The 121,896-nt window shown below is 40.6% G+C and overlaps 34 protein-coding genes across 34 annotated transcripts; 19 read left to right on the forward strand and 15 right to left on the reverse strand.

The window, feature by feature from the left end:
* Positions 1-21,334: 21,334 nt before the first annotated feature.
* K444DRAFT_526351 (uncharacterized protein) lies at positions 21,335-22,922 on the forward strand (the record flags this gene model as incomplete). The annotated part of the gene is made up of 7 exons (XM_024874532.1): positions 21,335-21,553; positions 21,606-21,642; positions 21,694-21,764; positions 21,820-22,007; positions 22,070-22,264; positions 22,326-22,396; positions 22,453-22,922. 7 exons carry the CDS (start codon positions 21,335-21,337, stop codon positions 22,920-22,922), a joined length of 1,251 nt encoding a protein of 416 aa, XP_024738111.1.
* A 2,260-nt stretch (positions 22,923-25,182) lies between these two features.
* On the reverse strand, positions 25,183-25,862 carry K444DRAFT_719297 (uncharacterized protein; the record flags this gene model as incomplete). Its single annotated transcript, XM_024888452.1, has 3 exons — positions 25,183-25,226; positions 25,261-25,284; positions 25,436-25,862. 3 exons carry the CDS (start codon positions 25,860-25,862, stop codon positions 25,183-25,185), a joined length of 495 nt encoding a protein of 164 aa, XP_024738112.1.
* A 547-nt stretch (positions 25,863-26,409) lies between these two features.
* Positions 26,410-28,262, forward strand: K444DRAFT_662351 (uncharacterized protein). The gene is made up of 6 exons (XM_024886699.1): positions 26,410-26,729; positions 26,790-26,991; positions 27,048-27,118; positions 27,176-27,315; positions 27,370-27,549; positions 27,612-28,262. The coding sequence occupies exons 1-6, from the start codon at positions 26,443-26,445 to the stop codon at positions 27,824-27,826; spliced, it is 1,095 nt and encodes a 364-aa protein (XP_024738113.1). The 5' UTR covers positions 26,410-26,442; the 3' UTR covers positions 27,827-28,262.
* Positions 28,263-28,336: 74 nt separating this feature from the next.
* Positions 28,337-28,976, reverse strand: K444DRAFT_611474 (uncharacterized protein; the record flags this gene model as incomplete). The annotated part of the gene is made up of 1 exon (XM_024879947.1): positions 28,337-28,976. A coding segment is annotated over exon 1 (272 nt), but the record flags the coding sequence as incomplete, so codon positions are not given.
* A 1,425-nt stretch (positions 28,977-30,401) lies between these two features.
* K444DRAFT_628287 (uncharacterized protein) lies at positions 30,402-31,808 on the reverse strand (the record flags this gene model as incomplete). The annotated part of the gene is made up of 4 exons (XM_024882900.1): positions 30,402-30,608; positions 30,660-30,905; positions 31,210-31,436; positions 31,787-31,808. 4 exons carry the CDS (start codon positions 31,806-31,808, stop codon positions 30,402-30,404), a joined length of 702 nt encoding a protein of 233 aa, XP_024738115.1.
* Positions 31,809-32,405: 597 nt separating this feature from the next.
* K444DRAFT_719304 (stress responsive A/B barrel domain protein) lies at positions 32,406-32,872 on the forward strand (the record flags this gene model as incomplete). The annotated part of the gene is made up of 2 exons (XM_024888453.1): positions 32,406-32,562; positions 32,627-32,872. Exons 1-2 carry the CDS (start codon positions 32,461-32,463, stop codon positions 32,870-32,872), a joined length of 348 nt encoding a protein of 115 aa, XP_024738116.1. The 5' UTR covers positions 32,406-32,460.
* Positions 32,873-32,997: 125 nt separating this feature from the next.
* Positions 32,998-34,076, reverse strand: K444DRAFT_642363 (uncharacterized protein; the record flags this gene model as incomplete). Its single annotated transcript, XM_024884729.1, has 4 exons — positions 32,998-33,141; positions 33,213-33,299; positions 33,758-33,933; positions 33,980-34,076. 4 exons carry the CDS (start codon positions 34,074-34,076, stop codon positions 32,998-33,000), a joined length of 504 nt encoding a protein of 167 aa, XP_024738117.1.
* A 507-nt stretch (positions 34,077-34,583) lies between these two features.
* K444DRAFT_611475 (uncharacterized protein) lies at positions 34,584-35,816 on the reverse strand. Its single transcript, XM_024879948.1, has one exon. It carries the CDS (start codon positions 35,774-35,776, stop codon positions 34,823-34,825), a length of 954 nt encoding a protein of 317 aa, XP_024738118.1. The 5' UTR covers positions 35,777-35,816; the 3' UTR covers positions 34,584-34,822.
* Positions 35,817-42,663: 6,847 nt separating this feature from the next.
* Positions 42,664-43,338, reverse strand: K444DRAFT_628291 (uncharacterized protein; the record flags this gene model as incomplete). Its single annotated transcript, XM_024882901.1, has 1 exon — positions 42,664-43,338. One exon carries the CDS (start codon positions 43,336-43,338, stop codon positions 42,664-42,666), a length of 675 nt encoding a protein of 224 aa, XP_024738119.1.
* A 5,553-nt stretch (positions 43,339-48,891) lies between these two features.
* On the reverse strand, positions 48,892-49,404 carry K444DRAFT_719317 (uncharacterized protein; the record flags this gene model as incomplete). The annotated part of the gene is made up of 2 exons (XM_024888454.1): positions 48,892-48,903; positions 48,952-49,404. The coding sequence occupies 2 exons, from the start codon at positions 49,402-49,404 to the stop codon at positions 48,892-48,894; spliced, it is 465 nt and encodes a 154-aa protein (XP_024738120.1).
* Positions 49,405-50,960: 1,556 nt separating this feature from the next.
* K444DRAFT_628293 (uncharacterized protein) lies at positions 50,961-51,980 on the forward strand (the record flags this gene model as incomplete). The annotated part of the gene is made up of 1 exon (XM_024882902.1): positions 50,961-51,980. The coding sequence occupies one exon, from the start codon at positions 50,961-50,963 to the stop codon at positions 51,978-51,980; it is 1,020 nt and encodes a 339-aa protein (XP_024738121.1).
* A 1,026-nt stretch (positions 51,981-53,006) lies between these two features.
* K444DRAFT_662354 (uncharacterized protein) lies at positions 53,007-53,973 on the forward strand (the record flags this gene model as incomplete). The annotated part of the gene is made up of 2 exons (XM_024886700.1): positions 53,007-53,047; positions 53,106-53,973. The coding sequence occupies 2 exons, from the start codon at positions 53,007-53,009 to the stop codon at positions 53,971-53,973; spliced, it is 909 nt and encodes a 302-aa protein (XP_024738122.1).
* A 1,855-nt stretch (positions 53,974-55,828) lies between these two features.
* K444DRAFT_719324 (zincin) lies at positions 55,829-57,093 on the forward strand (the record flags this gene model as incomplete). Its single annotated transcript, XM_024888455.1, has 3 exons — positions 55,829-56,118; positions 56,177-56,462; positions 56,523-57,093. Exons 1-3 carry the CDS (start codon positions 55,917-55,919, stop codon positions 57,091-57,093), a joined length of 1,059 nt encoding a protein of 352 aa, XP_024738123.1. The 5' UTR covers positions 55,829-55,916.
* Positions 57,094-58,952: 1,859 nt separating this feature from the next.
* On the forward strand, positions 58,953-59,636 carry K444DRAFT_525827 (uncharacterized protein; the record flags this gene model as incomplete). Its single annotated transcript, XM_024874485.1, has 1 exon — positions 58,953-59,636. A coding segment is annotated over one exon (684 nt), but the record flags the coding sequence as incomplete, so codon positions are not given.
* A 306-nt stretch (positions 59,637-59,942) lies between these two features.
* Positions 59,943-60,233, forward strand: K444DRAFT_527224 (uncharacterized protein; the record flags this gene model as incomplete). Its single annotated transcript, XM_024874618.1, has 1 exon — positions 59,943-60,233. One exon carries the CDS (start codon positions 59,943-59,945, stop codon positions 60,231-60,233), a length of 291 nt encoding a protein of 96 aa, XP_024738125.1.
* Positions 60,234-60,460: 227 nt separating this feature from the next.
* On the forward strand, positions 60,461-62,645 carry K444DRAFT_611478 (uncharacterized protein). The gene has a single exon (XM_024879949.1). The coding sequence runs from the start codon at positions 60,513-60,515 to the stop codon at positions 62,577-62,579; it is 2,067 nt and encodes a 688-aa protein (XP_024738126.1). The 5' UTR covers positions 60,461-60,512; the 3' UTR covers positions 62,580-62,645.
* Positions 62,646-62,853: 208 nt separating this feature from the next.
* K444DRAFT_587193 (uncharacterized protein) lies at positions 62,854-64,128 on the reverse strand. Its single transcript, XM_024878014.1, has 2 exons — positions 63,136-64,128; positions 62,854-63,023 (listed from the first exon to the last, which is right to left on the reverse strand). Exon 1 carries the CDS (start codon positions 64,060-64,062, stop codon positions 63,175-63,177), a length of 888 nt encoding a protein of 295 aa, XP_024738127.1. The 5' UTR covers positions 64,063-64,128; the 3' UTR covers positions 62,854-63,023; positions 63,136-63,174.
* A 930-nt stretch (positions 64,129-65,058) lies between these two features.
* K444DRAFT_587194 (putative flavin-containing monooxygenase) lies at positions 65,059-67,402 on the reverse strand. Its single transcript, XM_024878015.1, has 9 exons — positions 66,692-67,402; positions 66,610-66,630; positions 66,455-66,558; positions 66,224-66,397; positions 66,074-66,170; positions 65,954-66,025; positions 65,863-65,901; positions 65,332-65,808; positions 65,059-65,279 (listed from the first exon to the last, which is right to left on the reverse strand). Exons 1-9 carry the CDS (start codon positions 67,341-67,343, stop codon positions 65,155-65,157), a joined length of 1,761 nt encoding a protein of 586 aa, XP_024738128.1. The 5' UTR covers positions 67,344-67,402; the 3' UTR covers positions 65,059-65,154.
* Positions 67,403-69,859: 2,457 nt separating this feature from the next.
* Positions 69,860-72,802, forward strand: K444DRAFT_559128 (uncharacterized protein). The gene is made up of 7 exons (XM_024876858.1): positions 69,860-70,255; positions 70,303-70,649; positions 70,713-70,884; positions 70,962-71,497; positions 71,638-71,866; positions 71,923-72,268; positions 72,328-72,802. Exons 1-7 carry the CDS (start codon positions 70,077-70,079, stop codon positions 72,754-72,756), a joined length of 2,238 nt encoding a protein of 745 aa, XP_024738129.1. The 5' UTR covers positions 69,860-70,076; the 3' UTR covers positions 72,757-72,802.
* Positions 72,803-73,362: 560 nt separating this feature from the next.
* K444DRAFT_611483 (uncharacterized protein) lies at positions 73,363-75,301 on the forward strand. The gene is made up of 3 exons (XM_024879950.1): positions 73,363-74,239; positions 74,293-74,402; positions 74,523-75,301. The coding sequence occupies exons 1-3, from the start codon at positions 73,833-73,835 to the stop codon at positions 75,080-75,082; spliced, it is 1,077 nt and encodes a 358-aa protein (XP_024738130.1). The 5' UTR covers positions 73,363-73,832; the 3' UTR covers positions 75,083-75,301.
* Positions 75,302-75,975: 674 nt separating this feature from the next.
* Positions 75,976-78,286, reverse strand: K444DRAFT_719336 (uncharacterized protein; the record flags this gene model as incomplete). Its single annotated transcript, XM_024888456.1, has 8 exons — positions 75,976-76,516; positions 76,663-76,701; positions 76,761-76,822; positions 77,053-77,102; positions 77,153-77,272; positions 77,346-77,403; positions 77,668-77,804; positions 77,932-78,286. 8 exons carry the CDS (start codon positions 78,284-78,286, stop codon positions 76,048-76,050), a joined length of 1,290 nt encoding a protein of 429 aa, XP_024738131.1. The 3' UTR covers positions 75,976-76,047.
* A 1,552-nt stretch (positions 78,287-79,838) lies between these two features.
* On the forward strand, positions 79,839-80,711 carry K444DRAFT_662361 (uncharacterized protein; the record flags this gene model as incomplete). Its single annotated transcript, XM_024886701.1, has 2 exons — positions 79,839-80,016; positions 80,074-80,711. A coding segment is annotated over exon 2 (633 nt), but the record flags the coding sequence as incomplete, so codon positions are not given.
* A 3,342-nt stretch (positions 80,712-84,053) lies between these two features.
* K444DRAFT_510249 (P-loop containing nucleoside triphosphate hydrolase protein) lies at positions 84,054-85,910 on the forward strand (the record flags this gene model as incomplete). Its single annotated transcript, XM_024873433.1, has 1 exon — positions 84,054-85,910. A coding segment is annotated over one exon (1,857 nt), but the record flags the coding sequence as incomplete, so codon positions are not given.
* Positions 85,911-86,658: 748 nt separating this feature from the next.
* K444DRAFT_365949 (carbohydrate esterase family 12 protein) lies at positions 86,659-87,984 on the reverse strand. Its single transcript, XM_024872226.1, has 3 exons — positions 87,391-87,984; positions 87,312-87,339; positions 86,659-87,261 (listed from the first exon to the last, which is right to left on the reverse strand). Exons 1-3 carry the CDS (start codon positions 87,800-87,802, stop codon positions 86,805-86,807), a joined length of 897 nt encoding a protein of 298 aa, XP_024738134.1. The 5' UTR covers positions 87,803-87,984; the 3' UTR covers positions 86,659-86,804.
* A 580-nt stretch (positions 87,985-88,564) lies between these two features.
* Positions 88,565-89,670, forward strand: K444DRAFT_611491 (3-demethylubiquinone-9 3-methyltransferase). The gene has a single exon (XM_024879951.1). It carries the CDS (start codon positions 88,870-88,872, stop codon positions 89,359-89,361), a length of 492 nt encoding a protein of 163 aa, XP_024738135.1. The 5' UTR covers positions 88,565-88,869; the 3' UTR covers positions 89,362-89,670.
* Positions 89,671-98,923: 9,253 nt separating this feature from the next.
* On the forward strand, positions 98,924-100,248 carry K444DRAFT_662364 (uncharacterized protein; the record flags this gene model as incomplete). The annotated part of the gene is made up of 2 exons (XM_024886702.1): positions 98,924-99,636; positions 99,718-100,248. The coding sequence occupies 2 exons, from the start codon at positions 98,924-98,926 to the stop codon at positions 100,127-100,129; spliced, it is 1,125 nt and encodes a 374-aa protein (XP_024738136.1). The 3' UTR covers positions 100,130-100,248.
* A 117-nt stretch (positions 100,249-100,365) lies between these two features.
* Positions 100,366-101,704, reverse strand: K444DRAFT_611492 (uncharacterized protein). Its single transcript, XM_024879952.1, has one exon. The coding sequence runs from the start codon at positions 101,270-101,272 to the stop codon at positions 100,409-100,411; it is 864 nt and encodes a 287-aa protein (XP_024738137.1). The 5' UTR covers positions 101,273-101,704; the 3' UTR covers positions 100,366-100,408.
* Positions 101,705-102,804: 1,100 nt separating this feature from the next.
* Positions 102,805-103,678, forward strand: K444DRAFT_611493 (uncharacterized protein). Its single transcript, XM_024879953.1, has 2 exons — positions 102,805-103,097; positions 103,337-103,678. The coding sequence occupies exons 1-2, from the start codon at positions 102,941-102,943 to the stop codon at positions 103,537-103,539; spliced, it is 360 nt and encodes a 119-aa protein (XP_024738138.1). The 5' UTR covers positions 102,805-102,940; the 3' UTR covers positions 103,540-103,678.
* A 580-nt stretch (positions 103,679-104,258) lies between these two features.
* K444DRAFT_366012 (uncharacterized protein) lies at positions 104,259-105,150 on the reverse strand. The gene has a single exon (XM_024872228.1). It carries the CDS (start codon positions 104,933-104,935, stop codon positions 104,486-104,488), a length of 450 nt encoding a protein of 149 aa, XP_024738139.1. The 5' UTR covers positions 104,936-105,150; the 3' UTR covers positions 104,259-104,485.
* An 844-nt stretch (positions 105,151-105,994) lies between these two features.
* K444DRAFT_587206 (L domain-like protein) lies at positions 105,995-107,324 on the forward strand (the record flags this gene model as incomplete). The annotated part of the gene is made up of 2 exons (XM_024878016.1): positions 105,995-106,217; positions 106,297-107,324. The coding sequence occupies 2 exons, from the start codon at positions 105,995-105,997 to the stop codon at positions 107,250-107,252; spliced, it is 1,179 nt and encodes a 392-aa protein (XP_024738140.1). The 3' UTR covers positions 107,253-107,324.
* A 393-nt stretch (positions 107,325-107,717) lies between these two features.
* On the reverse strand, positions 107,718-108,844 carry K444DRAFT_525918 (Aldo/keto reductase; the record flags this gene model as incomplete). The annotated part of the gene is made up of 3 exons (XM_024874500.1): positions 107,718-107,747; positions 107,834-108,627; positions 108,700-108,844. 3 exons carry the CDS (start codon positions 108,842-108,844, stop codon positions 107,718-107,720), a joined length of 969 nt encoding a protein of 322 aa, XP_024738141.1.
* A 5,895-nt stretch (positions 108,845-114,739) lies between these two features.
* On the reverse strand, positions 114,740-117,210 carry K444DRAFT_611495 (lanosterol synthase). The gene is made up of 3 exons (XM_024879954.1): positions 116,964-117,210; positions 115,196-116,908; positions 114,740-115,091 (listed from the first exon to the last, which is right to left on the reverse strand). Exons 1-3 carry the CDS (start codon positions 117,183-117,185, stop codon positions 114,801-114,803), a joined length of 2,226 nt encoding a protein of 741 aa, XP_024738142.1. The 5' UTR covers positions 117,186-117,210; the 3' UTR covers positions 114,740-114,800.
* A 548-nt stretch (positions 117,211-117,758) lies between these two features.
* K444DRAFT_611496 (uncharacterized protein) lies at positions 117,759-119,190 on the forward strand. Its single transcript, XM_024879955.1, has 5 exons — positions 117,759-117,823; positions 117,943-118,244; positions 118,301-118,505; positions 118,561-118,926; positions 118,981-119,190. The coding sequence occupies exons 2-5, from the start codon at positions 118,173-118,175 to the stop codon at positions 119,157-119,159; spliced, it is 822 nt and encodes a 273-aa protein (XP_024738143.1). The 5' UTR covers positions 117,759-117,823; positions 117,943-118,172; the 3' UTR covers positions 119,160-119,190.
* On the forward strand, positions 119,069-121,405 carry K444DRAFT_366129 (uncharacterized protein). Its single transcript, XM_024872229.1, has 3 exons — positions 119,069-119,190; positions 119,239-121,013; positions 121,083-121,405. The coding sequence occupies exons 1-3, from the start codon at positions 119,175-119,177 to the stop codon at positions 121,194-121,196; spliced, it is 1,905 nt and encodes a 634-aa protein (XP_024738144.1). The 5' UTR covers positions 119,069-119,174; the 3' UTR covers positions 121,197-121,405.
* Positions 121,406-121,896: the final 491 nt, after the last annotated feature.

Here is a 121,896-nt window from a genome sequence, read left to right on the forward strand (position 1 = left end):
TTATTTTATTTATAACCTTAGCTCTAAGTTTTACTATTTCTATAAATCCAAATTCTACTCTAGTAATAATAAATATTTAATAATCTATAGTATTATATATTACTTTACTAATATTTCTAGAAATCTTTTTAAGAAAAATATTAATTTTAGATCTAGTATTAATTATTTCTTTATATTTAATACTTTCTTAAGGTTCTCGAAATATAAATTAGAGATATAGAGATTATATAATATATTTATAAGCTAGTAATATTCAAATATTAATACTATTATCTTTAAATTAAATAATCCTATTAGTATTAGGTACCTGAGCTAGTATTTCCAATTCCTTAAATATTCTATCTATTATATAAGCCGCAGTTACTAGCTTTATAGATTTTCTAGTATATCTAACTATATTTAATATAATAGTATTTCTTATTTATATAAGGGGCTCTAATTATATAGGTAAATTGCGGCTATAAAGCTCTTTGGCCATAGCTTTTTAGGCAAATTAGTTATTAAGTATATTATAATAGCCTTATTTATAATCTCCTGCCCTACTTACTCGGTATTACTATTTGGCTTATATATATATAAAGAAAAAAGCTCGATTTTAATGCCTTATTTCTTTACCCAGATCTAATAGGCTAATATTTCTTGGATTAGAATAACTACCTTCTCCTAATTATACTTAATATAAGTAATTAAAAAATTATCTTACCTATATACTTACTACTCAAAATTCCTAATTATATTAAATACTAGTAAATCTTCCTTATTTAATAAAAGATATCCAAAGATCTTTCTACTAAATTCGTCCTTAATTATTAGAATTCAGCTCGAACTATTATAGCTATTTAGGTAATTAAATAAGTCTTATAAGATTCTCTAAAATAATCGAGTAGACTTTCTCTTAGTCGGCCTATACGAGATTACTTACCTAGTATATACCTAAACGCAAAATTCGCATATAATTCTTATTAATTCATTAATTTTCACGTTATATATATAATTAACAAGCCTTTATAAAGCTTTATAGACTAAATGCTCCGCTCTCGCATACTATTTTTCTTCTGAATTACTTCTTGGCTTGAGATACTTCCTTAATCTCTTATATTAAGCTCTAATTAAATATTTGAATATTAGAAATATAAATATACCTCTAGTATTAGTAGGAATTTCGAACGGAATATTAGAGTAAGTAGAAAGCGGCTTATATTTAAGGAAAACTAAATTAAACTTATACTCTAATTATATTAATACTATATTCTCTTTATAATCTCCTAGTCTGATTATAAGATTATATTTATAATATTAAGTTTTCTTTTTTACTAGGCAAGCTTTGGAAATAATATTTATATAGAACCCTTTAATAACTATAATATTATAGAGAATTAGATCTTTAATATATGGTCCCGCAGGTCTATTAATTACGTTTTTGATTATATAAGTACTATATCTAATAATTAGAAAACTAGTTATTTTTACTTCTATATAATTATTAATTTTTGCCTTAATAAAAGTACTAGAATTAATTAAATCCTTATTATTAACCAGGTATATAGTACTATAGTTATCTAATAAGGTACTTTAAAAGAGCAGATATCTTAAAAAATTAAGTATTATATAGATTCCTTACCTGGGCTCTGAATTATAAGTATAGAATTTATTAGAGTAATATTAAAGTTCCTTAGAAATTAGGTTCCCGATATTTTAGGCTTTTTTTTAGAACTAGTACCGGGCATTGGCTTCTTTATAACTCGTCTACTAGTAATTTTCATACTATATTTCTCTTCTAGCTAAGGTTTTAGATTTTTCTAATACTCGGTTAAGATCCTTTCCCGGATTTTTCTAATCTATTCCTTATTAGGCTTGAATTTTATTCAAGTTTTATTTAATCCGGTAATTATAATTTCTATAGTAATATAGCTAAGTAGGTCCTACTTATACTTATAGATTTTGGAATTCTTATAAAGGTACTTATAATACTTATACTTATCCGAATTAGGCTTGCTATCTAATCCTTTACTAGTTTGATTCCCGAGTATAGTAAAGATTATAGGAACTCCTAAGTACTTGGTATTCTGGTTTTCCAGAATAATCTAATTAAATACCTGGCTATACTATTTAAATATAAGAATTAGAAGCCTTAGCTCGTCTTTACTATATAGATTACTAAGCTATTCTATTACCCAAGTTAGTGCGAGTTTCTACTAGAGAGCTATTAAGAACTTGATTATTACTAGAATACCTTCGATTTTGGCGATTTTGAGAGCTCTAGCCCTATTAAGTATCTTCTCCTAATTAGTAAACCAGTACTTTGGACTCACTCCTCCTTTACTTACTTATAGTAGAACCGAGCTATATACTCTCCGAGCAGTAGTAATTTATACTATATCTATAGAACTATATTTTATTAATAAAGCCTTAAGAACCTTGCAAATAGAGCTTTATTTACTCTCTTTAAGGCCCAAAGTAAAGTTCATAAGAATCTCTATATTAATTATTTAACAGAGCCATTACCTAATTATATAATAGTATACTAGCTTATTTATCTAGTCTAGTTTCTTAATCTTATAGTCCCGTAAAAGTACTAAATAGTAATCTCTAATATCCCCGAATATTACAGGCTATAGAGATACTAGTTTTAATTCTTTCTTAACTATAGATCAAGTATCTTTGTCCTAATTTTCCGTATTAACTTGGTATCTGGTATAATAATCCTCTATTTCCTTTAGTATAAGCTCGTTAATTATAAAAGGAGGCCTAGAAAGAGCTACTATATTTGTTTTAATTACTTTATTATTAAATAGGTTAATCTTATTCCAGATACCCTTATTACTAGCTACTCTATAGAGAGTATTAAATCAGTCTGCCCAGAAACTACGGTTCTTTAGGACAATAATCTTTACCGTAGCTTCTAATATAATTACGACTATACTTTAGAAACTATAGGAACTATAGGAATAGTTTCTATTAATTAGTTAATAACGGAAATGCGAACTAAAGTATGATTTTCGAAGAAATAAATTAAATAAGCTCTTAAATACTCTCTGTGGCGTGCTAATTAGGAAGCTTATTAGTACAAGGCCGGGCTTATAACTAATATATATAACGATTATAGAGTAGAAAGTTATATTAGATAGTAAAAGAGTTAATTAAACTAGCTAGAAAAGAGCTTAAGTAAAGTATAAAGCTTTAGGAAGTGAGTATATAGATCCTGACTAAGTAGAGCAATCGCGCTAGCCCCAATTCAGTAATTCTTACTATAACAAAAAGTATTACTAATACTTTAAACTACTAACTCTTTACTAGTTTTATAGACTATCTAGATCTGGCTTATAGCTAGTAGTTATTAAGATAAGAGTAATAAGTAAGAAGCCCTAGTAATAATATAAAATAAGCCCTTATTATTACTTTATATAAAGCCAGATAAAGGCAAGCTTTATTAAAAAAAAGAATTCTGTTTCTAATAACCCAGGAACTATTATTAATCTCCTATATTAATTTATTAAGAGATTATACTTTAACTAGTATTATATATTTTAAAGAGAGAAAGAATAGTCTAAAGATAATAAAAGAAATATAAAGAATAGAACTAAATTAAAAGGCAAAAAGCTACTATTTATAAAAATATATCTATTAAAGCAATTAGTAATTTATAGAAATAAAGATTAAAGCTAACTAGCTATACTATATAGCTATAAAACCTTGCTAGATTTAGCCTTAAAGTAATTACATATATATTAAATATTAGTAATTACTTTACTAGAACTCAGAGATCTTGGATTCTAATAATATAAGTAATAATACTATTTATTTTACCTAGTTCTTATTCTTATTATATAGGTATCTTAGCCTCAGGCCTCTAGATAATATTATATAACTTATAACTAATCTTTATTTAGTATAGTACTAAATAATAATACTAATATTAAGCTAATCTAACTTAAAATATATATTATATTTATATTATATCCTAAAACTCTAGTATATTTATTACTTACTACTCGTATTATCTTTATATTTCTCTAACTATTTCTTTTATCTCTATTTATTAAATCTAGTAATAATATAAATCCACTTTTTATTCTTCCTTTTTCTAGTTAATATAGCTTCGTTTTAAATAAAAGGCAATATTTAGTTAGTATTAAAAAACGGAAATAAATAAGCTATTTATATTTATTATATATTTTAATTAATACTTAATAAAAGTATAGTTATAAGATATTAAGAAAAAATAACCTTATAAAAGTACTTACTAATAATTTCTTTAAGAATGAATTATATTTAAGATAACTATAGAACTAAAATATCTATTTCTTTTTCTAACTAGTAATATTTCTAATAAGGAGACATATTACTCTCTTTCTATTATACTATAAAGCTAACCCAAATTAAATTCCTATAGTCTAAAGATTAAAAACAAAATTAAAAACACAAATAATTATAAGATAAAGCTCTTTTCTCTATTACTACTATTTCTTAAAAGCGGCCGCAAATATTTCCCTAAAGAGCTTATATTAAGGATATAATTAGTATAAATATAGTAGTTAATATTTATAAGAAGGATATTAATCTATTTAAATACTAGAATAGAAAAGAATCCTGGCTCAAGAAATACTTTAAACCGGAAAGTAATATAAATTATTTATTTATAAGAAAGAAATCTTTTTATAGTAAGTAATTAAAAGCTAGCTCTATTACCCCTAGCTCTATATCTAATAATAAAAGACTAAAAGAAGCCAAGAATACCCTTTATATATATTTAAGTTATAAGACTATACTTACTATAAAAAAGAGCTTTATAAATAAATCTAATAAAGGTATTTAAAAAGCAAATAGTAATTTTTATTAAACCTTACTTTTTTTAGAGCAAGTATATCCTCGAAATTTATTATTTCATAATAATCTATTTAATATAACTTATAAGAAGATTTATAATAGAAATAAGGCTATAGTTATTTAAGATATATTACTATTAATTATTTCTTTTATTTAAACTCTAGTAATATATAATATTACTTATTTCAATTATTTAATTAAAAGCATTAATAAAAATTAGAATAGTACTAGGCCTTTCTATAGTTCTTATTTATAACCTAATTATTGTTTGGAGTTTAGATAATCTATATTTATAGATAATTAACTCGAAAAGCTTAAGCCTTTTATTAGTAAGGTTTCAGATAATTTTATTTCTTTATTTATAATTACCTAGTAAATATACTTCCCGTTTTTAATTTATAAAATAAAATACAGTAACCTAGTACTTAATATTATAGATAAGCAAAATACTTATAGTATAACTCTTGCTATAAGAGATATTATAGAACTCTTTTAAATAGTAAAATATAAAAAGAAACTCTATTTATAAATCCTTGCTTTCTTAGTCTCATATAACTACTAGATAATAAGAATCTATAGTTATTATTCTTTAATTAATAGAAATAAGACTAAATTCTATTATTACCCGATTTATAATATTAGCTTTATACTTAGTAAAGAGAAATAGATTATATATATATTTATTATAAATATTTATAATATTTGAATACCTATTTACCTTAAGAGAATCCGTTTAGCTATTAATATATTATTATCCAATTTGAAATAATCTGAGCTAGGGAAATCAGGACTTTTATAAGGGTTAGAAAGCCATAGTCTTACTAATTAGTCAAGTAATAATACTATATTTATACTAGAAAAAGCGGGATTAAGTTATATTAATTTGCTAGATATTACCCCAGATACTTTATTATCTCAGGGAGCTTTTAAAAAGCCTAGGAAAAAAGGTCGGAATACGGAATTATATTAGTAAATAGCCTAGTTACAAGTCAATTTAATATAAGGAATTTTGAGAAAGCTATATAATATATTAAAATTATATAAAGCGAGTTATTTATTAAGATTAACCTTACTATTCTATTATAGTTCTCTTCTAATATCTTCTAATTCTTTACTATTCTTACTTTAAAGGCTATTACTCTTATTAGTCTTTATTTTAAATATTTAAGTTCTATTATAAATCCATTTCTCTAATTCTATTATTATAGCTAGTTCAGATAAGCTAAGAAGCTATTATCTTATATTACTACTTTTAATATAGCCTAATTTACTAATTAATAAGTAATAGCTAAGTACTTTAGTTATTTTTCGAGATATCTTCCCGTTTAAATATAATTATATTTAGTAAAGAAATAAACTAATTACTAGTATAATTATTTATTTTAATCTATTCTCTTATAGACCAAATAGCTAACTCAGAAAGATTAGTATAGGAAGGAAACTATAATAAGACAAAAACCCATATAAAGTATACTAGAATACAAAACGTGACTTAATAGCAAAATAATAAATTAAAAGCATAAATAATAAAGTATAAATAGTATATAGTATATAAAAGCTTAATTAATTATATATTTATAAAGAATTATTTTCTAAGTTTATAGAAAAACTAGCTTTCTTATATAATTTCCGCAAGTTATATATAAAAGGCCATAGTCTTTACTATATAACCTAAACCTTAAAACCGCCAAAATAATATGATTTTTAATAAATATAGCCTATTATATTATATCCGATTCCCTATTTATTTATACTTATTTCCTAAGTACTAAAAATAATAGAAAAATCCTATTTAGAGCCCGAAATAATAAAATATTTAGGATTCTCCTCTATTAGTTAATCTAATTTCTCCTCTATATACCTAAAATAAGACTTATTATCTTTAAATAGTCTTATTTCATATTTCCGAACTTGCTTAAAGATAATCCGAACTCGCTTAGCTATATTCTCATACTAAATCCGATATAGTTCTTTATATTAATTAGTATCTGCCTTTACTACTAGATATTAAGGAGGCTTATTATAGCGAATTATATTATAAATTATACTAATATACTCTAAGTAAATAGCTTCTTTAAATTTCATATTATTTATAGTATTCTTAAATTAATCTTTAATAGGAGGAGAAAGCTCTAGATAAGAGGCTTTAATAACCTTATAGAAGACTTTATTTTCATATATTTTATTCTTAATAATAACTAGACTTATTAGAACTATAGTAAAAGGCCTATTAAGTAGTAAATTATTATTAAGCTATTCTTTAACTTATATATTATTCGAGAATTAATACTTTCCTATAATTCCAGACTTATAAATTACCTAGCTAAAGGTATTTATTTATCTAGTTAAATAGACTATATTTAAAGTCTTTTTTCCTATTATCTTTAGTAAATACTTACCTATTTCCTTAGCTATTTCCGGCTCAAATTTATTAGAAATAGAGAAATAATTAATGTCTTTAAAGAACTTCTTATTAAAGATAATAGCCTTCTTACGGTTTATAAGAAAATAATAAATAATATTTTAATACTTTTTACTAAGGTAGAATTTACTATTTAAAGCTTTAGTAATAGCCAGATTTTTAGTATTATCTTTATACTAATTATAATTAATATTTCTAGAAATAAAGTATTAAGCTAGCTAAGAATAAGTAATTAGATAAATAGAATATTTATTTAATATCTTATAAAATCCGAGCTATATTAATAAATCTGCTATTAAAAGTTAAGAGGCTAAGATAAAGTAACTATTACTAAAATCTCTATATATTAATATATTATCTTTTCGGAAATAGAACTATAGTATCTTTATTTCTTTTATTAAAAGCTCTCGAATACTAAGCTTCTTAATTTACTTTAGATAATTCTTCTTATAAATATAGCTATTAGTATCTAGATTAGTAGTATTAGATTCAGGAATAGGGACTATAATATTAAATTAGAGCTATAAATTAGAGTAGAATTAATTAGAAATATAGTACTTGTATTTATATTTCTTAATTTCCTAGTTCTTAAAAAAGAAATCCCGTATTTTTTTATTTACTTAAATAACGGAAATATGCTTTATACCTTTAGTAACTTTATAGATCTTAGTAACTAGCTTTAGAGTATTTTTAATATCTTATATATTAATAGAGAGAGTATTAATAAGTTACTAAATATATATTATATAAGGAGCTTTAAGAAATCTATTATTAATCTTATAGTATTCTTATTTATAGATAGGTCCTAAAATACTACTATATACTTCCTTAAAAGTATACTTATTTTACTAAATAAGTATTAATTTCTATTTAGCTAGTATCTTATAGATATACTAAATGCCTTTATTAAGTTCTCTAGACTTAATATCCTTAGTTTTCTGTTTCTTAGTTTTGAGTATAATTATAGGAGTCTTCCTAGATAATATCTTTCTCTTTAAAATAAAGAATTTCTTCTTGCTTTCTTTTATTTTACTAACCTTATACTTAGTTTAGTATTTAGATCCCTATTATTTATTAGGAATCTTAGGCTTAGCTTACTTTCTATTCTTACTAGGTTCTTCTTATCTAATTATACTAGTTCCGCTAGCTTTACTAATAGTTTTCTTATTAGGCTTTATTAAATTAGCTCTATTTTTCTTAGCTAGATTTAGTTAAATTAAAGCTGAAATTATAATAGGAGCCTATTTTTTAGGCTTATTTCAGAAAGCAGGAAAAGGCTTATTATTATAAACTTCTTTAATTAGGATTTTGGAAATATTAAAGATATATTATTTAGCCTTAATATTATTAGCTAATAATAGCCTAAACTCTAATTCTTTAGGTTCCAAAATAGCTTTAGTATACTTAAATACCTTAGTAATATTTAATTTAATAAATATACTAGTATTTTAATACTTCTTATTTTTAATATATTTTAAAATAGCTTTATTAATTAACTAAATAGCTTTATATACTAAAGCTTTTATTTTAAAAAAAGAATATAACTTCTTATAAACGTTTTTACTTAGGTTATTATAGATATTATTAATATATTAGCTAAAAGCTTTATTATATAATATAATTCTATTCTAATTCTTAGTATTAAGACTATTTATTATAGTCTTAATCTTATTAAGCTTCTCTTATCTACTTTTAGAAATACTTTTAATAATATTCTCGAATTTCCTATTATTAGCTTAGTAGTTCTTTAGCTTCTCTTTAGTTAATTCTAGTCTAGTTCTGTTTCTAATAAAGGTTTTTTACTTTAAGAGCTTATTATATATATTACTTAGCTTATCTAGGACATTTATATTAAATTTAGTAATTATAGCTATCTTTTCTAGTATTAGTAAGCCTTCTATAATTACCTAAGCTTCTTTAATATTCTAAACTTTAATATTATTAATTTATGGGCTTTTAATAATACTATGGCTTATAAGAACTAGCTATTATACTTTATTAGCTTAAGAAATCTATACTTTAGCTATTTTATTATTCTTAATAAGTTATAAAGATATTATTAATATAATAGTTATAGGTTATAGAATTAAAGGTTCTTAAAATTATAAGAATTTCTTTTAAATATATTCTAAAATAAAAAATAAATTAAAATAGTTTTGGATTATATAAAGATATTATATATATTTGAGTTTTTCTTTCTTTCTAATAAGAAAATAATACTAAAATAGTAATATATATAATAGGGAAAATAAATATAATAATTAGATATATTTAAGGTAATATAATTATAAATTAGAAATAATTATAAAAGATAAAATATAGAGTTAGGCTTCTATTATAAAAAAGAATATAAATATATATACCTAAGGAAATATAATTAAGGAAATAATTAAGGCAGATTAAACTAAATAGTAATAATAGGGAAATAAGAAAGTAATATAATAGAAATATAAATATAGTAATAGTATCTAAAATATTAGAATATAGAAGAAAATAATAAAAATTTCATAATATAAATATATTCTAATTTCTTATTTATTTGAAAATATTTCTATTAACTCAAAAAAATAGTATAAAAGAAGAGAAATAATATAGGAAATATATAAAAGATAAAATATATAAGTATATTAAAAATATTAGGAAAATATAAAAATAAATATTAATAGAAAAAAAGTTAGAATAATAAAATTAAGAAATAACTTAGAATAAGATATTACTTCTTCTAAAACTAATTTATATCTCTTTCAAAAGCTAATTATATTTATTTAGTATTTATTAAAGTTATCTTTATATAGTATAAAACTATTTAATTAGTTAGGACTTTAAAGTAATATTTATATTTATAAAAGTAATACTAAAGATATTAAAGTATATAAAAAAAAATATATAAGATAATATAAATAGGGTTTATAGTATTATTATTAAGTTTAAAATAATTAATATTAAAGTTAATATAATATATAAAAAGATTAGATATTTCAAATTAGTATTAAGAATATAGGAATTATTTAGATAATATTTAATAATAAGAAATAGATTAATAGTAAGAATTAGTAAATTATACTAGCTTTTTAAAGAAGTAAATAGTTCCTAGTAATAAAATAGTATTATAATTAGGGAATAGGTTCTATATAAAAGAAGTTCTTTTTATATAGAAATAAGAATATATAATATACTAATTAAGCCTTAGTATGGGTTTTGAGAGTAGCTATAATTATATTAAAAAAGAAGTGGGTTTTCTAATATATAATAGGCTTTAAATAGGCAGATCTAATTTATTTAATATTTAAGAGATTTCTAGAATTATATATTAATAAGTATTTTCGGAAATAACTATTAGGTTTAATAAGGTTTCTCTTTCCTTTTATAGGGCTTTTAGTTTAGCTATTTTGTTTATATATAATTCCTAATTAGGAAGTTTATTTAGATATTATAAGGAAACTTATAATAGTAGTTTAAGTTAAAGTCGAGATCTATAAATATTATAATTAAGCCTTAGACTAGTATAAGCTATAAGAATAGCTAGTTAAAAAGATAAATAAAGTTTCTAAAAGGTTTCTATTTTAGTAAAATATATATAAAAGGCTCTTTTTTTTCTTTTTTTCTTTTTCTAATTCTAAATATAATTATTATCTATTATTATAATTCGGAATTAAGAATTCTTAAAGTAATTTCTTAATTTCCTATTTAATTTTATATTAAAAGAAATATTTTATATTTAATTTCCAAGATCTAGTAATAGAATTTCATATATTAAGAATACTATTTAATAATAGTAATTAGATAATAATAAGAAATAAGTAATAATAAAATTTGTTTGACTTTTAGAATAATAGTCTAATAATAATATTCTCTAAAGATTATAAATAATAGTTAGAAGGAAAATTTAAAAGATATATAAAGAATTAAAAATAATAAGTTTTATTTCAGGTTAAGAAAAGCCCTTATTATTAGATACTTTCTTTTAATTCTCTATAAAAGAAATATATTTTATTCTTTCTAATTTTAGTAATTCTAGAATATATATAATAATACTAGTAGCTTTCTTAATTTTCTAAGTACTATTTTACTTATAATATTTTATAATTTTTTTTTTTCTAGTTCTATATTTATTTTAAAATATTTATTTATAAATATATACTTATTATTAATTTTATTTTTAGGAAAGTACTAGAATCTATTTCTTTTAATAAATTACTTAAGTTAATTCTTAATATATATTCTTTAAAATATAATACTATTAAGCTTTTCTAGTATATAGTATTTTTTTAGTTAATTTATATATCTTACTTTATATAGGCTAAGCTAATAATATAATAGCTTTATATTTCTTAACTTGTCTTAATTTATTAATTTAATATTATATATAAGAACTAGATTTTTTTAGAAATAGGCTTTAAATAAATCTAATAAATAGTATTAAATTACTTTTTTCTTTTTTAGTATTATTTATTCTTCTTTATTCTGGCTTCTTTAATATCTTTATTTCTTATTTATATTTATTTTATATATATTTCTAGAAGTATTTTCTAGATTAGAAAGTATATTTCTATAAGTAATATAATTTCCCTATTATAGATTATATAAAAAGAAATAAACCCAGTTAGTTTATATATAGTAACTTAATTAGTAAATAGAATATATAGTAGTAAATTAATCTAAGGCTTCTTTCTATTTATTATAAATATAATAAGTACTTAAATAATTAATTAATATTCTCTTTTAATTATATTATTTTCTTTAAAATTATTAGCCAAAATAATAATTCTATTAATTCCTAGCTTATTAAGTTCCTGAATTACTATTCTTTTAAATTCTGATTTACTATTTACCTTAAATTATCTAAATAAATTATACTTATAAATAATTTCTTTCTAAATAAACTTAGTAATTTTCTTATTAGTTAGGTTCTTTAAAGGTCTAGCTTTAACCTATCCTAAGAAGTTATTTCTAGTAATAACTAATAAGTTATATTCTTTATAGTCTAATAATTTAATTATATTAATCCTAAGGTAATAAAAAAGAAATATAGCTTTTATTAAATATAGAACTTTTTCTTATTCTTTTTTACTCTTATATTAATAGACTTTATAAGTATTAATATACTTCTATATATAATTATAGTAACCTTTCTAGTAATAATAACTAGCTACTAAATAAAAAATACTTTCTCTTTTAATATATCTAATCTTATTATATAGCTTTTTAATAATAATTTCTCTTTATTCTTAATTATTAATAATAAGCTAAGGCAAGTATACTTTAAATACTACTTTCTATAATAATTAATCTCTTATACTATAATTTAAAGCTTCTTTATTTAATTTTCGAAACTCGGTTCTAAATATTTCTTCTAGTCTAGAAAATATTATAAGATATTATATAATACTTTAGTATTATTCGAAATAGCTATTATTTAAGAAATCTAGTAAAATAATTAGGTTATTAAGTAAAATATAGAAGTTGTATTATTATTTACTATTTTACTAGAGATTATATATAAAAGGCTATAGCCTTTATTATATAACTTCCGGATTTTATTATTTTTTAATATTACTAATTTACTTCTAGATATAGTAAGGCTTTAATTATTAATCTCTAGTAATTAAATATTATTATTCAAATATCTAATAAAGGACTTAGAAGTCGGATTTCTCAAAATAATATTATATAATTAAATTAGAACTACTTCCTTTAACTAAATCTTTTATCTAATAAGTATTATTCTAATAATGCTAAGCTCTATTACTAATTATTTATTAATATTCTTATTATCTTTAGTATTACCTTTTTGCTATAAATATCTCAATAATTCATTAGTAATAGTATACTTAGTTTCTTTAATATACTTGATTTTAAAATCAAATAATTGAATTTATACTAGCTAGTAAATAACTAAAACTCTAGGAAAATCTATAGCTACTTTACTTAGCTATATGACAAGCGTATTAGTATCTAGTTTAAGGATAAAATAAATTTCATATAGCCAGAATTATACTTTCTATAAATATTTTACTAGCTCTTAATATTCTTTTTTAATAGTATTATATTTTTATTTAGTATTATTTCAAATTTCAGACTTATATTATATAACTTTCTTTTTTCCTTTATTATTATATTAACTAAGAGTTTTGCCTTATTTATTTAGGCTAGTATTTATAGCTAATATAATTATTCCCTAATCTTCTAATAAATTATAGTATAACTTATAAAGTATTAGAGTAATAATAAGCTTTTCTTAAAGAATTCATATAGCTAGTACTTATTTATTACCCTAGTCCCATATTATACTTTTCCTTATTAAGTAGTAAATGGATTTAGTAATAATTATAAAGCCTTTAATCTAAATATAATAATAAATAATAATTCTAATAAATACCTTATCTTTAGTTATATTATTATAATATTTCTATTTTAAGATCTTAGTAATTCCTGAGCTTAAAAAGCTTCTTCTAAATATTCTATAAATAAAGCTAATAATAATTATACTATTATAATAGAACTATAATTTTTCTCTAATACTAGCTCTAGCTTATTTAACTTTATTTAAGGTTATATCCAGGTTTTAAAAATATTTAAATATAAAATACCAAATTCCAGATAAAATAAGCTACTTATTATAATTTATATAAGGTTCTTTAACTCTAATATTATTAATAAATAATATAGTAATTTTAGAAAATAAGTTTTCTAGAATAATTATAATAACTTATATAAACTATATAATAGAATTAGTAGCTTCCTGAGATAATATAGTTATTCTTAATAGTTCTAGAAATATTATAAATATAATTAAATCTCTATTATAAATATCTAGTATAAATTAATTATATTCGGAAAAGAAATTAATTAAAGAAATATAAGTATATCTAGTAAATTTCTTTAAGATCTTATTAGTAAATAGGAATAAGTTAGTATTTTATAGAATTACTAAATTCATTTTTATAATAGTATTAATTAGTTTATAAGTTCTAGTAACTTTTTTTGTAATTAAGAACTATGAATTTTAATAAGGTCTATTATATTTCTTAAAAACTTTATAATCTAGGTATTTTAATAGTATTTTTACTACTATTAGTACTAGAGCTCTGGGATATAAGAAATTCTTCTCTTGCCAGGCCTTATATTTAATAGTTTTAATTAGAATAAGTAGGCTAATATTTTTATAAACTTTTCTTACTTCTTTTTAATTAAATATAATTACTCTTTTTTAATTAATTATTAATTCTCGGAATATAGCTAGTTTCTTTTTCTAGAGCTAGTTACTAATATCTAATTATTTAAGATATTCTAAAATAAATTATAAATTTCTTAAAATAACTAATATTCTTAGTAAAAAATAGTTCTTATATTTCCTAGTATATTTCTATAAATATTCTCTAGCTTTAGATCTCTTAAACTAGTCCGGATATTTACTAGGGCCTTCTCTAGTTTTATTATTAGTATTTACTAGTTAAATTTTCTTATTCTTTATTTTATATATTTCTATAACTAGAAATAGACTATAATTATTATTATTTTCTTTAAGAACTATAGCTATTTTCTCTAGTATTCTTTTTATCTAATCTCCGGAATTTATAACTTTCCTATTTAGCTTTTTCCTAATTAGATATAGAGAGTGCTTTTTTATCTAGTATTTTAATATGCCTTTCTTAAGCTCTTATATATTCCAGAATTCTTTCTAGTTTTAGGTTCTATATTTCTTAGTTTCGGAAATATATTTCTTTATTATTAAGAGATATTACTTTACTTTTTCTTTAGAAATATCTTTACTTAATATTCTTTTTACTTCTTTTTTTATTAAATCCGGAATTACTCTTAATAATATTCTAATTAGAGCCTTTTCTGCTTTAGTTTCTCTAAAAATATTATTAATTTTCTAAACTTCTAAATCCAAAATAAAAAAATCTATAGAAAATCCTAGTATTTTTCTATTTCCCCTAATATTATTACTAGTTATAATATTAGGCTCTATTTTTCTTTTTTCTTTTTAGTTTCCTATTCCATATTATTTAATTCCTTAATTCTAGAAGCTTAATATTCTTAAATTATTACTTTCTTTTACTTTCCGGTATTTTTTAAAGATAAAATAATTATAATAGTATAGGTATTCTAGTTATTTTTAGAATTAGTAAATCTTTTATTCTATAAACTATTATTCCTATATATAATTTTTATTTTTATTTTTACTAAGAATAATTAACTAAGCAGGATTTTTAGAGTTTCTTTAACTAGAAAGAATATATTTTTATATCCTACTTTATTTGTAACCTTAGTTCTAAGTTTTACTATTCTTATAAATCCAAATTCTATTCTAGTAATAATAAATATTTAATAATCTATAATATTATATATTACTTTACTAATACTTCTAAAGATCTTTTCGGAAAGAATATTAACTTTAGCCCTAGTATTAATTATTTCTTTATATTTAATACTTTCTTAAGGTTCTCGAAATATAAATTAGAGATATAGAGATTATATAATATATTTATAAGCTAGTAATATCCGAATATTAATACTATTACTTTTAAATTAAATAATTCTATTAGTATTAAATACCTGAGCTAATATTTCTAATTCTTTAAATATTCTATTTATTATATAAGCCATAACTACTAGTTCTATAGATCTCCTAATATATCTAACTATATTTAATATAATAGTATTTCCTATTTATAAGATAGTAAGATAGGAAGTATTATTTTTAATTTATTAGTTCTAAAATATAATAGCTAGATCTGGTATTTTTAAAGTATTAATAAGTATTCTTATTTCTTTCTGAGTTTTTAGAAGTGAAATAATTACTTTCTTTAGTAATCTTATTAGAATATTATTAATTTTAGAACTCTTATATTTATTATAATTAAGAATATCCTAAATTCCTAATTTATTCTATTTATCTTTAGAAATATTAATATTTATATTCTTAGCTAGGCTATTTTCTTATCTATTATTTCTTAAAATAGTATTCTTTTAGCCTCTTATATAAGTTAGCTTTTCTTTTATTCTAGCTTATTTTCGAAAAACCTTTTTAGCTATTTCTATTTCTTTTCTCTTTCTTTTTAATAAGGAACCTATTATAATATTAATAGAAATTCTATTTATAGCCAAATTTTAATATTATTTATTAATTTCAGAACCTGAAATATTAGTAATTCTAATATAGTTTTCTCTAAAATAAAGTAGCTATTTAGATTTCCTAGATATAACTTGCTTGCTTTTTTATATAGATCCCGGTTAGCTAGTTCTCTTTTCCCTTTCTTGCCTAGTAAACTAGGCATTTCCTATTAATTTCTAGATATTTTTAGGTCAAGTATTTAAGTTATAATTAAATTCCTTTCCTTAGACTTGAGAAATAATTTAGTTAAATTACTAGTACTTACTAATAAGGAAAAAGGAAATACTTTCTTATCTAGGCTTAAATAGCCTTTTATATTATCTTTTATTAAATTAATAAGTATATCTATAATTCATAAGCTCTTTTATTAATAGGTAATAGAACTAAGAAATATAGATATATTTTAGATTAATATTATTATTCTTATTCCTACTATAATAATTATAGCAAATTTGTTCTCTTAATTTTAGGTCTATACTATAGGCTATATTAACTTAAGTAGTATTTTCTAATTATATTTGAGACTAACTTCTTCTAGAATATAATTATTTAGACTCTTTATCTAATTCAGCTCGACTATTATAGCTATTATAGTATTCTCTATATCCTTTATTATAAATTCTAGTATATTTTTTCTAAAGACCCGAATTATATTTACTAGGCTATTAATACTATTATACTTATTATAATTAGCTAAGTTATATAAGTAGGCTACGGATATCTTCTCGAATTATAATAATAGCTATATTAAGTTATCTCTATAAGTTCTTTTAAGTTATAGTAATAATAGATAGTTTTTCTAAACTTCTTACTAGCTAGTTAATATTATTTTCTTTAGGTTTACTACTTTTAGTAGGTTTTATATAATTAGTTATAGGCTGAGTTCTCTTTTTACTTATACTTATAATAGCTTTAGGAAATATAATAGAAGAAACTAGTAAAGAATAATTGTTTTCTGGCTTAGGAACTATATTATAGACTATTATATCCAAATATTCTTATTTAAATCTAAATATATCTGAGTTATTAGTAATATTAAAATAGTATTTCTTCTCTTTATATTAATAAAATATTATTGCCTTCTTATATATCTTACTATATTTATAAATAGAAATATTTATAGGCTTAAAGTTCGTATTCTTAAGAATATAATTTTACTAAAATAGATAATTCTCTTATGAATTCTCGGTACTAAATAATTTTATTTATTTCTTTTTTCTTTAGTAACTTCTTTAATACTTTATTAAATATATTAATATAAGACTTAAAAGAGATTTCTTTATTCTAGGCTTATATAATAATCTAATTAAAAAAGTTATAGCTAATTTTAAATATTTCCTAGTTATACTCTCGGAATTCCTTTAATAAGGCCTTAAAGAACTTAATTTCCTAATAATTTCCTGAATTATTAGTATAGTACTCTAGTATAGCTTTAATCTAATTCTTATAAATAAGAGAGATATAATAGATAATTCTCTTTCTTTTAGTATTATTAGAAATATAATAGTTCTTATATATATTTATATACTATTTTAAGAATATAGAAATATTACTTTCCTAAAACCATAATATTTTAGGAGCTCTTATAAGTAGTAGATTTAAACCTAGTACTAGTATATACTTATTCTTAGCTATATTAATCTTAATAATTTCTTCTATAATTAATTATAGAGTTTCTATACCTGAGACTTTTATTAATAAGGTTCCTAAAAAACTAACTTCTTATTTAAGTATATCTTTTAGTTTAGAAACTAGAATTAGAAAGAAACCGGTTAATAATAATAAATATAATTAAAATATAAGTTTAAGTATTAGTAGTAATAAAATAGTAGTTTTTCTAGTCTTATTCCTATTACTTATACTTTCTTTTCTATTTCTTTAGTTTAATACCTATAGTATTTTCCCTTAATTTTACTAAACTAAATATATCTATTAATATTATTAAAAGTAATAATAAAAATAATAAATATAATTTTACTAATTTTTCTGACTTTTCTAAATTCTCTTTTATTTCTTTACTTAATATTTATTTCTTTCTCTAGAAGCTTTTCTAGTTTATTTATATAATTTCTTATTTCCGATTTCTTTTTAATTCTTATTTCTAATTCCTATTTACTATTTTACTTAAAATTAAGGGCATTTTCTCTTTTAGATATCTTTTCCGGATTTAGAAATAAGCTTTTTTACTAAAACTAATACTATTTTTATTCTGGTCTTTACTATAACTAAAAATAATATATAAATTAATAATATAACTTTATTTCTAAATACTAAAGTCTAATTCTAACTAAGATCTAACTTATATTATCTTAGTATAATTTTTCTTATTCTATTTTCTCTGCTTCTTTTCTTTCTATAATTAGCCTCTATTTCTATTATTTCTATATATTATACTAGTAATTATATCTTGCGGCTAATTCGTATTTAAGTTACTAGATATATTAGAAATTAATATAAGATACTAAAATTAATATTTATATATCCTTAATATTTTGGCCTTAGGTATAAGGCATTATAATAGCCCTTTTCTCTCCTAACTTACTAAGCTAATAATTCGCCTTATAGATATTTCTTAGAACTTTATAAGAGTATTACCTTAATTATAAAGTTTCTATCTTTCCTATATTACTTACTATAAAATATATAAGAAAGAAACTATAATAAGACAAAAACCTATATAAAGTATACTAGAATACAAAACATAACTTAATAGTAAAATAATAAATCAAAAGCATAAATAGTAAAGTATAAATAGTATATAATATATAAAAGCTTAATTAATTATATATTTATAAAGAATTATTCTCTAAGTCTATAGAAAAACCAGCTTTCTTATATGATTTCTGCAAGTTACATATAAAAGGCCGCAGCCTTTGCCATATAACCTAAACCTCAAAACCGCTAAAATAATATGATTTTTAATAAGTATGGCCTGCCGTACCACATTAGCCAGGAATAATAAAATAGCCAAAAATATATTAGTAGCTAATATTTATTACTAGTATACCGGGTAATTAAAAGAGTCCGTTCTTGTCTTTATAGGGTATTAAAAGCTTTAAGGCAAAATTATCTTAGTAATAAGGTAATATAGAAATAGTAGCGAGATTATATTAGAGAGTAATTATACTAAGGTTTAAATTACCCAGAATAGGCTTAGTAGGCGGGGCCATACCCTTATATTCTCTAGGATTCTCTTCTCTTTATATAAATATCCTAGCCACAGAAATTATACTAAGAACTTTACTATATATTAGTATAACTCTATTACTAATATAATCCAGTATATCTTCCAGTTACTAGACCTTATAATATAACTGCTTCTAGGTATAATATTAGTAATATATCTCTACTTTGGCTTGCCTACTAATCCTGAATCTGCCTTCCCTATTTGCATATATTAGCTACTAGGCCTTGAAATCTGCCTGCTCCTAGATACGGTATTAGTAATATATCTTTACCTTGGCTTGCCTACTAATCCTAAATCTGCCTTCTCTATCTATATATATTAGCTACTAGGCCTTGAGATCTGCCTGCTCCTAAATATAGTATTAGTAATATATGAATCTCTATCTCGATTTGCCTACTAGATCCTAATTTTGCCTTCCCTATTTATATATATTAGCTACTAGGCCTTAAGATCTGCCTGCTCCTAGATACGGTATTAGTAATATATAAATCTCTATTTCGGTTTACCTACTAGATCCTACTAAGGTAATTCTGCTTTACTAGGATTTATATAATCTCCTAGTTTTTCCTATAGTAATACGACTACTCCTTAATACAGGCTATATAGTATTACTTCTTTTATATAAATCTCTTAATATTACTATATTATAGTATTACTTTTTCTTAATATAATATCCCAGCTAACCTACTAACTCTTTTTACATAAATCTCTTAGTACTACTAAGCCTTTAGTATAACCTATATAACTTTACCTCAGTTTGGCCCTTGCCTAGCTAATCCCGTACTCTTTATTAGTAAACTATACTGCTAGTATAGTTCGGTATTACCAGGATTTATAAGAGTTTCCTAGTATTACTAGATACTAGTATAACTTCTCCCTGGTATAGTATTACTACTATATAATATTACTATTAATAGGCTTATTACCGGCGATTTCCTATTTTATTAATCTAGCAAATATAATTATCCCTCTCTTGCCTTAATTTTACGTAAATCAAACCCGTACTTAGAGTACCTTGGCCCTTTGCCTTTAATAAGCAAGATAATAATAAGGAGAAAGTACAAGTAAAGTATATAATTAAGAGATTCTAAAGCAAAGAGAAGGAAATTAAATACTACCGAAATTATTAAAATCTCCCCGCAGACATTAAAGAGACGTTAGAGAAAGCGCTAAGCCGCTTAGCCCTTTAAGTATCACGTGCATACAAGCGAGTATAGATCCAAAAAAAGGTTCCGGAGGGAACCTTATTGGAGCCAAAATAGGACCCCCCTCAAGAGGCAAGACGAGGAAAGTATAACCGGGCCTCAAGGGAGCCAAAACGAGCCCCTGCGGATACTAAAATAGCTACTCAGGCTTATTTAGCGTGTGCTCCGGTGGTGCTCAGGCGATGCTCAGGAATGCTCACCCTTGGCTTATGCTTGCTCACCCATAGCTCGGGCTAAAGCAGCTGCTGCTCAGGTCCAGAGACGGAAATGGAAAATGGGATGAGAACATTCCCATACCGAATTACCTGTTGCAGGAGTTGACGATCGTATTTACGGCCGGTACCATTGTGTTGCCTTGGAACGCCTCCCTTGAAAGTAGAGCCGAGGCCCCTGACAGATTGTTTGCATGAGATCGGCCATGTGCCGGGAAGGATATTTCACACTTCAAGGAGGCGGAAAAGTTGCGCTGCTTTCACATGTACTTTCTTGTTCGACCGCGAGTGACAAAGCCGAATAGGCTCATCGGAACGTTATTTTTTCCATCTCTAATCGCGTCGGAGAAAGGAAAAACTATGGATGCGTTCTCAGACATCAGGCCGATTCCCCTCGATGTTATTCTCAGTTGGCCGAAGCCGAATTATGTCGACCCGATACGACGAGGGCCGGCATTGGTGATAGTCAATTCTCTGTTACTTCCTGTAGCTCTGGTTGTGGTTGGATTGAGACTCTACACACGTTTGAAAATATGTCGCTCTGCAGAATTGGATGATCTTTTTATTGCTCTTGCAGTAGTATGGATTCTGTTTTCAAGACCACTGGAGTGTCTGCTCACCAGCATCACAGGTCCCAGCCATTGGTTTGACTATCGCGGTGTGCCTAGGTACTGAGCCACGGACTGGAGGTGGCTCGAAAATTGGCTGACGATGTGAAGCTACATCGAGATACTCGTGGGATGTTCATATCTGGGATGTGCCCCCTGAGGACATTATCCCAAGTCGTCAAGTACATTGTCATTTTCGTCGAAGTGCAATGTTTCAACTAACTCGACGCGTTTTAGGTGACCTTCACCGCACAGTTTCTGTTCCTTTGGGCCACCAACCTGACCAAAGTGGCAATACTCCTTTTCTATCGACGACTCTCTGCTCCTAGCATGAAGAAGATATTTAATTACTGTGTGTTGGGGACTTTAACCTTCGTCGTCTGCTACACTATCGCATTGTCAATTGGTTTACTCAATGTGTGCACGTAAGTTTGCTCCTACTTCAGCCACGCCCCGAAAACTCTAACTAGAACCGTTCATACTTTAGACCCTTAGCAGGATTCTGGGACGTTGCAATCCCCCATCACTGTATTGATCAGATAAGGTTCGAGTTGGTCGCTGCTATGATAAATATCGCCGTCGACCTCGTCATCATGGTGCTGCCTCTGCCAACGGTATGGAGTCTGCAGCTGCCGAAAAGACAGAAATTGGCCTTGAGCGGGGTGTTTATGCTTGGAACACTGTGAGAATACCTCTCCCCGATTTTTCTATGATGCTTTCCGCTAAAGGAGAGATCATTTCAGTGTCTGTCTAGCTGGAGCAATTCGAGCATATTATGTTGATGTTATTGTGAGCAAGACGTTTGATACAACATGTAAGAATTTCCTATAAAATTACAGCCTCCAAATGAGATACTGAAATCATCTCAAGGGGAAGGCTACATACTCTGGATGTTCGTCGCCCTCGAAGTCGATATCGCACTCATTTGCGCTTCTGCGCCTGTGCTCAAACCCCTCTTCAGGCGATACTTTAACAACTCAATCTATAATACCGGCAGCCACAAAATCCGCACACGGGCATCTCTGAACCAAGAACGCCGTGCCGAAAGCGGGTTGTCATTCCGAGATGCTTTCCAGGTTCCTGTAGAGCTTAGCTCTGTGGGTCACACGAAGATCAATGGTGAGACGCAGAAGCCTCTACCCCCTGTTCCGGAAAGTGAAAAAGGGTTCATATTGAAGAAAGATGATAATAGTGACGGCGAAAGTATGTTTATAATACAACAAATGGACATTGAAGAGAGAAAGCCGGCAAATGCTTGCTGTAGTCGGACAAGAAATGGAGGGAGATGTCAGAAGCTGAATGAATTGTGGGCCAGGAAGGAACCATGTTCTGGAGTATAGGTCAGCGCAGGCATTGTATCAAGTATTTGTTGGTGTTTGTACACTTAGTAAATGGTAATACTCATGAATTACGAAAGTCTTGGTACTTAGAATAAGCGTCAACAGTCGCTCGTAGACTGTCCATGCAAGCTTCCACTTTGGGATTCTGGCGTTGGACTGATCCAAGAACCTGCCGCTTGAGCTCTTCCAGGCTATTGTACAGCGAGTTGGCATCCCCGCGGGGTCGAGGTAATAAACAATGAATTAACAATTCGTTTTAGATAGATTCCTCCAACTGAACTGACTCAACCCCCGTAACGCCGCCGCTTCGACCACACACTCATCCAATTTACCCGCAAACCAACTGGTGCAAGTTGTTATTCCCGAAATTAGTCGACTGAATACAAGGGAGTAGTATATTAGAAGCTCAAAGATTTTTTGAGAAATATCGCCCAGGTATAAATTGATCCGATAGTGTCTCTTTTCTCCTTTTCTTTCACCTTCCCTATCTATCTATCTCTCAATCCGAAAAGCCGCTATACAAGATTCGAATATAGTATTCGACAACAGCAGCCACAGAATGCCTTCTCAGTAAAAACTATGTCTCAATTACAGATAACAAGACATACTTGTGGCCTCACGCACACGGGTATCAGAGAAACAGATACAATTCCACACTGCCTTGTTAAGTGGCACTAAATATCAGAGCTTAATGCTAATTTCTAGCAATAGTGGAAGTACAATTCCATGCTTATGCCCGCACTGAGAGAGAAGGCGGAGAATGGATGGTTTCGCAGATGAGGGATATGAGTCTTTCTAGGAGATTAGCACGGTCGGAAGGAGAGAGGGAGTGGGGAGCAACGGCAATTAGGTAAAGACAATCATGGAATAGAGATCGCTGAGCTATATTATTGATTCCCAAGATAGTATTTTGAATAATTCTTGATCTTCCTTCCTCTATTCATTCACCCCTCACCCCTTCGCTCCAAAACTCAGAAACTTGTAAGTCCTTTCGGTAGAATTCAAGTCTCTTTCCGGAGGACCCGTCTAGGGAAGCACAACTTCATGCACTCGGCCATCTGGTTCTCGCCCCGATTGGGTTGGTGTCAGGGGTCATTTCGAGGCCCTCAGACAGGCCCTAGTTTGGAGTTTCTAGACAGCCCTACACCACGAATTGCACTGCCACGAATTCACCGCTCGCACGCTGGCCATATAAAGATCAACTTCGATTTATTGCAAACCCCGCTTCGGTCATCCTTTGCTAGCTTGATCTTGTTGTGTCGTTATTTAAACGTCATCACCCTGCAAAGGCCGGGTTCATGACTTGTATTTCTATAGCATCTCGGCGCATGTCCACTTGGCACGTAGCAAATCGGTTGGCGGGAACAGGACCCAGAATTCAGACTTTGAGCCTGTTGTAACCAGGTAAACCCTATTCGATCCATTTTTTAAGCTTGAGACTCGTTTGCTGACGGACGGGTTAGAGAGTATGATGATTCTACAAGCACCTTGGCAGCAGAATCCCGGAAGACATAGCATCTCTAGAAAGAACTTAACGACCATTGAAAGTTGAAAGTAATGAAAATGCAACGCCCCCTTCACGGCTCCGAAATTTTTTGCACAGTCTTGGCTTCAAAAGCCTCTACATAGCGTTCCAAGAACTTCGTCAATGGGCGGCGTTCCATGCTTGACGCTGTTTCCAACTAATCTCCCAACGTCCTCGACGATTTCGAAGATTAATTTCGAATCAAATCGAAGGTGTTCAACTACATGAAAGTGACTAGATGTATATACGCACAGAATTATCACTCACCTTAACTCCAGGATCTGAAGTTCGCCGGAGTGGAGAACACTGACTACCGCAAAATTGCCAGCCTTTCTGTGATGCGCCATCCAATACCACAGTCAGAGGCAGACAAAATAGGCGGGTTAGTGTATGTCTTGCTGTGGTTTCTAGACCAGGAAGCATCAGGCACGCGAGATCCAGGCTCGGACTCTCATTTTGGGATCTTGAAGTCGATGGCCATACTTTCTACATTTCTCGTTGAATGCTACGGCTATCTCAATGCCTCTGAAATTATCATGGAAGTATTCTGTTCCGACCCAAATAATGGTGCGCTTCTTTCGCGGTATTGCATCCAGTTGCCCTCAGAGACATCTTTATTTGGTCCACAATTGGACATATTGCTGGCGTCCAGACCCTGGCTGCGATTTACTCAAATCTAGGCTGAAGAGGTAAAACACAATCAAACAATCGCCCAATATTGATTCAGTGATTAATCTACTTCGCTGGGTCATTGGCAACAACGAAGGTCCCTACACGACCTTTACATTTCGTGTAGGTACGGGCTAAACTTACGCTCATGGAACACAGGATTACGCCCTAGTCAAATGCGTAACTCATTTAGGGCTCCTAATATCATCTTCAATCAGTGCTAGCCATGGTTACCTTACTGCTTCTATTAAGCGGACGAACCTAGGCGAGAGCAATTTTCTCGTCGTAGAGAACATGCCCCTCGACGCTGCGAGCATACCCACTCTCGCCCTTCGGTGCGGCGGAGTTAATAATGCTCCCGCGTACCTTGACGGTGATGTTCTCACATAAACGAAGTCAATCTCGCAGAAAGATTTCTCTGAGCATTTGGAGATATCTCGTACCTCCGGAACGGACTTGGCTAGTCCACCCAGCGGACCTCCTCCCTTGTGCCAAAACCCGCCCCAGGCATCCGGCACTACCGTGGAGTCCCATAAGGTCGCTAATGCAACATCTCCTATCATGTGCACCGGTTTATTCTCACAAACCCTCAGAACACCTGTCGATCCCTTGTAGCCTTTTGGATCGCGATAAATCCACAGTGGACCCTTGGAGCGAAGCTGTCCAGTTAATTGACTTCCTAGCTCGTCGGAGGCAGGGCCACTATAACCTTTTCTTAGATTGTAAAACTGTTTTATTGGTGTCATGGTTGTGCAGGGCATTTCTTGGGCTGGAACTGCTGAATGGAACAACAATGGGTTTGTAGGAGGAGATCATGCATCTCCAGAATACTGCGCTCCCGATGAGGGACCTCGTCGAATACTAAGAGAAGGCAAAAACATGTAGAGAGGTTGCCGAGATGGTGGAAGCGGATGCCAATCTTCAAAGGAGGAAGAATCGATTTGGCAGCAAGGAACTTCGTGGCACACTCTGTGCCAAGAGACTGCGCGTCATATTTGTAAGTAAATGACTCTTGGTTGAATGCTGTATTCGTATTTGTAGACAATTGATTGGCCCGTGCCGATATGATACTCATGCGCCACCAAGATGCGCGTCGTATTTTCATAAATGTATGCTTAGTCTTGCCTTCATCTATCTGATTCGCGAGTTCGCCAAAGCCCCTGAAAAACCACTCCCACACGGAATATGGGGGGATGTCACCCTAGGCAATATGTAGCTTAGCGTTCTTGGCATGCGTTGGCGGCTATTTATGCGTAAGACAAAAGCGCAACCACATCTCCAGAATGTAGAATTCCAGCCAGACCTCTCCTGGTCTCCCAATCAACAATGGACCGCAACCAGTACCAAAATACTCCATATCCCGATTATGGGGTTGCTCACCCACCACAGGAACAATTCCTCGGGCGCCAGCAAGTTCCATCGCCTCCGCAACCAGCCCCCGTGCAAGCTTCATCCTCAGGTCCCTATAGAGCCCCGCTTCAAAATGACGTCCCCTTTCATGCGTACTCCTCCGACGCACCCCTCGCAAACCAATACGAGGCATCGCATCCAAATGACCCAGTGGTGCAGGAAGGGAGGCGGTTGAGCAAGAAATGGCAGCGGCGGCTGTACTGGTGAGCCTCACGGGCATTTCCCAGATTCACCCGTGATGAAAATGCTGATGCAACTTTTAGGATGGTGCCTCTGGGTATCCTAGCCATCGCTCTGACTGTGCTCTTCGAGGTCTATAAATCTGACTTCGAGCGTTGGGTCAAGCCGCTTAGCGACTGGTTGAAAGCGAGAAAGGCCTGGTCTTGGGTGCTGCCCGTTGCCATTCTATTCATTCTCAGCTTCCCTCCTCTCTTCGGTCATGAGATCGTGCAATTGGTTGTTGGTGTAAGTTGTTTAGGCACCAAATTACGTGGGAACTGGCTTGCTGACGGCGCTGACAGCTGACATACCCTCTTGGAGTCGCGCTGGGTATTGCGTGTGCTGGAGCCGTTTTGGGAGAAGCTGGATGCTTGTGAGTGCTGATTGATTAATCTTGTTTGTTTTCAATATGTGTCTAATGTTGCATTAGCATCGTCTTTAAGTATGGATTCACTTGGTGGGTTGACAAGAAGATTGCAACCAAAATCAAGTGGGCAGCCACTGCAAGAGTCGCACAAGAAGCTGGCTTTAGGGGCGTGCTAGTCATCCGCTACAGTATCGTTCCGCCACGTGAGTTGAGTCCTCTCAACAGCAGTGAAACGATACTGACATTGCATGAAACAGATCTGGCCAATCCCCTATTTGCCTGCACTGGAATGAAGTTCTGGCTGTACATGACGACTGTGTTCTTATCTCTTCCCAAGTCAGTGGTCTTCGTAGCGCTCGGAACCCCCAGCTCGGAGGGTACGAAGGCGACAAAATATGGCAAGGTAGTGGCAATCGTTGTTGTAGTCGCCATCACAAGTACGTATCACTCTTCATCTGGTTCTACCGGCTTCGCATTTACTAATTGTATAATCTTGCAGTTTTCGCGAGTATCTGGATTCGCAAGAAGATGGTAATTGCGATCAAAGCGATTGAAGCTGAGCGAGCTATGCAAGAAGGCGTCATCGAAGGCGATGAGGAGCTTGACACGTTGAATTCGATGAATGGTGGCGATACATCGTACAAGGGAGTAAATGCTGCTGCGCCATATTCATATCAGGGTGGGGCTCGGCCATCGGCGTATCAACCGATTTAGGGAGTCGACGTTACAGGGGACACGGCGATTTAGTTGCACGTTTTGGTGCCCAGAGAGTGAATTGGCGTATTATCGCCGCGTTGGAAAGGCTGGCGTGCATTCACGGAGCGCTACATTGGTTCATCGATCTCGATTCCGAGCGAAGGAGAGTATATTCAGAAACGGGAATTTGTCAGAGGTTCATGAGCGGGAGTTGGGGTACAGTATGTGGCGCCGCTAAACGGGCTGCAGCATGAGGAGTATTCGGTGCAATGCTGGATGGGGCGAGCGTGGGGGACAAGGGGCGCGATACTTCGATGAAATCTCTACTTCCAGCCATTAATCTCATTCCTCCCCCACCATTCAATAGAGGTAGTACCTCAAGCAATCCCGGATCATTAGCAAGACAAATCAGCACATCCTCGCAGGCATCCGCCCGCCCCCAGCAACACAAAACTCCTCCCACTCGATCGCGCAAGTGCACACATATGCCCTATCACGTGCCCGGGTAAAAACTCCATCTCCGAAAAATCATATGCTTTGAACCTCCCAATCCTCAGCCCCCCATCATCAGAGAAAGCAATCTCTTCCATTTCCTTGCCCGTGTAATCACTTTCTAGTATTAGCCAAGCAGGGTTAGAAGGATAACCAGGCAGGAGAGTCGCTGTGAAGCCTGGTCCTACGTTGATTTTTGTCCTAGATGAGAAAAGAGAGGTTCCCGATGCGGTCGAAGTGCTAGTGACTCCATCTATATTACACTGTCTACCTCTCCTAGTTCTGTCCCCGAATCGGTCAAACTTCATCTACGCCTTTCTCGACGCGGAGACCGCGCACGTCCATAGAGGCTGCAACACAGTTAGTGATCAAAGGGGAGTAGTTACAGTAATCTTCCTGGACGCCGGCGTCGAAGAGGACTTTTTGCCAGATGAGTCGTGGGTGATGAGGAATGTCACGGTCGGGCAATTATACGCTTCGTGTCCTTGGATGGTGGGGTGGAGGAAGTTGGCGGCTTTGACGTAGAGTTTTGCGGTGGTGTCAAGAGCTTGGAGCGTGACAAGGGAGGTAGAGAAGGAGATAGAGAGTGGGGCGGGGTGGGGTGATATGCATGTTATCAGTGTGTCAAATGATTAGGTTTGATTTGATTAGACCCCCCTACTCAAATCAAATCAAGCTAATCAAATCATACTTAATTATAATCAAAGATAATTAATTAGATTTATCACGTGATTACGCACATGACTCTGGAGCTTCGGAAGCCGAGATAAGGCTAAAATAAGGTCTGGGCTAGCCGTATTCGGTATTACTAAAGGCGCTCTTTACTAAACCAGGCCTAGCGCTAATTAGTAAGCGAAGCCAAAGGCGCTAGAACCTCCTTGATTTCCAGTGATTCCTTGCCACTAATAAAAGAGCTATAAATAAACCCTTATAGTAATTAAAGAAGAAGAAATAAGAAAATAAGAAGGGAAAAGAGAAAGAGATTTCTAAAGAAGAAAACTATCAAGATAAAGTAATGTTATAGTAGTAGTAAAGAGCTTGAATTGAGCTATTTGCCAGGCTAAGGAAGCACTGGCCACATGCTAAGTCACGTGCAATAACACTACGTGACTAGTACCACGTAACAAAAACTAGTTTGTTATTTTAGATTTAGACTAATTTTATACTCTTATATATGCTTTACAGATTTTATTTATATCTTATTACTATAGCTACTAGTTATTTAATAATCTTTAAAAATGCCTAAGAAAGTATACTTTTATATTATCACGTGATGATTATAGTTAATTATAATTAATTATAATAAAAATCAAGCTAATTAAATCATACTTAATTATAATCAATTCTAATTAATTAGCCTGGATTATTTTTTGACACACTGCATGTTATGATTGAAGGGGTTTTTATTACGAGGTGTTTTTTCTTCTCTTCAATGTCATTAGCGGGAATTTGAATTCTTATACCGAGTAGTTGGTGTTCATCTCATTTTTGGTGTCGACTTTAAGTTGTTGATGAGGTTGCTGGCAACTTGCCAGTGGCAAGTCGCCATATAAGATAAGAGGTTTGGGGCATCAGAGCGCTGGTTGTACCCCTGGAATGGCGGGTCGGCTCACTGTAGTCGGACCCTGCCATTCCGATCAAGATGCCGTTCTATAGCCTTGTTGGGACATTGCTCCATAAGCAAACAGACGGTTACAGACCCTCGATGCTTTCCATTGATAGCTTTAAAACTCGGTGTCTAGTGATCTATTTACATTGGATTCACAAGCCTCCCGCCATGCAAAGTGGATGAAACAAACTTGTTTTCAATTATATAGTGGATCCTTTCAGATCTCTATAGAACTTCTTTAATATGTAACTAGCTCGGATCAGAATTCTCTCCCTTCTCTGATCACTTCCAAAGCTCCCTGAAATATTTTTCACGGCTTCACAATCACCCTCCAAATCACTCCACCAGATGTGGGGTAATTTCTTGTTCGTATCATCCGCGAGCTTCTGCAAGTCTTTCCCAAAATTGGGAAGGACCAAGAAGTATGCGGTTCCAACCTCTAAACTTTGGTGGACCCCTCTGTGCTCGTGGTCGCCGAACAGCATCATATGCCTAGAAAGCAGCTTCTAATTGATCCGCGCTCCCAACGAGGCCGAGTAGTCTCGAAAGAACCAGCGCGTCCTCCAACATTTGTCCAGCATCAGTCGCCTGACTTGGACTTGAAGCATGTGCACTGTCTGCCGGCAGCACAATCCTACCATTGATGTATGCTGGTATATCTGGATGATAAAATAACGGCCACTTCCCAGGCCTCACCCACTGTTTGTATCGTCAGCTATCCAGAAATTCCCTCTTTTGGTTAAAACTCACATCTAATAACTTTTGCAATCTCTTGTGATGTCCAACAAACTCAGCAAGCATTTCCTTTCTTGGTACTTCTCTTGCAGCTTGCTCCCCAACCCAATGTCTCCTACCCACCATGGAAGCAATGATACTTGCCTCCCTTCCTTGCAAAATAGGATACATCGCCCTCTTTTCTCTTCCATCATCCACCACCGCGCGCCCTCTGCATAGGATCCCATAATTTTCCTCGCCTTCTCCACCGGCGCAATGCCTCTATAAACATACGTAGTCGTATACTTCGCGGCGACCTCCGGCCACCTCTCCTGCAGCACCGCTCTCGTCACTCCCCTAATCCCAATACATCCCACGAGTGCATCCACAACCACACACTCCCCATCCTCAAACCGCATCTCCCCCTTTCCTCCCCGCTGTCTAACCCCCAAAACCCTCCTATTAAACCTCACCGTGCCCTCCGGCACAAGTCTCGTTATAACCTCAAGCATCGCCTTCCTATGCATCCTACTACTCTCAAACTTCTCATATCCCACACTCCCTCCTCTTTACCCCCTCTTCTCACCGAAACCTTCCTCCGTCCCCAGAATCTCAATCCGTTCATGCTGCCTCTCCGGACTCGTATTACCACCTTAATCTCATTATACATCTTCGCGGGCGTCGGGTCCATGGGTTCCATGGCTTCGAGTGCATTGGGACCGGGACCAATTCCTGCGCCGACCGCATCGAATTTCGGCGCTGCTTCGTAGATCGTGCGTGGAAAGTTTTGTTTGCGGAGGCCGATGGAAAGGGCTAGTCCGCTTGTGTGTGTTGGTGAGAATCACAGAGGAAGGCAAGAGACGGCATTGTAACGTTGGAGTTGAAGTTCAGGACTGTGGTCGATTGTCGAATCCTTCGGATCCTCATAGGATGATCAAGATTCTGCCAATGCACAGGGAATGTTTTTCATGCTGCCATTGTGTAGGTGACAAGGGGAGAGTGGATCGGGGAGCGCTTCGGCTGCAGGTAGTCGAAGGTACCCCTTTATCAGACATGCAGCCAGTGCAAAGGTTTGGAAATGGGTCTAGAGCAGTGGAGCATCGAATAGAAGTGTTTTGCCAATGGAAGAATACCTAGATAGCTTTGGAAAAGGCCCAGCATACACCAACTTGTATCAGCAGACATCTTGCCGATGGCAAGTGTGCATCCCTTAATCCAAAGGCCAAAACTAGCCTCTTTTGCTGGACCGACTCCGATCAAATCGGCAGGGATTTTGAACGAATCAGATAGCTAGAAAAGTACGGGCTGAACAAAAATCAGTGCCAGTGTGGGCTCCGATAGGCTCGACAATCGATAATTATCTAGTTCTTTAGCAATAGCTACAGGGCCAGTGCGCTATATATAGCAGAATTACCAAAATCGCCAAATTTAGTGATACTGCCGCAAGGGCGGTATAGGGCTTTCTCGCTAGAAATACAGCGAACTGGCCCTATAACTATTGCTAAAGGGCTGGACCCACTTTTATTAATTAAATTATTGATAATTATCGATCATCTATCGATCGTACGATAATGATAACGATAACTAATCAATGATTATTGATAATAATTTATCAGAGCCCACAGTGAAACTTACTGTAAGCCGGAAAGCTGGAAAATTAAGTAAGCTTACCCACTCTTACGCCCCCTTCTCAAAGTTGCTTTTGGATTGACAAGATCTCTCTAGTCTATTGATTTGAACTCAACTTTCTTTAGGGAACTTCGAGTCTAATTAGCTCAAGTTTTGTTTTGCGCAGAAGAACTACACCTTTCCAACACTTCAAAGCAACGCCGGAAAAATGACTACCCCAATCACGCGAGTAACAATGGTCAAGATCCCTGAAGACAAAATAGACATCGCGCTCCAAGGATTCGAGGTATTCGTTAAGAACCAGCAAAAGGTGCGTCCATCCATCCCACGCACACCGCTCAAGCTTTCTTCTCGCTGACGAGGTAAAATCATAGGACGGCAAACCATATATCCTGTCCATGCAAGCTGGGCGCACAAGTGCACATGTAAAGATTGATCAGGGGTATACGTTGGTTGGGAAAACGGTGTTTAAGAGTATGGAGGATGTCGAGTATTATATTGATGGATGTGAGGCGCACCAGGCGTTTAAGGTGTACTTGAAGGAGAATGCGACGCCGGAGGGGTTGATGAGTATTTGTTTTACGCCGGAGGTTAGTTGGGAGATGGAGAAAGCTTCATGACCACATGAATTCGGAATAAATAAAAGCATCTACAGATGAAATCGAGAGTGTGATGTGTCACTGAAAGAACATGTGCGAAAATTCATGCAGGGGTTCCGAGTCTAATACTTCTCTAACAACGATCCTCAACCCGATATCTGATCCTTGATCTCATTCATCCCATAAGCATGCCACACAGTCGCGGTACTAATAGCAATAACCGACTTCCCCAACTCAACCTCCAGCTCTGCTGAAGCCTTCACAGCAAGCAGATTCGTACCCGCTGGAATCTACAAATCAACATCCTCACTGTCCCCGCTCCTGAATGCCTTCTTGATCTCCTCTCCCGTAACCTTCGCACCGTGGTCGGACACTTGAACCCAAAGGTCGCCGTAACTTCACATCTAATATGAGTAAAGAAATCCACAACCTGCTGATCCCCAGCCGGCTGACACGGCATAATAATGCCAACCGATTACTGCTCCGCACGCCGTCATAATAGTATATCAAAAAAATTATTAGGCTAATTAATTACTATTTAATTACTATTTTGAAAACTAAAAGTTAATTATCTTAATTCGAATAATCAATTTAATTATTAAAAATATTATTTAACAGATATATATAAGAAAATATATTTCTTTCACTTAAAGGCTATTAAAAGACTCTTCCCTTAACCTTTTATTGTTAAGAGGGCAGCTATTAAGGAAGCACGTGGGAACAAATAATAAGCTAATTAAGAGGTTACGAGAGCAGCAAAAAGGGCTAGGGTAATTATCGAAGCGCCTAAACGGAGTGAGAGGCATATATAGTAAAGCTCAATTTGAGTAAAGTATCTTAATGTATACTAATTTTGCTATTCCCGAGACCTCAATATTGCTCGATTGATCAATTGCTCGTATTGACGAACGACTGGGAACAAGCCGACATGCACATCACGAAGTAATCAATTTTCGCGTGGCAGACACTTTTGACAGCCAGCTTCATTTGCGAGCGTAGCTCGACGAGGAATGCTTCCAATGTTTCGTTGAAGGAGAGTTCCGGCTTTGTGGAGAAGATGCGGCCGCTGTGCCATGATACGCCTGGACATGATTAGAAGGGTTCATGGAGAGAGGTTGGAGGAGTTACCGGGAACGAGCTTGTGGTTGAATTTTGCTTCAACGCTGGTATGTGTTGAGGGTATAATAAGCTCGAATTGGGCGCGGTTTGCCAGATGCCCAACCATATTGAATTGTTGTTTGACTGAAAGAAAGCTTGAAACAAACAAGAAGTGCTGTTCAGTTCAGACACGAGGTATTCTCACATGGGATATGATGCATTGGAGCCGCCAAATAGGATCGGCACAGATACACAACAGCGGGATGTCATCGGGAATACCTTGAAGTTATTCGAGATCCAAGTGTCCGACACTGGAAAGTGGTTCTCGATCCCAATAGTGGTCGACTCCTCCCTGGTGGGGTACTCGGTTGCAAGTATGCGAGACAGGCAGACGAAAACTCCACTCTTCGTGTCGGTAGGGAAACATGTCACTTTAGTATTATTGTAAGCTATATGACCTATATACTACGTTTTATTCGTTAAGTAAAGGTAGTGTTCCATTTATCTAATGATTTAGAAATGATCCCCCAGTCCAAATGCTGCCTCGCTTACCTCCGTCGCGATAATTCCGATTCTCAATGAAGGAAATTATTCAAATTTTAAATCATCCACATTGGATCAGAAGTAGAATACCGTAGAGCAAGTTTTATTTGGCTATATAACACTATACTTTAGTAAGAGAGTTGGAATTTAGAAGTGTTTGCGGTACCCAGTAGCCGAGTCAGCTTGCCCTGACAGCCTCGCACGATACTGTAGAAGTCTCAGCATCACTACATCGAATCTCATTTAAACTTTGATCCAAGCCAAAATGCTTTGTTATAGTGTACAAAATCGAAACGTTTTTGCTTCCCTTCTAAGCCAGATGTGCTCGGGTCAACCAAAGGCTGACGTTTTCCCCACAGTTGAATCTTTCATATTTGTCTCCACCTCGAGCATCAAACCAGTCAACTCCTCATCGTCCGCGCGACACTGGTACTTTTCACCATGTTGTCGGCCAAGCTCATCATTTAGCGCTCGTTCTCTAAGCGACTTTGGGTCCACCTTTGTTGACAACACAGACCCCTTTTTCCTCACCCGGAATTCCACAGCGTTAAATCCAAGATAAGCTAAAAAGTTGAGCTTTATGTTGAACGCCCGTTCATCGGGGTTCTTAACCGCAACTACCAATCTTAACTGCTTCGGGACGCCTTGCTTGAGGGATTCATCTTCCTTGATATCCCATTTCACAATTGGCGTTCTCGGTCCATAGCGGAGTGCTCGACCTGTAATCTCAACGCTGAAGCTTTGCTGGAAATGCTGGGTATGAGTTCGGTCGAATTCCAATTTAAGACCAACAGGGATTGCGCCTGCAGGGTCGAGCTTCAATTTTAAAGCAGTTTTGATCTGGTGCGCAACGAACGTCGGTTTCCCAGTGTACGTTTCTGGGCAAAACATTGCGATCTCGGGACCCAGTTTTGACTTTCCTTCGGCGTCCTTGAACTCGGCTGTGATTTCGACAGATTTGAAACGCATGAGTCGGGGCATCTGTCGGCTTCGCTTGGTCTCCAGCAGCTCGATCTCGAGAATCATCAAGCATACTGGGACGCCGACACATTTGCAGAGTCGGATGGGTCGTTTCAGAGCTGCGCGGACGCGTGCGTTCGAGATCATGTAAGAATAGGTTTCCCCTCCCTCCTCACAAATTGAGTCGGGGTCAATGCTTTCGTCTTGACCTCCTGAAAGCTCACCCAGCGAGTCTGGACAGACTTCGAAAGGTGTAACAAGTATGGCATCCTCAGACAAGTCATCGTCGTACTGGTAGTCGTCCAGCTCTGAATTGGCTTCCATGGTTTCATTGGTCTCTGTGGACACAAACTTGATACCTTGAAGCGGCGTCGAAAGCGTTCTTTCAGTTCCTTTTATTCATTGTCTTGAGTCCAGCCGGACCATATCTTCCGAAGTCGGTGGGGGATGAGTTTGGGCTAAGAGATTGGGGAATTTTTCCACCCACTAAAGGTCACTCAGCCTCAGCTAAAAAAAGCAATAAACGCCACAAATCGCCAAATATTGAACTCGTGCATATGCATTGCATTATTAACTGACTAAGGAGCCAATCATCTCCAAAACCGAGCGGCACACCGCAGAGAAATATTTTGAATGGACGCATGACCTCTCTCGGAGCATAGACACACACGATGAAAGGAGTTCACTCATAAGCTTGAGCACGCAAAAACCACCGGCATCTCAGGTCGGCGCACACAACTCTTCCTTGAAAGCCTGCGATCCGGTTTCCAGCAACACACGAAAATATATAGACAATGCTCTACTGCGGAACTCATACTTCACTCTACAAGAGCCTGCCTCCGGAAGCTGTACCCATCTTGGAAGATGCGATTCTCAAGAGTCGACTTAGGCTGTACGATGCCGCAGAGCTTGTCTTTGAGCACGAGCTCTCTTCATATAGTCATGTACCAATAGTTGCCATTGAGCACGCAGAGACTTTGCTACACCGCTACAAATGCTTCCGCATTCTGGATGTTCTGGCCAAAGTCCATGGTAGACAGTTTTCGGCTGATGAAGAACATGACGATGTGAACCGGTTGATAGCACTTTTTATTGGAGTTGTCAAAACACAGACGGAAGCTATATACGAGCCTGCTCTTGAGGAAGTAGCTCGAACCCAACGAGATTGGGTATCGAAACCTGTGGATGAGTATACAGATATCCAGGTATGCGTGTAGCCACAGGAAGAGAGTAGCGGTGAGCTACTCGCAACATACTTAACATCTGCTGATCTATTTTTCTAGGTCGAATGCATTCGAAAATACCGTCTTGCTTGCGTCTTTCTCGGAAGTGGTTCCAATTTCATCACAGATGCTATGAAGCTCATACCAATGCCCAATCCGACCAGGGATCCTCCCTTGAGCTGGCAAGGACTGACTGATCTTCGCGCCTCACTTGTTTCTCAGGGTCGATTCATGGAAGCATTCAGGTTCAGCACTGCTGAGAGAAGTGCCGGAACGGCGATGGATGACTACCAAACCACATGTCTCTTACTTCAGCTTGCGACAGACCGCCGCGCACAAGTCGCAAACACAAAGGATGAGATCCCTTGGCGAATTGCAGTGTTGGGATTCAAACTGGATCTTGGAAAGCTATTTGCATCTCTGGGCGCCAAGGCCCAAGCGGAGATCTGGCTTGCCAATCTGGAGAAAGATTTAGAAGAGTGCATCTCCTTGGCGAATGGAAGTGCGGGGACCCTGAGAGCATCTGACTCTCTGGATATGCTGACTATTGAATTTTATCGCCTGAAGATTGCGGAAAAGGAAGATTCAACACAATCACGACTCCAGCAGCTGCTCATCCTTGGACAAAAAATGCACGCGATAAGTCACATTGAGACTGAAAGGACTTACTATCTTGCCATTGAATGGGCTCAGAAGCTCTATCCTCCAAAAGAATTCGACGCTCTCCGTACGGATATACAACTCCGTACCCAGAAGCTTTTCGAAACTCAGGGGCGGGTTCCCGCTGAGGCAACATATCTAGTTGATTTAATGATTACCAAATCAACTTCCTTCAGTGAGATTGCAAGGAGAATCGAATTAATTCGAGATTTCGATCGCAGACATCCTCATATCACTCTACCAACAGTGAAACAGATGTCATCTTCATTGAAATTCAGGTTGCAGGTTCAAGCCGGGCAACGTGAATACCATGAAATGGAAGCAGAAAACAATGCCCTTTTCGGTAGTATTCCTTCTAGCTTCAACATCCGACGCGAAGTTTCGAACACGGAACCAAATGAACACACACTGGAGATCAAAGATCTTCTTGAAAGGCAGGAAGTGGAAGATCGTGAATTCAATTTGGACTATACTTTCCTGTCACAAACGGCGGAAGTCGCAGTCCCGAGGCTGCTCAAAAAGCTCGTTTCCGAGGAGGCAGTTTCTGGAAGGCTGGGAGAACAAGCACTGCTTCAACTTTTTGGTTCTGGGGAAAACGATACAGTTTTCGAAAGAGAGGGTGTTTTGGAGCTGGAGGGGCAGGAACTGCTCCAGAATCTCGTCGGCACTTTCCAGTTTCCTCTCCATGCTACAGAATGGGCCAAAAGGCGACCAACTTTGAGATCCTGGTTACTTGATGATTCTAGTTCTAATTACCGCCTCCGCCAATGCCTTTGGATAGCCATTCACGGTTTTCGATCACGCACCTGGAATTTACACGTCCAGCTAAATCCAAGGGGAATAGAATACACCAAGATGCAAACTCCGACGCTTGTCAAGGCAGATTGCATTGGAAAGATTGTCAAAACCATTGCACCCGACTGGTTGAAAGTCACTTGTCAGCAAATTAGCGCTATTGAGGAGCGTCTCGACACGAAAGACGTCAAATTAGCTTCTTCCAGGGCTGCTGATCACTTTGAGAAGGACTGGTGGATATCTCGATCAATTCTTTCTCAGCTGTACATGAATCTATTTTTCTGCTGTCGAATCCCAGGCGAAGAACTCAGCGATGCAACTGTTGAATTCTTTACTCGTGCGGACCGGATTGCGAGGGAGCAACTGACACATTGGCGGAGCGTAGAAAGCTCTCAATTCTTTGCTGTGGCAGCTATCTATGTTGCCACTATTGCACAATTCAGGATCGAGTATGGCATTATCAAAGAGCCTGAAGATATCGGTAGAACTGTGGACAACACATTGGAGTTGCTGGAAGAAGTTGAACTAATGTTTGGTACAACTCTGTACGAAGTTGATCTCGGTCACTCACTTGACGTTCTCAATATGAAGTCCCATATGGGAAGTGGAATAAGAATATGGAGAGTTGGTAAACTCGCCATTCGACTTCTCCATCTCGCGATCACGGTCACGACGACAGAGGACCAGGTTCAAAGGAACGGAGACGAGAAGCTTGCCACAAGACGGCAACAGTGGCTTCAACAATTATGGCAATGGGTACAACGCGTCAAGGCGAGGACTCTTGCGCAGAGCATGGGTTTGGACAATATGGTTCCAGACAGCATGCTGGCTGAGATTCAAAAATCCTTTAACGATGTGGGAGATTCTGCTGAAAAGGAACTGACAGGATCTGCAAGCCAAGCTGGCCAACCTGGAGATGCTGAACCTGGGGAACGCCTTGCAGCTTCGAAGCTAGACGAGGGACTTGCTTCGGTGATAGATCTACTTCCCCAAGTCCGCGAAATCCTCAAAGATGGCAACAAGGCCGTTCCGGTTGTGGTCATCAATACAATCGGTAGCTCTCTCAGTCAAGACTTGCAAAGGTTTTCCATCATTTTAGAGAAACTCAAACAGCCCGTTGCAGCTCAAATCGATGACAAGGGAAAGCTCCAGGAAGAGTTGTCCCAAATCAGCCAACGAACCAAAAAGAAGCCATCCCTGCACACACTTGTTACTATTGCAGACTTTCTCAATCGAGAAGAGGTCTTACAAAACAAAATAGAGACCACGTCTGATCGGTTCCAACACCGAATCGAGCTTCAGCGTCTTCGACAGGAGATGCGACGGGAACCTGTCCTTGAACGAATGTTCAGAATTCGCGAAGGGAGGCCAGTATCAAATCAGGACTTACACAAGGTCGCTGCTACGAGACAAGGCAAGGTGGTCTTTGTTGACTGGTTCACCATAACAAGCTCTATCGACCATGTCCCAAGACTCTATATGCTGCTGTGGCGAAACGGCATTTGCAAAGGAATCGACCTAAAAACCGAGCACGGGACTCAAATCGAGGCAGCGAAACAGTTTTTTGAAGATAAAGACGTGTATCTCCCTGACGTGGATCCCACACCCCTGAAGGAAATGAATCTCGAAGAGATGGCCCCCAGAGGGGAAAAGCAGTTTGAAGACGAACTGAAGCCGGTGCTCAACTGCTTCGAGCTTGTCAAGCCATTGTTCAATGATTCACTAATCAAACCAGGAGACATGCTCGTCCTAAGTCTCACGGAGGGTTTCCACAATTTTCCTCTTCATGCAATCCAAGAGGACGAGGAGAGCGAAATTGGACCCCTAATACTGCGTCACCCAGTAGTTTACGTACCCTCTCTGTCAGTCCTTCATAAATGCTTCTGGGCCAGACATGCTTCAAGGTTGGGGCAAGATTTGAAAGGAAATGATAAGCTTCGATCTTTGGTACTTGGCGGAATTGTCTCACCAGAACCAGTCTTCCAGTACGGAGGGAAGGCTGTTGGTAAAATTGGAGGCATTCTAAACAACCCTGAAACGACTTTCGTAGGCGTTGATGCAACTCTGGATAATTTTTCCACACACATTGCTAGCTCTGATATACTCCACATCCAGCTGCACACTAACTACTTAACCAATAAGCCAACTAAAAGTTCGGGGCACGGCCACTTGAGCCAACACAACAGCGAGGATGTGTCATTCGTTAGCTCACCTCTCGACCAAGCTATAGTATTCAACGGCACCGGCTCCAACAACAAACTCACTGCGCGGCGAATCATCGAGCTGCAGCTATCGAAAGGGGCCCACCTCAACTTGATGGCCTGTGCTAGTGGTAGGCAGGGCATATACAAACTGGGGAATGCTAGGTTGGAAACGGATCTGATCACCGATGAAGTTATGGGTTTGGTCCCAGCATTTCTATTCTCCGGTGCAGGCTCAGTGACAAGCACACTGTGGCCCATCATGGATGAACACGGTGCTGTTTTCAGCAATCATTTCTTTCGTGCATTTGTGGAAGCTAGGGAGAAGCGCCGCTCTCAGCTCAGTTCGGGAGATGAGGAGGTGTCTTGGATCGACTTGGCGGAAATTCATCAGGAAGCTGTCTTGGCGATGAGGAAGATTTATAAGCAGCCCTCAGCCTGGGCAGGATTTGTCCTGAGTGGGTGCTGGAAATTTCAGCTATGATTCCTGAAGAAAGCAGGCACTTGCGCTCCTTGTTCAGTTGGATGCCCATAAGACTAAAGAGACTAGGTTCAAAGTAGTTGGGTCGGGTCGATGCAAACCAGGGTGATCACATAACCTCGCTTGCTACCTCTTTTCAAGATATCCTTCAAAAGGAAACAGAGACAATAGCAATGTGCTACCTGGTGGCTGCCAGTGAGATATTCAAGAGGGACTGCCGTCGGTCCGCAATGGTCATAGTCACTGTTGGTCGGTTTCACAACGCCCGCAGTAAGCCTTCGAGGCCCCAAGCATATTTCATTTGATACTGCAGCTAAGGCTCCAAGCTGCTGTATCGCAGTCAAGTATTGATTTTCTAATTCGGGCGCAAGGCTTTGAATGTCCTAGCGTTAAATTGCTGTCTTACTCAATACTATTAGCACAAGCAAAACATCAAGAAAGGGAGTAAGTGGAAGGTTGTTTATGCACAGTCTGTCATATAACGTGACTCTTTCTAAAAAGCTGACCGGTACGTAGCTGTTGCATAAGCTACTGTAGTGGTACCTCGAAGTACACCTGTAGATGAAAGACCACGGAAAAGAAAAGGAAAACCAGACAGGTCTTGATTCTGGTAACATGTGCTTCGCTCGCGACCCTAGCATACCCCGTGGTCAAATTATTCTGACAGGGCCAAATCGTGCTTGCATCTCATCGGTCATTGCTTCGCCCTACACGCATCCATGGATATAGCTCTCGTCGATGAGATCGCCTGTCTCTCCACACGGTCTTTTGCTTGAGAACTAGGGGAACCTTAATCTCTTGAGAAACCACACCTCATCGCCGTACCGCAGAGAATGTGGACAAGCCCTAGAGAACTTTGTTTCGTGGTATACAATATGCAGCATCGCATGGCCACCTTGTAAGCGACATGGAACGATTCGCCGTCCTTCCACGGATGGCGATCTAGGTTTCTGCAGGCATTAATGACTCCTTTTTCTATTAATTGTATATGAAACTATATATTTACTTATATAGAAATATAGAAATAAAGAATATGCAAAAATGGAAATAAATATATAATTAAAATACGTAGGCCAATTATCTTGGGCTTTTTTTTATTAAATGAAGGTACAATTATCACAGTCTAAACTGCTCGTGATTTATAACATCTTCCGCGGAAATACAGGCTTCGGGCTTGTAATCCAGCAACCGGCGACCGCTGCAAAAGTTCTACAAAGACTTTCTACTCTATCTAGGAAATATGCCGATGATGGTCTCCATTGAGGCGCGATCTAACATGTAACAGAGCCCTGGAGCAATCTTACCCTTCAACGATCGAGCATTGGCAGCAATAGATGGATGAACAGTGGGCTCCTTCTTCCTTTGGTCATTATTCTCTAGCTCATATGCTAGAGCATCAACAACAAGCCCCTGCTCGCCGACTTCATCCATGTAAAATCTTACATTCTTCTCCGATCCACCCAGGTCGTAGACCAGCATGGCTCAGGAAGTCTACCTAAGACTTGAACAAAGGCGTCTAGATATTCGTTATCTTCATCGCCGAATCGGCTAAACAGCTTTCCGCTAGTTCGGATCTTGAACAGACTACACCCTAATGCCCAAATGTCCGAACCAAAACTAGCCTTTTTGTCGGGAATCAACTCTGGAGGGGGATACAGCCCAGGAATCCCGAGACCATCAGGAGGCTGAGAAATTTCGAAGGACTCGCCGAAATCAACAAGACATGATTCTTGCTTATAAACCGAGTATCCACATTGCACCAGTTCACTGGATAAACAAGGTAGCCAGTGGCTGTGGACCTATGATGACGCTCCTGGGATGTATTTAGAACAGGATTGATAACCGGGCTACCTAATATTTTAAGAATTCGTCTTCATTGAGTCCGTCGAGCCCAGTGATGCGATGAAGGACATTGTTTGGCGTAATATCTAATCTTTTGTTAGCATTCACTGCTTTCCAACAGAGGAAGAAGTGGTTGGAACTGGTTCTACTCCCGGCATGACATATTCCCTGGCTGTGAGGAAATTTGACAGCCTTCGCAACTTGCAGACCAAGACTTCTCAAGTCATTGTCCGGATCTGTAGAAGCACGAAACAAGCCGAGAGACACATTTGGGCTAAGAACAGGATACACAAAGGAGATATTGTCCCCATTCGGCCCATGGATCTTCAAGTGGTCCAGTGGGAAGCAAATGAACTCCGCGATATTGCCTTCATTTTCACGTTGGCTGTGAGTATCTTTGAGCTGGTTCACCCGGAGCTCAAGACAGTTGTCACTGGATGTCTCGGCCATCAGAATTTTTAAAGCCATATATTTCGTTGCCTCTTTCGCCTCGGTATCCCGACAGAGCCAAACAGTAGCAAAGCCGCCGCCGTCAAGCTTGTGGATGACACGGTACCGCCTGTTATTGCCATATACATCCCCCAAGTGAACGGGATGGTGGCCGCCAGGCTTATAGTCATAAATATGCTCTAGACCGAACGGGGCCAGCTCTAGATATAGATCATTGGATTCGCCGTCAACCATCTCTTCGTCAGGTGAAAATCGACCCTGGTGAACGTGGTACTGAGAAATCAGAAGCCATCCTGATACTCCACACTGGAGTGATAGGCCTCTGATGAAAGATTGACTGAGCCTTGCGGTTTCTCGCTGATATGTGCAGCTGAAATGTGATGGGTGATGGAAGTGGTTGGCAGAACGATCTGGCAGGTGGAAAATTCCGAAGGGCTGATGTCAATGACATGCGGGTCCAAAGTTTGTGATCCTGTACCGACGAATGTTTTTAATTTGAGGCGGCAATGTCCAACTTGACACTAGTCAAGGAGGGAAAAGTAAAACGGCCCCCGGGTGTCGATTAGGGGTGTCGATGGCAGGATCCTTTTCTGGCTTAGCGCTCGGCGTCTCCCGAGTCCACTGCTAAGGAACTAATTAGGCCTTAGAATCGCATACCTTCCCCGGGGGGCGGACTAAATAGGAGTATTGATGGATTTTAGAATTTAATAATGCCTAATTCGTTGCTCGTACTTACTTAAGCCTTTCTCTCAAATCAGATTTCTTAATACAATTATAAGGAAGTTTATATATAAGAGCTTAGTTTTGGGGCGTGGGATAGGCGAGGCGATTATTGCGCACGAGGCAAATAAGTTCCAGGGGCTTAATCGCTAAATTTCCAGGCTCCCTTAAGGCCGACACCCCCAATCGACTCCCCTAATTGATACCCGAGGAGGTATCGTTTTACATTTTCCCGTTTTGCTAGAGGTTAAGAGGAAACAAGCATTGCCACATGCGTATGAGAGAGACCCTAATTTTTTCTTTTTTTCTTTGGCTAATTGCGATACGACTAAATTTGTCTTGGGAATTCGCGATAAATAGCGACGACGTGCTAAAGAATGCAATACGCGCATTAGGTGCCAATATACATTATTCTGCACACATTGGTGCATATAAAGTAATGCATACAGGCACCTGCCACCGCCTGCTGATCTCGGTTAGTGTAGCCCCCAATCGACCCCCCGGGGGGGGGGGGGGTTCGTTTTACTTTTTCCCGTTCAAGGCCGTCAAAATTTAGCGAGCGGGGTCGCCAATTCTGAACCCCAAGCACCGTAATCCCTCCACAAAAAGACCAGTGATCACTATCACTCCGGAATCTATAGCTGATTCGAGTGGCAGACTAAAACGCTAGGATGAATCTTGGTCAGAAGAGCTGGCCAGCCTTAAACACTGGACAAAATCCTTGAACCTGCCCCCCTATTAAGTGTAACAGCGAGTCCACAGACCACAGACATTCTACCATACAAAATACCTCAATCAAGAGGGCCCGCTGTTGCATTTACTCCGTATTGGGAGGGGGGATAGTATTGTTTTCTTTCAAACACGCCACCTCAACCTCCCAGCTGACAATCAGCTGCATGAGGGAGTGACCCAAACTCTTGGCAATGGCTGCAAATAAGAGCTGTCTCGCCAGAGGTTATATCCCGGGCTGAATTCTCTCCAATGTCTCTTGATTGGCGCACGTTTTGAGACACGGTTGATGCCGGATGTTTGCCTTCCGTTTTGGGCGTGGTATCGAGCCGAGCTGAGCTGATGCGTGTCATCGGCGATTACTATCCATTGGTCATGTTGAGTGTGTGTTCGGTCAACTGGTTTATCGAAGTTGGGTTGCGAACATGCAGAAGAATAGCCTTTGCAAGCTCAGCCTTGCATCTCCGCCATTACCAATCCAAAGCGGGGCTCATCGTCCAATAACTAGCCTACCTACAGAGATGGCGGATGATAGTAACGCAATATTTCCAGTGTGAGCAAGAAATACTCAAGGTATTCATACTGAGTACATGAATATTCATGAGTAGTATGAATAGAATATGAGTAGCGTAAAACTCAAAAAATTTGAGTAGAGTAGAATATATATTCATGAATATTCATGAATAGTCACGTGGAAATCACGTGATTTTTTAGTAAATCGACATATATTTAATTTTTTAAAAAAGAACTAAGGTACCTATTAAGCAGCCTTATATAAGCTAGGCTAGTACTTATATAAGGCTACTTAAATACTAATTTTCTATAATAATAAACTAATTATCCTCCTCAGAATCTTGTTTTTTCTCCTTTTTCTCCCCCTTTTTCTCTTCTTTTTTAGCCTCTTCTAATTCGTCTTTAAATAACCCCCAACTTTTTAAGCAAGCTATTCTCTCAAAAGTACTCTTATTAAGTCTATTTCGTAATTTAGTCATAATAAGAGCGCCTTGAGAAAAGAATCTCTCGCTAGGAGCCGAGGAAGCTGGAATTCCTAAATATTTCCTAACTATTAAAGCTAAAGCAGGAAATCTAGCGGCATTAGACTTCCAATAATCTAAAGGCTTAACCTATATATATATTAGTACTAATATATAAAAAAATATTAAGAGAATATCGGATAATTATTTAATAGAATTTAAGTAAAGTTTACTTACCTTTCTATCTTCTCTCTTTTCTTCTAAATAAATTACTAATTCGTCTTCTATATTAGAAGACTTATTAGTAATATATATATCTAAGTCGTCTTCGTCGGAATCGGCTATACTAATAACCGAGGAGTCGGATCTAGCTTGAGATATATTATAATCGTATTTATATCTAAATATAAAATTAGTTATTAATTTATTAAAAAAATAATTAAAGGAATTACTTATACATTATAATCAGTCTTTAATCTATTATATATATCTAAGGACATATCATTAGATAAGCCAATACTAGTTAATCCTTCTTGTTTAATTCGAGGATTAAGAATAAGAGCTAAGTATAAAGCTTTACTTTTATTATCTAAAACGCCTGTTTTAGGATAATATTTTCGAAGTTTAGCTATACCCTTATTAATAGCATCTATAAATGCTTTATCCTATTAAATATTAGTATAATAATATAAGAAGAATTTAAGAAAAGACTTACTTTAAATTCCTTTTTAAAAATTTCAAGTTTATTATATATTTTATATATCTCAGGTATAATATAATATATAGTCGGATAATTTTCGGCTTGTAATTTAGTTATAGCTTTAATAAATATTGAAATTATATTTAATAAATATTGAAATTATATTTAATTTATGATTTAATAAAATATCTTAAGTTTTTTGTTAATTCCTAATCAAAGAAATCTGTAATTAATGAATAATATATAATTTCTTGAAAAATATATAAATTTCTTGAAATATATATATAATATATATTTCGAATAATTTCATCAATAATTATCGAGATTAAGCTTCCGAAAAAATTTTTATTTTTCAGATCAAAATTGATTATAATTTTAATGAATAAATTTATTATAAAATTTATATTAAAAAAAAAAAAAAAAAAAAAAAAAAAGTTAAGTAAAAGCATTGCTCTATAAAAATAATATTAAAAGGGATTAACTCATAATACTTATTAACTTAAATTAATCTAGGAACAACTTATACTATAAATTCTGCATTCTCTATCTTCTTCTCTTAAGTTCACACTTCTTCATATTTCTTGCTCGGTATAAATCCGTAGAATAAGAAGAATTATAGTAATCGTTCTTAATAAGAGACTTTTAAAAATATCTTGAACTACTAAGTTTAAATACGTAAGCATAATATTAAGGAATATCTCCTGAAATTTAAATGCCCTTCCTTATTATACATACTTCTATAAAAGCCTTTTAATAAGGTAATTATTTAAGCTAGTATTATCTCGAGTAATACTAAAAAAGATATATTAATATAAATTATTTAAAAATTTAATTAGAATTACTTACCTAGTAATATTATACTCGATATTATATTATTTTAAAGCTTCTAATAAAACAGAAAGCATATAAACGCCAGAGTATATATTATTTAAGTCTTTTATAGCTAATAAATAAGATTTTAATATAAAATCCTTATTTATAAAGTGTCTAAAAATATATTAGTATAAATTTCACTTAATAATTATAGGAATATATAAACTTATATAATAATTCCAAGGAAGGCCTTTTGATTTATAAAGGTAATAGTATCTAAAGTAATAGAAAAGGTTCCTTGAGATTTAATATTCTCTAGAAATTTATCTTTAATATTTAAACTCTTTTTAATATAGCTTAAATTAAGCTTATCTATAAGTGTTTTTAAATATAAAGGCAATATTTAACTATAAAGTATTAGTATATATAATAATAATAAAGAATATAATAATACTTACTAATTTAAATACTTTAAAAGTAATTTAAAACTTAGTATATTTACTACTCGAAAAGAAATATTATTATTAATTATAAAACTTAATAATAGTTTCTTAAAGTAATTAATAGTAAAGCTTTCTTCTCTTTGACCCGATTACTTATTAAAAAGATTATTTATAGTAGATTAAGAGACTTGAGAAAAGCCTTTACTTTTGCCTATTAAATATATTAGTAAATAAAGCTTTTTAATTAATATTAAATAACTTACTATTATTATTACTATCTTTAAGACTAGTAATATTAATAAATTTATATACGTTTCGAAAATGAGTATAATAATTACTTATAGGGGCGTATATTCGTTAATTTATTCATGTTTTTCTATTAGTAAAAAATTATTAAAAATTAATATATTAACTTACGAATAATCTCGAACTAAGCACTTTATAGTATACGTACGAGTTTCTTGGGGATCCTCTTAAATAGGATTTAATATCTTTTTTAAGTAGCCTTTCTTAAAGAGAGAAGCTTGCTTGTCAAGGGGTTTTAACTTAAACTCAGGGTGATTTTGAGCTAAGTTAATCTTAATTAAGGATTATTGAGACATTTTCGAATATATCGAGTATAAGTAAGTATATTTGTAATAGAAAGTATATTAATAGGAGTAATAGTTGAGGTTTTATATGGAATAGAAGTATAGGGAAGAAATAAAAATCGAGGAAATCGATATGCTTTTATAGAAAGTTCTAATATTCTAAGGGCTTCTTAATTATTCTTCTAATTAGAAAGAGTCCCCTTATTTCGGAGATTCTAGTCTCATAATTCCTAATTTTTACTAATAGAATTACTATTATTATTAAGTTCTTAAGTCGATGTAATTCTAGAAGTATCGTGGAGGTTCGGCTCGCTTACCAAGCGCCGCCACCACTTGATTGGGTGGCGAGGTGGCGCTAGAGCGGGAGTGCCCGGGGCTTTACCTAATAAGGCTAGCCTGTCACGTGCGTGAATCACGTGCACACTACCAAAAGTATTCATGAATATTCATGAATAGCTTAATTAGAATATGAATAGAATATAAGTAGTGGGAATTTTTGATGAATAGAATATGAGTAGGGGCCACTACTCTATTCTACTCTATTCATTGTTCACACTGAATATTTCAAAGCAGAAGTACTATTATCATTGGGAAGCAAAACCTCTTTCGGTTTATGGCCTAAGCGCCCAAGGTACTAACGAGCGTAAAGAGAGAATGATAAGTGGTCTCTAAATGCAGACTGAGGTAACCATGTCACAGTTCGTGCGTTAAAAGTCTGATGGGAGGCTAAATCTCCCAAGATTGTCGCGGTTCAGAAATGAAGCATATCATGCCAGAAAATGACACCTCTGTGTCTCCATCCCCCGGTCCAAACCCACTTAGTCAATGCCCTAAAAGAAGTCAGTAGGTTCTCCTAGGTCTATTATTTTACTACTCACAGCCTTAGAATCACCAATCCCAGGAAAAATAAATGGACCATCCCCATCATTCTTCCCCTCATCTCCTGAATCCGCTGCAACAATAGCAACGCCATCCTGCGGAACACTGGTGACTCTCACATCATAATCCAACGTGTACTGAATATCATGATGACGTTTGAAGGTTCCATTCCACTTCTTTCCAGTACTGTAAACATGGTCAAGAAGAACAACAATGTTTATGTTGTCAAGGGCACCTTCGCGAACCCATTTGTTGCCGTGGCCGTCTTTGAAGATTCCGTCGAATGTGACGCTGATGGTGTCGGGCATGTTAAGGATGTTTTCAATCCAATTAGCTCGAATTCCGGCGAGAACATCTCGTGAATGCTCAGCTATTCCTATGGAGACACCTGCATTATAGTAGGTGGTTGAGTAGTGCTTGAGGATGCTTGCTCTAGTTGCTGGTTCGGCCATTGTGGCTTTCTTTGCGTGGAATTGGGATGAAGTTACTATGGGAATGCTTTGACTTGTTAATCTGAATTCTAGATGCATAGTGAAGGTTGCCTGCTACATACGTTATCGGTCAACTCTGTTTCGAATACTTGATCTACCGTCGGAGTTTCGAGATCAGGAGGTGTGATAATAATGAGAGGCAACTGAAGAAGCGGATTCCGCTCGCTTTATGGACCCGTCGATGACGCTCTACCAATGGCTTGTATACCAACAATAGTGTAAGAGCTGAATTGAATGTGATCAGTAGCTGACCTCACCGCTGTACACAATATCTTGGCCCAAAGTTTGCGTGGTTGAATATCTCGGTTCAGCGGGGTTGCAGTGCTTGGCATAAAGCTGAGGGAGAATAACACGATGTGTCATAATTTTCTTCAGTCATATCTCGTCTGTATCTTAAAACGAATCGACTGGCACAGAATGTTTCGTCAGTTCCAATCAAAATTCCGTGTAAAGTTGATAACACTAAGGTTCCCGTGGCCTACTGGATCCGGGACTCGCCACTTCGAGAAACGTACTCAGGTGGTGTTTAAAATCAGTGTCTTAGAACGCCATTATACTGGGTCATGGTTCACTCCAGCTACGGGTTTCATGAAAACTGAGTGGCCGTGATAGAAGGCTGAGTGCCATAACCGCATTGAGACTTCAGCTGTGAGACTTGGAAGCAGAGAATCATGCCGGGAAAGCCACGCAAAAAGCCAAGAAAAAAGAGAAGAAGAAAAAAAACAGGCCACTGAATCTTACTTCCACAAAATGTGACAAGCTATTGAGCTACACAGGTGTGGAAATATAAATCAACTGCACCCACAATTGAGAGTTCCGTGTGATCTGCTAGACAAGTATACTTTAACATCATGTGGCTCATAAATACCCCAACAATCAAACTGGGAGAGTTCATCAACGTAAACAAACCCGAGAGCCGACCTGAGTACGTCATCCTATCGAACACAGGGGGTACAGACGAACTGTCTTCGCTGATACGGTTCATGGCACAGCCGGCTTGCATCTTGATATGGGCTTCCAAAGTTATCCTCGACGTGAAATCTATCTTTGTAAGTTGGTGGAGTAGAGTGGCTTTTTTCGCTGGGAAGTTCCTTACGAGAAACGCAAGTCACGTCGACTCGGGCTGCGTCAACTTCTTTTCTCCTCAACTCACAGTGGCGAAGTTTCGGGGGTAAGTTCTGAATTGACACTTCTTGGCTCTTGGTTCTTGGCTTTTGGCCCTTGGCCCTTGGCTCTTGGCTCTCGATAGGATTCGTCCTCGATTACATATTACAACAATCACACCACTATGCATGGTTTCTTATTTCACACCGAGTAACTACTATTCCTGGCTCGTGTTTCAAAGGGCTGAGCTGAAAGGATGAGTCGGTGTATCCGTTTGGTCGCTAATGTACGCGTTTGTATAATTATCGTAGAGGCAGTATTCTCTCTTTTAAACATGCTGATTCTAACCATTCCCGATTTTACAAGAGATCATCTCACAATATTATTGTCGTCTTCGCTTGATTGCTTGAACAATGGGTTTCTGGAAGAAGATTCAAAAGCTTCAAGTCAAGGACCTTGATATCAACAACAAGAATTCTGCAGTTCGCGAAGGGCTTCGCGAAATTGATGAGCATGTCTTTCAACCGACATGGGATCAGCTAGGTGGCCTTCTTATCGACCCGGTTGCAAAAGCCTATATTGAATTCGTTGAAGAGCAGGCCAAAGGCAAATACCAACCACTCCCGCAGTGGCTTAAATTGATTCTCTCGGAGGACAACTCATATGACATTGATTTGCCACGAGTGAGCTATGCAGAGGGCATCAACACGCTCCAAGCAGACAACGCCATCACTTTTGGCTACAACATCCACTTCCCGCGTGCGACCAATCTAGAGCGTGAAGGACTAGTCAAGTCCGATGTCTGGTGGATACTGCACGAGCTCGAGCATTGCGTCCAGTACAAGGCCCTTGGAGGAATCGGTCCTTTCCTGGCCAAATACTATGTCAACAGTGTGGTAGCGGGACTTAGATCGCTCCAGGTTGGTACATGGGAAAAGTACATCAACAAAATCCATAGCAATCTACAGATTGAAAAGGATGCAGACTCCAAGGCCAATTCCCTTATCGACAGCGTCATGAGCGATCTGGACGACCTCTCCCTCGGTCGTCCCACTGTACTCGGTAGTAGCCAAGGTTCTCACATCAATTGTACGAACCAAACCATCCGCGAGGGGGAATTCCTTGAGTCCGACGACGGGCGTTTTCGATTCATCTGCCAATTCGATGGCAACGTAGTATTGTATGGGCCAGGAAATAGTGTTTTGTGGAAGAGTTCCACTGACGGGATTGGAAAGCCACCATATAGAATTGTGGCGCAGGATGATAGAAACATTGTGCAGTATGATCGCGAAAACAGAGCCATCTGGAGAACTGGGGCCTCGGAGGCTGGTCACCTAGGGTGCTTCTTGGTGCTTCAAAATGATGGCAATCTAGTCTTGTACCAGTCTGAACCGATAGTGGCTGTTTGGCACAACCATACACCTGGACATTAAACGGCAAACCCCAAACGACACCAAATTGAAGCTGCAATTATAATAATACTTTGACGATTTTGACGTGCAAAGCTCAGCATTAGTGCATAAGAGTTAACTCTTTAAAAGTGGGCACCTCAATGACATGGGACTGATTGACACTCGAGACTGGGTGGGGGAGAGAGTGCCTGTAGCTTTCAGTGGAATCTCAGTCAAGAGGAGGAGGGCCTCCATCCCTTGTTCGAAGTTTTGAAAGAAATCGAGCTGACTCGTCTGAAGTATGTCGCGATGAATGACGCGTAACTTGCTGGGGTGGTCGATCTTCATTCGACGATAGCGGCTCTTACGAGAGCGTTGAAGGCTATGACAACTTCCTGATGTCCAAGAGGAGTATAGGACCGGAAGCTCTCCAATGTTACGAAGGTGGCCGATCCATATGGATGACGGCCAGTATGACTTATCTGGAAATTCAAACGGATGGCCTTTCGAGGTGATTTGGTAAATGGTAATTTGTATCACGTGCACCATATGAGAAGCGGTGGAATATTGTGTTGTACAACGCAAAAGAGTGATTATAGAAGCCACATTTCAGTTATTTAGGGAAATATTTAATCCAGCGTCTACTAATAATCGCAATATGCAACAAAATCTTTGTATCCAAAGCTTTTAACACCTGACTTGTCCCACCAACGGCATCGTATAATCACGTGATAATTCATCATTGGACCACGTATCCAGCTCTAACTTGAGCATCATGCTCTCAGCTCCTGAGTCCCTCGATGTGGCACTACAATTGCAAGGCTGTAACTTCAATTCGACATAACACCCCACACCGCGTACCACGTGCAATTTAGCTTTCCCCGTGTTCTGCTCGTTGGAGCCACGTCATATGATGCCGTTGCATCAGCACGACAGATTCTGGAAGGATAATAATGCTGTTCCTCTTACGGGCCTTTCCCATCTATCTTTCTAGAGGGGCTTCATAATAAATCAGTTCTGGAATAGTCTAATTGTGCAGCGACTTATCTACTTTGCTAATCCTTACAAATGGCTACATTGGCTGATGTTGGGCCTGAGGAGTTGATGAGGTAATCCCGGAATAATGCCCCATCTAGCGCTACAGTCTTTGACTCTTTGGTGGTATAGCATCTTGACATCAGAGACGCTCACTCTCATGCCAAGTGACTCTGATACGCCTTTGCAAATTCATGAGCGTCTGCTCGCCTCCGTGTCGCCGGTTCTTCGTACCGTGCAGCAGGGAAGATGGGAGGAATCTGCCTCTAGAGTCTACAAATTCCTCAAAGGCGACGATGGATTTTACGAAGACGTTACCAGAGAGATGTTAACGTGTTTCATTAGATGGGCTTATCTTGGGGACTACTCGACTGAGATTGTGGGGATCTCGTCGTACGTGGAGGAACACTTTGTGGAGCCAACACCCGACGTGTGGGAAAGCTCTTGGGCTCATACAAAAGGCAAAAAAGGCAAAAAAGGCAGGTGGTGGGACGAGGATATGACAGATCCTACACCGCGGCCTGAGCCAGAGCCGCTGTCTGGTACAAAGGGAGGCCCATCTGAAGAGTCGATTCAGGATGCCGACAAAGTCAACGAAATCCAAGCTAGCGGATCTCGTATCGAGACGACCACACGTATTCATCCGCTTTTCCTTCATATCCAACTCTACGTCTTTGCCAATGTATACCTGATGAGCTCCCTAAAAGAAATTTCTAAGCACAAGATTATTGCCTACCTCAAGAAGGTGGAGAATTCCTATTCAATGGGTCCCTATACGAACGCGATCTTCGAACTTCTCGATTGTGCGTCCTCGTACCTCCCCGACTCGGATCCTCTACTTGATTGGCTTGCGAGATATGCTAGCTGGAAATTGGCACTCCTTAGGCAGGAATCCGAGAGACTAGAGAATTTGGTAAGGAAGGCAGACGGAAAGTTTGCTGGGCTACTAGTTCGGCACGTTGTTCCTAGTCAAAAAAGTCCATTCGTATCGCCCTCTTAGCTTCCATCTCCGAAGGGCTCTTGCGAACCGGAAGAAGGTGATGGTGATTGTGCTCCGCAGGTACAGTGGGAAATATTGGAACACTCTCTTATGAAAGAGGTATGTGATAAAGCTTGCCTGAAATTTATATTGGGCAGATTTTGCGCGACGAAGGTTGCTGAAGATGAACGGGCAAGCGATGGAAGGCATGGCAATCTGTGGCATGCAGGGCAGAGATCACCCTAACTAATCACGTGTTTGTACAACACACATCTTTTCACTTCAGCGTGCTTCTCACATCACGTTTGTGTGCCCTCGTGATCCCCAACGAACCCTTGGTCACAGATACCTTGGCAACAGGTTCACGGAGATCGTGCCATAAAATATCCAGAATACAGAGCCTTTGACCCTTGGTATTCTACAGGGAACGAATTTAGGGCAAGAGTTCGTTATAAGCCCCTGTAACTCTAGATAGCGCTCTCTAAATTAATATAAAGATGCGCTATAAGACGCTTATAGGAGATAAATAGATCTTCTAGGGTATTGCGATATTAGTAGAGTAACTATAGCGCTCGGACATTAAAACGAAGGGCTATTATAAGCCTTATTAGCGATGACTCTTTGTAAGTATAGGGGAGAAGCCCTAAAAAGGTATAGCAGCCTTTATCGAAGGCGCATAGGCTACTTTTAGGGGAAGGACCTGGAAATATAGGGCCTTATAGCGAGTTTGATACCTTAATTTGTACGCTAGAGGGTGTAAAAGTCTCTCAATGCCCTGTATTCCCGACTCTTTATACCGCGATCGCCGTACCAGCCCCACCAATTAGGTAGGTGCGAGGCTTGCGATCGTTCTTTGAGGCTATAGCATCCCTGTAGTTTAGGAGAATGTGAATATAGATATAAACTTGTTAGGGTGATTCTGGTCAAGGAAATTATGAAGCTTTAAGTAAAGTTGTAACTCGGTTTGAATCCCGATAATGCTGTTCGAGGAGGTGAAATGAGAGGAAATAGGGTTTGGCAGGCTCTGAAAATGTTTCTATTCTCTTTGACCCCTGCTTTTGGTCTCCTGAACTCTACTTAAATGAGGATATATATACAGAATCCCACCAGGTAATCCTGATATCGAAAAGACATCGCCTTGTAATTGATGTTGAATCTGAGTAATATATTCTGTATTCTATACAGACAGCAGGTAGCTTATCTATTTATCTATTGGCGCGGAATGAATACCTGCCGAACAAAGTAACGGGGAACGAATTACAGGGGCCCAGAGCTGCCGAAAATATAGTGTAGACGTCGGTAGGTTATTGGCGATAAGGTTACGGCAACAACCGAACGCGGAAATAAAGAGTCGGAGCATTCCTCCACAGCACAAATCCATCTCCACCTTCCTATGTCAGTAATGCAAGAAATCGATGCAAAGCCAAGCAATTGCTTGGACTATTCAAGCTTTCGCCCGCTAGTACCTTACATGCCTGCCTCATGCGGCATAGTTCATCCGACATTCGCAGGCCTCTGTCAGGTACCTGCCACCCCCAACATCTCCTCTGGTCAAGACCATCCTTGGTTACAAAAGGATCACGAACCGCAGCAGCCCTGCATGGCCGACATGAGTTGAAATCGAGTTGCTGTATAAGGCAAGACCCGCCATTGCCAAGCGATGCGAGTGCAACCTTTGATACCGTTCGATGGCCTTGGCTCTCTCCGTCAACGCAATTGGCACGGGTATTGGTACGCGATAACCCTCAAAGGTTCCCGATCGCAGTTCAGGGTGGCATCAGGTGAATAGAATGGTACAATCAGTGCATTTCTTCGTTCACCCCCGTCCTTCCAGATAACGTGCTGGGACCTGAATATGCAAGAGCAAGAGAGTACTTATAGTTCCATGTGTCTCCTCGCCAACCTCAAAAGACTATCCACACAGACAATTTCCAAGTCAAGTTCACAGTCTTAAGGTTTCAAATATGGTTTCCAAGATCCTCCCAATCGTTGCTCTTGCCGGTGCGGCTATAGCTGCCTGCCCTCTTTCTGTTGAGATTGTTGATACAACTCACCACATCGCTCAAGTTGCAGTCAAGAATACTGGTGCCGAGCCTGTCACTGTCTTCAAGGGCAACACCGTGCTCAGTGGCCATGCAACAAAGGATCTCCTGGTTGCCAACACAGGCACGCTGACCTCCTCCCCTGAAATTGTGCAAAGCAATCTGACAGAGTCTCTGAACAGATGGAGAGCTGCTCCCGTTCGAGGGGGTGTACGTCAACTATAAGAGATCCGGCCTCGCTCCTGAAATGTTCCAAACCATTTTGCCGGGCGAAACAGTTACCACTTCTGTGAATGTAGCCCGGAGCTATAAACTCGCCGGAGTTTCCACCGCCAAAGTGACTGCAATTCAGGGCTTCAAATATGTGATCGGATCCACCACCCCCACCGCCCTGAAGGATATGGCAGACTGCGAGAGCGTAAGCTCTAGCAGCGTGACGATCACCCCTGACCAGAGCACGGTTGCCAGGTAAGTCTAAGCGCCAACAGACACCGCGGAGCAGTGCCACTAGCTAACCCGTAATGCTAGCGACCACATCTCCAAGCGCGAGCTTCCTAGTTCCTCCCGCATCAAGAAGCGATCTGTAACCTACAACTCATGCTCCACCTCTCAAACAAGCTCCCTTAAAACTAGCGTTGCGGATGCTATCTCTCTTGCCACTGCTGCATACACCGCTGCGGGCACAGCCGCTGATTACTTCACCGTCTGGTTCAAGTCCACCTCCGAGGAAACCAAAGTCCGCTCCATCTACGCAGACGTCAAGGGGGTGCAAACCACTTCCCCAGCAATCTACTGCACCGATGTATACGGCGACTGTGCCGATGGCAGCGCGCTGCTCTACACGGTCCCTAGCGACAATACTATTATACCCTGCCCGAACAACGGATACTGGGACTTTCCGGAGTATGCTACGACTTGTGCGGACGATGATTATGACAAGGCGGGCAGTATTCTGCATGAGATGACCCATCTGTATGGGACAGGTGATTATGCATACGGGCCAACTGCCGCGAAGCAATTGTCGGCGGCTCAGGCCGCGGCAAATGCAGATACATATGAGATGTACTCTGAGAGTGTGAGGCTCGGTGGGTGCAATTAGGAGACGAGAGGGCAATAGAGGAGGTGTGAACAGAGCCGCGGGCACTAGAGCAGTGAACATACATTGAAACGAGGAAGATGCATTAAAGTTTTGACAATTTCGAATTCTTTTACAATTTGCTCTCCGCACCCAAGCCAGATTATTTAACTCTTTCAAGTTTATCTCAATCAAATCTGCTGTTCCGCCCATCGTTCTTTTGGGTGGAAAAATCTAGAGTTGTAGTTGCTAAAGACGTACTCCCAATCCAATTGATCACAATGTACTTACTTCTCTAGTTATAAATTTCAGTGTTCCTATAAGGAAGGGACTCTTGAGGAGGACTTCGTGGGAGTGCTCGCTTAAGCCCCTTTTCCAACCCCACGTAACTCTTTGTAGTTCAATTAATCACTGGACTCAACCATGAATATGACAGAACAGATAGCCTTACGGAAGTTGCAATGTGTCTTGGCCGATAAATTTTGTCTTTTCTTTATCCGGAGATATCCTGTCGCACAGTGACCCGTAGTTGTCCCCTGAAACATCGCCCTCAACTCCCAGGAAGTCCCATCATATCTCCTCCAACCCCAACCCCAACCCCCACCCCAACCATCCTCTCTCGCTATATTTCAGTGCAAACACTAGTGGAGGAAATTTTCCTCCTCCTGGCCTCTCCATCTCGCTAGCACCTCGCCAGTCGATATGCGACGACTTCATGGCGCTGGAAATCCTGTTTCCAGGCCTCGAGTTGAGATTGGCCATCTTGCCAACTGGAAATACTGTTTGCAGTAAGGCGGTAAAACATAGACCCATTGTTGAAGTGGTATAAGCTGACGGTGAGACTTTGAGACTTCTGTTGGCTTGGTGTTGTGTGTGTTGTGTCGAGGAGGATAATGGAGGCAATGTTATCTGGTAGTCCTCGCGTATTGTGCTGGAACGAAGAGAGGAGATCATCAGCGTTTTTCACGGTTTTGCTTCCAGAATTGGTGTGAATGCTGGCCCATGATCCGACATGGGGGAGGTCTTCCTCCTGTCTCTTGAGACATTGGCGAGGGGTTGTCTGGCGATTTGGTGACAGGGAAGGCATCTTGGGGAGCACGATTTTTGTAGGGGAAAGCTCCCTTGATTAGTTCAATTGCAATCTTTTACTGTTGCTCGCTGTCCAATTATATATACTCTCACGTAGATCCGAGCATTTGCAATCCCTAGTTCGACGCCTTTCCCTCAATTCACGAGACTTCGTGCATCCGCATTAATTTTAATGAGGAAATCTCGGCGCATTTCTGAGAACTCGGATCGGAGTTTGGAAAACCTAGAATTCCCTTCCACCAGTTCTCCGAGAAGAATCTAAGCAAGAGATTCCGGGATGAATATTCCCCATAGGGCGCAAGTTCTTTCACGACATGTCGGGGTTGGTCACGTGTTTCTGGAGCGTTTTCATGGGATTTCGTGAAGAAAACGCCACCAATTTTGAGCTGAAACGCTCCTCCGAAAAGGAGAAATTCAACCCCGCGCAATGTACCTCTCTCGCAAGAATCATTCTCTACAATTGTAACGTCCCGAGTTGAGATTGTTGGCACGGGCAACCGTTCACTCCCAGGTTTACTATCCTGAAAGCCGTTAGGTCCAACCCTCTATGGCCTGCATTCAGAGCCTGGCCCCTGTCGAGACTTTGTGCCGCTGCTGCACGGCCTCAATCTGTTTGACCATCACCAAACATCACTACACTTATTGACAACCCTGGACTTGTCCATCTCGTTCAACGGTTTGCAAGCAAGATGTCGCGCTCGAGCAGTCCAATGTCACTTCCACCTTTGGTACATCCTTTCCAGAATCGAGCGGCGGTACTTCCTGGAGGTCTAAACTACACTCGGTTTGAGGCTATGGTTAAAGACGGCAGTTCTTTCAGTCGAACTACCGCAGATAATAGATTGTTGACTTACATCCTCAATGTGATTCAGCAACCTCAGCGAGCAAGGGCTTGTGGATCCTCAGCAAAATCAGCTTCCCTTGCGCGGCCTATCGATCCCCCACCACTTCTCAGCCTTCTCATTTTTGAGCTCAGGAACGGCGTACAAACTGATATCACCTTCTCTTACGATGCATTGTTCTTCGTTTTTGCCTCTCTGGAAGTTGCTCGGGTCGCTAGCCATGGCAGATTTCACCTGGGGAAGAATCCCCCGGTACCTATTCTCACAGGACATCCAGTCTCTGGGGGTTGTTACTTGGATCGTCCTCATGAGGGGATTTTCTTTCCCTTTCCCGATTTATCTGTCAGGGATGAAGGCAGATATAGACTTTGTTTCAATCTCTATGAGACAATCAAGAACATAGAAGATCACGAGAGCACTGGAAACGAGCCCCCCCTATGCCCTGGGCCAGCTATCAGCACAGTCAGTCCCAGCGAGGTGACCCACTGGCGACTAGAGGTCAAATCCGCCGATTTTTCGGTTTACATGGCGAAGAAATTTCCTGGGCTCACAGAAAGCACGCCTTTGACCAGAATCCTTGCCGAGCAAGGATGTCGCGTGAGGGTCAGGCGAGAGGTGAGGAAGAGGCGCAAAGAACATTCTGGCATTGAAGACGAAAGTTATGGTTCATTGCACCCTACCACATCCAATCTTCTTGGACATGACGTCCTCAGTACATCAACCATCTTGTCCGCGGCTGAAAAGATGGAAGCCGTCCAATTGTCTGGTCATAATACATACCTCGGTGAAAGGGAAATGCCACTACCTCAGCAAACTCCATCTCAAGATTTGGGTCCAGCTACTACACCTACACAGTCCTCAATGGTGACTAAGCCGAGTCGTCGCGAAGGACTCATATTATCGGAACAACCTAGACCAAAAGAGGAGATTGACGGCACAGCGATGACAACCACCGTGTCCTCAGTTAGCTTCAATGAGGATACCATACAATCACCGGATGCGCACAACCAGTACCAGTTGAAAAATCCTTCCAGTGAAGGGGACAACAGTGTTCCAAAACCGAGGAGAATTGCTTGCATTGTCTGCAGGAAGAGAAAACTGAAGTGTGATGGGACTAAACCAACCTGCTCACCATGCACGAGGCTTGGGCATATTTGCACGTATCACGAGGCTCAGAGGGAGCCTGGTGGCAAACGAGGCCATACCAAAGCCCTGGAAGAGCGACTAAGTTAGTATCTTTCTTGATGCCGGATTATCTAATTCCCTTATGGGCATGTCCGGAACGCTGCTAATACATCTCGGCTTTCAGAACATACCGACACCTTGCTAAAGACACATGACCCCGCCGTTAGTATGGTAAAAATTGTATCCAAAGGTTTCGCAGCGGGTCAAGGCGGCCCCAGTGAATTTAGTCCTGATTCTCTGATTTCAGGTCATTTCAATAATATTAATCATTGGCCCGGGCTTGTTGAGGGAGAGCCCGCGTGGCTCTCTAATTTCGCACACGCTAATATGACCTCCTTTAGCAGCATTGCCATTTCACGTCCTATCGAACATCTAAGTTTCCCGAATGGCTTTATGGATCGGGGGTCCAAGGAGCTGAGCAAGAGTGAATGTATTTCACGTGACTTGTCTACAGACGTTATGCGTAGCTTTGAAGCTCAAGGAAGGCCTCAAGTAGCGACGACTACAAGTCGAGTTCATCAAGTCAAAAGCGGGACACCCGAGCCCCAGCAGGGAAAGAACCAGCACCAGGACGATGACGACAATGCAAGCGATGATCAAGCAAGGGAAGCGGGAACAAAGGGAGCATCAGAATGGTCAGAACAGGAGGCGGAATCAATGTCACCCAATTATGGGAGCATCCAAGCTCACGTACTACCCCTGAACCCTAGGGTGAACAAACCCAAACCCCACGAGTCTGACGACACATCTCCGAAAAGGTGTCCGGCGATATTGAAGGAAGCAATTTGGTCAGCTATCTTTAGCTGCTGGAGGCCTAAGATTTCAGCATCTCAACTTGAAGATTCAGCAAATGAAACAGAAATCACTCCGGTCAATGGCGAGCCGCGATCTTACACAATTAAACGCTCTTCTCAGGAGTGGTGGCTTGCCCATGCTTCCGAACCATGGGAAAATGTTTTGCCAGGGCAGGACATGGCCACACTTGTCGACCGACACTTGCTTCATCTCATATTTTCGTCCTGGCACCAAGAGTGGATAGCTGGCCCACGCAGCCTGCGTGGGAATGCAGACTGGATGTTCCCTTTAGATACGATATTGAATCAAGAAGAGAGAGTTGTTGAGCGGCTCGTTCATGATGTGTTTCTCCACTTGGGTAGAGCAACTGCCGGTTCAGTGAGACGAACTCCTGCTGGAAGCTCAACTTCGAATACCCCATCCCGACCTCCTACAAGACCGCACCAAAAATCCTCCGATGCCTCCAATATCACTAGAAAGCGGAGAGATAGACAAGAGGCAGAGCCGGGTGAAGATGGATTGGATGGTGATGAGCCAAATCGGAACGACAGGGCGAAGCGTATCAAGAAGACTACGGACGAATACAATAGATACGTCATCTGCACGCAGTTCGCCGCAGGGCAAGAGCCAACACGTCCCAACTGCTTCTTTGGAGCATGGCGCTCGGTGGACAGATTGAAACAAGATCACCTGATCAACGTTCATAACTTCAACACATCGCAGTTGAAAATCGACAGAGGCGGAACCGAGGCCGAGAAATGGTGGCGGTTATTTGACAAGCTAAATCCTGGGATTCGGGAAGCAAACCCTGAAGCTTTCATACCTGGGCCATTCTGGGAGGATCGTGTGGCCCATAACACGTACAATAAAATATTTTCCGAGGCCATGAAACGGGCGGAGGAAATTCGGGAAAGGCGTACTCAGAGTTTGGCTTCAGACATCCAAGCCCTTCTGAATAGACAAAGAGATGTCGAGAGGCAAGAAATTCGGCAAGTTGTAATCGACATCTTACACCCCGGAACCGGAAATACGAATTCGAGCGAGTCGCCCAGCAGCGTAGAAACAATGGAACCAGAATCAGATAATTTCCATTATTCAGGTAGCAGAAAGTCCACACCCCCAGTACAACAACCGGATACCCAGCCAATGGCTTCGTCAACGCTTAGCAATCGTCATCAGTCGGTGGTGTTACATCCCAACGGGCCAGACCCTACGAGTTCCTTTATTACGTTATCACTTCCTGGGACTCTTTCTGATGCCCTCGAGACGCACGCTTCCTCGTCGTGGGAGATGTCACAAGATGATCTCGGCATGGGTACACAGTCAACCTATAATAGCTTTACACCTCAAGTGTCTGACATGCTGGGAGTTCAATTTGGTGCTGATTTGGCTATGACAACGACATCTTCATCTGAGACAATGTCAGGAACTTTCTCGGCTGCAAATGACTGCGAAGTAGAGCAACCTTTGGGAAAGGTTTGCCGGTGCAGGTTTCATAGCATCGAGTGCGACCGTGGGGTCGGAGATGGAAACGAATGGTGCGCGTGCTGCTCGGGGTGGCTTCCTTGGTCAGCCTTTGCGGATGGCTTCTTAAGATAGAGCGGGTGATTATCAGCATAATACAACTCCTTCTGCGAGGCCCTAGATAGTAATCTTACAAAACCCCTTCAATCGTTTTTTGTCTCTTGGTCCGTTCGTTCACTCATGACGAAAACCCCCGCAACTTTAGGTTGTGATGAATTTTGCATGTTACTTGACTCTTTGGATCTTAACGATGCAGGGATTGATGCAGACGCTGGATGCGGCAGGTTAGATTCATCATTCATACTTCTTGGACTCGCTATCTTAAACACGACTTATAAGCTTAATAACTCCTCAGATGGAATTTGCAACGTATCATTCTCTATAAAAAGCAGCTGCTATGCTCCACGCTCCACTCTTCCATACTTTGTGATAAAGGCTCTCACCCCCCTTGCACCTGCAGGCATGCTAGTCGAGATTTAAGCGACACGCCCCTCAATGGCCCCCTGAAGATTGTTGCAACTTGGCGAAAAATTAGCGAGGGACCTTGAAAACAGCCCCCTTTAAAGACATATGTATCGCTGAAGACGCTGAGCTCCAGGGCAGTGCATATATTTTGGTAAACAAGACTCACCCCCTAGAACCCCAATCTCGTCGCATTCTAAAAACACACTCAAGAGCCAACAAAACGTTTTGCCGTCACCCACATGCTCTCTGCACTGGTCAAGATCTTCCCAGCACTATCTATAATCTCGCCCTTTGTAAACCACTTTCTACCCTCTCTTCTGACCAGGCGACATCGAACAAGGACGTTACTCGGGGCAATTACAGGAGCCGAATAGGATATCGTCATAGTGGCGGTGAAATGGATGTCTCTTGGTCCCGGGATGCAGATATTATTTTGATGCAGCAGGATTAAGAGCCTCATAGCTTCATCAAAAATGACAGCCTGGAAACCTCCATGCACAATAGAGGGATGTGCTTGCAGGTCTTCGCCGAGTGCCATTAAACAAACGACCTCAGCAATCGCCAAATTAGCAAGCTCCTTCTGCGCCGACTGGTATCTGGGGGTTGAAACGCCAGATTCAGGTGTCTCGAGATCTTTCAGTCTGAGTGCCAGGATGTGGGGTACCGTCGTGTCGGTATTTACAGTCCGAGCAAAGAAACGATTCTCTCCGGTATGTTCGATCCCATATCGCGAGAAAAATGGGACCATCTTATACGCATCGTTCTCTAGGACTTCACGAGTCCAGCCCAGTGAAGAAAAATGTTCAACTGTGCTTTGGGACGGCTTGTTTGCTCGAATGAAATGATTCAGGAAATCGGACGTCTCCTGGGTGCGGTTTTTCGTTGAGGTGGAGAAGCGGAAACATCTCGCTGAGACTCTGGCACGGTGGTGTTCGTAGCCCTCCTCGACGGCACGGCTCCAATGGCGATTACATTGACCCCGAGCCGTGCGAGTGGTAATGTTGAAGTGTGATATCAATCGATTTGAAAGGTGGGATTTAATACGGAAAGATGGGGATTTTTGAAAGCGGGGTGATTGCATAGTTATTCGCATTTTACTCTGAGTTAAGGACAGTCAACAAGAGATGATCGAGCGGGTGATTGATTAGTATGGGAAAATATGAAAAGTTTTCACTGCTAAGGAACTGGAAGTGTTCAGCAGTGGTGGTGGGGAAGGTCAGCGAGGTGAGGCGAGGAGTGCGCTAGAATGACGATTGCCTCGGCTATGTTTCTCCTTTCCAGGCCGTAGTAGAAGAGGCCTGATTGCGTAAAGCATGCGAATACCTTGATGCTGGAACTTGCTCTGGATGGGACAATCGAGATTTGTTGGTCGAGGCTATGATTGCGCCGAGTAATATTGCCAGTGATCAAGTTCTGTGAGTGTGGCGAGTACAGGCGGCTGGGAACTCTTTCAAAATCTTATTTGTGCCGAGATAAGCTTGCGCCATCAAAATTGGAACGGCGCTGTGGGCCCGGATCAATGGGAAACGAAATTCGATACTAGTTTCGACCTACCACGCTAGGTAAATTGAGACTTACTCGTCCGTTAAATCGACCTTTTATTAGTCTCAGAGCTTTGATCTGTAAGTCATACTATCAGTGTCCTCGATACGAAGAAATAACAGCTCTGGCCGAACACCGTTTCCTGTGATACTCTCTTGAATGTCGATACAGTTTAAGTTTGCCTCACCTTTTGTTATGCGCTAAACGTTCGCATAGGCTGTGGCAAGAACGGCAGATTGGCTGGAGATTCTGTTTGATTGCGGAATCAACCCTGAGAACTACGGCCTGTGGGAAAATATGGTATTCCGAGATCAGGACATCGAGTTTGGTGCTGAAAGGGCAGGGGGCTATATCCCTGATCAAAGCATGAGGGATCAAGCATGCTTGACTACTTAGCGTTTTGATTGATCGGGTTCACTTTCGGAACTCGAGTAGGTGATTGGTATTTCTGGCTCTCGGAACCTAGAAATGAATTTGCTGGCGACTTTTGGCAGATAACTGAGGACGGAAGGAGTTGGGAGAGGGAGGACGACGAGTCGGATTATGGCCAGGCTATTCCAGAGGGCTTGGAGCTTTGAGTTCTGATACAAGCCGCATCACTTTTGAAATTCAGCCCAACTGTACCTCCATTTGCGTAAGTTTATTACGGTGTCTTATCGTAAACCACCAAGGGCAACCCCATCATCTTCGCCTTGATCTGAAGGGCAATGAACCTTGAGTAAAACCTCTGCTGCCCTATCGTTCCACCATGATACCACATTGCGGGATCTGTGTTCGTTAGCTCTTTCCGTCCTCTCCTTTAAAACTGCCATGAGCTTACGGCCAGTGCCCTTCCAAGCCCCCTTTATCTCACCTTCTTCGTCTAGCCCCCAAAAATCACCCATTTGCTCTGCGATCTCTTCCCCAAAAATATCTCTCACAAGATACCTCATGTTCCCTTCAAACCCGGTAGCGAAAACAATAACATCCGCATCTAATTCTGTCCCATCATCAAACAGAATTCCTGCTTCCGTGTAACTGGTTGGTGTCGAGGTTTTGATTTTGATCAACCTTTTTGAAATTTTCGCCGAAGTGCCAACGTCGATATAATGCCCACCCATCCGGTTGTACAAATGATGCATGATGCTTCCGTAACGATCCAATTTAAATCCAGCCGCTTCGAGGTTATCAAATCGCTGCCGTTCGGCGTCAGCCATAGAGTGCAAGGTGCATTGTGAAAGCAAGTCCACTATGGCCATAGGCTGTGTGAGGGACTCTCTGTCGCCTAATTCGGTGGGGACTGTGGCGTTATAAAATACTATTGTTTTGTTGGTGAGCGGGTACTGACAGATCGGTGAAGAGGAATGCGTACCGTCGGCTGTCTTCTTGTAGTATTCTGCAGGGAGTATATCTGTTTCGGTCAGCTGCCGCTTCAGATACGAGACAATACAGGGGAGAGGTACATGTTCTTCCTCTTTGAATCATAGTGACGGATGATAACCCTGCTTCCACCATATCGTCTACTACATCATGACCTGAAATGGAAGTTAGCTCCGTATGGAGGATGATAAGGAGTGAGGTACCAGTGTTGGCTGTCCCGACTACGACTCCACGTTTTCCTTTCCAGTCGGTGGCGTCTTTGTATTCCGCCGAGTGGAGGACAAGACCCTCGAATTTTTGCTGTCAGTAGTATTAGTTGATGGTCAAGGCAAGAAAGGTGGAAGAAGGCCAACTCGATCCGGAAATTCGGGCATTTTTGGAATCTGGCCTCCAGCGCCACCTGCAAGGACAATGAAGGAGCTAGTTATAGATTGTTCGTCTTCTCCTTCTCGTTTGATTCGAAGTGTCCATTTCTTTCGGTTGGAATCCCAACTTCCAAATAGAACAGTAGTTCTAGTCCAGATATTCTGAGCGGCAACGGGTCAGTGCTGGCTTTAATTGGTATCATGAGAAGGAAATTTTACAAGGTCATATTTTGCAGCCCATTGTCGGAACCCTTCTGCCAAATCATCTTTGGTAAGCCATTCTTGGTATTTTGGACCGAATGTTCGTTCAAATGGAAGATGGGCTGGCAGGATTTAACTCCTAATATCAGAACATGAAATTAGAGGTGACTTACAATATTCTCGAGGGGTGTGTACTGTCACAGCCAGGTGTTAGGAACGCGAGTGGCGAGACTTCTTCAAAAGCAGTAAACTTACATCTCGCAGACCCATATCTCAGCTTCCAATTATCGCCAACCTCTTGATACTTATCTAACACCACATAAGATATCCCCAACGCTTTCAGCCTCCCACCTTGACTCAGTCCAGCCTGGCCGCCACCTATGACAATGCAATCAAAGTGGCACTCTTCACTGTAGCCATTGGTTAATTTCGTTGTCCCATTCACACTCACTAAAATATCGACATTTGGTTGCCCTTTCAGTTGCTCAAGAATAGTTCTCAAAGTCCAAATTCGCCACTCGCTGTCTGCGGTCAAGACTAGAGTTATGAGCCCAGTGCAAATTGTTTGAGGAACAGCATCCGTTTCGAAGGAGAATCGTGATTGGATCCAATGAGGTCCAAATGGCGAGCGAATGGTGCATGTTCCCTTGTCATCGACAATGAAGGAACCCGCTTTAGATCTTTTCGTTGTTTCGTGCCATGCTGCAGTGATAGTGGATGACGTGTAGAATGTTCGCGACGTGCCTGTCAAGGCAAATGTATCTCGCCATACGGCATCATTTTTGAAGTCCTGTGGCTCCAGATTCACTAGCCGCGATACAAAGGAAGCAACAACTTCAGCAGCGTTGGTATCGTTGGGGATGGGATTCGAAGGGAGCGACGTGGGGAAGCTGACAAGCTTAGACATTTTTGGGTAGGAGGTCGGAAGGGGAACAGATGAAGAAATTGGGAGGACCTCGGTGGCAATAAAGTGCTCTCTTACTTAGTGGTTCGAAAGACAGGAAAATATGGGCTGCTGAATTGTACTATGGTCCAGCTGCCACCGCTGCCGTCAGAGGTGTGGATAACGCCACGTAAAGCCTACCGAATAGCGGGGTAATGACCCCGCTCAAGGATGTCCCCCGCTTGCCGGAAACTCCGGTGAGGGCTGCGCTGCTCAGCCGGGGGAAAACGCTCCATGCCTTCGTATTGGACTAGAAACATAGTTGGCGTTTTTGATAGCTCAACACTTGTTCGAAATTTGGGTGAGTTTGACGAAAACGGAGAGGTTCTATCACCATACCGCACATAACGTCTGTTAATTATACTTGGTGAGCAGGATAAAAAACTCCTGAGCTGTAGGGTGATTCGAACAGGCTCTCCTCCACAAAAACGAGAACCTGTAGTACGTAATTGGTCAGCTAACCTGGCTGAGGCCCGTGCTGATAGAGACAGCTCAGGGGGTTATTTATCCTACTCACCAAGTAGTCCCCCTTAGCAAATAACACCCACTAGAAGCCTCTATTTCCGCCTGCGGCAAACTATGCCTAAACGACGCTCAAGTCATCCACCGGGGTCCAAATTGTTCATCAGCGGTTGGGGGCATTAGAAACGCAGCTAATAGTAAATCCATCGCTTGACTCTCTCAAATCAAACCCTTGGTAACTGAGCGTCCGAATAACCTGTTGCCGTTGCCCAACGTCTGAGCTGTAGCATTCTGTTTTTTCTTTCTCGGGGCGATTAGGAGACGCTAGACCGCATTTGAAAAGGCAGTCTCGTGCAGTACAGGCTATTGTCTTCACATACGAGTTCCGACACTTGCTTTTCTTGCTACAGACCTGATGGATGAGTGTCTAGCAAACCACGATCTTTCTCCAAAATCCAAGCTCGACAATACAAAACAATGGTAACCAATCAGGCTTCTTGATCTTGGCCCTTACTCAGAGCCCTGTCAGAATACACGACTAGTCGTATCCGACGATGCGAGCATTACAGGAGTCTAAAACGCACTCAGTCACTGCTGGTGAAAGACGCCGTTCCTCACACTTTCAACAGACAATCTCGAAACGTCCAAGGACAAAATACCAACATTAAGCTTTCCGAAAACATTCCAAGATACTATCATTGTGAAGCGCGGACTTGGAGTGCGATATCTTTGGGTCGACCCTCTGTGTATCCTACAATCCGGCATCGGAGCGAAGAAGTAGGGTCGGTGCAAATGCACCGAGCCTATATGGGAGACACTGCAACATTGAAGCCACCGGCTCGGTCAACAGCAAAGGCGGACTGTTCTGTGAGAGAAACCCACTTGCAAATCGAAAGCACAGATGTGGAAATTCGTTGGGAACCTTTTGAAGGAGATTTATACGGTTGTTGGCGACGATTGCTGGCATCTGCATTCCGAAGCAGCTCCCCTGAGTCGTCGAGCTTAGGTGCTCCAAGAATATTGCTTTTCTCGTAGTGGTATTCATTTCGGAAGCGGCATTTTTTTTTTGGACTGTAGCAGCCTGCATGCCTGTGAAACCCATCCATCTGGCCTTTCTAACCGGGTACCATGCGCCATGTCTTCGGCCAAAGATGATAGCTACTTACCATCTTCTACAGAGAAGCCATCGTTAAGTGGACATGGATGAACAGGTTGCAGAGAAATTGCAAGCGAGGAGAAGTCCCCAAACGACTTCGCGACACACAAAGGGTTGGTACATATTGGTCGAGATGTATTATACAAACTGCAGCTTAACGAAAAAGGAGGGAGAGATTGATGGCATCATGGCACTAGCATAGCCTATTTTTAGTTGCAGACCTCACATCATGTGAGCCGGAATCCAGACTTCCATAGAAAACAGGACCCACCTCCGAGTCAAGCCTGAATATCACTTTTGATTCGTCATTTGCATACGCCAAGTCGCATGGCTGGCGCTCGGGCTTGGCGATGATCCTGGAACGATCCGTATCGTTCCTAAGCGAGATTGTACCTTAGGCCTTAAACTGCCCTATAATTATTATATATAGGAAATTTAGATTTAAGCTTATCTCGATGCGGCAAAAAGAAGTGTTTTGAGTTTTCGTGAGGCTTGTTTAATTAGGAAGTACCTCCTATACAAATTTACTATGTAAGGTACTTTGCCCTGGATCGTTCCAACCGTTCCAGGATCATCGCCAAGCCTGCTGGCGCTTCAGCTGTGGCGTCCACTTGTCTTGCTTTGACCTCTGGCAAATGCCGGGAACACGCCTTCCAGGTTACTCGAAGATTAATACAAGGCCCAATAAAAGCCGTTGCTCGTTGCTTGAAAAACGGACCACAATCTTTGGCGTTCGTTCAGCCGCTCCAAGTTCGTCTGCGTCAACCATCGGGAGGCCACATCGCGCTTCGGGTCTTGCTCTGGGGTTATTGGACTGTCAGGATGACCGGAATCTGGCATTGATATTAATTGATCGGATAGCTTTTTCTTCGTCTAACTTTTCTGTTTTTACCGAAGTTCTCAGCGTTGTCAACCAGCAAGGAAGGCCAATATTGTGGTGAGCCTCAACGTGGTCCCATGTCTTGTTTTTGCTTTTTACATCCCGCGATCGTTTGCTATATTTGCGAGTACCACCCCGCAGTGGGGGGAGTGGATTGGGTTGAATATATTTTCTCACTGATCTTTGACGGGGGTCCATTATGGCATGGCAGCAATATTCCCCTTACTCATGGACTCCTCTCACGGGAAATGACGGCGACCTCGGCCTGAACCCACCTCGCTACGAAGACACTTCATATCACGGTTATTTGGGAGTTGACTCCGGTACGTCAGAACATGCCCGGGCTCTTTCAAGCAGCGAAGGTTACGAATTGGACGAGTAAGAAACACGTCCCTCTCAGGCTGGCAGATTGATGACAATTACAGTCGGCGGTCAGCCATCTCCTCGGCTCCTCTTTTGCAGCCCGACAATTATTCAACATACAAATCCTCGCTCATAGAACCAGAAATTCGGGAATCGGTCGACTATGGGCAGAAACGACGATGGCGTCACCTATCGGGTTGGAAGGTTGGAGTGATGGTCTGCGCGGCAACTGCAGTCACCGTGTGCCTTTTGAACATCGCATTGACCGTGTGGGCTGTCATAAATCACCAAGTCATTGATGGTTTGTCGTATCTGTATACAGGAGACTGTCACGAGGTTGCAACAATGAGTTTGTGGATCCATTTAGGAATCAACGCGATGAGCACCGTGTTACTCAGCGCCAGTAATTGTTAGCATGTCCCAGTTCTGCCAAATAACTATTCCACACAGAGAAGAGTCTAATTTGTCATAGATACAATGCAGGTCATAAGCAGTCCTACTCGCAAGGAGGTAAACAAGGCACATGCAAAGTTGAGATGGCTTGACATCGGAATTCCAAGTACCCGCAACCTTCGCGCGATCTCCTGGGCTAGAATAACTATGTGGGCAATCCTTGCGTTAAGCTCAATACCTTTACATCTAATGTGAGTTAGTTATTGCTAGTTCTCACATCCCATTTGCTTTGTTATCTTGTTCTGACCGGAATGCTAAATTCAATCAGGTACAATACAGCAGTCTTTTCTACACTTTCCGCAAATGGCTATACTTATATTGTCGTTAACGAAGACTTCTTTGCTCCGTCCGCTATATACAACCCCTCAGGCTATGGGGCTTCTCTCAGTGTCCTCAACACAATGCACGAATTAGGCGTACAGGGAAGCCTGGCCAACTACACGTCCACAAAATGCATGGACACTTATGGTGTCAACTTTGTGAGCACAGCTCGTAATGTCCTTCTGGTAACGAGGGATACGGAAACATCCAATAACACAGTGTTCAACTCTTACTATTGGAGAAGCTACGACCAAATTCCTTACTGGTGGATATGTGGCGATGCTTGGGACTCCGATCCGTACGCACAAAAAACGGCAGTCTGTACCCCATCGATTGCCAAAGCCGAAGCGTCCAGTTGGACTGTCTACAATCACCACATCAGCTACTGCATGGTTGAACTGGTTGAAGAGCAATGCAGACTGAGTTTCAGCTTCGTTATTATGCTAGTGGTGATTGGTGTCAACGCTTCAAAAGCGTGCATAAGTACGTACTACTCTCGATCTATTTCTTCACCGTAACACCAAGGACCATACTCTGACTCAAGTGCGTCACTTCGGTCAGATGTCTGAAGTGGAGTTGGAACTTGGCATCACCAATTTGTGAGCTGACCTGAACACCTCTAGTGATTCTGACCGTTTGGAAACTGAATGAGCCAACACTTGTCACAATCGGTGATGCAGTTGCATCTTTTCTACGGGACCCAGATCCCACCACTGAAGGTATTTGCCTCAGCACCAAAATGGATATACAGAAGAAAAGATGGAAACTACAGGCTGCAAGTCCATGGATACCGAAGAAGCAGTTTTGGTTTCGGGCTGCCAGCATCAAAAGATGGCTAACATGCAACTTGCTGTAAGGCATCCAAGTCATGGGTCTGCCCCTTCTCACACATCTCTAATGAAATTTAGATGTATAGGAGTAATCGGATTCGGTGTCTATCTCCTTTTCCAGGGGATGTCAAATATCAACATCTACGACATCAAGACTCTCTGGGGTCTTGGCTTCGGTACTGTAAACACCAATTCCGTCGTTGGCATCGCTCCTACTGGTCTCATTCCCACCACACTCTTCGCCAATCTACCCCAAGGAATCCTATCTTTCCTTTACCTGACCTACAACGGTTTATTCTCTTGCATGCTAGGGGCCCATGAATGGAGTCGTTTCGCTCGTTTCCGCAAATCACTGCGAGTTACTGCCCCTGAAGGAAGCCAGAGATCTACATACTATCTCCAACTACCTTATACGTATGCATTAGTATGTTTCCCTGCAGTTGTCTTGAAACAAGAATGCTCAAACTGAAATATCGAATTTAGCCACTTCTCCTCATGTCTGGCTGCCTTCACTGGCTAATGTCTCAATCCCTCTTCCTCGCTCTGGTAACCGTCTACGACGAAAACGGCGAACTTGATGAAAGTAATTCCATCTCCACGGTCGGCTATTCCTGCATCGCTATTTTCTGTGCTCTTATTTTAGGCAGTTTAGCTGTGCTTGGCGGTATCGCGAATGGATTCCGGAAGTATGATGATGGGATTCCTTTGGTGGGGAGTTGTAGTGCGGCGATCAGTGCTGCTTGCCATCGACCGAGTAGAGACTCGATGGCGTATTTGAAGCCGGTGAAATGGGGTGTAGTGGAGGGGACTGATGGGAGTAGTGGGGTAGGTCATTGTTGTTTCAGTAGTTTTGAAGTTGAGAGACCTGTGAATCGTTGTTTGTATGCTGGGGAGAAAGGGAAGGCGGACTAGTATGTAATTGTATCATAATTAAACGAACAGCAAATATGTAACACGGATATACAGATAGGATCGAGATATTGCAGAAGTGTAACCGTACCATTTTGAACTTTACTTAACCGTAAAGATAGCTGGCAGATTTCACGAATTTGGTGGTTTTCCTTAGGTCCCCTGGGAACTTAATTTAGAGCGGAAGAGTCTACATATATCTTCAATTTGCGCTCCAGCACCTTTACCTTATCAGCTTAACAAAATCTCCCCCTTTACTCCCCCCCCTAAATAAATGTAATAGTGGGTCCCCGCAAAACCAGCCTGGCACGGTCCAGTTGCCATACAAAAAACCCCTTGCCCCCTGCATTTTGACCCACTGTTACATTAATTGGGGGGGGGGGGAGCGTATCAAAAGCTGACATGTAGCACGTGAATGGCGTCAAAATGCCCCGGTCCCGGATATTAACTTAATGATCAGCAGAGCTAAACTGGAACAGGACGAACTATTGGTTTTGTGGAAGCTTGGACGAAAACTGGCGAATCAGATTTTCAATCTTACTGATCCATCCCAGATTAAAGTTGGCTTCCACATTTCAGCTTCTTCCCGCTAACTCAGTCCAGAACTCTCAGAATTGCTGCAGTGCAACCGCCGCATCGTGGCCAACGAACGGTAGGTCGGTGGGGGGACACGGTGATTGCGTCTGCAAGACTGCCATGATACATGAGGTTTCACAGAGTTGTGTCGCTCGAGTTTCTGTATCCAGACATTTTCGTGGTGGGGTTGTCGTCACTTTCCTCCCATCCCTCATACTCGACACTTCACTTCAACTCTCTTCGACTCCGGTTCGACCTTTATCGCGTCATCACCGCCTTTCACTCTTTCTCTAAAAGGTCTACATCTCCAACCTCACCAGCCCTCTAGCCAGCACGTTAAACTCGCACCGGACCGCAGTCCGAGACCGAGATCACCGCCCTTGAATGTCGTCGCGCAGACGCCGAACTCACGAATGCCGCTCCTCGCACCCTGATCGAACTTCCAACCCCTCTTCTAACTCTCCTTTTTATCGAATTCCCTCAGGATGTCCTTCATCTTCACCATGCGCTCAACACCCGCCTCCGCGCACCACCGCGACCCCTCCACAGGCTCTCCCCTCCCTGCAATCTCAGAAGACGGCACCTCTTTCTCAGAGGCTCAACATCCTCCTCCTATCCCCGCACGAGCATCGAATCGACCTGCACAGAAACACTTCGCGTTTGGGGCGCCGCCCAGACATCGTTATGATAGTCCGCCTACACACAGTCATTTCTCGTTAGATGATGAGGGAGAGAGACCGAATGCTGAGAAGTTGGCTGCGGCGAGAGAAGGCGTGTTGAACAATAAGCATATTGCGAAGCGAGGGGGGTGGAAGCGGTTATTGATTATTGGAATCATTGTTGCGCTGTGCATTGTGGGGTTGGTTGTTGGACTTGTTTTTGGGTTGAGGAATCGGCATAAGAGTACTTCGTATGTTCAAACCCTTTTTCACTTCCCAGTTTCGTGCTGACGATAGAATACAGAAGTAATAATGGCAGTACCGATGGTGGCGCATCAGGAAACATATCAGGAGGCCCCAACCCCGCCACGAGCACTGCCTTCCCAGCCGGTTCCTACTCATTTACAACCTACCGTAGGTGTTGGGGGAGAAACCCTTTCCTATCTGCGACTGTTTCATGAGATTTTCTTAAGACAATGTCTTCTCCCGAAAACAATCCCAATTGAGCAGTTGCTGACTACCCCTGTTACCTAGTCTCCACTGTCTTCACAAACTGCACCTCGAACCCGGCCACGTGGACCTGCTATCCCTACACTACGTATTCTTCCTCCCCATCCGACAGCACCGCAACCTTCCAATGGATCATCGATCCCGTGCCCCATTCGTCAAACTATACTATTTCCTCTACTGACAACTTCTTCTCCATCGTCTTCATCAACCTCACTTTATCATTAATGAACGCCGGGCAAAGCAACGAACACTACTATTTTTCGGAGAACATGCAGAAGCCGACGAAGCCCTCCGTTGCCCTCACGAACCAAAACTTAGCATCGACATGCTATTTTAATCAGACCAGTTTTCAGGGGTATCTTTATACGAAAATGGCAAGGACGTTTCCCAGTGGGGCAAGTAATGCGACAGAGACTGGACAGCCGTTTGCAAACTGGCCGTACGCGGTGAGGGTTGAGCAGATGTCTGGTGGTGGGCCAGGAACGCCTACATGCCTTGGTCCCCAGGGCCAATCGCTTGGGGATTTCAGCGTCTCGAATACTGCACGGCAGTGCGAGTGTCTGTATTTGAATAATGACACTTGATGATTGATGATTGTGGTTCGGGCCTGGGTTATGAATATACGACGGGGGTTAGATGGTTTGGTTGGAGTTTGGGTTCGATATAATTGGTGACGAGATCCGGAACTGTACATACATGACGGCTTGCTGATTTCTTCTTGTACATGTGTATATACTGTATTATAGATGAGCTTAGCGTAATGTATATATTCAGATCCGGCCGTCTCCTTCACTCTTGCAAGCCACTTGAGGACCCATGCACTGGCCATCCCCTGCACTACACCTACCACCTCTTTGGCAAGTGCCAACAAATCTCACCGTCACCCAAACATATATATAGAAAGCAGCACCCCTACTCCGAGCGGTCAGGAGAACACGGGAAGAACCTGAAGCACCTGTCCCAGATGCCAGACTAACTCAGGACTGTCATCAGATTGAACAATTCTCCTCGTTCCGCACTGCTTCTCCTACGATTCGGGATAAGGTCGGCGCAAATTTTAAAGATAAATATTCAAACTTGTTATTATCGGGAGCACCTGTTTTTGATTGGGGATCTCTATTTGAGAGCAATACAGTACATTGCAATCTTGCGATCGTGAGCCCTATCTGATTATTTATAGGATAATAGTCATGCGTTAGTAATAATAACTCGAGACTTATTACGAAGTTTCAAGTTGAAACTCGTATTGATATCTCAGTACTTATCCAGTCAAGAAATATCCCTGTCGACTTTGAGCTTTGGAGTAAGCAAATGATCTAACATGCATAGAATTTGTGAGCTTTACGAAGGGTATATTAATTGAAATCCAAATGGGAACTGCCATAAGAGAAAAGCGGGAATAAATGCTTGGAATTACAATCCTTCTGGGTTCTAGTTATATGGCAATGTAAAACAAAATCATCAGCCCCATCTCGTCCAGCCAGCGCAGATATTTATTATTCCATTCCGACCTATGACACTTCCCCACCACGCGACTAACGGGGGAATTTCAGGGTCGTCTAGGACCATGCTTAAAGCAGTATGGACTCTTCGGGTCAAGCACCCTATTTTTGCATCTAGTCTGCTTTCTGTCTTTGTTCTGGCCACAGCACCTATGCGCTCGAGGTCCCCGTCCTGGTCTTGCAGGTGGTGCGCCTGGGGCTGGGGCTGGGGCTGGAGCCGGAGGAAGTGATGGCAAGAATATGGCCCAGCTATCTGCTACTGCGCCTGCTCGCACTGCAGCAATTTTCCCTTCGGCAACCATGCGCTTTAAACGTAGAACACTTGGTCTATGGGCTGGGACGTGATAGAGGCATTCTTGTACGAGATCGGTCGATTGGGTGCTATAAAATCCAGAAAAGGAGTTCAGATCATGTCCGTAGGTTATACCTTGTGCTTCGTTTCCGTTCAATGTCCATGTGGGTTGGAAGGGTTGTTGTGGGTCAGGTGATGCCTCGTGTAGGGAGACAAGGCTATACCTGATGATCTCGGAGTCAGTATTATCGGAAGAGGAGAGATGGAAAATTAGACGATTCTTGTGGTGGTCCTTCCCTCTTAAGGGATGACGGATGCGTAGAAATCTTGAAATTTGAAGAGGACAACTGGGCCTAGGAGAAACACTTACATTAAGCAACCCACACCCCAGACATTGGTCTTAGTGCTGCTATCATACACGTCAGCCGTCTTTATAACAGTGATGGCCTGGAGGACGGAAGGACTGACTATTCACCCGCAACACCTCCGGCATTCCAATTGAGCGCATCCCACTCCTTCGAAAATTGTTCCTTGAATTTTAGGTTAGATTAGGAATCTTTCTCAGATGCTAGAAATCAAGGACGCAATATGATATACTGTGATATACTTACCGGTGCATAGAACCTGGGGGTTCCTATTCACCTCTTTCCTTCCCTATCATTTTTAGTCCAAATCGGTCCAAATCGCTCATGAAACCGAAATCTAAGAACTAAAGTACTTGTTATTTGAACTTTTTGCAAAGCCTTTGGCCTGGACTCACCATGGAAAGTGGGGTCTTTAAGTGGTCTTCCCTTTGCTCCTTGACAAGTACTGTAGTTTGAAACATTAGATCGACTCAAGTAAAGGAATAAACCGCTTACTGTTCTCGGGCTTGACATCAAAGTGAATCTTCGATTGCCATCCCTGCTTTTCAAATACTGCCCCTCTTCCGCGGTCATCCAAGAATGGTTCCCCGCCATCTTCTAGCACGCAAATTCCATCTACTAAACAATTCTATTTCAAGGCCTTGCATCAGTATCGCATTTCAAATAAAATGGCGGGGGGTTGGCACACCAGCTTTCTCCCATAGGTAGGTACAGAGTAGCTTCTGAAGGAAGAGCTCGCCAGACATCTGAAGTAGAATGTAATTTTCCGAGAAATTGAAACTTACAAATATATCCCACAACGATAACTCTGTCAGTGCTTCCCCTCTACACAGAAGCAAGACGAACGTTAGCTCCTCAAACCAAAAAAAATACATAAAAACAAAAACCTGTTTTTACCTTGTTATCAGCCGCTCTCCTAATCCATACAGATCCCCCATTGAACAATATTCCAAGATAAGTCGTTGGATATGGTCTGCGGGATTCCGTTGCGGAGGTTGGATCTCACTTACGAAGTGATCTGTTTTCACTCGTTCAAGAAGCTGAATCATTCTGGCTTCGTTCTCCAAGTCTCTATCTGGGAGAGCTCTTGTTGTTTCCTTTACGGCTACTTGCGTCGTTCTTGGCTTCCCAGCTTGTGGGCCGCGATCTGAGTAACGCGAAAATTAGCAAACACTTGCAACAGAATTTCTCACCCAGAGATTTGGTGGATTTCAATCAAATAGTGTCTCAAGGGGGTCACGAATAGGAACGAGGTTTCTTCCCCGAACACTTACACTCCCACAATCCTACCAAACCACCCGCACCGGATCCGAGAAGCTTAGTGCTGCTCCAATTGGCAGCCAAAGCTGAATCTTGTAGTGATGTTAACTCAGCAGGTTGAGAATTCAAGAAATTCTGTATCAAGTATTGTTGCGCCAGATTCGGTGCTGGAGGAGCGGGAACAACTGCCGGAGCCCATCCGGCGAATAGTGGCACTACGAGTGGAGGAGGGGGCGCAGGTCGTTGATAATTGGCCTGCCTTAGATTGTGAAGTTGTTGAGCATCCAAGTTTTGTGGATTCACATTTCTATAACCTTCCCAGTAATTGAACCTGTCGACTTCTTGTTGGGTTGGGAAATTAGCTGCCATTATTAGATACAACGTCTTTATAACTCGAGCGCTAAAGATACATTCTCAACAGATATATTAAGAGGAAATATATTCAAAAAGTCGGGATCGAGGAACAAGGAAAGGTTTCGAGATTGAAAAAGTCTTTGAAGTTCATAAATGGTGTCACGTACTGCGCACAGGCGTATATATAGCTTCTTCACCGCCCTTAGGGTACGATCATTCATTACAATATACACAAACACACCCACATTCCACTTCCACAACTTGTCCAGGCCGTGACAAATGGTTAACCACACTTACCGAACTGGTGACAAAGAAACTCAAGGACGCATTCACCCTAGCACCTACCAAAACTGAAAGGGACAGACATTACAAAGGGTACATTGAACTCTTGCGCACAAAATTATGGCATTTCGAATCTGTATTACAGAAAAAGAATCTGGACTTCTCGTTATTATGATTGGGCTTTCCCCTTTTCACGCCGGCTTAGATTGTGGAAATAAGATTAGCAAATGCCAGGTTATCTAGATTATGCGAAATTAAACACATTCACAACTTTTCTAATCGCGTCTTTGCACCTGCTAGTGGCCTTTAAGATGGCAAATGGGTCCTCTGTAGTAGATCCGAGGCCCGTCATACGTGAACCTGCGTCTACATCGTTTCAATCAGACTTTGGCGGGGTCTTTGCCAAGATGTTATGTCTGAAGTTTTCTCCCCCCCCCCCAAACCTCCGAATTCCGGCTTTGCAGTAGGCTTCTTTTCCACAGAGTCATATAGACGGTGCATCTTGCGTCCTTGGCAATGACCATAAAAAGAAGCTCCTGGATTTCTGTAGTTGAACCAGTAATTGATTTCTTTGGTCAGTTCTACTAATGCCATCTCGGGCATGGGAGACGGGGCAATTGTGAAAATTAGGGACTCAACCACTAAAGGCTGCCTATACTTATGTATGGGACTTTTGATTAATTTCAGAACTGAAAGTTGTGGTCCATGGATTAAAGATAAAAACTCGGCGTTCCGATATTCAGGCCCAGTCCGCCAGTTTTCTCATTGTTTAGTGGCGACTGAAGCTTTCATATTGACATGCAAGGGACGAAAGAAGGTCAAAGGCGCACGCATGCAGTCATGGTAAAAGGCTAATTAGAAAGTTACGATGCAAAAAGTTTCACCAAAGTCTGAAGTCTGTCGGAGCAACTGGGTCCATGTGGGGGGATTCCAGGGTTGATCACAAGACGAGTCACTCAACACGGTGAAATACCATTTACCCCCTTTTTGGGCACTAATATGTGTTGCCATAATGAGCACCAGGAATAAATTTCCACTGTAGAACTCGTGACGTTGAAGGCGGGTTTCCCGTTCAAGGAAGCACCATTTTCGCTAAGAAAAGGCTGTGGCTACAGTGGGGTTGACAGCTGTTAACGAACCATTAATGTGCAAACATTCAAGCCATAAGCGGCAAAATATTGATTCAGCTGCACAGCCCTCTTTCCTCAGCCCCAAGATGCAGACTTAAGTTTCAAGGTCCCTTGACAATGTCGAAACCCCTCCTAGTTGTCGCCTCTTCCCTTCTGCTAAACATTCTCACAACTAGCGTTCGTTATTTTCATGATAAGGAGCCTTAGTGAGCATATTAAAATTGACTCCGCGCTCAGAAATTCGGAGATACAAAAAACGGGCAAAGTCAAGAAGACAACAATAATGCCGAATATCAACTTGCGACAGAGTGGCGCTCATGCGTTCTTTAACTTGTAGGCCAGCTATGAGGATGATTAGGACGCAAGCAAGTCCAAGCTTACAAAGTCTAGTTCATGTTAACATACTCCCTATCGATTCCAGGGATTTTGTCTCTACTTGTCGCCCTCACACCACCCCTATGGAATCCATCCGTGTGGTCAAACTGGTGGGATGCAGTCATGCTTTCTGCGGGCATGACCGGAGGGGTGGACTTCAATCTGATATTTGGGGAGAGACCGCGATGCATGACCCGGAACGAGACTTTAGCTGCGGTATTGGCGCCAGAAGCCAATGTGTCTGGTTTCTATGGTCCGGGAGCTTCTATGGCATGGCTCCTGGTCTCTTGGGTCGTGGCTATCTCGTCTATCGCACATGCGAAATGTGCATCGAACAACGCTCAAAGGCTAGATCTCGACTTGGAACTCATTGGAGTCATTGCCTATCCTTTCGTGGCGTGCATGGATATCATCATCCGTCTTATTCGTTGTAAGATCGACGCCAGTCTCACAGCTGCCGTCTTCGTGGTCGTCGCCAGCTTCACCATATTCAGCCCAATGAAGCGACTCTCCGTCCAACGCGAAGGCAGCGAACTATTCGAATTGGCGGATGCGGGAGATGACGACAGCTACCTTCTGAACAAACGACTGCTCATGCTACGAATTCCTCGCTGGATGGGTTATGGTATTCTGCTGGCCATTAGTGGAGAACCGTACGTTAACTCGGGCGCTTTGATATCCGTCTGCAGCCTATTGTGCTTTGTCGTTATCTATTCTGGCATCGTTGGTGACGAAACATGGAAAGGTGGATGCTATGAAAAAGGCGAATATGTAAAAGGGCACTTCACCTCTCCTTATCGGCCATGGCGGGAACGAGTCGCGGTATTTTGTTTGGTTCAGATTATTTTCTCCATTGTTTTGGTCAAAACTGGGAATCACAGTTTCTGGCCTGTGACATCAGCGTCACTTTATGACCTGGATCAAGCAACAACATTGTTGCTGGCAATTGTGACGCTGGTTGTATCGAGACGCACTGCTTTGAAGTCTCATCTTGGAAGGTGGTTGCTGGAGATCAAGAGAATTTTCATAACCAAATCGTTGGGCCATGAGCTGGAGGGAGAGGCTATTTCCCTCGAAACTTTTCCTCGAAATTGAAATCAAGGGACTAGGCAACTGCAAATTCGTTGGCTTGATAATGCACTATATATAGGCTCAATTGCCAGACAGAAACGAGGCCATCTATTGCACATTCGTCGTTAATTCCTAGCCCAACTTTTAAACAAAAAAAATTTACTCCCAGAGAGCTCATCAACCACAACTATTAGATTACTGCTAAAGATGCACTAAACACTGCTGGCACTGCCCAATAATGCTCCATCCACTCAACCGCTCTGAGATTCTCCGGGACGCTCTTCCCTTCCTCAAAGTAAGACCAGCCCTAGGCAAACTGTCAGACCATCCCTGCTCTTGTCCCGGGCTCCCCAATATGTCTCTCAGCATATCTCTGGCTTCGTCGTGTTCTCTCAGAAGATTTAAAGGCAACACCTCGAAACTGCCACTGCTTGGTCCCTGCGACTCGTGCCTGAAGATGCAACCGAGATAATGCGCGTGTATCACGTGACTGGCCCCTTTAAGGCGACGCTCGTCGAGCCCCTGTTGCATGCATTCCCCTGGGCTCTGAACAGTTGAAAAGGTTCTAACAACAATCAATGCACGCACTCTCAAGGCAGTGCCATTTGAGCTGGAAATGAATAAATCAGAGGACGCAATCTTCCCACTCGGAAAGTTGCTTCAGAGAAGCTGGTCTGCGCTCGGAGAATTAATAGAATAAAAAGTACCAGACGTGATCTCTCCTTCCTTGTTGAATGATGCAGAGAACAAGGAATACCGGTAGCAGCATATGAGGCTTGCCAGAGGGCTCTCTTTCTTGACAGTTGTCGGTCCGTAACTTCCCGAATCCTGATCGATTGCACCTATACCCGTGAATTAGCCGAAAACAGCACCGCATAATGATTATCGGGTGGGGGGATGACGCCAAATGCTTTCGAAATATCCGAATCTATATCTTTTCCATGCAATCCAGGCTACGGGCGAGTCTGAAAGTTGTTGATGGAAATTAGCAAAAAGTGTAATTTGAGAAAGAGTGGAGAAATATTGTTCTGCTTAGTCACCAGACACCCAGCCTCAGGTGCCTTGCAGCGTGGGGTGGCTTTTATTTTGCACATTTCTTTACCTCTCTTGACTCAACGCCAATTGTCATTGTCCAATGTCCCGAGGACGTGAGGTGATGCCTCGTGGTTGTGGATGAAGCCTACTATCCGTTTGCGGGTCGTGGAAGGCGCAAAGGTAGTCATGCTGTTTACACTCGATCACCATCAAGCAAAGCTCAATGTCTTTAGGGCGTGCTCACCTCGATCCCAATCAAAACATGGCGACACACACCGGCAACGCGGCCATCGTGGCAAAGCTACCAACTCTCACTGGCGTTTTCATCTGCGAGGCAATTTGTGAGTCTGCAGAGCGAAGGAGAGATAGTCCAACGGTAGTCCGCGGTCGAAATCCAATGCGGTTCTGGAGAGGCCAACTGGAAGAAAGAGAATTCTCAGCTGTTTCCACCCTCGAAGAAGAAGAAGGAGAAGGTCCAGAAATCACGAGAGGGTGCTGGCTGGAACGCAAACGCAAAGGCTCAAGAATTAGCCAAAGCTCTTCTCGATCTTCGCGAAAGCTACCCCAACGCTCCCGAAAACCTTTTCATTGAGCCCAACCTATTCATCGAGGACCAGCAGATCTTCCTAGGGGATATAAGGAAAACAATAGCTCTAGCCAAAGGCGGCATCCTGCGGAGATGCTCCTATTCGATTGCAGTTATAGAAGGCACCGGAAGGATCACAACATCCGCCTCTGCTCCATCTGCCGAGGTCGCTTCAAGAGTTGCTGCTATTGATCTTATCATCAAATTGCATCATAAGAACTTGTTGACCGATGATTTTATCACTGGCCCCGACGATCCCAGCGAGGAGCAACTCAAGGCCCCCCAGAACACGGTTGGGTTTGTGTACAACCACTGCGCCAAGATCCCCACCATCCCTCAAGTCAACGTGCGGAAACATCCTCTATTCGGGAATAGGAGGGTTGAGGTCTCTATTGAGCTTCCAGAATGTGGCATTCATGTCAAATCTAATAGTCGCACTATTCGTCAGGCCGAGGCGGTGGCTTGTTTGCGCTTCAAGGCTGCTGTGGATGAATATTTCGAGCATATTTACCGTGGCAAGCTGCGCGAGATTGGCGAGAGGGTTATGATAGGTACAGATTCTGCGGGTCTGAATACTGCAAACGCCATGACGTTCCTCGGATACTTCCACAAGAAAAGAATGCTTAAGGATCCCTCGAGCAACTTTATTATTATACAACCTTCGGCGAAGATTGGTGGCCTTGAGCTATTTGGCAAAGCTCCCCGTTGGTCGCATTTCACATTTGACGGCCAAGTCGTCGGAGAACCAGTCGTGATTCCTTGTCCTCGGCGAAAGCTTGCTAAAAGGGTGACGGCTCTCGCAGCCGCAATCACCCTGGCCAAGAGAGACCCTGCATTGCTTCAGGAATTTGTGGAAGTAGAAAGAGGGAGTGTTATCACATCAGTGAAGCCCCTTTGGCCAATTCCTCTCGTTATAGAAAAAGAAGTTGAACAAGCCATGGTGGAGGCTGCCCGTCAGTTCTCATGGTTCTCAGTTAATCAAGAGAGCGTTGGTCTTGAGCTTCTCGAGGATGAAGCTGCCGTGTCCAGGAGTCTGGATGAGATGGATGAGGAGTCTGTCGAGTTTGGAATCAAAATTGAAGACTCCAACTTTGAAGAAATCTTAGACAGAGAACGCAAACCCCGCACGGAGTTCAGATTGGACCCTGAAAACATTAAAGAACGAAGCAAATTCCTCAAACAGCGACAGTTTACCTTTTCTCGCAACCCCAAAACGGGACCGTTGAAGAGCCGGAAAGCAGACTTGCCTATAACCCAGTTTCGAGCAAAGGTCAAAGACATCGTCGCAAATCATCAGTCCTGTATTATATTGGGCGCAACCGGAAGCGGCAAAACTACTCAAGTTCCCCAGATTATCCTCGAAGACGGAATAGCAGACGGACTTGGTGGAAATATCAACATCATCTGCACTCAGCCCCGACGCATTGCAGCAGTCACAGTTGCACACCGCGTTGCCAGTGAGCGCAACGAATCGGTTGGAGACACTGTCGGCTACCACATCAAATATGACAAGAGACTTCCGAGACCGGGTGGAAGCATTACGTACTGCACAACGGGGGTTCTTCTTCGGCAATTACAGACTGGCTCAGATGAGATTTTAGACACCACCTCTCATATCATTATTGATGAAGTGCACGAGAGAAATCTTCAGACCGATTTTCTTTTGACAATTCTGAAGCAGGCTCTAGATTCCAGACGAAAAGCTCGGAAGCCAGTACCGAAACTGGTGTTAATGTCCGCAACTATTGACCCAGCACTCTTCTCTGAGTATCTCGAGATTGCTGGCGACCATGGTGAAAATATTCCATGTCCCTGGCTCGATGTTCCAGGTCGAACATATCCCGTGATGGAAATTTTCCTAGACGATTTGAAAGAACAGCTTGTCAAGTCGCATAGTAAGGCTGAACTCCACTTCCTTACAAACAGAGAAACATCTAAATATGAAAAAGCTGAGCGTCTTTTTGAGATTTCCCCTTCAGGAACTCTGGAGGCCTCAGAAATCATTGTTCCGTTGGACTTAATGGCTGCTACCATTGCACACCTGGCAAAAACTACCCCAAGTGATGGTGCGATCCTTGCTTTCCTACCTGGAATGGCGGAGATCAATGCTTTGAATCTATTCCTGTTGGGCGAGCGACCACTGGGCGTAAACTTTGCCGATACTTCAAAGTTCAAGCTATGTCTGATTCATTCTGGACTTCGTGCCAAGCAATGGGAGGCTTTTGCAGGTGTACCAGCCGGGTGTAGGAAGATCATCATCGCAACCAACATTGCAGAAACCTCGATTACAATTCCAGAGGTGCAGCACGTTGTTGACAGTGGAGAGCATCGAGAAAATGGTTACAATCACGCCTCGAAGACGACTTCGCTCTCAACAGTCTGGATCAGCAAGTCTAGTGCCAAGCAACGCGCCGGTCGAGCCGGACGAGTGCAGAAAGGAAATTACTATGCACTTTACTCACGTACGCGTCGTGATTCCCTCAAAGCCGTTCAGACGCCAGAAATCCACCGGGCCGATTTACAAGATGTCTGTCTTCAAATTAAGAAACAGTCATCCCAATTTCCTATCCGTGATTTTCTTGCAGCTGCCCCTGAGCCACCACTAGCTTCCGCAGTTGACTCTGCTATCGAAGCTTTGCAGCAACTCGACGCTCTCGACGCCGATGAACAACTCACGGGACTGGGCCAGGTCCTCTCAACATTACCTTTGCATCCTTCGTTGGGCAAGCTGGTGGTGCTAGGCATTACTTTTCGGTGTTTCGACGCTCTCCTGCTCCTGAGCGCTGCTACTGCAGGAAAGGGCCTTTTCTATGACCGAGCTTCGAAAGAACAGCGTCTCAGATTAAGCCTCAACTCTCAGAGTGACCATATCACTACAATCAATGCTTTCCGTAAGACACGACGACTTAGAGATCTAGAGGGTGCTTACCAAGCATTCTACAATTGTGAAACATTGGCGTGTATCGACCCAGACAAGTTCGATGCAATCGACCAAACAATGCGTAATGTGGAAGACACACTTATCTCTACAACCCTACTTCCCTACCCTGAGCCATCAGGAATCCTGGATTCGCAGCGTGGCCCCCCGTCACTGAATGAGAACAGCGAGAACATTGCCCTTATAAAGGCTCTCGCATTATCTTGTTTCCCGGGTCATATCAGCACGGTAGTAAGCCACAGACTCTCAAGAATACGCTCAGAAACCACTGCCATGATTTCCTCGCAGTCAATAAACGGGGTCCAAGGGAAGGAGGTGCCGAGATACAAGCCCGGCGACCTGCACTTGTACACCGAGATCACCAAGATGGATTATGGCACAAGGATTCTGAGAGACACGAGCGAGGTCTCCCCTCTCATGGTTGCGCTGTTTGGGGGCCCGCTGACACGAGACAAAGTACAAGGTCCTTCGATCCGGAAATCAACACTGAGTGTGGATGGGTGGATTCCGTTGACGGTCTCGGGAAAGGCTGCGGAAGCGCTGCTTGAGTTTCGGAGATGCTTGGACAAGGTTATTTCTACTTGGTTTAGAAATCTTATAAGGTCTCGAGGTGCGGGAAGTAAGAATCACGAGGTCGACTTTGAGGAGATGGAGAGCGCGAGGACGCAATTTGTGGATAGCTTGCTAAAGGTATTCCAGCTTGATGAGGAGGCGAGGCTGGCCAGAGCGTCTGCGGCCGGGGTCCCAGACTTCATGGACAAAGAGGAAAGGTTGCAGCGCGGAGACCGCATGCGAAAATTCATATTGATCATGCAAGGGAAATAAACAACAAATTTCCCGACTCGGTTGTTCACTCGAGGCTGGGGCGTATGGACTTTCATTTCATTGTACCACAAAGCTTGGGACATTGAAGCAACATGCAGCGAAACGTTATATCTGAGAAATTCACTCTGGAACTGAATTGCTGAGCTCTCATTGTAGAAAAGGGTTGGGACGCTGAAAGCCCGGAATTTGAAGATATTTGCTATCGTCAAATTGATAGGGGTGGGGTATTTGCGAATCTTGGAAATAGTGTCGAGGCTTTTCACCATCAGCATTCTTATCATTCTTTCCCCATCAGATCGGCACTGTCTCATTAGCACTCAAACATGTCCCTAACAACTCTCCCTCCAACCTACTTGTCGCATTCATCACTAACCCCGCCAACGGCGCCGTCCCACACTTCAATCCCAACACAAAGCTCCTCGCCACCACATCCGCCAAGTATGGCGCCGTATGCGTGTGATCCATCGGGTAATTCTCATCTACAACCTCCTTGCCAAGCAGTCTCATAGCCTGAGCGGCATATTGTCCATGGGCTACGAAATAGACTCCAGACTTAGGACCTCCCAGTTCTGTGGTGGCGAGAGAGGAGTAGTAGTTGAAGATTGAGGGAGTGTACGAGTAGTTTCCTTTTCCCCGAGGGTTGCTTGGTGTTGGTGAGGAGAGGATTACTTTTGCCCCCTTGGAGAGAGAGATTGTTGATGCATTAATCAAGTAAGTTGGGTAAGTTTGTACGATTTCGGTTTTGTTCCTACATTGATGTCAGGTTAGATGTTACTCACAATAGAGATATCTACGCACGCGTAAACTGTGGAACAAGTTTCATTTCCTATCATTGTGGTCAGTGAGGTCAATTGTAAGAAGAGGAGGTGAAACTGACCAGCACCAGGACAATCCGCCCGACCTGTATCCGAACTTGCGGGATATGGACTTCCTCCATCATTGTGTCCGAACTCAATGATCACCCAATCTCCGGGCTTCACTAGGTCTGCGATTGCCTGGAATCGTCCTTCTCTGGTGAAACTTCGAGCACTTCGTCCCGCGAATGCGGAGTTGTTGACGAATGCAGTGCTGAGATCAAAGCTGTATTGGAGATATTGACCCCAACCTTCCGTTCCATTGTGACCTCCACCTGGAGCTTCGGTGCTATCCCCGGCGAGGAAGATTGTTGGGATTAGATGAGCTGGCGAGGAGTGGCAATTGTCATGAGTCCAATTTTTTGTATTCGATTGGGGAGTACTGACAGCACCTGTGAAGAGGGCCACCGAAGGGAAGAAAATTGTTGACTTCATTGTACGAGAACTCCAGAGAGGAAGGAGAGTGGCTGACCTTTTGAATTGAACAAAACAAACCAAAGAGATCAGGCATGTTGTCCTCTTTAAGCCGGAGAAAAGGATGCCCCAACATTTAGGAATAAGTTCAGTTAAGTCATTCCTGTCGTCCGGCGAGGTTTGTGTCTTCCAAGACTCTACTCCTTCGCTACTCGATACCGTCTACCTTGCCAAGTTCCTCCTCTTGAAAATTCAACATCTTCCCGATGAATTCAAGTCAAGCCGAACATAAATTCAGGTGCCGGAGCACTCACAAATTCAACCACCAATACGATTAGGGATGGTTAAAGAAAATTGAGGCAAACCCCGCAATTTTTGGCGATCGATGCTTTGGCACGTTCAATTCGGTACATTTAAGGCCGAACTAGGAGGGCAGTTCAAGAAATCGAATGTGGTTCCTGATCGTTACTCTACTTTCGGCAGAGAAACACTCAATGACGTGTTCCAAGTTAGTGAATTGGTACGGCACCAGAACCCGTTGACCCAGAGCCTAGTGGTGTGATGGCTCCTTGGCTGAATGAGTTTTTAGTACACTTGTAGTCCCATATGTTGGAGTTTTCTCACGGAGAGGTAAAGAAGTTATTCTTTCAATTCTGGGCGAAATATTTCCGCTTCTTCATTACAATTTTGCAATTTATCTTTGAATCGATGTCGGCTTTCGTGACATTGAGATACATCGGGAGGATATTGGACCGTGATTCCATAAGAAATTATCACGATCGCCGTTATGCAGGATGAGTCATTTCACGGTGCGGGGTGGTCGTAAAAAATCGAAATGGCTTAACTTAGCCAGTGGGAGAATTTCAGGACCGCCCTCTACGCAGATCGGTTCAAGGCAGCAACAATTGCAACCGCATTTCTTACACACAGAAATATAGAGTAGCGTGAATAGAAACCACTACTTAAAGACGGTTACGAACACACGCTCTCTCAGGTAAAATATGACAATACTTTCCGTTCCTATACTCAAGACAATCTCGTAATCTTTGATCAACCATTCCGCCAAACGACCAAATCCTCCGCACGCAATGCTATCTCAAATTACACCCTGCCTCTGGTTCGACGGCCAAGCAGATGAAGCCGCAAAGTTCTACACCTCCCTCTTTAAAGACGGGAAAGTCACCCGCACGCAATATTACGGCGAAGCAGGAAAGGAAATTCACGGGCAAGAGCCAGGAAGCGTCTTGACTGTCGAATTCGAGCTCAATGGCCAGAACTTTGTGGCCATGAATGGAGGACCGCTATTCAAATTCAACGAAGCCATTTCATTTCAGATTGAATGCGAGGATCAGGAGGAGCTCAATCATTACTGGCAGAAGCTTTCAGATGGTGGCGATCCTGCTAAACAGCAATGTGGGTGGTTGGGGGACAAATACGGTGTCTCGTGGCAGGTGGTTCCGAAGGTTCTTGGTGGGATGCTCTCCGATCCCGACACGGCCAAGTCGCAGCGTGCGTTCACGGCCCTGATGGGAATGAAGAAAATTGATATCGCGGCACTGAAGACTGCTTATGAGGGATAGAAAAATGTGGTCTGCTCGTATTTCCTCGCTATGTCCTCGTTTGTCCTGTGTATTGTTCCGACAAAGTACTGGCACTATTGGCTTCTTGATATTTTTGAGAAAAATATCGTGCAATGTGCAAAAATTATGTGACCCAAGTGGCGAATGCGGGCCAAGTTGGCTCACATCCAGGGGTGTATGGCGTTTTAGACCACTGGAACTGTGATCGCCAAACAGATGGCTTTCAGCTCGAGTCAGCCACGAAGCTCCTTTCCGGTAGAAAAAGCAAAAGTGTCTCAGCCTCAGTGTCAAGAAACACCTCCTCGATCATTGAAATATCAATTTCTCCAAATTAATGATCAAGCAACGCACCTCTTGGCTGGCCGTGATTTCCGAGAACAAGTATTATTGTTTGCTTCCTCAAAGTCTCGTTATGGGCAGTCATGGTCTCGAAGCCTTTTGCCTGGACGCATCATACTACTGAGGCCCACAGCTAGCTAGCGGACAAATCCGAGAAGCGAAAAGTGATTTTCTGATTTTCTGATTTTCGATTCATGATTTTTTGAGCTCATTATAATGAGAATATACTAAAATAATTAATTAATGATTTTTTTTCATTAATCGGCCGAAGAATCAATAAAATTATCAAATTAAAAGAATAAAGATTAGAGCCCTTATAATTCCTTCAATAATCTGGGATAATTATCATAATAGGATCTTCCCGAATATCGGATATCAATGGACTGATATCATTAAACATTATTTATGAGTTAAAATATAATATGATGGGCCGGGTTAAAACCATGCTAAAGTGCACCATCATACCCGAGAGTGAAGCAATTAATCTGTTCGTTCGTCGGAATGATAATAACGCAATAGGTTCGGCTTTCAGTGCACACCCACGATATGGGGATTAATCCTTAAGACGGAATCCCTCCTCCCCCCCCCCCCCCCCCACACGCCCCGCGGTCACAATTAAGAAGAAATTACAAATAGATTAAAAGATTTATATAGAATCTTAGTTAATTTATATATAGTCTAATAGTAATTATAAGAATAGAATATCTAAATATATACTTAAATAATAGATATATCTTTCCTTTATATATAGATTATAATTCTATATTATCTAGGAAATATAAATAAGGAAATACTTAAGGATCTTAAGAATTATAATTATATAGCTTTAATTACTAGAGTTATTTATATATATAAGAAGCTTAGTCTTATTTACTATATAATTATAATAGATAAGTAAGTAATAAATAAGTAACTATTTATAATACTATAGAATAAGCTAAATAATAAGCGGGTTATAGGTTATAAATAGCGGTATTTATATATATATTTCCGTTAATAAGGTTTACTAATAACCCGGTTAGTCTTTCTATACTTTACTATTTTGCCTTAGCTTAGAAAATTAGAGCCTTATTTACTAATATATTTTATTATCTATAAAAAGAGCTTATATATAATATTATAACTTCTGGATCCCGAGATAATTATATTATAAATATAATAAATATAGTTTAAGAAAAGAGAATATATTATATCTAGGCCAGATTAGATTTAGTTAATTAATAAATATAATAAGCTATTACTATTTAGGATCGAGATATATACTTATATTAATACTTATTTATATAATATTATTTAAGTATATATTAGAATCTCTAATTAGACTATCTATTTAGTTATATAATAGTATCTTTAGATTTATATTTAAATAGGCTATTACTCTTATTTCTTTAGGGCTAATCGAGACTCTAAACTTTCCCTTATTACTAAAGTATACTTTATATTCTCGCAGATAACTAATCTATTAGTTATATATATAAAGAACTACTTTATTTCTAGGAAAAGTACCGAGAATTAGTAAGTTAAATCCTAGTAGCAGGAGCTTTAGAAAAGCTAGCTATACTAGTAGTATATAAGTAATTCTGTTTTCCTATATCTGTTTCTTATTCTTTCTATTATTAGAAGAAAGTATTAGGTATTAATAATTATACCGCTTTTTATTAAGGCTATTAGGTCTAGTATTATAGTACCGGATTATATAACTAATTCCGATTAGTATATATAGAACTACTTTTAGGAACTAGCCTATACCAGGAGTTATAATTACTAATACTTATAGGACCGGATTACTTTACTAGTATTTTATATATAGTGGATCTAAAACGAGATATATAGATTTATAGACTTATAAAATATTTATAGAATTAGAAAAGATAAATCTAGGCCTAATATAATAGCTAGTAAGCTATTTAGACTATATATAAGGCCCCTAGGCAGGATATAATACTAGAGTCGCCCTATAAATATAAAGCTTTATAATATAATTCTTAATATAATCTTATATAGCTTTATATAAATAGTTTACTTATATACTAATATAAATATTAATAAGTTTCTATTAAGAGAAATACTAAAATAGTATTATTAGAAGCTTATATCTTATAATATAAATATAGCTAATATTTATATAAGAAATACTAATAAAAATAGTAACTAACTATATATTTAAGCTTATTACTAGCTTTAATATATAGTCCGGGCACATATAGCCTCAGGGTAGCTATTAATATTAGAAGAGTTCGAGAAGCTAACTAGTAAATATAATATTACTATTATATGAAATAGGATCCTTAAATAAGTTATCCTAATAAATATAAAGTATATAAATAATATATAGGCCGGAAAAATACCTATATAGTTTCTAATAATCTAGGACTTTACCTAGAAATAGCCCTTTATTAGTAATACTTCTAATAATATAGGGTAATTAAATAAGCTAGTTATAAAATAACTAGATATATTAAGATAAGTATTATTTATTATTAAATATATTATTTTCGAAACTTCTTTCTTACTTTTAAGAGTAATACTAATAGAATTATTAAGTTTATTTATTATATAAATATTTTATATTCTCAAATTCTTATTTCTTAAAATAGTATTATTATTTCTTAAAACCTGCTCTAATATTATATATTCTATAGCCAAATACTAATATAGTAATATCTAATATTATAAGTTCTATTAATTTACTAATAATAAATATAATATAGAGGCCACTGCTTTACTTACCCAAAATAGTAATACTAGTAGACTTAAATCTTATAGTTCTAGAATTCCGTCCGTATCTGCTTTCCTTTTTATACCTGAGATACTTTAGATTTCTAGCTTTTCTTAATATTCTTATTTTATATTTTTTTTTTAGGAATATTCACTATACCTATTTCTCTAATTACTATTATTATATAGCTACTAGGTACTAGTTCTGCTTTACTTCAGGCTCCTCCTATTCTAATAGCCCTATAACTATTTCCTTTTATATTTCCTTTTACTATAAGCTATATTACTTGACCTAATTACTTTTCTAGTAGTACTTATACTATTATATAAGCTTAACGGGCTATAAATACAAGAGTTACTCAGGCTACTACTTAGGCTATAGTTTTTTATACTAGTAATAGGCTATCTAGAGCCCTTTAAGGTCTTATAAATTAAAATATAGCCGGATCTAGTCTTATAAAATTATAGATTATAGTTTTATAGCTAGTTTTCTATAAGTAAGTATTTAATAATATAAAGAATTAGAGAGCTAAATAAAGAACTATCTAATTTTCTAAAAAAGTTAGTAATAAGTTTTCTCCTATTTCTTTTACTAGATTCTTTATACGAATTCTAATAAATGTTTTTTAATAGATAGCTTTTAATTTAAAATAAATAATTAAGTCTTTTCTATTTTTTTTAATATAGTTTCTTAGTAGTTATTTTCTTATTTCTCTCTCCGTATTAGTAAATCTATTTGCTATTATTAATTTATTAATAATATAAATAAACTAATATTCTATACTAGTCCTAATAGTAAAAGAGCCCAGGAACTTATAGTCTTACTAGGTTCTATTTAAACTATCTTTAATCTTTCCTACTATAATATATATTTGGGCCCTAAGGATATCTAGATAATTTTTCTTATTTTATACTAGAATAAGACTTTATATAAAGATATTTATCTTAAAATTACTTATAAAGAGCTAGAAAATACTTAGAAGAAGATTTTATATAAAGATCTCTATCTTAAAGTTACTTATAAAAAGCTAGAAAATACTTAGAAAATATAGTAACTTAAGGAAATTAAATAATAAACTAAAAAGGCCTAGAGAGCTCAGGAAAGTATTATCCGCTAATATAGGCGTGAGACTTTAAAAGTAAAGAGAGATCTAATAAACTAGTAAGTAAATAAAGGCATATATATAATTCTTTTTTTTAATTCTGGCTTTTATTTTTTATTTCTTCTATAGACTCTTTTTTGTTTTTAGGTTTAATTAATTTATATATACTAGGATTCTTCTTTATTTACTAATCTCTAGAAGTTATAAGATAATATAGAAAGTACTACTAAAAGTATTACTAAAGCTAATTCTAATAGTAATAATAATAATAATAGTAGTAGGCTATTAGATTCTCTTTTAATTTTATTATTCTCTTTTCTAGTAAAGAGAACTATAATTAATCTTATAGACTATATAAGTATTACTTTATAATAATAGATATATTAGAGATATAAATATATTATTTCTTTTTCTTATTAGATATAGAGAATTAATAGATATAATATCTTTAGCTTTATAAATAAAACCTAAGATACCCGGGCTATTACTAGTACTTTGCCTATTACTTCGGACAGAAGTCTAATTATTATTATTAAACTTTCTAGGCTAATTAATCTTATTTCTCCTAAGTAAACCTATTATATAAGATCTAATAAATTATATATAAATATTTACCGAGATTAAGATAATTAAAAAAAAATAGACCTAATATCTAATATACTTTTTCTTATATCTTATAATTAGCTTAGTACTATTTTAGGTCTTATTTCCTTATAAATATATATATACTTGGAATTTATAATTAATATTTTAAAATAATACTTTTTAATTAGTTCTTATATAATTTAAAAGTTAGGCTACTAAATTTAATACTTTTATAATATTTAAATTTACTTAAGTTTATAAAGTCTTATAATTATTAGAGCCTTTATAATCCTTTGCCTTTTAAGTTTAATACCCAAATAGTATTATATACTTTGCCTTTAGTATAGAAAAGACTTCTAAAAGTCTAGAATTATAAAAGAATTTTTATATTAAGAATATATTAAGAATATATTATATTATAATAATAAAATTATAGGTATTTATATATAAATATATAATATATTAGACTAGCTATACTAAAAACTATATTATATCTATATATAAAGTTACTAATTACTTTATATTAATACCGGACCCATATAGTCACGTGACTTTATATAATTAGCTAGCTATAGAAAAGCCTTAAAGCCCGAAACTTACAAAGAGTCTTAAGGGCTTTAGGGCTTCCAAACTATTATTAGTATCTAATACTTTTTAGAAAAAGAATATAATATATTTTATAATAGGTAACTTATTATAAACTATTTAATCTTTAAGTTAAGTAGGAAATCTAAGGGCCAGGCTCGTAATTCAAGTCTTATTAAGGTTATTAAAGTCTTTACTAGCTAGTATTATAAATTTAATAAAAATATTACGGGAATCCTATAGATTCTATCCTAATCTATCCAGAAAATATATATAATATATTTCCTTATTTATTTTAATATTTATATATAATTTCTGAAAGCCGAACTATTACCTAAAAAAAAAGTAAGAAGACTAGACTAATATCTTTAAAAACCAAGGCCTTAATAAATCTATCTAGAAAAGCTTACTAATTTTTCTAAAAATAACCCAAGAAAAGTTTAAATTTATTATATATTATAACTTATATAACTAGAAACAGGAATTACTTTAATAAGCCAGAAAGAGTTTCTTATATAGCTTACTTATATAACCAGAGACAGGGACTTAAGTTTATTATATAAAATTACTTATATATAGAAACTTCTATTATAAATTCCTTATTTAGATTAATTAGTTAAATCTATTTTTAATACTAAATTTTTATTAAAATAACTTCCTGCTTCTAAAAACTTTAAATAAAGTAGCTAATAAGTTTCTTAGTTATTAGCCAAGACTTATTAGCTAGAAAATCTATAAGTAATAAATAAGATTATAAAGCAGAACTTCTCTAATTATAATACTAAGATATTTTACTATAATATAAAGTAATTAGATATAGAAGCCCTATTAAATATAATATATCTTATAAGTTTATAAAATAGATATAAGAAGTCTTAGTACTTAACTAGTATTATAGTCTAGCCCAAAGGCGCCTATTATTCTTTATACCTAATTTAATAAAAAGAAAAAGTATTTATACTTTAACTCGAGAGATAATTAGGACTTTTATATAAACTTAGAGTAATAGTTTGCTTTATAGAGAAAGAATAGACTAGAAATACTCATATTATATTAATTTTTAGAAAGGGTTATAGTAAATACTATAATTCCTAAAATACTCTCGAGAAAGCTTTCTCAAACTAAAATAGGCTAGTTTATAATCCCGAAAGATCTATAGAAGTCTTATATACTCGAAAATACAAGCGCTTAAGGTAAATACTATTTGAATTCTAATTTATAATAAAAAGAAAGTAAAATATATAAAATAAAATATATAAAGTAAAAGTAAAATAAAATACCCGGATATTTAATAAATAAAAAGTCTAATTATAGGTTATAAGAACTAGTACTAACTAGGTATATATATAATAATATTAAAGAAAAAGTAAAGTAAGAAGAACTAAAAAGTAAGTTAGTATATATTTTATAAAAGCAAATAAGAAGATATCTAAATAGCCTAAAAATAAGAAGTATATATTAAAGAAATCGAGATTAGAAAAAGAAGAGCTATTTCCTATAAGAATAAGTTAGTATATATTTCAAGATAAAGAATAGAGATACTTAATAGTAGCCTAAAGGCTTTTATAAGTATTAAAGAAAGAAAGGAGGTATTAAAATTCAAGGAATCTAAATAGAAGTTAGCCTCTTTTTTAGAAGTTCGAGAGAAAGTACTTTTAAAGAGCCCAAAGATATAAGAGATATTAGAAAAGGAAAGAAAAAGATATTAGAAAAGGGAAAGAGGAATCTAAAATTTAGCTTTCTAAGAAGCAAGTAAATTAAAGACTTATAGTATAAAAGTTCTAGATAAAAGTGACCCGGAAATAGTAGTCAGGTACTAGCTTTTAGTATTATTAGTAGAAGTATTAAAGGAAAAGGGGTTCGGAGAAGGGGTTTAGAGAAGGGGTTTAGAGAGGTAAAAAGAAAGAAAGGAAGATTATAAGATAGTTAGATACTAGCTCTTAGTATTAATAAAAGAAGTATTAAAGAAAGAGGGGTTTAGAAAAGGAATTCGGAAGAGGGATAAGAAAAAGAAATAAGAAAAAGTAAGGAGAAAAAAAGGAAGGTTATAAAGTAATTAGATACTAGCTTTTAGTATTAATAGAGGTATTAATAAAGATATTAATAAAGATATTAATAAAGAAAGTATTAGTAAAGGATAGAAGCTTTTAGTATTAATAGTAAAGTCGAAAAAATATAAAAGAAAAATAGAGGTTTTAGAATAAAAATAAAATAGAATTATAGTTTTATAGAAAATAAAGTTACTAGTATAAAATAGTTATATTATTATATAATTCTATATTTATTTTTACTATTTATTAAAAATATATATCTTTTAGGAAAAAGTATTACTTAGAATTCTTGAGCCTTTCTAATTTAATAATTATATATACTAGAATAAGGGAATTCTTCTTATCTAAAAATTATAATTATAGTATTATTAAATATAGAAATATAAAAGTTTATATAATAAACTATATATAGAAATTTAAGGAGATTTAAATTATCTCGAATTATTTATAATTAGTAAAGTAAATTAGCTAGCTATATAGGTTAAGTATAGTTTAATTATTATTAGTATATCTTAGCTTTTATAAGTTAGTAAAAGAAAAAATATTTATATCTTTATTTTTATAATTATAATACCTAAAATTATAATTTTTTTAATATTTAAATATATTTAATCTAGGGCTATTAAGTACTAATATTTCTATTTTTAGGTATTATTTATTATAAATTTATTCGGATTTAAATAATTATATTAAATATATATTTTTATATCCTAAAAGTAAATAATAAAGATATAGTTATACTAGCTTTAATTTTAGCCTTAACTTTAATTTTAATTTCCTTCCAAAAATAACTTTAATTCTAATATATAATATTATTATTAAAGCTTTTCTTTATTAAAGATATATTAAATATGGCTTTAGGTAATAGCTTTAGTAAAAATAAAAGTAGTAAAAAAAGTAATAAAGCTATAAATAAGTAAAAAGATAATATTTATAATATATCCTCTAATAATCTAGACTTAGTTTATAATATTCTTTCTTATTAATATATTTAATTAATAAATTCCTTTATTTCTTAATTTTTTTCTTATATATAACCTTCTTTTCCTTCTCTATAATAATACTTTAATCTTTTTATATTACCTAATAATACTACTAAAGTAGTAAAGTAAATTAATAATAAGGCTAAAGTTAAAGAGATAGAGCTATACTAGGGTAAGAAGCTAAAGAAATTAGAGAAAGGCAAGGCAAATCTAGAGATAAGCTTAATATATACTTATAGAACCGAATTCTCTTAAGCTTATATTACTTATAGTAATAAGAAGAGGCCAAGGGGCCCTTTTAAATACTATATAGTTATAAAAGGCGAATTTAATAGTACTTATATAAATTATAGATATAATAATAATAATAAAGTCTATATTTTCTATTAACTTAATACTAATCCTACTAAGTCTAGAAAGCCTTATTCTATATTTGCAAAACCCTTTATACTAAAGCCTCGACCGCCTATAAGATATAGAAAGCAAGTATAAAGACAGATATAAGATCAGAAGGTAATAGGGAAGAAGGTTATAGCAGAGGAGAATAAGAATACTAGAGGAGAAGGAAATAAAGGAGATATAGATAATTCGAGTAATATAGGTAGTACAGAGGATATAGAGAGTAAGGGAGATGGAGATATGCCTCGTAATCCATGGAATTTGCCTTACGGACCACGCAAGCTAAGGGGGGGTTAGGAGTAGTCGAGAATAAGGCGTGTATGCTGTACTTTTTTTTTTTTAGTGAGGTGTGGGGGGGGTGGGCGCGAAAATCAGAAAATCAGAAAATCACTTTTCGCTTCTCGGATTTGTCCGCTAGCCCGCTAATGGCCTCAGTACATACATTGCAGCTTTCAACATTCTCAACCTCCCCAGCCTTGCCATCCCAGAAAGTTCGCGGCCGCTTTCGTCGAACCTTAGCTGGCTAGCAAGCTCAAATGTCACGGTCTACACAGACGACCGTGCATCCATTCTTGCCAATTTCAAGTACGAGGAGATCGCTTCGCTACCTCTGGCGAAGCCTCTCTCAATTCAATGCCCTGTTCCAGCGTGCATATTTCCAATCAGCGGCTACTTCACCTTCCTCCAAAGACTTCTTCTCTATATCAACATAGGCATCGCTACCTTTGCCCTTCATGTTCCCCTATTACGAGGCGTGTCCCAGATATGGCTCACAACTTTTTGGTTCAGCGTGCTGTTTATGTTTGTAGCAACCATAGCAACCACGAAGGTCCCGATGATATATAATCTCGATTTTCAACCGGCGACACTCGTTGTACATGTTGGTTTCTTGCCGACGTTGCTTTGGTTCTCTTTTCGTGCCGAGCCAGGGGAACCTAAACATGCTGCAGGACAAGCACTTGCACAAGCTGCAGCCCATGTAGGCGACCCCGAAGATACAGAAGATCCAGGAGATCCTCGGGCTGCAGAAATCGCAGACGTGCCTGAACATTCTAGGGAAATAATCCCGGCAGGCTCCTGGTACCAGAAGTGGAAGATACAGTTCACAGACTTCCCGATCACAAGAATCCTTGTGCCTATTTACGGAATTTTTGGCGTTGCGAACATCATAATAGCGAATATGACTGAAGACTCAGCTGGGTTCTGGCCTAAAGCAACAGCAGTGTTACTCTCCAATGGCACGAATCACCTCCTCGCAGGCCCATGCTTTGAAGATCTGTCGGGATTCGTAGGCTTGTGGTCGCCTTCACCGTCTCCATATAATGGTATTCGAGCTCTTAACTCTTTGTCGATTTACTATCCGCCTCCTGGGTCCTCGGCGGTAGATGCTTTGCAGTCTATTCCCGAGGCAGCTCTGATTCCACTTCATGTCGGATCGGTGCTCATTTGCTTCGTTATATTCATCTTGTCGTTCATCAGACTAAACTCGCTGGAGAAAAGGCTTCACAGAATGTACGTCATGAATCTTGCTCGATATGCTTACGTTTCCTCAAATCCATGATGTTCTTCTCTTCCAAGTCTAATACGACTCAGGTTTAGAACCACACCGCAAAACAATCGCATAGTTCACTACGTCGCCATTCTTCCATTCATACTCCCTCTCATCCTGGCAGTACTCCTCACATTATTCGTGACCATCAAGTTCGAAATAAATGCCCATAGAGTCAAATTCCCAGAAAACGAACAGTATACCGAAATCGGGCAATGGGGTCCTTACGTCGTCGGCATTCTCGTGTTTGCCGCAACATTAATGGCGAGAATGAGAGGCTGGGATTTTGACACGAAAGGCACAGACGGTCAACATCGTGGTTTCCGGTGGTTGTTTATAGGGGATGGGCTGAGGGGTAGCAGCACAGATGAGAGCGAGGAAAGTTCTAGACTGATGCAGTCAGATCCAGAGCCCCCAATTCAGCTGCAGGCACTGAATCTAGGTACAAGTAGCTAAGCTCCGTAACCCACAACGGGGTGGGCGGAAAGGGCTACACTCCTCTCAGTCACCCAAGTCAAATTGAACTTCTCTTCCACATTGGGAGGACTTGGCGCATTAATAGCCTCCCCAACGCTGTTCCTCAACATAGCTCTATGCGGTCAGACCTTCGGGGTCGTAGCAAAATTCGCGGCTGCATCTTGCGACTTATACTCGAGTATACATAATGAATTAACACTGTAACATCGTATCACACTCAAAAATCCTTCCAAATGCCTCCATTATCTCAATGAAAGATTACCCAGTGCCACTTCCACTACCTTCTCCGCCTGTCATTCTCACGTTATCTGAATTATATCTGTTTGCAATCTCCTCTAGGTGCTGCAACTCTTGTAATTCCCACAGCCTCTCTTTCTTAATCCTAATTCGCTCAACTATATCTGGTATATTTCGCGTGCCTCCCTCATCGCTCCCCTGCTCGGGCTTTGGTGCGACTGGCTTTAGAGAGACCGAATCCTGTTTTCCGGGAGGAGAGAGAGCAGCCTCTGCTTGGTTGCGAGATGGAGTCGCTTCCAGCTCGGAAGGAGAAGGATACCAGTTCAATTGTAACTCAGACCCCATACTTCGGCTGCTGGGGTCCAGCTCATGCCTCTCTTGGTGTGGCTTGAGGGTTATCTCCCGAAGCGTGGTCAAGCCATCTTGATTCTCTTGCTCCGTCTTGTGGATGTTGTAATTCGTGGGAAGTTCGTGCCGATTCGAATTCGTTATCATCTCGTGGATATTGGATTTTGGGTCTGTGTTGTTATTTCCTGGGGGACGCTGACGATGACGTCGGCGATGATAGAGAGATACTATGGCTAGAGCAACGAGAAAGAGCAAGACACCAAGTGTAACCCCAATCCCGATCCCAACTTTTGCCCCAATTGCGAGGCCTTTCGATGAAGTAGATATTGGGTCCTGCCATGGTGGGGTAGTGAAGTTGGAGTAGGGTGTTGAGCTCTGCCCAGCTGGCGAGGAAAGACTGGGCGTGGTTGAAAGTGAGGCCTTGGTAATCTTGATGACCAAAGAGGACGGCGAGAATTGAGTATTTGAAGTTGTAGTTGCAGACACCGCAACAAAGCCAGCTGAAGTTGAGAAGAGGTTGTCGCGCTCAAAAAACATCTCGAGCTGATTGAATATATAAATTGGCATTCCAATTCTAAAAACAGAAAAGCCGGGGATCGGCCTTCTTAAAAAGTAGTGTGGTCGTACAGCCGCCCAGCCCTCAAGCCACGAGCGCGGAGCATGACTGGCAATGTTTCCACCATTTCTATTTCCTCTCAGCCATTTTTCGGTCAGCTGCAGGTCTCACTACTTCGAGAGAATGGGGAGTCAAGAGCTCTGGGCCGATGAGAGCGTGACCTTGCAAGAATCGTGCGATCCGAGAGATCTGACAATTCAAACAAGCACTCCGCTTGAGCCTAACGAAAATTAAAAAGCATGCCATGATTGTGGTTTCCTAGGCTCCATCCCTTTTTTCGAAATTTCTGGCAGTTAATAGTCGTTTGATATTTCTTGGACTCAGCGGGCGAATCCCTAAGGTTACGCGATCTCCCCCTGCGTAAACGTTCGCCCATAGTCAATCTTACGGGCACATCCACTCGCTTCGAGCCCCTTGCACGAGATTGCGATAGGCGAGCTTGACGACACCACACTGGCCTGCTCGTGGTAAAAAGCCAACTGGTTAGCAAAGCGACATAGAAAGCCCGCTCCTGAAACGACTTGGAACTGGTTCTTACCGTAATTGGCCAGTTGTACTGTACTCAGATGCGGCGGCATTGGAAGACTTTCAGTGGCGACGGCTTTCACCTTTTATGTTCCTCCAGATATCGTATTATCCCAAACACCTACAACCCAAGCAATGAAAACAAAGCTATACGTGTTAACAAGTCCTAACCTGATAGTAAAAACTCTCCACGGGTCGCACGATACCCTTGAGATACCTCAATAATCACCACGAGCGCCTTCAGAGTGGTCATCGTAGGAGGCGGTATCTCCGACTTCACTCTCGCAGATTGTCTCCATCACGCCAACATCGATTTCGCGGTGCTCGAAGGCGGAGAAAAGATCGGTCTGATCCGGGAGCAGGTGTGGGCGTTGGGCCGGGTGGTGCTCGCATCCTAGATCAAGTCGGTGTCTTTGCAAATCTCGAGAAGCACCCGGCCGCCAACCGGGACACCGTGTTGCAGGATTTTGAGGGCAGAAAGCTTGCGACGATGGAGTCAAGGGTTTTGCGGAAACTCGGGGGAGAGTGCATTTCATGCCATTTCATTTTTGTTGTATGCTATGGGCAGAGAACTGAAAAGTGTGCGTGTAGGACTGAATATAGGAATTTTAGTGAGTAGCATTGATTATAAAGTGGGAAAGGACTGATAACTTGCGAGGATGGGTCGACGTATTGTAGTGATGTTGTTGTTGGTGTGATGGAGTCAATAGTATGGTGTATGCGTAAAGAGAAATGAGAGATCTCTGACCTGAGGAAATCAGGAAAATCTGCAGAAGCAGAATTTGTGGGTTCTCTTGCGTCCAGCTTTTCTCTTCTTGCTAACGGATTTGCAGTTTTGACCTCAAAATATAGGGTTCTATGGTGTCTCAGCACCAGTAGATGGTCTTGATACAGCGAATATAACGATGGTAGTAGCTCAAGACCAGTGCCGCTATTGGGTGGTCGGGAAAGAGGGCACGGTATTTTGGCTACTATTGGAGAAACTTGAGAAACTATACCGTTTACTGTATATTCTCAGGTACAGCAAAGAAGAGACGCACGCGTTCGCTCACGCCGGACTCGAAATGGCCCTTGTCTCTGATACTGCGCGAATGAAATTCAGCGACCTATGGGAGGAAGTTCAGCTTAGCGCTTTACTTGCTGTTGAAGAAAGATTTCTGGAAGAATGGATGTTGAGCAGAATCGTCTGTACAGGTGACAGTGTTCACAAAGTATGTTCTCCTGAGGAAATGTCAGTTGCAAGATTCTCCTTAAAGGAAACAAACAGATCACTCCAGAATTTGATAAACAAGTCTCGCCATCCAATCTGCAGCATCTCTAGCCAACTATTTGAAACGCCACATAGACAACTATGCCAACAAATCACCCACAACAGGAGAAATGGATCTGTCTCTGGCCGATTTCAAATCTGCGCAACACCACTGAGCCAGGAAAAATCAGTGTGGAAATCATGCATGTACCTTGGCTCTTCGCACACTATCTTTGGTCCCCCATCAAAGTCTTCGCCGCGCTGGGCCAGCGGATGCTGCAGCTGAATTATGCCATCACGTTACTTCCCACGGTCGCTTTTATCTTGTTGCTTCTCCCAATGGTTTCAAAATCAGCGTGGGGACCCATGTGGTCCCTTGTGGTCAACTTTCTTCATCGCCTATTAGACTGTTGACGAGTTTCGCAAAAGACACGACGCCGTACGACCGTTTCTACAATACGGCGGATTTGCAATGGATTCGATTCGCTGTGTGCACTACTTGTGTCGTATCTGCGGGGTTATCTTAGTATCTCAGATTGAATATTTCTTCGGGTTTGATCTACGACCACCACTTGCAAGGTTTGTCACCTACAAATGTCTTCTATTGGATCACCAACAACCCGGTAGACTTGTGGGCCATCTTCTGGGAGCTGTTGAATTTGAAAGAAGCGAGTATGGTGCAGAGAAGTTGGGCGGTATTGTTCGTTACTGGTTTGTTGGCCTCGATACTTGTGGGGCCTGGGGCTACGGTATTGGCGGATGGAGGTGGAAGGAAGAGAGATATTGGCAACTTAGAGGCATCAGGGGGCTGTTAACACCATGGACTAGGACTGCCTGTTGCTTCCAGTTACAACAGCAGGGTATAAAATAAACCAAATGCTGATGGGAGTAGACCCGAGCAAATCAAAGAAAAGAAAGTGGATGTATCAAGAACAACCAAGCACGTGACTGGTAAAACACCCCTGATAACCAAAAACCTAAAGCACACAATAATAGAATACACAAGACAGAAAGCGACAATCCGGCAGGTGCCTCAAGAACTAACTGCTCTCGAGCTTGAATAGGCTAGCGACACGGCACCGAGAAATCTCACAGCATCCTGTGATAAGAATTTCATCTGGATCAAGATCTCATTCACGCCAACTCGAGCTCACAACCAATCACCTCGCCACCAACCAACGCCCCATCCAGCACTGGCTAAAAGGCTGAAGCTGAAATGACGATCGGTATCGTGCCTTGGAGCCGCTTGACTGGGGAATACCCGATGATAGTGCGTATATACGACGATTGTTGGAGGTAGTTCGTGAGTAATAAGTGCAGCTGGCGAGTTTTGATTGAGCACGATGAAGCGTAATATGTGTTATAGCTCATTCGACATTAAGAGTGCTGCAACAGAGATGAAGGGAAATATAGTGCGTTTAGTTGGACGTATAGAATGGTTCAGAGGAAAAGCTGCAAAAAGTATGGAAGTAGTACAAAGTGTGGTGTTGAAATTAAGTCTTGATGCAGGCCGGGCTTCTCCTTCCCCGACTTTGATTTGGAAGATTGACTGCATAGGAATATTAGAAAGTAGTGAATTATTTGAGACCTGTTCCAATCCCTTCAAAGTTAAGCTGCGTATGGTCACAAAGTCGAGATTGGTGGAGTGAAGACACGCTAAGGAGAGCATCAGGCGCAGAACCATCAATAATCTGGCCATGGTCCATCCAGATCTTGGATTTCTTTCATGTTCGATGTGAAGCTCTTGATTCGGGGAGGCTTTTCGCTTATAACAGATCGAGACTATGGCATAGTGACCGACAATATCCATTTACTCTTTGGAATATCAAACCAGGTACACCCTCAGTCCCGAAAGTCTGAAGAGGGACAAACTCTCCCTCATAATCTTCTTTACTCTTTCCAGAACAGTAGCAGCATGCAGTGCAGTGCCCTTTCCCAAAAGCTGGCCTCTAAAAATCAGAATCTTCGATATTTGAAGCAAACTATGGTGGTTTTGACTCGGAGGTTTGCATCAAGGGATTGTCCCTAAGCATTTGCAGAATAAAAATACGGATGTTGATGAACCAAAGAAATAACATCACATCCCGCAAGAATGATCCTGAGCATATTCGTGAAACAAGAAAGAACGGCTTTGAAAATAGAAAATGTGAACAGTCCTGGAGACAACCTTCCCAGTGTTGACACTGGTCAAACAGAGACCTATTGTAGTCCAATCCGCAGACTTGATATGCTTCTTTATTCATTCAATGCCCAACGCATTCTTGTGACCATCAATCGTGTCCCTCGTCACGCTGGAGGTAGCCCAGGCATATGCGTGATCCAGACAACAATCACACATCACTTCCAGATCGAACGCCATTAGATTTTTACAAACAAACATGAACCTCCACCACGCAGAAGTTCGTTGGCAGACCCCATATCCGTATCGAATCGCAGGAGCTACCGGTCCTCGGAACCGTCGCCCCAGGGCAAGCCTCGTGAAGCTGGTGGCGGTGACGCTGGCCTTGCATTGTCGAGTCAAAAGCTGCATTTCTTCAATCTCTTCTGCAGGACCCGCCACATCACCAACGCAGTGGATGTGAATCAAGGCTTAAATATCCTATCGGCTCTCTCGCATGCACGCTGTGTTGTCTCCATGGTGGGGGGTTCCTGTGTTGGATCAAAATTTCTCGGTCACTCTTCCCGCGAAAAAAAGCGCCTCTTCCACTCCACTCCACCTTTTGTCATTCCAGCCCCGCCACCCACCAGACCCGTCTCGCATCTCCTCCATGATTCAACCTCATGAACACCACAACATGCTACGATAGCTATAGCCGGTCCACAAATAATCAAACTCCTTTCTTCTCAGCACAGATATTTGGAGTCCACGATGCCTTCGGAGAAAGAGAAGACGCCACCGTCGCATATCAGCATAAACGGCGATGACGCCGAGGGGCACGACACGCCGAAGAGCGCACGCAGCAGCTCAGGCTGGGACGGCAAGCTGCGCGTGGAAAAGAAGCTCGAACTTGCGAACCCAGAGGCGCTGAGCGATCCAGAGCACTCGGACGAAGAGAATGTGCTGCCTGGGGAGATAATCGATGCTGATGAAGGTCTGCCCCACCCATCCTCTGCCTCCCCCTCCTCCCTTCCATAGCTAAGGCAAGGGGCTAATATGTATGTGTGGGATAGATCTACTCGACGATTACCCCTTCGACAGCGAAGAGATAGATTTGGTACACGCCCGCATCTCCTCCGTCCCCTCGCTCGACCTACAACGGTTCACATCCGTTTCCCGTCTCTGCCTCCGTCAAAACAGCATCACCGAAATCGAAGGCCTGTCCGCGCTCGCCGCCACCCTCACCGAACTCGATCTCTACGACAATTTAATCGCGCATATCCGGGGGCTCGAAGACCTGTTAAACCTCACGTCCCTCGACTTCTCCTTCAACAAGATAAAGCACATAAAAAAGATTTCCCACCTCGTGAAACTCACCGACCTGTACTTTGTGCAGAATAAAATCACCTCAATCGAGGGCTTGGAGGGCTTGGTTAAGTTGAGGAATTTGGAATTGGCGGCGAATCGGATTAGGGAGATTCAGAATCTGGAAAGTTTGACTGGACTAGAGGAGTTGTGGTTGGGGAAGAATAAGATTACTGAGATCAAAGGGCTGGATACGCTGCCAAACCTCAAAATTTTGTCAATCCAGTCAAACCGAATCCGCTCAATAACAGGTTTGGACAAGCTCCCACAACTCGAAGAACTCTACATATCACACAACGCACTCACCACCCTCTCCGGTCTCGAAAACTGCACATCCCTTCGGGTACTCGATATCTCAAACAACCAGATCACGAAGTTGGAGGGGATAGGCCATTTGGAGGAGATTGAGGAGTTGTGGGCTAGTTATAACGGCTTTGCTGATTTTGGGGAGGTGGAGAGGGAGCTAGGAGGCAAGGGGAAGCTGACGACTGTTTATTTTGAGGGGTGTCCGTTGCAGTTGAAGGCGCCGGCTTTGTATAGGAATAAGGTTCGCCTGGCGCTGCCGCAGGTTGTGCAGATTGATGCTAGTAAGTACCTTTTTTCTTCTTTTCGCTGGACTGGCGTGGTGGTTGGGTTGGGAGAGAAGGCTAACGTTGTTGTGTAGCTTTTGTTAGGGTCTCATGATGGGTGTTAGAGAGGGGTTGCAAAATCAGCTGGGCATGCACTTTGAATTTGCGAGAAATGACGGGTGGGTGGATGGATATAGCATGGAAATATAGCATGGAGTTACGGCTTGGGATGAAAAGCACATCACATCACCGCACCGCACAGAACAGCACGGCGATCGCTTTGGCTTGGCTAGCATAGAGCTCATCAAGGCGTTTGGCGAAATTTGGATCGTTTGCCAGTCCTCAGACTTTCACATTGACTTTTGACTCGGATTTGACGTTGAAGTTGATTTGACATTTCATTCGAAATTGCATGCTATAAATAAACCCTCTACATACGATAGAAAACCACCGGGTAACGAGAAGGAAGATTCGTGATATCATGCCTACCTAGATGCAACGCCCAGAAAGCCGCTCTCAGTCCCTGAGATGAGCATCAAGTTGTATCGAATGGGATCGGTCTAAGCAAAGATATGCAGGGTTCCAAGATACTGTGCCTCAAATATAAGCAAACTCCTTCCAACTCCTGCTCCGATACTAAGGGAAGGGGGGCGTATTAAAGGGGTAAGGCACTCACATCAGTAGGGTTATTAAACCTCAAATGCCTATCCAACCCACTAATAGCTTCCAACTCGTTTACATCCAAATCAAACCCCGTGACCTCCAAATTCTGCGCCAACCGGGCCGCATTATTACTCTTCGGGATGACCGCCAGCCCTCTTTGAGTGGCCCATCTAAGCAGCACCTGCGCTGGCGTCTTCTTGTGCTTCTCAGCGATAGTGACAATGGTAGGGTGTTCGAACAGCACGGGCGAGTCTTTCGCTTTTTGCCACTCCAGCTCGATGAAGGATTGGGGCCCGAAGGAGGAGTAGGCTGTTACTGCGATTCCCTCCGACTGGGCGAGTTGGAGCAATGTGGGTTGCACGAGGTAGGGGTGGTGCTCGATTTGCAGGGTTGCGGGGCGGATGTTTGCGTAGCGGAGTAGATCCAAGATCAGAGAGCCCTGGAAGTTGCTGATACCGATCGACTTCGCGAGGCCCTTGTGCACCAGGTCCTCCATCGCATGCCACGTTTCTTGGATCGAGGCTTTAGAGAGTTGCACATCGCCGTCCTTCTTGGAGTGTGTCCAGCCGGGTGGATACCGAGTCTCGACCGGGACGTACTTTAGGGCCACCGGGAAGTGCATGATGTATAGGTCGAAGGAGTCGATGCCCCAGTCGGCGAGTTGTTTGCGGCAGATGGGTTCGACTTTATCGGCGTCGTGGAAGGAATTCCAGAGCTTGGAGACGAGGAAGAGGTCTTCGCGCTTCACGAGCCCGTCTTGAATGGCGCGGGCGACGCCTTCGCCGGCTTCCTTTTCGTTGCCGTAGTCTGGGAAAATATTGTGTGAGCTTCGATATGAAGGGTAGAAGTGGAGGAGAGAAGGGGAGGAAGGAAGCTTACCACAAGCTCCGTCGAACAATCGGTAGCCCACCTTGATGGCGTTGTACACGGTGTCGGCACAAGTAGCATTGTCCACCTTCCACAGACCGAAACCCACCTGCGGCATATCATGGCCGGAATTGAGCTTGAGGGTAGGAGAAGCCATTGTCTTTGCAGTTGCGTAGAATCTCGAATTCGGAGTGGCGAAGGTGAAGGGAGAAGGCTTGGAGTTATGAGCTCGAGCTGGCGGGGCAGATGGCGCAGTCGAGAACGACGCGAAGCGGGGCAGCACCGAGATCGATATTGGCGAGGTCAAGTGCACAGCTGGGCTGCATTCACACAGAGTCAGTCTTGCTGTTTGCGGGCTTTTGTGTGGGGGTAGCAGATTGGGAGGATTTTACCGCGATATGAATCGAATCGATTTCATGTAGAGTTGCAACGCAGCTGTTGGACAGTTTCGTTTGACTTGACCAACTTGGTCACCAATTGAAGGGACGGGGCTTGATGTTATATGGGAGGCAATAATAAGAGATAGGGGAGAAAAGGGAATTCCAAATTAGCTAAGTAGCCGTCGGATATGGCGTCCTGGATGCAATGGGCCGGTTGGTCCACTGAGGGAGGGGCAGAGACGGCTCTGCCCCTCCCTCGTCGTCATGACATGTCCCTGCCCTAACCTGTGTGGTGGCCGGAAGGTCATCGCGAGCGCAGGTGCACACACTGTGAATCATCGGGAGGCGGGATAAATGAGATACTTACGGCGTAATAGATGTCGTCGCGCAACAGATACGCTGGTATTGGCTGGCGGCGATGCATAATGGAGGCGGCTACGGTGGTTGGGGTGTTTAGGCTGTTTGTGGTGTTGAAACAAGGCTGGAGATGCGTTTATCCAGTCGGGTCAGGCACCTTGGTAAACAGGACAGGGGCAATTGAGGCGGAAGCACATCCTCCTTCCCACCTAGCCTTTCCTCTTCGAGCATCAGCCGCGACGACGCTGCATCTAAGTGCAGCGAAGGTGCCTTCAAGACATGTAATTTACCTCGACAACGCCACGTGAGGTACTTGAAAATATTCCGTGGCAAATGTACTGTGGACGGGAGGACTTGTCTTAGTGGACGGCACGGAAGATTCCCAGTCCGGATCTAGGCCTTGTCTATATCAGATCCTCTGATTGGGGTATCAAGTGAGCAAAGAGTTCGACATATTGTGTAATTACCCGGTGTTCCACGGGGAGGAGAAAGATCTGGGCATTACTCATCAATCTAGTGATTTTGAGTCTGTGGAGTTGCTCTCTAAGCAGGCCTGTGAGGTTTTGCCATCGCTGGCTAGTGGTAGCTGGTCGAAGAGAAGAACACGTGCAAGAAAGCAATAAGCAATGAACTTCCTCCGAAGTTCTCTGACGGCGGGGTAGCTGAAACGAGCAGGTCAGCCCTACGAAGATGAAGCTAAGCCATGAAAAGCAAGTGGGGTGAGGCACGTGCTGACCATGTGACAGTGAAGTATGTCTCCACAAACAAAAGAGTGGGGAGATGGAAAAGAGCCATCGACTCAGAGGAGCCAATTTGGTGTTATGTCGTACGCCTTAGTCAGAACGCAGTTGAAAAAGGAAAGATTTGCTAGCGATGATTCGAGTCTATGCCCTGTCAGTTCAGTTTTCTTTCTCTCTGGGTTACTTGGCATTAGGTTCCAGGGTCCTTTCCTCCACACGTCCTGGACTTCCCAAAGCTACTTTCAGGATACACCGTGGCAAGGTTCTAGGAGCTGCTTCAAAGGCCCTGAAGCATCAAGACCAAGGACTAAATCTTGTATTTAGTGTTCTGCCGATATCCAGCCCTCTTCTTGGTCTACTTCTTCAAATGTGGTCGTTGCTTCTGCAGCCGCTCGTTTAAGCAATCCAAAAGCAGGAACCGGTAGATAGCGTGGTGAGTGCGTTGCAACATCCAGCGTGGTGTTGCTCAACTCTTCGGGATCCGGGATGCCAAGGCACGTCACAACAAGCTCAGAAGCTCCTGTATATGTCACCCATCATTTCCATCTGACGGCCTCGCTCAGTCCGTCTTGTTGGTTGATGCAAAGCGCATCGATCCAAAGCATAAGGTTAAGACATCTAACTCGCAGAACGCGCAGAGCACACAAAAGGTTCTGCCACACTGGAAGAAGCACACCGTTTACCGAGATCTTAAAACCGAGACCGTCGGGTCCGCCCCAGACATACGAAAGGGTATAATACGTGCCTATAGAGGCAAAGTCTACAACGTAAAGTTTGCACTGAAGCTTGCTGTTTTAGGGATGAGGAGTTCGGGATAACTGAAGTAGCCGAATGCGTCTGCAGGGGCTGTCAAGGAACATATAACAGGAAGTTGATCTGCTCAATGCGCTCGTCAATTGTGCTAACAAAGGAAATGTTTGAGAAACTAGTCATTGCATAGAAGTTTGGATGAGAAATGGGCCTGATATTGAGGAATGAAGTTAAAGTCAGTGAGGGTGAGCTAAGGTTTAGCGAGATTAAGGGGGCTGGAAAGCAAGTCAGCTTTGCTGCTTGCCCCCACTTTATTGTGGGTGTACGCTACAAGACGGTTCCAAATAACAGATCGCGTACTCCCTTAAACATTACACAATTCCTATTATAATATTTCTATTACTATATTTAGTTTACTAAGATAAACTAAGCTTTTTATTAAGTTAAATATTTGTTATTTATATACTATTATTTAATAAATGTATTATAATTATTTATAAAAATTACTTGTAATTATAATAGCTAATATAATTATATAATTTGTTAGAAATAAGAATTGGGAAACAGGTCTGAAATAAGGAACACAGCTAGAGGTATAAGCAAAGCATTACTAAAGGTTGAGGCATTTCTCTCTTCTTTGCTTGTAACGGCGGGATCGAGGCAATGGCCAGAGCTCAAAGATCCAAGAATCTCATGTATTGAAAAATACTAAGCTAAAGAGAAGAAGGAGAGGGTCAAAAGGAGGGAAATACTAGCTAAAACCACTGAAACGCCGGCTAGCTAGGTGAAACTGGTCATGTGACAGCCACTCCCCTTTGGCCCCAGCCAGCGCCGTCACATTGCTCTCTAGTTTAGTATTTTTAATATATGAGATTCATTAAACTTTAAGCCTTTAACTATTGCATTAATTCCGCCGCTATAGTAATAATTTATGCATAGAAATTTATTTCATAATAAGAGACTTTATTATATAAAAGTTATATTAAAATTCTAATAAACTAATTATTAAGAGCAATAGAAGCGCCACGTATAATGTGACTTCCATCTTTACTTCGCATATTGGTAGTCTTACTAATAGCTAGATCCATATCTAGTCGTCAAGCGAACAGAGCGCTTCTTATCCATGAGCATCTGCACATGACCCTGCATTGATCGGAGAGCTTTTATTCCAGGCTGAAGTGCTGCGAATAGTCAGTACTTAATACTTTTGTACTGTTACAGTGAAAGATTAAGTACTCACTCTTTCGCTCACCTCGTATTTCTTTTTAGTCATTTCCAAAGACCTTGTACTTTGGTCTCAAGTCAATTTCCGTCTCGTACGGGTCCCCTTTCGGTTCCAAGTCCAACATATCCTTATATACCTTTTCACAATCTAAGCCAGAAGTCCTCTCACTCCACAAAAATCGTCTCAAGATATACTTCATCCGGTTTAGGCCAGGCTTGGGAATGAAATTCTTCCGAACCTTCTTGAGTAAATTCACGAACCAAGGTTTGGTGGTATCCTCCACAGCCGCCGCGGTAACCAAAACCCATAATAAAAGCTCGATATCATCTCCCCAGTAAACCTTAAGATCCGTTTTCTAGGCCTATTTCAGTTTAGTAACTAGTATACCTTGTAGGCCCGATAAGAAGCAAAATGGTCTGAAGTGCTTGTGGTGGAAAAGGAAGGCAGCTAGGCAATAACATCGCTCGTAAGCTGCCGTTAGGACTTTCGATTTTCGGCGATTAACTCCGTAAGGCGATACGCAATCCACCCTCGCTGTTGATCGAAGTGGGTTGTTATAGTAGGGGTAACAACTCCACCCCTACACGACTCCATGAGCTGAACAACGTTCCCTGATGTGCTTTACCAAGTTTAAGAATTGATCGCTGAGTACACCTCGTATAGACCAGGGCTCCGCCTCATCTGATCTTTGAATTATAGACGGAAAACTGATTGGACTGGAATAAAGGCGGTAGCGCGGTGGCGTATCTGTGAAAAGACTACGGAACTGATCCGCCCTTTTCTTTCGTTAGTAACAAGTTTGCTAAACGTGCGTGGTGTATGTATGAGTTTCACCAGATTACTCGCCAATAGATCAACTGGTTCGTCGCACGCACACTGTCAACGCCTCCACGCAAAGCTACTATCCGGTAAATCCCATCCATATGGTTTCTTTGACCTTTAAAGTTCCTGAACATTAACTACTTCAAGTCAGTTGAATGTATCCGAAAGTCATAATGTAGTTCTTGAAAATGGGTCTCCAACATACATCACTTGCTTGGAGGAAACATATACTCGCCAATACTGTATCACCTGTCGCCTGCTGTATGTCCTGCAGGGACTGATTCATGAGTCTTATTGCATTAATCCTGTGAACCAAGGTGGTGGCACTCTCAGTCTTGCACCCAGAACGAGCGTCTATGAGGCTCGAGGAGAACGACAGAAGTGCATGGAACATAGATGCATCGTTTAAGGCCAATGGCACCAGGACTTTAGTCACAGGGGTTGAAGTTTTCTTCGCGGCTTGTTCGAGGGGGCAGAGAATAGGACTCAGCTCAATGATCCCTAGCCGGGCATAAATGTGAGCAGGGCTGGCGCTGCCGTTTAAGCAGACACCCGATGTGGAACGGGTATCACTAACAGTGCTGCAGAAGCATCTCAATTAGGCCATTGTTTTGCCACATTAGGATTGGGAAACTCGAGAAAGGATCTCTATTACCGGCCCCAAGGCGGCGCTGGTTTTCCAACTCTAAAGCCGGCAATTCATCCGTTCCACCGTGGTCACCGGGTTGTGTTACCATACCCCTTTCCTCTTGCCTACTCGCCTCTAACCGATGTGGGCAGGCCTCTGTATGTCTCAGTGAAGACTCACGAGACTCGCCACCTCCGTAGTGTGGACACCGCTTTCTTGTACCTCCATTCTCGAGGTGTCCAAGTCCTTTGCAGGCGCATCCAGGACCAGGGGGTCTCGCCAAGAGGCGGGTTTGGCGATCACCTGGGAGAATAGCCGAACGGGCATGATCTTTTACGCGCTTGCCAAGATTGCTTCATGGCATGCTTCCGCACCTTCTTTCGGTGAACGGCATCCTTACGCTGCACGGGGTTCGTGAAATTGAGGAATTCGAGCGCAACGTACTGCTTGGAATCATGCGGCGCTATTTTGCCTCGATCTAGAACGACTTCCATCGCCTCGACCTCTTTGCGACCTCCCCTCACGTGACTAAACTCCCTAAAAGGGGTGTAGTGTTTGCCAAGCGAGGGTTAATTGACTCCTTCTTTCTTGATTCGTCGAAGAAGGTTCATCAGTGCATGAGATGTGAATATGGTGCATGTAATGACATTTCTCTCAACATTGTAGCTATCGTGCGAGCGATTGTGGGGTGACTTTGGCAAAAAGTTATGGACTAGGTATTATGAGAGATATTGAGTGGGCGGATGCAGGATCCCTGAATAATCATCTTGCAGGTCAGGAATCAAGCCTGACTGTGTATAAAGCCAGGATTACTAATAACTTAGTCTATATATTTTCTTACTTTTAGTATAAATATATACTATATTAGTTATAGATTTATTACTACTTTTTACTACAATTCTATTTGTGCTTTTTATAATTAAAAGAATATACCTTTACTTAATATCTTTAAGTATATAATTAAACTTAAAAATAAAAACTAATTTATAATTAACTTTATTATATATTAATATTTCTTATTTCTTTTTCTCTTTCTTCTTTTCTTCTTTAAAACTCATAAAATAAAAAAAGACCTTATATTAAAATCTAGTTTACTTATATCTATATACTATATATAAGTAATAAATTATATAAGTGTAATTAAGTAATTTTGCTTATTAGTTATAATATGCTTGGGTTAAATATTATTATTTATTGACGGCTACCAAATTTCAAATAATCTTTTCGTTCGGATAGCGTTTTGCGAACTTGCCGAGAGCCATTATCGTGAAGATGAATTTGTAGTTCGGATAAGAGATCAGGACGCTGTTGTTAAAAACCCCTTCCAGCGCTTCCTGCGCCCACTCGCCGTTCGGCAGCTGGCGGTCCATAATCAGCTTGATGCCCTTGCGCAGCGGCTCCATGTGTGGGTATTCAGCCTGCAGCAGACCGATGATGGCAAAGGCTGTCTGTACGACTTGACTCCCGCTGGGGTGCTCGGTGTACTTAAGTTTCTCGCAGCTCTGTTTTTGGAATAGTTAGAGACTTAAGTAGATAAGACGAAAGGTGAGGATGGAATCATAAAAGAAAGCTTATCCAACGGTGCAACGCAAAAAAAGAGACTTACATGATATGATTCAGACCAGCCGCCGTCCTCGCGCTGTTTCGACACCAGGAAATCGCACCCCCGCTTCGCGTGAGAGCTGTTACCGTACGTTTCGCCGATGGTGAATAGACTCTCCAGGGCAAACATAGTACCATACGTAAAACACACACCCCAACTGCCGTACCAGCCGCCTTCCGGATACTGCGCCGTTTTGATGTATTGGACCGCGCGCTGCAAGAAGACCTCCAGGTCGTGTCTGCGATAGTCGGGCCAGTATCTCTGAAAGAGGGCCAGGCCCGTTACAACGGCTGTGGTACACTCCGGGTAGTCGTACTCGTACATTATGCGACCGAATACCTCGGCCCCGTTGAGATACTCGAGGTACGGGCCCGCTCTTGTCCTTTCGTAGGATGAACAAGCCCCGGACGGATTTTGGTACTCTAATAGGGTGTCGACGGCATCGTAGATGCGTTGGTCTTCGAGTAGTTGCGGGTATCCGGGTGTCTTTTGGAGGAGAATAACTGCTTTCAATGCTTCCGCGACACAGTCGCTAACCGGATAGCCTTGATCCTTGTTACTGAAAGCCCAGCCTCCCTTACGCCTCTGGCGGTAAGAGATATCTGCATCAATACAGTCTTCGCGGATCTGTTGGGACTCAAGAAACCCAAGCGCTTTCACGAGCATTGGTTTCCATTTGGGATCCTCAGCGAGACCAGCGTGGACGACGGCTTGAATCAGGAACGCTGTATCCCAGTTCTGAACGCCGTTGGTACCATTAACTAACATGCCTTCGGCGTTTACCCAGAGGAACTCTTCGAGTCGCTCACGGTGGCGTCTAAGGGAATACGAGTCTGGGCCATCCCGGATGTAGCAGAGGATGGTATTTAATGGGCCGTTTACCGATGCGAGATCCGCGTAGTCCGAGTTCAAATCCTCCATATCCACCAGTCGACTAACCCATGCTTCCGCACGGCCTACGAGCCATCTGGGGCGGAGAAATGGATTCCACACATTCATAATCGTCCAACTAAATGCATTCAATATCCAGGACTTGGGGTGGTAATTGTCAATTTCCGCGATGTTGTTCCTCTCGGCCGCCCAATCAACAGTCTCCCACGGTTGCGTGAAGAGTTCCTGACGCAGCTCTCGGATCACCTCGGTCTCAGGCATCGTCCACCTCTTCGACCAGATCCATGACATTGGTAAGAATACCATTCGAATGTGTACCCACCACCGCCATGGAGTAACTGGGATCCAGTCCGGCAGTAGCCATAATTCGGGCGGTATCGGGTTGACAATGTCCCAGTCGCACACGCCCAGCATGGCGAGGAAGAACTTGGACCAGTGTGGCGCTTTGATTACTCCTCCTAACGAATGTAACCGCGCTCGCGCTTTCACCATGATGGGGTGTTCGGCATCGACGCCGAGGAGGCGTAGTACGGTGTAATTGAGTGATGTGCCGAAGACGGTGCTGTCGCCTTCGATGTGGAGGCCCCAGCCGCCGAGCTCGGGGTGTGCATGTGCGAATAGGTAGTTTCGTAGTTCAATGGCATAGGGCCAGGGGATCGGGGTGTTGGTCGCTACCCAGGCGAAGACGACAGAGGGAAGCAAGAACATTGGGCCGCCGTACTCGCAGCCCCAGTGCCCGGGCGGCAGCTGCAGCTTGGAAAAGTAGGTGAGGCCATTTTGAAGGGCGTCGAGAGGCCTGGTGGGCAGTGGGAGGGTGGGTTGGTTCTGTCGACCGGATCAGTCAGTCTGATGGGCCTGGATGCGAGGCTAGGAGGGTTACCAAAGGGAGGTTGAGGTAGTACTTGTCTGCTAGGCTCAGAGGCCACTCTTTGGCGGCTTCGTCGTCGTCTAGGTAGTGCCATGTGTGCCGGCCTGAGTCGCTGCGCATGCGCCAGCGACTGCGGTCTATTTTGGTGGGGATTCCTGGGTGCTTGAGCGGCCGGTCATCCTTCCAAGACGCGCGAAGTCTCATAGTGCTCTCTGTGCTGTAAGATTCCCCCATGATGGTGGTTGAATATGGTGGTGGTGAAAAGGGGATAAATTAAAATGACAGCCCCCCAGGCGTCGATTAGGGGTGTCGAGCAGGGCTAGACTAACGAGCCTGGCCGCATAAGTCTGTGCTTTTAGCAGGCCTCGCCAAGGCAAGTCATTTGCTTCACTTCGTAACAATTAAACAGTTGTAAATCACATTGCCTTAAAACTCGAGCGTATTAAATAAGAGAGAGAATCTATTTAAAGTTTTAAGAGCTTATTCAAAGTCTTTGCGATATAATTTAAAATTATTAAAGTTCTCTTTAGGGCTCTTTTATTAGCAAAATATACTAAGAGCACAGAGTTGTCACGAGCACAAATCTAGGGCTTGGAAAGCGTGGCTAGACTGTCTCTATTTCGATGATTCAAAGCTGAAGAAGAGAAGAGGTTGTCAAAGGAGCCTCGGAACTAAATAAACGCGGGACGCGCACGGGTCCACGTGCCGCGACTTACTAAGGTTAAGCGAAGCCGGTCCACGTGACTTGACTTCGCTCTGAGAACACGACCAGGCTCAGGATCTCCAGGCGAGAAGACACGACTGGAAGGAGAGAATACTCAGAATCATCGATCCACGCCACCTAGGAGTCATCACACCCCATTGCGCTTACGGTACGCTTGCTCAATCTCTTGCTCCGATTTCTGAGATAGCGGCTGAGTGAGAGCCTTGTAATCCTTGGCGTTGTTGTCCCATGTTTAGAAGCTCCCTCTAAGGCTGAGACTCGAATCAGTTGGAAATGGAATCGCAATCTAATCCCGACATCTTCGAAGCGGCCCGGGATCGATTCATCGACTCTCTCAGTCCCGAGGACCGTTTGCTCTATTCGCCCTGCGTCTCAGCCGAAGACTTCAGAGAGGCTGTCAAGAAGTTGGAGGCGACCGTAGCGCGAGTGGGACGTCGGGGCAACCGATGAGGTGTGTATACACACTCTCAAAGCGTCTTGAGCCATATTTCGAGGTCATGAACATCTTCATCCAGTCGAATCCCCAGTATTCGGCCCTCTTTTGGGGCGCTTTTCGTCTTGTTCTTCAAGTAGGTCTCATTTTCTGTGCCTTGAGCGACTGGACTAGATCTGATGTCCGTTGCAGCTGTCAAGTAATCTCGTCACTTTCTTCGAGAAGCTCCTGGAGCTCCTCGACCAGCTTCTCACTTTCTTTCCCCGGTACGAGGAGGTTGCGAAGCTATGCAACGATGAGAACTCGGAGCGGATCCGTAAGAATATCGAGGAAATCTACGTAGACTTTCTTGGGATATTCCAGATCGCCGTCAAAGTCTTCACACGATCTACTGGAAGTATGTTCCGTCCTAATATAACCCAGAGCAAGTTAGGATATTGAAAATTCTTCAGAACTCAAACGAACACCAATGGTTTTGGGGAGCCTTTTATGGCAGCCATTCGATGTCAAGTTCAAGGAACTGCTTGAGAGAATGGAAGTTCATAACCACAACATTTCTGAAGAGGTCAATGTTTGGAAGTTCAAGCGCGATGGCAAACAAATTGCTGCCACGGCAAATTGGCGCGAGTATGTTCAGAAAGAGCATCAAAGTGCAGAACGGGAGCGCGCCCTGGCTCAGGAAGAGAGGCGTCTGATGGCGGAGGAGAGACGTCTCATGGAAGCAGACAGTGAAGAGAACGCAGAGTCGAGGACAAAAATTCCTCTTCTTCTGTCCGAAATTCGAGATGCCAAGTCTCATTTGGAGCAGCAACGCCTTAGTAATCATTCCTTGAATCTCTCGTGAGTTGCAATAGTTTATTAACGTTACGTAGATGCAACGGTTGCAAGAGTTCAGGAGTGGTTGCGGCCCTCAGACCATGTTGACGCGCGGGAGATGAACTCCAAGATGCGTGATGGTTCCACAGCATTGTGGATATTTGACCACCCGCAGTACCGATCCTGGATAGATACTGAGCACTGCGCATGCCCAAGCGGCAATAAGAGATCATGAAAGTTTGCTACAAACATGCTTTGGATTCATGGTATGTTACCTTTTGACCCAGAAATGACACACTGTTAACACAACTTAGGACATCCAGGATCTGGTAAAACTATTTTAGCCACTTCGGTCCTGGACGAGCTTGACGAAAGCGAAGACCAACCCGAAGACGGGATTCGCGTGGTCTTGCATCATTTCTTCCGATACAACTCCGAAGCATCCAGATCACCAGCATCTGCGTTCCGTTCCCTTCTTTCTCAAATCCTTTGGGGTTGTCGTCATGACAAATATATCGTTGACAAATTTACCTTTATGATGACATCCAAGTCACAAGGGCAGCTGGACGCCTCGGAAGGGACCTTGGGCGATCTGCTTCAAATTTGTCTCGATCCAAACGCCATAATCGTGGTGGATGGCGTTGACGAGTGTAGCGATAGCGACTCCTTTGTCTCCTCACTACTTCGGTTGTCATATGCTTGCAATCCGAGAATACTTCTTCTCGGTCGCGTTAACGTTGCTCAACTCCAACGCTCAGTTCCGATTAAGTCACAGCTGAGTCTCTCAAAGCAGGAGCTCTCGTTGGACATTCGGCTATTCTGCGAACACAAGCTTGAGGACTTGATAGAGGAAGAACTATTACCCGAATCTGCATCAAATGACCTCGAACGGCTAATTGAACACCTCGTCAACGGTGCAGATGGTATGTTCTTGTGGGCACGGTTAATGTTCGAGTTTCTTCGTTCCACCTCCTTGTCCCAGAAGAGAAGGGTAAATATCATCGCCGAGATCAAATTCCCAGAGGGCCTCGAGAAAATGTATCATCGTATCTTCCTCCTTATCAGCCAGTCTGGTCACTCAACACGCAATCTGGCAACAAACATTTTCACATGGCTTGTATTTGGTGCTACCCCCATGACGACTCGTCAAATTAGGCAGACATTGGTCATAGAAGGCTTCTGGACTTCGGATACCTCGGAGGATATCAGTGAATTCGAGAGTGCAATAATCATGGCCTGCAAGGGGCTTGTTGAGCTTGTCCCAATGTCCAAGGATTTGCCTAATGCCCGTGGACTACAACTAATTCATTCAACCGTCAAGGAAATCCTCACCTGCCCCGATCCAGCTTCCGGTCTTGAATCTACGTCACTAAGCCAGGAGCTTATCAAATTACCAACACCAGAAATCGCTAATTTTAATATTGCACATTGTTGCCTTCGGCAATTGTTGCACTATACGCCAGTTGGACCTTTGTCAGAGCAAATGCATCGAAGTATATCGTGCCTCGATTTGGCTGCAAACCTCCCGTTCACAGATTATGCTGCTGTCTACTGGGTGCATCACGCATCAGCAACAATCATAGACACCTCCAAAATCACGACACATAATGCGCAGGTAGACAAGTCATTCGAAAATGCTTTTCTCGGCTTTGCTGCAGACCTCAGAAAATTCTTGAGTATCCCGAAGACAGTCACTGTGTGGCTTGAAGCCTTCTACACGAGCTCTCACGCTGATCGTCCGTCGGGATCTGGACTACGGACATGGGCGAGCTGGCTATCGGATCTAACCCAGGAAACCAACCTCAGAGTCGATGGTGCTCTTCTGGGCATGATCTTTGAGTTCTGCAGCGACCTTGACCGCATTGTCAGGATTTGGGACTCGAACTTGCGATTAACGCCGCATATTGTGTGGGATGAACTCACCGCAGCTGGCCTTGCACCAAGTCAAATGTTCTTCTCGTCTGGTAGTACGAGGGTCAGATCTCGGGCTCCCAATAGGCCAAGTGATTTTGCTGCTGCTGTAGCGAATAATCCAGAGGCGTCGATGTCTGCTGTTTCGGCAGACGGATCTTTGCTAGGGGTCTTGAGTGTATGGTCTGCAGCCGACCTGTAAGGCTGATTCCCAATACCGCGTATCAGATTGCTGACATCGCTCTAGGTGCTCTACTATCGTCAAGAGCGGGATCATTGCCTCTGTCTACATCGCGTCATACGAGCTGTGGCCCCTGGACTTGGATCGCCAGCGCGTTGCCCGAGTCGTTGTTCAACTTGACGCCCAAGATCGAAAATATTTCAATATGTCCAGCCAGAAGCCTATGTCGATTAGTTGCGACAACTTATTGTTCTCAGTGTCCCACAAAATATGGAGATTGAGCCCACACCCAACATCCCTAGCTCGAGGGCTCACGCAAGAACCATGGCCCGAGCCTATCGAATTCAGTACAGTTATCATCCCTGATGGCTTTTTCGACAATGAAGGGTGGGAGCTATGTGCCTCAAGGGTTGCATTCAGTCCTACTGGAAAATATGTGATACTCAATACGCTGCGCAGGACTTCCAACAACAATCCACATAGTCTTACCACCAGGCTTGAATTGCGACCAATAGTAGCAGCCTTCGAGTTAACGCCAGTATTAGACGTTGTGCCACTCCTGGCTCTGGCTATGGGTCATTCCTTTGGGAGCAACTTTCAAATTATATTCCACCCCACTCGGCCTCTCTGTGTTCTTTGGCTGGGGGAAGATGAGTCCGTGGGTTCAAATGCCTCACGAGCTCTCTTGTGTTTTTGGAATTTTGGAATTGGTAAGTGTTTGCCCCTTACCCTGACTTGCGCTCAACAAACCACGACAGTGACAAGAGCACGGAATGAAATTCGAGAAATCGAAGATTCCAACCTACCCCTTGAGGCGGTCCATTTCTCCAAATGCGGCTTGTACCTCATCTCAAAGACGAAGTATACGAACTCGGTCACT

This window comes from Hyaloscypha bicolor, assembly GCF_002865645.1.
Source record: "Hyaloscypha bicolor E unplaced genomic scaffold K444scaffold_56, whole genome shotgun sequence".
NCBI lineage: Eukaryota > Fungi > Ascomycota > Leotiomycetes > Helotiales > Hyaloscyphaceae > Hyaloscypha > Hyaloscypha bicolor.

Bases quoted from the DNA above. Each gene is read 5' to 3' on its own strand.
- K444DRAFT_559128 (XM_024876858.1), top strand. From the start codon at position 70,077: ATGGCATGGCAGCAATATTCCCCTTACTCATGGACTCCTCTCACGGGA. The intron at 70,885-70,961 runs GTGAGTTAGTTA...AAATTCAATCAG, and splicing joins TCAATACCTTTACATCTAAT to GTACAATACAGCAGTCTTTT. The intron at 72,269-72,327 runs GTATGTTTCCCT...TATCGAATTTAG, and splicing joins TACCTTATACGTATGCATTA to CCACTTCTCCTCATGTCTGG.
- K444DRAFT_611491 (XM_024879951.1), top strand. From the start codon at position 88,870: ATGCTATCTCAAATTACACCCTGCCTCTGGTTCGACGGCCAAGCAGAT.
- K444DRAFT_587194 (XM_024878015.1), bottom strand. From the start codon at position 67,343: ATGTCTAAGCTTGTCAGCTTCCCCACGTCGCTCCCTTCGAATCCCATC. The intron at 66,171-66,223 runs GTTGGCCTTCTT...TACTACTGACAG, and splicing joins TGCCCGAATTTCCGGATCGA to CAAAAATTCGAGGGTCTTGT. The intron at 66,026-66,073 runs GTACCTCACTCC...CTTCCATTTCAG, and splicing joins AGTCGGGACAGCCAACACTG to GTCATGATGTAGTAGACGAT.
- K444DRAFT_366129 (XM_024872229.1), top strand. The intron at 121,014-121,082 runs GTATGGTCTGCA...ACATCGCTCTAG, and splicing joins CTTTGCTAGGGGTCTTGAGT to GTGCTCTACTATCGTCAAGA.
- K444DRAFT_611475 (XM_024879948.1), bottom strand. From the start codon at position 35,776: ATGGAAGCCAATTCAGAGCTGGACGACTACCAGTACGACGATGACTTG.
- K444DRAFT_662351 (XM_024886699.1), top strand. From the start codon at position 26,443: ATGGACCGCAACCAGTACCAAAATACTCCATATCCCGATTATGGGGTT. The intron at 26,730-26,789 runs GTGAGCCTCACG...TGCAACTTTTAG, and splicing joins TGGCAGCGGCGGCTGTACTG to GATGGTGCCTCTGGGTATCC. The intron at 27,550-27,611 runs GTACGTATCACT...ATAATCTTGCAG, and splicing joins TGTTGTAGTCGCCATCACAA to TTTTCGCGAGTATCTGGATT.
- K444DRAFT_366012 (XM_024872228.1), bottom strand. From the start codon at position 104,935: ATGGATATTGTCGGTCACTATGCCATAGTCTCGATCTGTTATAAGCGA.
- K444DRAFT_587193 (XM_024878014.1), bottom strand. From the start codon at position 64,062: ATGCGAATAACTATGCAATCACCCCGCTTTCAAAAATCCCCATCTTTC.
- K444DRAFT_611483 (XM_024879950.1), top strand. From the start codon at position 73,833: ATGCGCTCAACACCCGCCTCCGCGCACCACCGCGACCCCTCCACAGGC. The intron at 74,240-74,292 runs GTATGTTCAAAC...GATAGAATACAG, and splicing joins AATCGGCATAAGAGTACTTC to AAGTAATAATGGCAGTACCG. The intron at 74,403-74,522 runs GTAGGTGTTGGG...CCTGTTACCTAG, and splicing joins CTACTCATTTACAACCTACC to TCTCCACTGTCTTCACAAAC.
- K444DRAFT_611493 (XM_024879953.1), top strand. From the start codon at position 102,941: ATGGCCCTTGTCTCTGATACTGCGCGAATGAAATTCAGCGACCTATGG. The intron at 103,098-103,336 runs CTGAGGAAATGT...TCATGCATGTAC, and splicing joins TGTTCACAAAGTATGTTCTC to CTTGGCTCTTCGCACACTAT.
- K444DRAFT_611492 (XM_024879952.1), bottom strand. From the start codon at position 101,272: ATGTTTTTTGAGCGCGACAACCTCTTCTCAACTTCAGCTGGCTTTGTT.
- K444DRAFT_611496 (XM_024879955.1), top strand. From the start codon at position 118,173: ATGAACATCTTCATCCAGTCGAATCCCCAGTATTCGGCCCTCTTTTGG. The intron at 118,506-118,560 runs GTATGTTCCGTC...AAAATTCTTCAG, and splicing joins CTTCACACGATCTACTGGAA to AACTCAAACGAACACCAATG. The intron at 118,927-118,980 runs GTAATCATTCCT...AACGTTACGTAG, and splicing joins TTTGGAGCAGCAACGCCTTA to ATGCAACGGTTGCAAGAGTT.
- K444DRAFT_611495 (XM_024879954.1), bottom strand. From the start codon at position 117,185: ATGGGGGAATCTTACAGCACAGAGAGCACTATGAGACTTCGCGCGTCT. The intron at 116,909-116,963 runs GTAACCCTCCTA...TCCGGTCGACAG, and splicing joins ACTACCTCAACCTCCCTTTG to AACCAACCCACCCTCCCACT. The intron at 115,092-115,195 runs GTAAGTCTCTTT...TTCCAAAAACAG, and splicing joins GCTGGTCTGAATCATATCAT to AGCTGCGAGAAACTTAAGTA.
- K444DRAFT_611478 (XM_024879949.1), top strand. From the start codon at position 60,513: ATGACCTCCTTTAGCAGCATTGCCATTTCACGTCCTATCGAACATCTA.
- K444DRAFT_365949 (XM_024872226.1), bottom strand. From the start codon at position 87,802: ATGAAGTCAACAATTTTCTTCCCTTCGGTGGCCCTCTTCACAGGTGCT. The intron at 87,340-87,390 runs GTCAGTTTCACC...CCACAATGATAG, and splicing joins GGCGGATTGTCCTGGTGCTG to GAAATGAAACTTGTTCCACA. The intron at 87,262-87,311 runs GTGCGTAGATAT...ACATCAATGTAG, and splicing joins ACTTGTTCCACAGTTTACGC to GAACAAAACCGAAATCGTAC.